This window comes from Pagrus major, chromosome 17, assembly GCF_040436345.1.
Source record: "Pagrus major chromosome 17, Pma_NU_1.0".
In the NCBI taxonomy this organism is placed as follows: Eukaryota; Metazoa; Chordata; class Actinopteri; order Spariformes; family Sparidae; genus Pagrus; species Pagrus major.
Window position 1 is genome coordinate 17,294,084 of NC_133231.1, and position 127,036 is coordinate 17,421,119.

The window sequence follows — 127,036 nt, forward strand, 5'->3', positions numbered from 1 at the left end:
AACGAGTTTAAGCGAGTTTCAGTGGCCCCTAACTGAGTCAGACTTACTTTGCCCATGTTTTCTTTATTGCTACGTGACGTTTGCTAACCCTTAGCCCATCCTGAGCCATTTGAACTACAGTGTTTTTACAAGGCTAAAGAGATGCTAAGCAACTTAAATGTCATGTTTAAATATAAAAACAGCCATTTCTTTTTCTTTCTTTTTTTTTCCTTTTCTTTTTTACCAGTCAGGTAATTTCACTATCAGCCTTCACTATGTATTTTCTTAGATTAAAAAATAATTCTGCTAATAGGATGAGATAAACCCATTTCCTTGTTCTCTCTTTAAATAAGTGTCAATGTCTCAGAATGAGGCTGGATGTTGTCATCAGATTCAGGGAGGGGGGTTGTTGAATTGTATGCATGATTTGTTTCTCTTAGCAAAAATAAGTTTAAGGCTTTATAAATGGAATAAGTTACCTGATGGGATGGATGATTTAACTAACTTGGGTCACAAAAGGTCATTAAAAAAGCCAAAAGATTATGCCATTCAGATATGCAAGCAGCACAAGGGGTACAAACAGTAATAAACCACAATATAAAAATGTGACATTACACAGTCTTGTGTCTTGTCTACCCTAATCTTGCATTCAAAATGTTATTTAAGTAAGTTAAACTCAAAAAGCATATGTAAGTATACTAAATACGGAGGCAGAGTTTTAATGTTGTTGCTGTCCGCTTTATACACTGTTGTAGTTTGTTTTAAAGTGCATCATATTTTATAGGCTATAGATGTAAAATGTATAAATAGCCTATATTTTGTACATGAAATCTGAAACTGCAAAGTAACAATAACAACAAAATAGCTGTAGCTGTTTATGAAAGTAGCGGGGTAAAAAGTTTGCCATTTGTCTCTAAGATGTAGTAAAGTAAAAGTATAGTAGCATAAAATGGAAATACTCTAGTAAAGTACCTCAGAATTATACAATACTTGGGTAAATGTTATTTGTGGGGTAAAAGCTGTGTGTTTGTTGTTTTGTATTGACATTTTGAAGTTTGATTTAAAGTATGATTTAGATGTTTTGATAAATCAATAAAAATGTGATTCTGTTCTTTATTGATTTGATTTAATAAGTGTTTGAAAGTAATGTCTTTTTTTATTTGTAGTTTTTCAAGCACATTAATATTTCCTCTTTTTTTTTTAAGCCTCAAAATTGACTCTCCATGACAAAAATAGAGCCTGGCTAGTGCACAATTACGGGCCATCTGCCATAACCAGCAACTGCGCAAGCTCGCCCGCCGGATCCCCCTCAGCTTCCTCCCCTGCAACCATCAAACCAACCGCCTCTCTCTCTCGCTCTCTCTGATCCTCTCTCTGGCACGGCGCACGGGGCTTATGTGTCTGGTACTGTACGGAGAGAGAGAGAGAGAGGGAGCTCTACTTGGAGTGACGTCACCTCTCCCATGGCGTCACATTGACGTAGCGCATACCAGTCGCCCTATGTGGAGGCAGAGCCCACATAAATGCACTATTTGACTTTCTCCCCTCAGACGCAGGAGCACATAAACAAACCAGCGTTACAACTCCACACTTTGCAAAGCACCCATCAGCACTGACACACTCAGCTCACGGGGAGCGGACGCAGACACACTCCTTACACCCGGGAGTTTTTCATTTTTTTAAATATTTTTTTATATACTTTTGTGTACTTTAGAAAAAGTCAGAAGAAGAACAAGAAACTTTTTTGCTTGTCGCCGATGCATTCCGCGTACTCTTTTTTTTAAAAGATACATTTTTCTCTTCATTGCTTCGACTCTTTTGGTGATTATTCTGGATGGGAATAGGACACTTCATGCGAGGCTATAACCACATGTAAAGACGGAACCGCTACAGCAAACCAGTAAGTAAACTGTGAATGAATGAGTGCCTGATATTCTTCCGTGTACGAGAAGCAGACATACTAACCCTCAGCGGTGTGTGTGTGAGAGAGAGCATGTTTATACACCATTTTGTTGAATCTGTCCTCTGGTATCATCATCTGTGTGTGTGCTCCGACCAACTTTGCGCGTCTAACCTGTTGATATTGTCGAGCTCCAAAGCGCTGCTCATATTGTCTGTCCGTGTGTGTGTGTGTGTGTGTGTGTGTGTGTGTGTGTGTGTGTGTGTGTGTGTGGTGCCTCCGAGAGCAAATGAAGCTGAATTCGAATTTAATTTGCGCCGGGAAGGTATCATATCCTTTCTGGTTGTCATGGAAATGAGATGCCTCTCACTCACACAATGAATAGTGGAGTCAGACGCACTAATGGTCTGAGTGGAGAATAGTCTAACCTACATTGAGGCTGGAGCTGAGAGAGAGGAGAGTTAAAGCTCTTTGATTTCATGCCATGTGAGTTGTTGTTGTTGTTTTTATTTATTTTTTTTACCTCATCATGAAGGATTTTTTTTCTTTCTTTCTTGGGAGCTTGTTGACATGAACGTGTCAGTGGATTGGTAGGTGTGTTTGTGTTTATATGCCATGTTTCTGATGGGAAAGTGTGTGATAATTAAGCCTTTAGGATTAAACACCCACAAAAATATACGGTAGTTTGTCATCCAATAATTCATATAGTCTGGCTGGTGGTCAGCTGTGAGGACACGTCCTCTCCTCCCATTGATCGCAGGAAAAACACCCTCAGTCACTCACCATCAGCTCTCTGTAGCCCTCTATGAAACATTTCCTGGAGACTTCTGATCCCAACACAGATAGTGTATTCTCTAGCAGCTGCCAGTGCTCCAGGCTACCCACGCAGGCCCATTTGATGATAAGAAACTACCACTTCTGAGTTGAGCCGCTTTTCTTATTTTCACACACTCGCTCAGGTTTACGCACGCACGCCGCCGCGCACACAGGCTCCTCTGACAGTCTCCCCTCTCAGGGCTGATTTACAGTACTCACATATTTCTCTGTCCGCTCTTTTCTCTGTCTCTGTTTGCTGGAAGCCTCGCGCTGTCCGGGGTTATTGGTGCGAGGGGCTACCGGGGGCTACCGGCGCTCCGGGGCGCGTGTTTTGCAGCTCTTATGTCGTTCTCTTGGTTACCGGTGCGCGCAGGGCCAGAGCCCCACCGACCGGCTTGGCCTGAGAAGAAAGTGAGAGGGGACGAGTTTGCTCATTTGGAAAATAAAACAGACCGAATGTCTCACTTTACAGGGAAAAATATATTTTTATAAGCAAATATGGGGTTTTATTTTCACTCAACACTTGTGATCAAAGCGCATTTACGCACGATTACTTTCTGTACCTCACAAGTGAAGGGAGCCTGAAGAATGAGGTTATTCTGCCTTCTATCAAAGGGTATCTTATTTCTGCTGCTGCCATAACCAACTACTGATTATTGGTGTAAAGGGTTTTTTTCTGCACTCAAATGCCCCCCACACCAAATTAAATAATGGCTTAACTGTTCCAAATCAACCCTAATCAAATAAATGTTACACAGCCTGACTTGTTTGTTTACTCTGGGTCGTCTTTTTTCTTCATTTAAACATATTTGAAAGCTCTGCGAGCCATTACATTTGTGTAACAGCCGTATCCCGGCAGAGGAACCCTGAAAAGAGGTCCAATGTTTCCTCTCAGAGTTGGTTTGTAAGTTCGGGAGTTTGGAGAAAAAGCGGCAGCTCTGTCTCACACCAAGTTTGATCTGTTGACACAAAGATAAGAGAGGACAGCAGGCTGCAGGTGCCTGTAGCCCTGAGAGTCGCCTATGGGGGCTGTGGCTTGTCAACACACAGTATTGAGATGCATACAGGACTGCTCGACTTGACCATATCCCAAAGGGTCTGGCAGAGAGAGAGAGAGAGAGAGAGAGAGAGAGAGAGAGAGAGAGAGAGTGTGTGTGTGTGTGTGTGTGTGTGTGTGTGTGTGTGTGTGTGTGTGTGTGTGTGTGTGTGTGTATTTATAAGAGAGTGTGACAGAAAGGGGGCGCTCTGGGCCTTGAAATCCGGCGGCCACAGTGCGCCCTGCTGCAGTGAGAGAGAGTTGGAGGCGCACGGCGCACAGGAGTCCGCTGGTTTGGTTTCAGGTCCGACTCTCCAGACTCTCCAGATTTCTCTCCTCCTCTGGATGAACCCTGAGCGGGCGAATACGGTGCTGATCAGAGGCAAGAAAAGCGATGGCCTGGAAGCTCTGGCGCAGACTGCTTTTTTAAAAGTTGTCACTTTTGTAGGTCTGTATTTGTAGAAGTTGTGTCTTTTTTTATTTTGGTTTGTTTTGGTTTGTTTGTTGAGCGTGGTTAAATGTATCTTTTGTGGCGCAAAATCAAAATTGCATTAACAGGGGATTAGAGTTTAGTGTTAGAATGAAACTTGTCGCCCACGTAAGTGTAAGTCTTGAAATGAGCGAAAAGTCCTCAGTTGTGGTTCATAATGTTCTTTCTGTTTGTGGCATGGATTCATATTTAATGACAAAACGAGTCTGCGTTTAATTTAAATGTGCATTATTCCCTTAACTGTAAATTCATATGGATTCACGTGAATAATTGCAGTTATTTAATCCGTTTCTGCGAGTGGCATCTTGTTGTGATGTGCGCACAGTGGTTTGCATGTCCTTTCATCTTTATCATTTCTTTTCATCCGATTTACTGACTTCATCTGCCAGATTTTTTTTTTTTTTTTTTTTTTTTTTTGCAAATAATTATTTCTTTTTCGAGCAAAATGAAAAACTTGTTGTCTCTCAGTGGGCTCAGATGTTTTGGGATGTGAGGAATGCTGGAGGGAAAGTCCAGCCTCACCTACATTTTGCTTAATGAAGCTTGGGAAGGCAGTGCTTGTCGGCAAAAAGAAAAGAGAAAAAAAGTAGAACATCGCTGAATGCTTGTCTCTGAGTGTGAATGACTTTATGATGATCGGTGAGTGAAAGGGAAGGCGCCCACCTTTTTGTTCAGCCCGCCGCCACATGACTGGCTGTAACCCAGACATCTCTCCTCCAGACACAGGTTCGGAAGAGCGCGCCCAGCCGAGCTCGGAGCCACGGCGATCGGACACTTCCCCTGCGACGCACGCCGACTCTTCCCTGCTCCAGGAGCCCTGTCCCGGCCGCAGCCACGCCACCCCTCAACCCCGGACACCCAGCACCATTCAGCGCGAAGCTCTTTCACCAGGTACAGTCCTCAGCCCCTTTTAAACTCAATCAGGTCTTCTTTCTTTCTTTCTTTCTTTCTTTCTTTCGTTCTTTCTTTCTCTTTCTTTCTCTTTCTTTCTTCCTTCCTTTCTTTCATGTCTTCTCAGCTGATGCTTTGTGTCTTAGGTCTGTGTTTTTGTGCACCTACTGTGGTGTGAAAGATGTTTGGAAATGTTTTATTGTGGAAAGGAAAAAAAATGCCCCAAAAACTCAATCATAATTTAACTCAGATAATGCTGCTATATTTCATCTCCCTTCTTCTCTCTGCTCTTATTAAAATTCAACAGCAAATCATAAAGTTTTATGAACATGCTGGTGATCTTTTCTCTGGCCGCGTGAGTCTCAGCTCGTGTACCCGTGTGTCATAGTGTGTGTGAGTGTGTGTGTGTGTGTGTGTGTTACTGTGTCGGCTGGCAAGTGCCGACTGAGTTGACATTTCAATCATTCGACATACTGGCAGAATGAAGACACTTTTGATAGCAGGCACACCTAAATCCTGAAGCTGTGGGCGAATCACATATAGGTCAGAGACATCGATCCTCCTGATGACTCAACAAGCTCTTCACAAGCCTTTATGACTAAAACAGACCAGCAAATTATGACTTTATTATTTTTGTATTTATACATTTATTTATTTATTATTTTATCCTAAAGCTGTCAGATAAATATCCAATATCAACATAAATTAAGCATGATAAGGATAGTAGGATATTAGGATTAAATTGAGATATTTAAAATTGTGCTCCTGTGTCTTTGTGCTTTGTGTGCGTGTATTTGTGTGTGCATATGTGTATGGCCACTGAATTCAAACAATTTATCTCATGATTCACTGACAAAAAAAAAAAAAATCCTGTGTTTTTTTTTGTATTCATGTGTGCACCTTCATGTTTTTATTTGTTAGATCTATGGCATTCTGACAATGAACAAGCGCGCTCAGTTATTGGAACAGCTGCAGTTTGTCCAGTTGAAATGCACACCTCGAGGTTAGAGACTGTTTCCCTTCGCCTCACTATGCTGCACCACCTGTGTGTGTCTGACTCTGCTTGGGTTGTCTGTCCTCTCTTGCTTGCACACACACACACACACACACACACACACACACGCCTACTTGCATGCAAGTGTAAAGCAGGCAATCTGATGGTGGTGTTGGTGTGTAGAAAGCTTCCTACAAATCTGTTCGTAAAAATAAAGATGCTCCTCTGATACAAGTGTAAATGAGTGTGTGTGTGTGTGTGTGTGTGTGTGTGTGTGTGTGTGTGTGTGTGTGTGTGTGTGTGTGTGTGTGTGTGTGAAAGGGCGTGCATATGTGAGTATGGGAGTGTGTGTGTGTGTGTGTGTGTTTGTCACTGAGTGACGGCTAGGCATACCACCAAATGTAAAGCGACGAGGAGGATGAGACGTTTTGCAGACACAAGTGGTTTTACAGGTTCTTCTCAAGATGAGGGCGCGTGTTGTTGGCAGAGTGAACGTATGCAGGTTCATGTTGACATCTTGAACATCATTAGTAATGAAAGTATGAGCGTGTGTGTATGCCTACATGTGTGTATGACTAAACAGCTCATCAAAAGCGTCTTTCCTCACCTGACGCACACACAGAAAGATATCAGTCTGATGTAACAGCCGGCCGTCGACGTCTCGCAACCGCTCTCTGTTTGTCTTTCATCTCCTCTCACATCAAAACTCAACTGAAAACCTATTGTATTTAAAAATATATGTGCGCCGCTAAATTGCTGTACATGACAGGTGCACACACACTAATGCACACGCTGATGTGAGGCTTGACCTACTGACACGACACAGAGAGCCACAGAGTTCACCACTGCACTCTCCTCCTCTCATGGTTTTTTTTTTCTTCCCCTTCCTCTGAAGCCTAATCAGTTGCAAAAGACTTTAGGTGTAGCCCAGAAAAGCCCCATGACGCCCATTGTGCTGCATGTGTGTTTTTCCACGTGGGTTGAGTGAGCTGGTCACTTGTAGAAGAAAAAAAACAAAACTTGATGACGTCAAGCACACGTAGGCCTACAGCTTGACTCATATCCTCATTTTTTTTTTTTTTTTTAGTAAATGTTGCAGCTCAATATTCCCATTGAGACACACTGTAGGGCTGCAGTGTGTGATGTACTTAAAAGTGAATTTTGAGGAAATAATTAATATTTAAGATTAAATACTTCAGTAGAAAATTGTGGTTTTAGGGTGGGATTCTTTTATAATTCATTTATAATTATTATTTTATTATTTTTTCCCGCCAGGTCCAGTCTGAGAGGTCAGCTCTCTTTTGACCTTTTGTCTCTTTGTTATGACAGTAAAGACACAGAGATATTAAAGAGGCTCTTTGTACCAGAAATATTTATTTTTTCCATAACTGAATAAACAAGCTGTTCTCAGAGGACAATAAGGTCCCCAGGACACTGTTTGAGTCTAGAAAGGTGGCAGGGTCCGCCACATATACACAAAGCAAAACAGTATGAAAAACGTGTTGTCTTTAAGGTCAGTTTGTTTATTCAGTTTATTCAGGCATGAAAACAAAGAGAGCTTGTTTATTTAGTTTGTTTAGGAAAAAAAAAACAGTCAGTGAAGATATTTCTCTTCTGATTTAAATTTCTTCCCCTAAACTACATAGTGCACCTTTAAAAAGAAAGGTTTTATAAATAAATTAATAAATAATTAAATAAATAAATAAATAAATAACTAGATAAAGATGAGTGTCCTTCATATTATTTTTCTTTTACTTAATTAACGCTTTGAGTCATCCTTTTGTTCCTCCGGCCCCCCGCAGCCAAACCGCTCGCTGCCCCTCAGGTAGAATTTAATTGTGTTTCAGCGGCTGAAATTAATGTGTCACTCTGTCTGCTCATGCACTCTATTAGCCACATATGACTGCAAACTAAGCGTTGTGGGCTATTTTCAAAAAATTGCATTATTATCAGCCTGTCAGTAGAAGTTGATATAAACAGGAACAATATTGGATTCGATGACTTTTATTTTGTTAAAAAAAAACAAAAAAAAAACTTTTATTTTAATGACCCACAAGAGGAAATGAGGCAGCAATTACCTGGCCGAGTCTGAGCTGGTCTGGATGGAGGTATTTTTGTGAGTGGTCTGACAGCAGCAGGACCGACATGTCCCGTATTTGACTAGACAAACATGACGCGCGAGGAGCGGGGGCGATTACGGCAGAGCTCGCGCATGCTGGGCGTCAATGGGAGCAGCGCTGTGTTGACAGTTCCCCTGCTCGGGAGCGTCGAGCAAACACCACAAAACCCTGGCTGCGCACACACTCATGACTGATTAGCCCGCACACGCACACACACACACGATTCACGTGCACGCCTGGGAGCACGCACGCACGCACGCAAACGCAGGTGGAGTGTATTACGTAAGGGGAGTTTGATAAGAGGAGACCAGGTATAGTCCACACGCACAGATGATGAGGTGGTGGCCTGTTGCTGTGACAGAATTAAATCAGGGGGAAAAACTCAAGACATACCGACTGGCGTCCGCAGCAGTTAGGTGGAATATCTGTGTGTGTGTGTGTGTGTGTGTGTGTGTGTGTGTGTGTGTGTGTGTGTGTGTGTGTGTGTGTGGGTTGTGCAGCAAGTATCCAGCACCACCATGGGGTTCCATTATTATTTAATGTTATCTCATCTGCTTTGCCATCTGACTAACCAGAGTGTACACACACACACACACACACACACACACATGCACACACGCAGCATCACAGTGGATTGGATCTTTGCTTTGACTGCTTCGCCCCAGATTTGCGCACTGATGAGCCGCAGCTTCTCGAGCTGAACTAACTGTGGGAGAACCAGCGGGGTCTGAGGTCGTGTGTGTGAGTGTGTGTGTGTGCGTGCGTGCTCCAAATGTTTCTACTCTACTTATTCAGCAAAGAAGTGTTAAAGCAGGAAATTGAGTAAATGGCAGTAAATGGAAAGATTTGTTCAAACATTTTCATGTTCCTTGAAAGGTGTGTTCACAAAGCCTGTACAAGACTACCTCAAGAGCTGAATAAAACTGCCTGTTCCAATAGAGCTGTGCAGAAGTTTTTTAGTCGTTGTTTACCCTTGTGTGCATGTGCCCCCAGCAGAGTCTGCCTGAACCCTGTAGATTTACTGTAGGATTGTTCCTGTATTGTGCATCTGTGGGCAAAATCCGGCTTTTCTGTTTCAATCAGTTTTCAATTAATATGTCATTAAACTTTCCTCACTGACTAATGACTGTTGCCGTGCGGCTGAACTCCACTAACACTGTAAAAATGCTTGTTGAATGAAACGTTTTCTTAAATACATGTGGTTTAAAGTGCCACGCAGCTCTGACCTGTGTGTGTGTGCTCTCTCCCTGGCAGACATGCCCTGTGTGCAGGCTCAGTACGGGCCCGCCCCTCCAGGCTCAGCCTACTCTGGCCAGTCCTTCAGTTACCAGGGCGACAGCTACAGCTCTGACCTCATGACCCCTGACTATACCAAGCTGGACCTGGGTGGTGGTGAGATCTCTGCCGCCGCCACCACCTCCCTCCCCAGCTTCAACGTCTTTGTTGAGGGGAGCTACGAGCCCAAGTCCTCCTGCCTCTACCAGATGCCTCCGCACAGGCCCACCATCAAAAAGGAGGAGGAGAGCTACCCGACTGCTCCGCCCCTGGAGGCCATGTCCTCCTCCACCATGTACTTTAAACAGTCTCCCCCCTCCACTCCCACCACCCCATCCCTGCCGCCCCAGCCAGGCACCTCCTTCCTGTGGGAGGACCACCCCCTGGCCCCTCCGTCGCACCCTCACTCTCTGGGCTCCAGCTTGGATGCAGGCCCCCTAAAGTCACCCCGCTTTCCACACTTCTACCAGCACTCGCCGCCCCACAGTGGCGGCAGCGTCGGCGGCTATGAGACTCTGGGCGGAGGACTGGTTCGCACGTCCTCCTCTTCCTCCTCTTCGTCATCCTCGGTCTCCCATCATCACGGCCCACCCCTGGAGCAGCCCATGTACCAGCTGCACCGCGGGGCCGGGGGCAGCAGCCTCGCCTTCCGCTCCCTGGCTCTCGGGCCCTGTGGCCCCCTACTAGGAGACAGCCTGCCCTCGCCTCCCCAGCGTGGACCCCAAGGAGAGGGCACCTGTGCAGTGTGTGGGGACAACGCGGCCTGCCAGCACTACGGCGTACGCACTTGTGAGGGCTGCAAAGGCTTCTTCAAGGTAAGGACCCCTCAAAGCTCAGAGAAGAGTCCAGAAAAGGAGCCATCGTTGCAGTTTTAAGCTTTTTAAAACAATCTACAAAGCTTGAAACTGCAGCGATGCCTCTGCAGCTTTTCGGAGTAACTCTGATTTTAAATATCAGTGAATCTCATGTGGTTTCTGATAAGACACAAGTACTAAGTACTGTAATTAAGTACACATTTTGAGAATTCCAACTTTATGCTGGTTGATCCTTCTTGTTAGTGTGGCTTCAACTTTCTCTCAAAATGCACCCTCAAGCTGTAGAGTCAAAGCATACGGTTGACGCATGCTTCATAAAAAACTCCATCGTCCAAGTTCTTCTTTTCAACCATTCACTGAAAACTTTCTCCTTCAAATACAGGATAAAACGTGATACCAAAACATACTACACAAGTATGATTAACAAAGTGTATTGAAGCATATTAAGCTCAGTGAAAGACGAGTCTGCTCTCAGCTGAATCATCTAACAAGAACAGGACAGCATGTTTTTAATGTAAATTATTTCCAGCTTCTATCGTATACATAATTGGCTCGAACACTGTTACTCCCACATTACAGAGGGAAATATTGTACTTTTCTCTCCACTGCATGTGTCTGACAGATTTAGCTACCATAGTTACAGGTTTAGATTTCACACAAGAACATATTAAACCACTGGTTCCCAATCTTTCTGACTTGTGACTTACAAAAAGAATTGACAGCCTTCCACTAGAGGGGCATTTCCCCTCAAACCTCTCACATGGTTTCATTTCAAAAACTGTTTGATTCCAAAAGTGTATTATCCAATTATTCAATATTTAGAGAAAAGTCCAGAAGATAAATACAACATACAATTTGCTAACGGAACTCTTCTTTCCTCTCCCATTAATCACCCTCAGCAGTTTAAACCAGCTCCATCTCGAGCAGCTTCAACAATGAAATAGTGCTGACACATGACGCATCAATCTGATAATAACATCTATAATAATATGTCAGTCACAGGGGACATTTTTCTACAGAATGAAAACTTTAACTTTTGATCGTTTAAGTACATTTTGTTTTTCAAACTTACAAAGTTCAGTTGGATTTTGGACGCAGAAGTAGCAGATCCAACACACACACACACACACGTAACTGACATTCCACCTTAAAATATCACCCAGTATCTTGTGAACTAGCCGCAAACTGACTGATGTATTTCTTTCAAAAACAATCTTCTTGCATTTGTCTCGCTCCCACTCTGCACCCTTCTCTGTGCTTTCTAAATCGTCTTTAGAGTCATTATGAAAACACAACACACCCACAGGGGTCGCCTCTCCCAGCAACCAAGTGGGCAAAGTGTGTGTGTGTGTACGCATGGTCTGTGTGAGTGTGTGATTGCGTGAGAGCACAGGATGATAAAAACAACTCATTCTCACTCAGACAAATAGGAAAATTTGCCCTCTGTGCTAGATGCTCAGCCACTCAGAAATAGTCCGGTGGAAAAGGAAATCCTTGAAATCAAAGTTTCCTTTCAGTGTGTTTGTAGTGAATCAGTGGCCACAAAATTGACCACAAATTCACTGACATAATGCTCAGGACGATATGAGTCAGATTGAGATTCGGTCCGTCAAATGATTCAATCCAACACTTGTGAACTCGTTGTGTCACATCTCATGTTACCGCGCACGTGCTCACACTCTCAACTCACAGTTTAGCGTCAGCAAGAGACGGTTTTTAGTCAGACAGCTTTTTCATTTTCCTTGTGCAAGTCATAGAAACACAACAAGAAACTTCTCTGACATGTATATCTGGCACAATACTTCCTTTGAATTACAGTAAAGTCACACTCAGTGGCAGTGAGCTCATTTCGCTTCACAGTTTTTGAATTATAGCGTTTTCCGGCACACTTGTTAAGCATTCAATTGGTTGCATGAGACAAGAGAGCGAAATTAAGAGACAGCGAGAAGGAGGGTGCAAACACAGAGGTAATTGAATAATGCCTCTGGTAGGTGGAAATGAATTATCCTTCTTTTCAATTAGTTTCACAATTTGTTTTTATTTAGTAATTAATGAAAGCAGCGTCTGGTGGCAGCAGGCCGGGGGCTGTCTGCTCACTGCAGCGCTCAGCAGCCACACAGCCTGTCAGACCTCGCTTATGTTTCCTCTACACACACATGCAGATGCAACCAACCATACAAAAACAACATATGCACACAACCACATGTTCATACAGTCACATGTACACATTTCCAGGATGCAGCAGCGCAAAGTGAAACATGCCTTTCACACGCCTGCTTCTTTTCATATTCATATTATCAGCCACATTACTCCATTATTCTGATGGTTTTATTGTCCCCTAAAAATATTTTCCTGATTATATTTAATTATCCCTGAATAGTTATTACACATTAAACCACAGCAGAGGCTTGCTGTAGATTATTGTTATTTCATTAGTGCCATTTGAAACGCATTTTCACAGTGAATTAATTTAAGCTCTTAAACAAGTAGTTCGTTTTTCCGTGTTTATTATTTTGACAAAATAATGCAGTCCATTCACTGGTTTCCATTTATTGAGTGAAGCTATTCAGAATGAGATTCTTTTTAAATTAAAACAAGATCTCAGCTATTAGTATTATACAAAACATTATGCAAGAAAGACAAAAAAGTGGCCTGTTTTTATGCACCCACTGTCCTAACTAGTCACTTTAGCTCTTGCTTTTTTTAACGTCTGTGTATTGGTATTTTGAGTTATAAGACTAAATTATTCAAAATATCACAAAAATAGTACAGACGTTACGTGCACAGACACAGAACAACAACACAAACAACATAGAAACAGACGAGACACGGAATAAATGTTAGCCAAAGGTGCAAGGCTGCTCTACATGTTAATAACTAACAGCTTACTTAGTAATTGTGGCAGAGAGTTGGGAGGATGTTTGTTGTCAAACCTCTACAAAATCCTTCAGCCCGTGCTTTTATCAGTGGAAATACACAACTCAGTTGATTGCACACAACTTTTTTTTTTTTCCATCACTTACACGGCACTCAAGTCAAAGAAAGGTTTGGAGGTAGCGGCCCCTTTACAAAAGCTTAACCATACATGTGATTTACAGCATGAAGCGCTTACTACAGTCTCATTTTAAAGTATATTACCCTTACTGCAACTTGGTTTCACGGTATAGTAACTGCACAGTGATTTTAATGTAATAAACAGTGGTGGAAAGAGTACTGAAAATGTGTTACTTGTTGTTTTACTCAAGTACAAACAGGTACATTACTGACATATTACTCAATTACAAGTAAAACTACTGGCATAAAGATAATACTTCAGTAAAAGTGCAAAGTATTGTTCTCCTGTTCTGTTCTGCTCAGTGGTCACCTCTCCAAACCTGCGCCTGCTGCAGAGTTCTCTGTTTTTTATCACAGTTTTTTGTCACATCGGCCCATTTGTTATCAAACAGCCTTATTGGCTCCAAAATTGCCAATTAAGGGTTTAGATATTAATTCAAAACTGTACTCAGTTATGATTTTAAAAGAAACTAAGTAGATTATATGGTATAATGCATACTTATGTACGAGTAAAATTACTCATAAAGGTACAAGTACACAATTACTGTAATTTGAGTAGCTGCAATTAGTTATTTCCACCCCTGCTAATCAATGAAAGGATTTTCTTTGACTGTTTCTCCTCACAATTCATATTAAATTATTTACATTGCTGTAAAATGTGTCACACCCGACACACTTAAAAAGTGAGGCTATGTGAGGGGATTCAAACATTTTAGCAACACATTTCCTTGACTGTTAGAAGTCTCTTCTTCAGCTACAGTAGCAGAATACCGCACATTTACAATATTCAGTGAGTCACACTAAAATACATTTAAAAAAGCCATAAACAATACCCAGAATGCAATGCATAGTACAGTAGTGAACTATATATAAAAAAAACATATGGTATTTTATTGGGCATTTTGTGGCAAGTAACCCTAGAAATTACTTGCAGTGAAAGAAACAAGTGTACATACACATAACGTGACCGCTTAAATGAATATATAGATATAAAACGGTCATTTCTTTCATTCACGGAAAAAGTACAACTAGATAAACACCCACATACGCATGGACAAACAGGCATATCTGTGTGCAAAACAATAAAGTTAGCTCAGATACCGCCACATGATTCTTACAACACACTTTCTCCACAGACAGAGAGAGAGAGAGAGAGAGAGAGAGAGAGAGGTCTCATTGCCTCTGATTGAGAAGCAAAAATGAGAGGAGGGGATAGAAGACACAGATGGAGGAGAAGAGGGAACAAAGCCCCTGAAGGCTTTAAATTCAAGCCAAGACTTTTAGTGCATATTACATGTCAAGAATATGTCTCTGCATGCCTCCATCCAGCTCCCACAGTATGTGAGCTTCTGTGTGTCTCCATGTGCTTTTAGTGCATAGAAGTCTGACTCTCGAATAAAGACCTCACCCACACAAACACTACTATAATTTTTCAGTTTCTGACAGTAAGTGACTTTGAAAGTCATTTATGGTGAAATTCTGCCACAAACCAAATAAAAAAATACAGATTAGATTCATTAAACTAGAACCAGGACTTCTATCACGCACCCACTTATAGGCTGGCCTAAATAGGAAGGGAATGTACAGACCACAAGAAGGATCTACAGATTTGATAATCATATTGAGATAATTTAATCAGTGTGTCTGCTTGTGTGTGTGTGTGTGTGTGTGTGTGTGTGTGTGTGTGTGTGTGTGTGTGTGTGTTTGTGTGTGTGTTTGTGTTCACCTGCACCACATCCAATTGATGAGTATCAGAGACTAGTTAGTTAAGCAGTATTAGCTCTGATATGTTGTGTCTCTGCTGAGGCAGTCATGCTCCATGCTGCTTATTATTAGAAAGCAAAGTCACAAGAGCCCCCCCTCCCACACACACACACACACACACACACACACACACACACACACACACACAGAGAGAGAGAGAGAGAGAGAGAGCGAGAGAGAGAGAGAGAGAGAGAGAGAGACAGGAGACAGCACTCACTTGTGAGAGCTTAATTTATCAGAACCTTAATTGATCATTTTAAAGGAAGGCTTTATTGGAACCAGCTATCTTATAAATTAGGCCCTGAGGTCAGAGAGTGGAAGAACTACCCCCTCAACCGACCACCAGACTCAACTCAGCTTACAGCATTTTCACCTGAGCGCCCAAAACACGAGATCTTGTTGCAAAAGATGAGTATGAGGCGAAAAGAAGGCCAGCGATCCTTAAAATCCAAAAGTATCACTCTACACAAGGAGCTGGCAGAACTTACGTGTGTTCATTTCACTTTGCACGTACAACAAAGACTGTGAAAATGTCTGTAAACTTTGTGCTGGGTTTGGTGTAAATAAATGTTGTGCGTCATCCAGCCTCTCATGCTGCAGCTCCGGACTCCCACTAAACGGACGCTATTTTCCCTCAACCACATTAATGACCATAACTAACTTATCCTCGCGCTCACGGGTCACTGACCATCGAAGGGATGACAGGGAGGACATTCACGGCGATCTGCGGTGCCATGGCAACGACTCTCATCCGGCGCTGGCGCCCATTACGCGCTAGTTTCCGCACTCGCGCCGCAGCATATGGAATAATTGGTGTGTTATTGGTCTCCCGGGGGCACGGGCATGTGTGGCGCGAGGGGCTCCTAATTGGATTTATTTGTTTTGATGTGTTTTAGAGGCGTTAAAGAAGAGGAGAAGCCGCGACACTTCCCGTGTGTTCCGTTAGTTTAATTTACAGTTTGTTCTGGTGCTGGAGCACTGGAGTCACCGCTCGACAGCGGAGGAAATGTGAAAACTTTGCAAATGACTGAAATTAAAGTATAATTGTAAGGGTTTTGTTTTTTTTTGAGAGGGTGATTGTTTCGTTGTCACAGATGCACCTGCGGCAAAGGTTTGCCCCAAAGTTTAAATCCTTTTCTCCAAGACGTCTGTTGACACGCCTCAGGGGACATCAGGCGCTGATTGTAGTCTACCTGTCTGTTTATATTTAGAACAATTACCAAACTTCTTGTTTTAAATAAGTTTATCCCGCATTCTCACAATGAATAAGACGAAGCTCTAATTCTGCTCAGAGAAGTCTTTAAAGCACTTATTCCAGTCCCAGGCGCGCGGGATTGAGTCATTGGAGCGCGCGCACAGGAGAGCATAGGCATTCAATGGCATCTGTTATATTGTCCATGCGCAGAGTGCACGCGCACCCCCCGCCCCACGTGGCCCGTTTCTGATTTCATTTTAATAAGGTCAGTAATAATCGCGCGAGCCAGCCGAGGAGAAAACAGCTCCCGCGGGGCCCATTGAGAGAGGCGCGATGCGCGAGGCCCCGGAGGTGCCACGAGCTGACCCGCGAGCTTCACAAACAATCTGATCAGGCAGCTCTCGCGGCCGCTGTCCCCTCTCTGTCTCGCGGGACCCGCCTCGGCACGCCACGCGCTCCGGTCCCCATTGTCAGCCCCGGCGCTAATAAAATTGTCCCTCCTGCAGGCGAGGCTTGTTGGAAAATTAATTTTATCTAATTATACTGATGTCACCGCCGCCTTTCAGCGCGTAATTAAAATCTGACCTGCGAGCTTCTGCTTTCATCCTTTGATGGGGAAGAAAAAAAAACAGAAATTGAATTAAACAAATCAAATATTAGGTGGTTGATTGTGTTTGGAGGCTGATTATCGGTATGCCGGTCTCTTCTCTCTCTCCGCAGCGCACCGTGCAGAAAAACGCCAAGTATGTGTGTCTGGCCAGTAAGAACTGTCCTGTGGACAAGAGGAGACGCAACCGCTGCCAGTACTGCCGCTTTCAGAAGTGTCTGAGTGTCGGCATGGTGAAGGAAGGTAAGAGACCACACACACCTGAGTGCATGATCATCAACTTTGTCTCTGCATTTAGGCTGTAATAGACCGGTAATGACCTGACCTGCAGCAGCATCACACACATCCATGAGGCAGCAGCATGTCCTCTCTCTGGTGGAGGAACACACCACAACCAGTAGCACCTGTTACCTTTTCAACACTCTGATTTTAAAGCTTTAAAAAAGAGACACACACTCTACATCTCTCCATGTGTGTCATCACCTCTCATATAGCTGAGATGTTTTGCTGATGTGTAGCGTTATACTCACTCTGCCCTCATTTCCCTGAGGTTTCTCACCTGTTTCACACACATGCTCACATAAACGCAAACAAACCTCCACACCACACACACACACACACACACACTTCTCTGTCCCGCTAACACATGTCTGTAGCCAGTAGAACAGCTCCACTGCCATCTGCTGGCTGGTAGCCTCCTGTGTAGGAGGGATTGTGGGAATGTTGCAGAGCTCCTTCCTGTCCATGATTCTACCACTATAAACACTGATAACAATCAACTAGAGAATAGAAGTTCTTTGTGTTTGTTCCAGCCGAACAACCTCTTCATTGCTGTCTGTCTCTGCTCCACAGTTGTGCGCACTGATAGCTTGAAGGGGCGCCGAGGCCGTCTGCCTTCCAAACCAAAGAGCCCACTGCAGACGGAAGCGTCTCCTCCTTCTCCACCCCTCAGCCTGCTCTCCGCTCTGCTCAGGGCCTACTCCCACTGCACGCCCCGTGACCTCGACTACAGCCAGGTGACTTCCCGGCACCTGACTTTTCTGTTTAGTTAGAGAAATGTATGAGATCAGTGAGATTTATCGTCTTGATGGAAGTTTATTCAGTAGTTTACCTCCATCTTTCTCCACAGTTCAGCGCTGCCGACCCTCCCACCTCCTCCTCAGATGCCGAGCACATCCAGCTCTTCTACAGGCTGCTCACCATCTCGATGGAGACCACGCGATGCTGGGCCGACCGGCTTCCCGGGTTCTCCGAGCTTCAGCGCGAAGATCAGAACTTGCTCATAGACTCTGCCTTCCTGGAGCTGTTTGTCCTGCGATTGGCCCACAGGTGAGACTGGCAGATGGATATGAACTTTTTAAACTCGTGCACAAGTCTCCATCCATATGCACACATTTAAAATGACTGCGCGCCTACGACTTCAACAGCAACTTTACTTTATTTACCATTTCAGTACAGTGTGTAACTGTCCTGGCAGAGCCGTGTGCTGCTGTGTTGGTGTATCTCCAGAGTAGGAGGAGTGGAGCTGAGTAATCGCCATATGAACCAAATTATGAATGGAGTCTGTAGCTATGACAGCAGCTACACCCACAGAGTTCCGCTCCGCTCGTCTGATATCTGACGCACAGAGAGCTCTGTGTGTGTTCTGCGGGCTAAAACTGTGCTAGCATTGTGAACTGTGAATTGACAGGATCAATTCCATCTAAGAGCAAGTCAGCTGAAGAACTGGAAAGGGCTGTTATGGAAGGAAATACATATTCATTTAGCTGTGTCAAAAGGGAATGGGCTGAATTTACCTCATGCGTCCTGTGATTTGCGCGCGTCAGCACGTGTGCGTCTTGCCCCTGGATACCTGTGGTGCCATTATGACTGCCCCTGCCCATCTCTGCCCCAGAATCGCCCTGGGTTACCGGTCTGCTCTCGCAAGGCATGTGGCTGGTTAAATTTATGGGGAAGAAGGGGGGGTGGTGTGGGCTACAAGCTCATCCTTTTGTCTGCGCTGTCGTCTAGGGCAGAAAACCAACGCAGTCACACACACACACAAGCACACTTACTCACACACTCACGCACACTGATGATGTAGAACTTGCTCTCCTCCTCCCAGTGGAGTCCAGGTGCAGGGTGGGTAGAGGACTGGGTGGTGGCATCACAGTCCCAGCAGGAGGGGGATCAGGCTGGGACTCTGACTCACGCCGAACGGTGGACTCATAGAGGCCTCTATCAAACACACACACACACATACATGCTCACACACACTGCTCATCTTCCCATCAGCCAAACTCCCACGGCACAGAGGAAAACACACACAAACACAGCACTGTCTCACTTTGCTTGTCCTCCGTGAGAGCAAAAAAGATGCGGTCAGTACTCACTCCCATCTCGTTGTTGACGCAGCCCTGCGTCGACCCCGTGCTGAACTCAGATGCCTCGTAGACCCCTGTGCAGGCGTTTGTCTGTATGTTTGTGAGCGTGTGTGTGTGTCTGTGTGTGCTCACTGTGTGTAGAGTAAATTTGCTCCGCTCTTCTGGGCCGGCATTGCTGTAAGCACCCCGTTACCAAACAGTTTCTGTGGTTATTGGTTGATTACCGTGGTGACAGTGTAGTCAGGGGTGAGAGGAATGTGTGGCAGACATCCAGCTGTGTGTGTATGTGTGTTCGTGCATCTGCCTGACTGCTTGTCTGCCTGCTTGTCTGTGTGGTTTTGCCCATGTGCTACTATAAGCCATGGGCCGATTAGTATTTTTGAAATATCCGGACAATGCAGACCTTATCAGCTCAAAGACATTTATAGTGAATTGGCTTCATATTTTTTTGCATTCCAAATGATTTCCTGTTATTTTCATCAACAATTCCTCTGAGGAATATTTTTCACAATTAATTGTTTAGCCTATAAAATGTCAAAACAAAAAGGCTCATCACAATTACCTAGAGCCCAAAGTGGCTGACTGTTTTGTCCAAACAACAGTCCAAAACCCAAAGACTCCAACCGAAGACATTTTTGCTTGAAGAATGTCAGAAACGATTAATCGATTATACAAATAGTTGGCAACACATTTTCTTTCACTCAACTAATCAAACAATTAAAAGACTAATCGTTGCAGCTCTACTGTTTTAAAAGCTAAATTCCAGGCATTGGTATGTGCAAGAAGATTTAATCTTTTCCACTTTGCCACATCTGTGTGTGTCAAAAAGCATTGTTCACTTTTGTTTTTGTTTTAGAAATTCCAAATATGCACACTATGTTATGCTACATTTGAAGGAAATTTGTTTAAAAATATATATATAAATCATCTAAGAGTTTGCAATCAAAAATAATGATGCAGCCGTAAAAACCACACCAGACTTGATTGAATTTTGCCAAATTTAAGCACACTAAAGCAAAGGGCAGAATATACCATAACTCTAGGACTCTATAGTTTGCATAAAACACTGAATCCATTCAAGGAGGATTTAAACAGGGATAAAACTACTATAACCATCAGCACTGAACTATATAGGAAGTCAAGAAAGCCATGTTCAGCCTTCCCCAACACCGCAACGATTTTTCTGATTGTTTTGTGTTTGTAGTTGAAAGGTCCTTTTTTATGCATGGTTGTTAGAGCTGGTGATGTGTGAGCATCTGTGTGCGTGTGTTCTGCTAAGTGTGGGTGGAGAACCTCTTTTAAATTGTAGTAAAGATAATTAGACATAAATGGTATTTCATCCCCTGCTTCTAACTGCTTAACCAATGTTTGTGCAGAGTGTAATTTGAAGCTTCCCCCTCCAAGCACACACTTTCTGCCCATGTCCTACATCTTCCATCCCACCTCCTACAACCCTTTGTTGTCGTCTTGAGATCCACCGACTAAACACTTTAACCAGCTCTCAGAAGAAAGCCTCGCTCTTCTTTGATGCACTAATAAAGACTAGTCATAGCGCTCCTCCTTCCTTCACTGCTTGTTCCCGTTCCCTCTCTGCTCCGTGGTAAAGGAGTGGGATGTTGTGTGTCGTGAGTAACCGATGGCTAAATACATCTGAGAAGTCTTTTCATTTCCTCATTAAGGCTGTGTGTTTCCACTGCACACCACAGCCTGCGCACATTAAAGCCATACCAGTTTACCTATCTGCAAACACACACACACACAGAGCAGCCCTCTGCCCTAACCCTTCACCCCGCCCTGTCGAAAGGAAACACAGGAATGTTTTAAAATGCTATAATTTGGAAAACACAACCTTAATCAGCTGCATGCCTCCGTTTGATGTGTGTCCCGTTTGTGTGTGAGCGCGCGTACTGCCAGGTTTTCTCATTGTTTTTATTGTAATTGTTTCCTTGCCCCAGTATCTCAAGCCATATTTACAATAAATGAGGGAAAAATGCAGCGTTTCATTGGAACAGAGCTCTAACCAGAGTCTTCTCCTTTTCTCTCCGTGTCTCAGGTCGATGCTGTCAGAGGACAAACTTGTGTTCTGTAACGGCTTGGTGCTGCACAGGTTCCAGTGCCTTCGTGGTTTCGGAGAATGGCTCGACTCCATCCGGGACTTCTCCACCCACCTCCAGAGCTTAAACCTGGACGCCTCCGCCTTCGCCTGCCTGGCCGCCCTCGTACTGCTCACAGGTGAGAACACAAGCCAGTGACATAAGATCCAAAATCACCTGCAGGAGAAAATAAAATGAGCAGATACAGAATTACTGACGTAAATAAGAATAACAGCCTGTTTTTAAAGTGAGCTCTCCACTACACACAAACACTGTCAGTCATATGAACTGCCTACATATACAGATACAAATCCACACACACACACACACACACTACAGCTGCAATGGTAAGTCTAATAACAAATAAGTCGATTGAAAGAAAATGTATTGCCAGGTATTTTAAGACAAAAAACTTAAATGTAAGAATGTGCTGCTTTTTGTTTGTAATTTATGACAGTGAATAAATAAAAAAAGAGTTTGGGGTTTGGGACTGTAGGTTGGACAGAAGAAGCAGTCTGAAGACATCACTTTGAGCTCTAATGAGCATTTTTCACAATAGACTAAACAATTAATCGATTAATGGGGAAAATGAAAAAAAATCATTGGTTTCAGCCCTAACACCCACACCACCTTCTTTCCTTTGTCTGGAGCTTTGCCACTGGGTGATTCAATGTGACAGTGATCAGGTGGATACATCCACCAACGTCACACATACGCTCAAAGACACACATGTGCATGCGTATTCTCACACATCTCTCCCTGAAACAAGAACCCGATACCCAGAAGCACCTGCTGCACCTGCCACACACCTGGCCCTCTAATCAGCGTGCATCTGTGAAAAAAAGCAGGAGAGTCACAGCTTTCTCTGCGAGCACAAACCAGAAAAGGAAGAATTTAGTTGTCAGTAAAGTACATTAGAAATGCATTAGAAATACTTAATTACAAATGTAGCCCATGGTGACGGAGGACACCGGTGTCAGAGGCAGAAAGTGTATATAAATGTGTAAAACACCCCCCTCCCCCCCACGCTCAGCTTCCTTACCTCACCCTGCTCCTAGCCTCCTCCTCCTCCTCTTCCTCCACCTTCTCTTCCTCTGTCTAAGCCCTCCAACCCCATCCTCACTCTCTGGGGGAGCACTTAACTCTGTGCCTGATCGACCAGCCCACCGTTGAGCACAGCTCTGGAATGGCGTCTATGCTGTTCTCAGTGGCGCTCTGCCACCTCGGCAAAGCACACAGCGCACTTCCACGGCAGAGCCGCCAGAGCCACCAGGCGATCGACCGCTTCAGAGTGGCCTGTGCAGAAAGGCAGTCATCGATCCCTCCCCAGGAGCTCGCGCAACATAGAGAAAGAAGGGATAGGGAGAGAGAGAGGGGAGCGAGGGAGTATGTGAGGGGTCTGAAAGCCACGGTGAAAGGAGGGCTGGAGTGACTCTGCAGCAGCAAACACAGAACAAACAAAAGAGGCACATAAACAAACAATAAATAAGCTTCAGATAATGGATACCTCAAAGTGAGACTGGTCTTAGTGACAGCCTCCCTGCAGCACCAACTGGCTGGTGTGTGTGTGTGTGTGTGTGTGTGTGTGTGTTGGGGGGGGGGGGGGGGGGGGGGGGGCTGGACACCCTGTTCTCTGCAGAATGAGTTAGTGTCACATTAAGCCTGGTGCGGGTGCCACTGGAGTTGCTATGGGCAGCAGTGTGTGTATGTGTGTGCGCGTGTGTGTTTCTAATTTCATTTGGCTGCTCACAGGGCCGAATAATCAGCTAATTGTTGAGCACTTTTGTTTCTGTCAATGTCTTCAATTGCAGGGACTATTTGTGTGTCTGTGTGTGTATATGTGTATATGTTTATATAAATATATATATAGTGTGTGTGTGTCTGCCTGTACACGGTGTGCAAGGGGCTTATTAGGTTAGACTGTGTATTGATCTGTAGTGAGAGACGGGTTAAGGCCTGTTAAGAACATTAGCCATACAGGGTAATGAGGTGGAATTCAATATAAAAGAAGATGTAGCTAATGCTCTTTCAGCTGAATGAGCTCTGATGTATGTGTGAGTGTGTGTGTGTCTCTCTGTGTGTAGTTCATTTTTCCGTGGACATAATTCTTCCAGTTTAATGAATTATTCTCCTAACGTCTCTGTCCGTCTGTCTGTTCACAGAGCAAGTCCCAGGTCTGAAGGACTCAAAGCGGGTGGAGGAGCTGCAGAATAAAGTGATTTGTTGTCTCAGAGACCACCTGGGCTGCGGCCCCTCTTCGTCCTCATCCAAAGCCGCACCCCCCCTGAGTCGTATTCTGGGTTTAAGGGCGGAGCTCCGCTCCCAGAGGACCCAGGGCCTTCAACGAATCTTCTACCTGAAGCTGGAGGACCTGGTACCGCCCCCTCCGTTGATTGACAGGTTCCTGGACACTCTGCCCTACTGATGGCCCGGGCTTACCACGCCGAGAGAAACCTAAGTCACGTCCTGTTCAGGCCTTCCCCCCTGAGGAGCACGCACACACATCCAGAAGAGAGACTCACTCCCATCTGAGAGAGCCAATCAAATGCTTTTCACTCAAACGGACAACCAACTAAATGCTTTCACCAGTATAAAAAGACAATTACTCAAACGCTTTACCACTTTTTATTTGATCCTCCTGTTTTTCTCACATGGGGGAGGATGACGAGGCTGAGATGGACGACGGAAAAATGACTCTTTACCGTCCTCTCTCCGTCTGGGTGGCAGCTCATCCAGCGAGAAAAGAAAAAACACAGAGGTTTATGAGTACTGTCTACTGTGTTTGGGGCCTGAGGACTTCTTTTTAGCAAAGGTGTCAGTGTGATCGAATGTTTTTCAAAGCTGAAGATGTCCCAGTGAAACATAAGTCCCTGTGTATTCTAGTTCCTCCTCCTGCTGAGAGAAGGAAGGGGGCGTTTTTCATACTGACATGTACTGAAGTGTCAGAGGTCAGACAGCGTTGAGCGTAGATGCACAGAGCAGGACACAGATATTTCATAAACACGTGGAAGTGGCTGTTGAGTTGGGCTCTTGATTCCAAGTGCAATTTCTTAAGTGCTATCTCACCACAAAAGAAGGAGAGACGGAGGAGGAATGGTTTAATTTCAAACTCTAAATTATTTTAATACAAAGACTTGTCCTGTACTGTCAGTAGCTAAAAGAAAGAGAGACAGTCTCCGTTTGGCTTTAGAGAGCCGAGGAGATACTGTGCACTAACGATTGATGACTGAGTCACCCAGACTTGAACTTGCTCTAGTACTTTTTTTTTTTTTTTTATTAACTCATTTTTAAATCATAGGTCGAGTAGGAGTACGGAGGATTGAACACGGACAGAAATTGGCTTTTGAAGCACTTACACCCTGAGAAGGGCTAGAAGCACAGACACACACCCTACCTGCTCCCCCGGTGGATGGAGGACGTCAGGGAGCGGAGGGTGCTCGACAGATAGCTGTACGTCCAGGGGTGAAACATTCCGCAGTCATGCTCTTTTTCTATTTGTTTCTATGAAAGTGTGGAGGACATGGTTGCATACTGTCTTTGTGTGTACGCTTAGAGAAGCCAGGATCATATGCATGGTGTGTTTTAAGCTGTAAAGAGCTGCCATAGCCTGTCAAAACAGCTCGACCTGTGTTTGTGTCTCAGACTGCGGCTCTGTGGGGATCTCCCCGGGCCTCCAACCAACACCCACTCACACACTCACGGCAGCAGTTTGAAATATGAAAAAAAGCAAATTATATAGATATAAATATAAATATAAATATATATATATATAAAACTAATATTTTGAAGTGTTTTTAGCTTTTTCAAATATTGTGGTACGAGTTGTGCATTGTTTTTTGAAGAAGAGAAACAAAAAAGAAAAAAGTTGCTGTTTTTTCAATGTCCCTCTTTGGTTTGAGTTTCCTGTTCGATTATTTTTTTTTTTTCTTTCTCTTTGGTTCACTGGATTTTCTGTTCAGCACTTTGAAATCATAAACTAGTTCTGATTATTCTGCCTGACTGAGTCCTGTGTTTTGATTTTTTAAGAGTCACACAAAATGCAAAAAAAAAAAGGCCAAACAATGCAGCGTTTTAAGACTTTTTAAAAGTCAACAAAAGACAAAATTTGAGTGGGTTTCATCCAGAATACGTGTGTTGTGTGTGTGTGTGTGTGTGTGTGTGTGTGTGTGTGTGTGTGTGTGTGTGTGTGTTCATGTGTGTGTCCGGCCAGACACAAAAGCCTCTTGACAGGTAAAAGGCCTCGTCTCTCTTTCCCGAGGGACCCATGGGCTCTCACAGAGAGTAGAGGGGGATTAGGATGGTGAGGAAGGGGGAGAGGAGGGGAGGAGGAGAGCTTCATGTTAGCATGAGGTCCAGATCAGCCTCCAGCCTCGTTAAACACCATCGATCGCCACGGTGACATTTCACAGCACATGCCGTCTATACTGTCACTGCCATCACTCACTCGCTCTCCTGCGCAAGAGCGTGTGCACTAACACACACACACACACCCATACAAACACACACTTGGACAGCCAGGTGATTGATAGTAACTGTGGTAGTGAAACTGTGAACGGCTCTATCTGTCTGTGAGTGTGACAAAGAAACAGAGGGAAAGAAAAAAGTGCACCAAAATAAAGTTAAATCTATGATGGGACTCCACACAACACAAAATCTTCAGTCCCAAGAAATTCAAATTTGTAACTTCTTGATACCAGAGGCACAATCACTCTTTTAGGGATGATAATAACCAGGACAGGAAGGGCGCCTGTGTGTGTGTGTGTGTGTGTGTCCTGTCGGGGATTGTGACGTCTCTGTGTTTGATCAGCGTGCAGAAAAAAGACCATTCACACCTTCTTTGTAGTGGTGCAAGCACGTGCAAATGAATATGTGTTAATCCCACTTCTACGACAGTGACATGTCTGAGTGACAACTAAAAATAACACGACCACGAAGCAGAGAGAGCTCCGCTTGGAGCTTGAAACACACACACACACACACACACACTCAATCTTACACATGCACATGCACACACACACATACACACAGCAAGCTGTCAGTCTCCCGGCCAATCGATCAGCGCTGACAGATAGCAGATAACCCCAGAGTTTTAATTAGAGGTCCCATTAGAACATATTTACACACACACACACACACGCATACATATGCACATGCACACACTCATTCAAAGCAGCTATTTTTTAAAGCTGTGGGTTCATAACTTATCCTAATCCATTCAGAGATGTAAACTAGCCCCTTTAAGATGTGAAAAGAGACAAAAACATACAGTAGGTTAGAGGATATTTTGACATGTCAAAGAAGGAGAAGCACAGGTGTATGCAATAAAATTAATGATGGCTGAATTCAATTTAGCTGCTTCAGTTTCACGGTCCCGGTCTTGTGCATACTGGCTCACCATTACGCTGTCATGGCTCACTGGGATAGAACGGATTAATGGACAATGTTATTAGTAAAAAGCTGTGCTTTTGCGACTATGACAAGTCAAGATGGACGCCGTGAAAAAAAGCTCTATATCCACTGAGCCATCAGGATGTGCTGACCACACCTGCTCTAAAGATGCAGGAGGTAAGAAGTGAACAGAGCTCCCTGCTGGCCTCCTCACCTGCTGACAAACTTCCTGGATTAGACTGAAACGAATTGCACCTGAGTCCTCCTGAGCCTATAACACACACACAAACACACACACACTCGAAGACAAACACAGAGGCAAACACATGAACCCAAACATTTCTGATGACTTGCTATTTAGACATTCACTGTCAGCTTTGTTCTACCCCCTCAGTCTGCAACTCTGGGAGTCCCCTGGAAGTGGACAGACACACAAAAACACGCACGCACACACACATGTGTACAGCACCAGGGGAAATCCCCTGTAGCTGGGTACTGTGTGTTTCACTGTGGCCCCTCGCATGGAGCATCCGTTGAGGGAAGAGTGTGTGGGGGGTTGGCCTAAATGTCAAAGGTAAAAGGTGCTGAAAAGAGAAGTGGAAACATGCAATAGACCCACTCACACAGGCTGAGCTCAGAGTAGAGGAGGGGGAACCCCAACTCTGTCTCCCAAACACATTAGAGACAAAAATATCACACTTACATTTCTTTCCACAGGATTGATGCTGTTTATACACACAGCCAACTGTGAAAAGACAAATGGAAAGGACAAAACAAAAACTTTCGCAAACAGTTAATGTCCAATTAAATAAAATCACTCCTCTTTTTGCTACAACCTCAATCAGACAACTTTCAATGATGACAGTGTAGCTGTTATGAGTAATTGTGACATTTTGAAAAGGTCACTGATTTTAATCAATGTTACCACACTTAGTGGGACCACAGTCACTGTCAAAACTACCTTTTACCAAATATTATCAACCTGTAGCTGGTCTTTAGCCAAAATTTTGGAACATTTTTAGGTTATAAAGACCCCCAGCAAAACCCACCCAATTTAGAAAATGTTGACTAGCCACACAAAATGACTTTAAATGTTGTCAGTTAACTGTTCAGTCATATCCAGTTACATTTATCCCAGTCTTTTGTCCATATTTATTATATTTTGTGTAAATAAAATAAGCATTGAAAGGTGAAATGTGGCATACTGTATGTGTGCAACGTCATTAAACCCCTCAAAATATAGCATTAACCCACAGTATTAAGATATCTATAACTATACTATAATATATTAATTAAATGTTGATAGCTATAGTAGAAACTGGTGGCCACTAGTGTGTCTAGCTTTGTAGTAAGTGTCAATTTGGTCAATTTTGGAGTGTTTACTTTTTCTTTTGTGTGTTGCACCTCTCTGGTCCAAAACAACACAATCAAATAGACTCAGTAAAAATAAATAAACACTATATATCGAAGATTATTCAATAAATATTACCTTCTGTTAGGGATGCTATCACAGGGCACATTGAGGAGGAACACATTGTGCTGTGGGTGCTGGTTGAGGTCGGAAAGTATTCACGGACGCACTGGGAAGAGAGTTGTTTACAAACAACCAAAAGTGTCAGAAACAAATCGAAAGCGTTGGCGAAAATTAGCAAATGTAGCTAATCGTTAATTTTCTCGACAACATGGAGGCTGACAGTAGTCTGTAGCGATTGTAAATCATATCCTCGCATGGTGTTTTCAGTGGTAAGTGTCGCCATATGTCATGTTAAGTTTCGTTTACCTGACCTGTGGTCGACAGTAAGACAGGTGCTTCAAGATATTCCGGATAAATCAGTAAGTTAGCAAATATCGTCTAAAGAGGCTGTTAGCTTCAGTGCTTAGCTAACGGCTAATATCATGCTAGCCCGTTCTTTAAGCTAACTTTAACATTGCTGGTCAGTTTCAGCTCAGGCGTCAGAGGACAGTGACGGAGATGTGACCCTACAGTAAAAATTGAGCCTGAAACTATAATGTAGCTGAAGGTTTATAATAAGCTTAAGACTGGTTTGTCTGGAAAGCTTAGTAGATATTTGTATGAGCTTCTAATAATCGTTAAATAACCCGTACTAACGTTATACAGTAGCTAGTTAGGTGTGGACTACCAAGGTCTATTTGACATGGGACCGTGTTATATAGAGCTGCAACAAAAAGGATTATATACTTATTTACATTATCGATTAATTTGTCAATTATTTTGTTAATTGTTAGTCTAGAAAAGCGGAAATAACAATTTCCCAGAGGCCATGGCTGTATTTAAGTAGTTTTTGTTGTCCAGCAACAGACCCTAACAGCCAATAACCAAAGGTATATATATTTGAGAAGCTTAAGACCAATGGTGGAATGTAACTAAGTACATTTACTCAAGTACTGTGCTGAAATGCGATTTTGAGTAGGGATAGACCGATTATCAGCCCTGGCCGATTATCAGGGCTGATAATGAAAATCAGTGATTTTTCTGTCAGATTGTTGATAAGAAATCATTTAAAAATGTGCTTCTTTTGCTCTGTTGCAGCATCCTCTCACACACTGTCCCTCCCATAACACTATCTGATTGGTATTATGTCACAATTAATATAAACACTGAATAATCTGAATCTGCATAGTAACTAGTAACTAAATGTATCAAATAAATGTAGTGGAGAGGAAGTATAAAGTAGCAGAGATTGGAAAGAGTACCTGGAAATTGTACTTAGGAACAGTACTTAGTAAATTGTATTTTATTTCGTCACTGGTTGTTTGAAATTATTACTACAAATGAATATCAGTCCCAAATATCGGTTTTCAGACTCCTTGATTTCTAATAATCGGTATCGGCCCTGAAAAGCCGAATCAGGCGAGCCCTAATTTTAAGATAGTAATAGTTTTTCTGCCATGTTATACTTTTGCTCCACTAAATTTTAGAGGCAATTATTGTACTTTTTTATTTCACTTCATTTATTTGATAACTGCACTTACTTGTTACTCTGCAGAATATGCTGTGTTAGAGCCACAGCGGTACTATTCATTTATTTTTACCAGGGGAAAAAAAACAAAACACTGATTCCAATAATCAAAAAAATTCTGGATATCACATCTGATGATCTGCCAGGCCAATAATGAGTCGACTCTTTGTATATAGTATATGCATACTTGTAAGATTACATTAAGTAGTAGTTATAAGTACATTTAATATCAGACACTTTAAGACTTTTACTCAAATACTAATTGTAATAGCTTTCACTTTTATCAACGTAACGTTTTAACACAATATCTTACTCAAGTAAGACTTTTGGGTACTTTCTACAACACTGCTTGACACAGATTGTTGAGCCTTTTTTCTTAATTAATGAAAAACTATTCAAACAATTATCTCTTAATTATTGCTTAAATTTTTGTCGACTAATTGATTGATCGACTTTCAGCATAAACGTTAGACATAGTGATGCATGAGAGATATCAGGCTAATAAATTATCAGCCCCATGTTGGGAAATTTATATAATCAGTTATTTATCGGTATCTGTGAAATTTTAGTGGATAGATAGAGACAATAATACAAAATAGTTTCAGTGACTTAACAAGCGCTACATCTACACACTCTGATATAGAAGGTGGCAGTTTGCAGCTTTACAGTTGGTTTGCAATTCACAAAAAATCAAATGGAAGAAGAAGAAGAGGTGCAGCACGCACTACATGTTCTGCAAGAATTCAGAGAGGAGGGACAAAGTCTACAAGTTTTAATATTTTGTCTTCTGTGATTGCTCTCTTTATCTTAGCCTTTCTTACAATCAGGTTTGATTAAACTACAGGTAAGGAGCTTCTTTTTAAGATACAATTATGTGTAATTATCCGTTAGTCTCTTATCGGTGTCAGTCGTGAGAAGCAGGTTAAAGGTTTTGGCTGAAAAGAATCCATATCATGCATCCCTAGTTATACTGTCAGGAAGTAATTCTTCAGTTACTCTTTCTACTCAAAGGATGGTGGCAAGAAAAAAACAAACACTTATTAGTCGTATGAAGATGCCAATTTTGGATGTGTGGGCTGACTCGCATGTGTCACAGAGTTTATTCATTTGATTTATGTATTTATTAGAATCATACTCTGCTGGTATTTACAGTGTCTGTGGGGGCAGTGAGATAAAGCTGAGCAGGTGCAGTGTCCAAGTTCCACAGAGGTGTTGGCTGTGGGCAGTCAGCAGGACACATGGCAGAGGAAGGCAACAAGCTGACACTGAGGCGCCTGGAGGCACCGATCCACAAGTTCATTAAAGTGGCTCTACCCACGGACCTGGAGAGGCTGCAGAAACACCACAATAACATACTGAAGGTGACGACTTAAAAATCTGGCTCGGCACATGATCGCACGCTCGCATCCACACACTCTTACTTCCTGTCCACAGATGGATAACAGATAGTTTCTCCTTCATTTTCGCAGTACCAGCATAGCCAGCAATGGGAACGCCTTCATCAGGAGCAAGTCAACGCCAGCAGGACGGTTCAGGTATAAGTCTGTACTGAACTTCAAATAAGCATAGGTGTGTGTAACAGAGGGTGGTACCTTTAATTGGCATGAGATGAGCCCCAGTATCATGTTGTTGTCATCACATCGGAATTTGCAATATTTCTTGAGTGTGAGCCTGGCGGATATGTGAATGTGAGGATTGTTAAGATGATGACGTGACTCATTGCCTCTCGAAATTCCTGAACAAGCATGACCCTGCAACTGCATAGTATATTTTTGTCTCAAATTGTCTGGACACTTAGGAGCTCAGAAACAAGACGTTTCCTGATTTGTGGCAAGTTTTTGTAGTTTGGAAATCATAAAGTAAAGGCCAGTGGATGTGATGTGTTTATCGAGGTAAGTATATGAGGAGAACTGTCCACTTCTTGAACTGATGTATGACCCAAGCAACTGAACCCAGCCTCAACAATTGGTGGACAAACATCTAAAACTCCATTACTTGAGTCAAAGTATAGATACTCCTGGTCAAATATCACTTCAATACATGTTAAAGGTTAACGCACTGTTGTATGTAGCTCCTGGGCCCGTTTACTACTACCTTTAGGTACACCTCCCTAAAAACTCAACCGCATATTACCATATTTTACCAAACACAGAGGTCACGTGATAATAGTACTCCCATGTGAATTGGCATTTCTATGATTTGATTTGATTTTTTTATATATACGCACATATGTGTGTATATATATATATATAAATGTATTTTTTTCCATCTGAATTTTGTCAGACAACTGAAAATGTACGAAATTTGATCGCAGGTACAGCATAGCTGTGGTACAGGATCAGCTAGATTGACCTTTAAAATGGTGACGCAAGAGAAGGTTAGGAGCAACAAAAGGTTGTCTTATTCAAATCCAGCCACAAAGTGTCTGTTACTTGATCTAATTGAGCTGCAAAGTTTTATTTATTCTTGTAACACATGCAGAAAGTAGACAAATGAACTCTAATCTATATTCGATTCGATTTGGAAAGTTGATGTTACAAGGAGCTTCCACATCATATCCAGGAGTAAAATACAGACTGTGCTTATCCTGTGCGAATGTGCCACAGGAAACACAAATGTGGGGTTGTAATTTCTAATTCGACTGAGGTCCCCTGGTAATGCTAGTCCCATGCTAATAAGGCTACAGACTGGATCAGGTATTTAAAGGTTCGCTATTGAAATTTTTTACAGGCCTATAAACAAACGAGAGTCAGAGATCTTTATTCATGGAAGAGCAGTTTGCAAGAGCTCACATTAGTTTTAGGTGGACTTTAAAGGTATATGTTTACATTTGTATTTGGAAATGAGAGAACAAAACAGGTTTGTATTTTGAATTATGGTGGGGTGAGAATAAAAACAGCACATTGCCCAGCTGGAAGCCCTGCAGTTCAAGAAAATAGGATTATATAACCAAAATTGCTTCAAAAAAGATACATAAAAACTCAAACAAAATTAACCCTCTGTATAGAAATTCTCTCTTAAAAATCAGGGCATGAAAAGAGCTGCTACCAAACCTCAAACGGACCGTCTCTTGTGTGTGTGTGTGTACTTGTTCACATGGTGGGTGTGAAATACCTCAGGGGATGTTGTTGCCTGGAAGCCACCATGTCTCTGAAGGTGAAATAACTCCAAACAGGCGCACACCTATCCTCTCACCATTACCCTGCAAACCCAAGGGACACATGCAGAGTGCTTTCCTGTGTCTTCACGGTGTTAATCCAGAGTAGGGGTTAGTCTACTCTGCATCAGATGTGTGTGTGTGCTTATGTTCCATAGCAAAGAAAGACAGATAGTCGGTATGTCTCTTAAGTCTGCCTGTCGTTTCTGCAACTTCATTTTTTTGTATCTGTCTGTCCTCACAGAAAGACAGACAGCCATCTCTCACCCTTCTTGATGATTGACATTTACTCCCACTAGCCTAGCACCTTGCTAACCCCAAGAGAAAAGCGTAGACAGACTCAGTACCCCCGTCTTTACCACAGCAGCTACAGCCAACGACAGGGGAGCGGAGTCAATACAGTTTTATCATGAATATCTTCTATTGAGTGTGTGTTTGGTTGTTCGGTCTGAGCGTGTGTGTGTGTGTGTGTGAGAGAGAGAGAGAGAGAGAGAGTGAGAGCTCTAAATAGTTGTGGTTAATTTGTAGGCTGACAGGTGCCTGACCCAACTGTCTCAGTATTAATCAGTGTGTTTTTCATTTTTATGCACACGAGGACGAGTGTATCCATGTATGTTTATTCATGGTGTGTAATTAGCAGAATGTGTTATCTGCAGTGCGTCGACCTCCTGAGCCCGGGTCGTGCTGTGGCCTGGAGGGCTGATGGCTGCGATGTAATCCTCCTGTCACCCTCAGGGCACGGTGGGATGAAGAGGGGAGGGGGCTTGTGTTCCCCAGCCTCAAATCTGAACCTTATTAAGCCCACACCCCAACGTGCACACACATTTCTCATCGCTAGAACAGTTTAGTGGGATGCTGAACCTGTCAGTATGAGCACTTCCTACTGGGGCAACAAGAAAAAGCAAGAGAATTGGCTACGATTGTCAGTTTTGTCCCCTGTGTTGATATGTTATAAGTTGATAAATATAACCTCACATACAAGCTCACTGAGAAAAATGCTTCTCCTCTGTCACCCTGCAGCAGTTGAGAGCGAACATCAGAGAGATGGAGAAGCTGTGTTCTCGGGTCCGAGCCGAAGACGCCGCCGCTCTGGAAGCGCTTGTCAAGCCGGTCAGAGACAGGGCGTCGACTGCCGCACGAGACTTCCTGCTTTTGCACTCTAACCCCGTGTCTCAGCCACCGCCACCTGCCGCTCAGCCGTCCAGCTGTGTGTCCGACAGCTGCCGTGCTGATGACGACATGGACGAGGAGCCGGTGTCTGGCAGGCAAATCCAGCTCCGCCTTCCAGAAATCCCTGTTGATCAGAGTGCAGCTGAGTCCTGGGACAACCTGGAGGAGGTGTGCATTTCTAGAACAGTAGCCTAATTTTTTTGAAAGTTATTTTTTAAAGGAACCCTTTTTTGCTCATGCGTTTCTGTTTTTATAGTCCCTTAAATTTTGACACAGTATATGAGTTCAAGGAGGGGCTGGGCTACGAAATCTCCTGAAAAGCACTTCATACCTGCTAGGACTGGGTGACAAAATCAAATATCACAATATTTTTTACCAAATACCTCAATAAATATTGTAGGGATGAGTATTGTTACTTTCATAAAAATACTCACACAATGAGATTTTTAAAAAACAGTCACCAGTATTGTGGTTTCTTAATGACTAAGTGGGTAAAGTCAAGTATTTGGACAAGTAAAACAGTCTGTTAAGTTCAGAAAATTACATCACAATATAACGATATCCAAATATGAGACAATATATAGTCTCACAATAACGCTGTAATATATTGTTCAGTCCTAGGAAGTCAAGGTTTTAGTTACTGTAAGCTTTAATTCCTTCCTTCAAATAAAAAATTTAAATAGGGCCAGAGCTCAGATTTAACTTGGAGAGGCACTGCTCAAATCTAAGCTCTTGTTTTGTGACATCTTCCTCCACGTTTACATTATATTTGTCTTTCTTTCCTGTGTCAATGTGATCATAAACAAAGGAGGTGAATGTATTATTTGAGTGCTGATTTTCTACCATTATAAATAACAAAACCAATAACAGGACCCTGAACCTGAAGCAGCTAAATGGATTTCATCCATTATCAATATTATTGTTTATTGTTTGTGATTCTTCTACTCTAATAAAATGTCTTCAGTGGAAAAGGCCTATACTGACAAATCAAAGCAAGAGTACAGAGGAAGTAGTTTCCATCCTGTCTGTACTAAACGTTGCTATGGTTACATGCATTATTCATCACTATTGCAAGATTATCTAATGCAATTGACTCCTCTTACCTGTTCCTACAGACGCACTTTTTTCATGCCATTTTACTGTCAAACATACAATTCCCTCTTTAGTCAATTCCAGACGCCGACAGTTTGGATGCACTGTAGCCGTAGATTTGTGTGATAAAGCATCACAATGAAATAAATAGTAATTTTTCTCTCTGTCAGGATCTGAAGGAGCTGTGTGGTTTGGTGACGGAGTTCTCTCTGATCGTCCATGTGAGTACAAACACGCAACTCTGCTGCGTGTTTCCTGGCTGCTACATTCACACAATCGCATGTCTCCATCTACATGTGTGCAGAGCTACCCCTGTGAACGGAAAACAATGTGACAGAGGCGGGTCGCTTATAGCGTTTCCAGGAGGTGGTTTGTATTTGACCATGTGTGCTTGTGTTGCCTGGTAAGGCTCCTCCGAGAGGGAGGTTACACAGACCCGCTCAGGAAAACCACTGGGGCCCCAGAGGCCTCTTCACCAAGAGATTGAGGAGTAGATGAGGAGGGCGAGAGGGAGGATTTGGGGGAGGACGGCAGGTTGTCCACAGGGGGAGAGGTGGAGGAACGAGGGATACGTCGGAGCAGGCGGAGAACAGACGGCGCAGATTATCAGTCTGTCCTCAGGGATGGAGAGGTAGAAGCAGGGAGGCCGGGTGGAGGAAGGAAGGAGAGATTAACAGTGAAAAGGAAAGAGAGAGTGAAGATGTAGTTAGGGTAAAAAAACAGATAGAGGCGGGGTGGGGATGGGGGTGGGGGGGCAGAAAGAGCATAGACATGTTGTTGTGGTGTCTCAAGGGAGAAAGACGCCGTTAGGGGAGTAATATTCCAGCGCTCAGCCACAGTGGAAATAGTGAGTGAGTGAGTGAGTGAGTGTGGTTGTTTCTGTACATGCGTCATGTTAGTAACTGTTTGTGTTTGTCTGTCTTCTTATCTGTAGGTTTGTTTGTTTTTTTTATGTCTCCTCTCGGCGTTTACACAGTCATAAATCTATCTCGTGTTTTTTCTACTCAGGTTAAAACTGACAAATACAGTATTTTAATTATTGACAAGTTGATCCAGTATGTCTAGTATTAGTAGCCTTAATAAAAGCAGAATAGCTTCAAAACATATGTGTTATCAGAATTCCTTTTTTATTAGTCACGCATATGAGAAAAAAATTGATTTTTTGATATTGAAATTATGATATTGCAAAAAAATAAATATTAATCGCAAATAATTCATCATTTAATCAAAAGCTTACTTCAGCATTAGCTTCATCTTTATCAATAATGACATTTGACAGGTTCTAAACTTCTTGTATTTTTAGAAGGCCGTGAGGTAATGTTGAATTAAATTTGAATGTTTAAAATCCTTCTCACCGTGAGGTCCATTTAGCAGAGCTTTTAATCAGATCACAGTGTTCTCCTCAGCAGACAGAGTTTGCCCAGTTGTCATGGAGTTGTAGGAGTCAAAAAGTCCCTTTTTTGAGCCAACAACCACTGAATGGGCCATGTTCTACCAAGAACCATCGTCACACTCAAAACATGTGACCACATTAGAGGATAATACACAGGCTTAGATCAATGATTAGTTAATTAGTTGATCAACCGAAATTTAATCAGCAACTATTTTGATAATTGAATGTTTTCCTCATTTTTCTTTCTTCTTCTTCTTCTCCTTCTTTTCTTCTTTTCTTCTTTGTCTTCTTCTTCTTCTTTCCTTCTTCCTCTTCTTCTTTTCTTCTTTGTCTTCTTCTTCTTAATATTATTATTATTATTGGGCATTTTCTGCCTTTTTTAAGATAGCAATAGTGGAGTGATGACAGTGAATGTTTGTCACATTTATCACCCTCTTGCCCCATTTCAGTCATTTTTCTAAGCAGACTTGCCAAATATTTGATTGTTCCAGCCTCTCTAATAGGATTTGCTGATTTTCTCAGTTTTATTTCACTGAAGACTGTTTGATCGAATAATGTCACCTCGGGTTGTGGGGAATTATGATTTGGGCACTTTTCACTATTTTTTATGATTTATTTTTTATTCATTTTTAACATTTTATGATTTATTAAGAAAATAATCAGCAGAAAAAATGAAAATAAGATTAATCATTAGATGCAGCCCCATTATCTTTGCATCCCAATAGTGCAGCTTTATTACATGGTTCTGCTTATGAGGGACAAAAAATGCAAAACTGCCATCTTAAGTCAGAATATGTTAACATTGGCGTGTGAGTTTGGTTTGTGGAGTTTGTGGAAGAGAATTTGTTGAAACAGACAGATCTGAATCTGTTAAATAATTTGACTTTTAGCTCAGAGTGAGGAGGTGAAAGAGAGAGAAGCGACACTGAGGAAAGACGAGGAAGAAGAGGAGAAGAGAAGTGCTCTGGTTGTTGTTTGGTCACTGTGTCCATCCAGCCCTCACATGGAGAGAGACAGCTGCCACTCTGAATATTTCATGAGATCTACACAATGCCACACACACACACACACACACGCACGCACAAGCACAAGCACACACACCATAAGACCCCCATCCCCAGTTAAATCCCCTTGGATATACCTACAGCCTGCACTCACACTCACGCACACACCCTTCCTGTGTTAACCTGTGCTGTGAAGCTGAATTTGGACTGGTTAAAAAAAGCGTAATACACGACAGGTGGTTGCTCTGTCACACGTGTGTGTATATGTATGTGGATGTGCCTGCTTGAGTGTGTGTGTGTGTGTGTTAATATGTGTTTGTGTGTGTCTAACCCCTGTGCATCAGTCCCAGCAGGAGAAGATTGACAGCATAGAGGACAACGTCAACACAGCCGCTGCCAACGTGGAGGAGGGGACCAAGAGCCTGGGGAAGGTGTGTATGTGTGTGTGTACTGATGATTAAATGTGTGCGTGTGCGTGCGTGTGCGTGTGTGTGTGTGTGTGTAGTGTTTGGGAGATGGGGGAGATCGATGGCACTTTGCCTCCCAGCCATTCCACAGCGTTTGTCCCTATTGATCCACTCGAATACGGAGGAAAGCTGCAATTAAGGAAATAGAGAGAGGAGAGGGATAGAGAGGAGTGGAGGGGAGGAAAAGTGATAGAGAGGTAGGATGAGACAAGAGAGCGTGTGTGTGTGTGTATGTGTGTGTGCGTAGCTATAAGGAGAGGTTTGAATGACTGTTTAATAGTTTTTCAAGAGCAGCATTCGGGCTTCCATTATCAATTCAATAAACTCTTCCACTGAGTGTAACTCAGAAGGACAACTCAGTGCCCTTCACACATATTACACACTTGAAATGTTGAACTTTGCGTCTGTAATACCCAGAATGAATCACCTCTTTTTTGTTGGTCCACAGCAAACACACACACACACACATACACACACACACAAACACACCAGTGGAAGCAGTTTTCTGCCAAGGATTGTCTATCAAAAAAATATCGTGTTGTTTTCTAACTTTACTCAATGTTAAGAGAGACTAAAAGAAAGAAATGCCCGTCTGTCAGATGAGGTAGTCTATTTTGATCTTTGTTTTGTTCACACTTAAGGAACATAAAGGAGGTGTGAAGTAATGTAATTACAGACTCTCAGACATGGTGATGACATAGAGTTGTGATTCTTGTGTGCTGAGGAAAACAAGTAAATGCAAAGTACTGGAAAGTGAATTACCTGAAATGAAAAACAGCATTTTCACTGCTGTTTCTACAGTCTCCTGCCACAGCGGTCTAATCATCTGAATTAAAAAAAAAAAAAAAAAAAAAGAATTCTCACTTGTATTGTTATCTAGCCATGCAGATGCTTATTGGTGCACCTAATTACAAATGAGCTGAGTTACATTTTGTTTGTGGTGCTCAAGACGTTGAATGATAAAATTTGGCCCAATGGTTACTGCAGGTCCTTAAAAAGTCTTAAATTGTCTTCAAGGTCCAATATGTAAGAATTGGCACCCCTTGGAAAGTTATTTTAAGAAATAGTGGGCAGCATATGACCAGAGTAACCTCTAACTGCTGCTAACCGTAGCTGCCATAAGTTAGTTAGCTCAGTTAGCGGTGCTGCTCGTGGTCCAGACTGGGAGCTCCGAGCGGTATTACGAGGCAGGAGGGGCCAGGGGTAGCAGGTTAGCATGCTAACTTCAGATGATATCTCTGCAACACAATACATAGCATCTTTGTATAAATGTTGTTTGACACAACGTCAAACCTGTGAATTAACCACATTCTGTTGATAATTTCAGTTATTTTTTACATTTTTTAAAGCAAAATTCTTACGTATTGGACCTTTGAATTTAGAAATATTATGCTGTAAAAATCCTTAAATAGTCATACATTTTAATTTGTGATGCCGAATTTCCATTACTCTGCTACACCTGTAAACAGTTTTCATTTGGACTATCTTTTTGTCAGAAAGTAGATCCTATGTGGGAAAAACTGTTTATCCAGAGTGACACATGGTGTCTAGAAAGAGACTTTACAATAATACAATTGAAAAAAAAAAAAATATTATCAAAAACCAAATTATTTGACAGAGTAGGTTGGTTATTAATTGTAGGTTTGGGGGTTCAATCATTGGTTTCTCCGTGTCCGTGAGCAACACACCGATTTCTGAATTTCTCCCAGTATTTGCTTATGCATGAGCCAAAAAACCTACTTTGGAAAAAAACAAACGGCTATAATTACATTTTTACTCATTTTGATTGTGATTCACTTGTATTGTCTTAGGATAACAGCAGTGATTTCAGAGTAAAACCAAAACAAACCTGCCTGGCTAGATACCAGTAAAAAACTAAGTGAAATAATCAGTTTTTATAAGTGCACCAATCATTTAACAAAATGAACTTTACTCCAAACATTTATGAAATAAATGCCTCAAGTAATGAAATATTCTTTCTAAATGTTTATTTTAAATTAAATCCACCCAAATGGCGACACAAACAAAGGTTGACCTCCCTCTAAGGTCGCTGCTAGATGCAGAGGGCTGCACATTAGACGAGGGGGGTGTGGGGAGATAAAGCAGATGAGAGGGATGTCAGATGTTTTAACGCGTTTGAAAGCTTGTAATCTGTCATCAGGTCAAACAGCATTACACGCTCACACACACACACACACGCACACACAACACCCACATTCCCTCCATCCTCTACAACCTGTGTGCCCGGAGTCCTTTTAACTCAGCTCAGATGAAATTAAAAACTCCCTCAACTGCCACAGGGGTGGGGACGCGCAATGCTAGCTTTTGAACTAGATTAATTTAATGGTGAAGTGTTAATCAAATGTGTGTCCCTGCGTGCGTGTGTGTGTGTGTTATTAATTGTCATCAGCAAAGAGCACCTTCCACTCTGATGATAACAGCCGCAATAACACACAGGACACATCTCTCTGATTTCCCCTAAACGAAGATAATGAAAAGGCTTTGATGCAGCTTATGGAAGTGTCGATTTACATTTGCAGGCTTGTTTGTGTCCGTGATCATGAAAGGATAGACGCATCCAAACTCTATCGCAGAAGCCACAAAGTCCTAACGGCCTCCAAAGGTGTGTGTGTGTATACTTGGGTGTTAAATTAAACTCGAATGTCTCTCTTCCCCCTGTCTCTCTAGGCGGTGGGCTACAAGTTGGCGGTGTTGCCGGTTGCCGGGGCGCTGCTGGGCGGTGTGTTAGCAGGTCCAATTGGCCTGCTGGCCGGGTTCAAAGCTGCAGGGGTAGCTGCCGCTCTGGGAGGCGGTGCCCTGGGGTTTGCAGGAGGCAACCTGGTCCAGAAACAGCGCAAAGCCCGAGTGGAGCTACAGATGAAACAGTTAAAAGCACTGCCGCCACCAGAAACACCGGCTGAAGCTGAGTCGAGCAAGGATAAATGACCCAACAGTTCTTGTTAGTCGTCTGACCTCGAGTCCTGGGGTACCACTGTTGACTGACCAATCAGACCTCCTCACATTGCCCCAAAGAGACTCTATACATAAGCACTGCTGTGAAACGATGCCGTCATAACAGCCTTACTCTGATGTTTGGGTGTGAATGGCCTGTCTGTGAGGACAATTTTATATTCACAAATGAATTTTTTATTCTGAAAACAGCTAAGCAGTCTTTTACACTACAATTTAATTAATGTGTGGTTGGGTCAGCGTGATATGGCTGTTAGTAGCAAGTCTTATTACTAAAAGAAGTCTATGGCACCATATAATGTAAGTCATTCTGTCAAATGCAATCACTGAAAAGAACTCTGTTGTGTTCCTCGTGGGAGCATCTTTTTTTATCAGATTTTTCTTTTGCAAAAGGGTTTTTCAGTTAACGAGTAAACATGTCTCAGTGTTCCTTTGAGGTGAGCTGCAACAATTCAACAAATCAGTTGAAAGCGAATTAAAGAGGCACTATGTAGTTCTGGAGAAGAAATTCAAACTCTTCTTTTTAATATTTACAATATCAATGAGGTAATTATACAAACTCAGAAACTTTTGTCTTTTCCATAACTGAATAAGCAAGGTGTTCTTAGAAAATATAAACAAAGTAAACAGTATGAAATTGTGTTGTCCTTTGAGGTCAATTTGTTTATTGAGTTTATTAAGTCATGAAAACAAAGAGTTTGTTTAATTAGGCATTAAAAAAAATCATTCACTGAAGATCTTTCTCTTGAAATTAAAATGTATTCCCCAAAACTACATAGTGCACCTTTAATCAAAAACTGTTTTGATAATTGGTTAATCATTTCAGTCAGTTTTCAAGCAAAAATGTTAAACATTTGCTGGTTCCAGCTTCTTAAATTTAATGATTTGCTGGTTTTCTTTGTAATTTGTGACAGTAAATTGAGTTTTGGGGTTTTGGACTTTTTGAAGACGCCACTTTGGGCATTTTTTCTTTCTTGACATAAGACTAAACCATTAATCAATAATGAAAAAATAACCATTATGCTGCCCTAGTTCCTCAATGTATTAAATAACATCCTAATGTGAACAGATGTACTACAAGAAGAACGATCTATGGAGAAAATGTTTGCCTAACGTCACAGTGGTCTTACGTTTACCTAATGATGTAAATGTGGTCCTGCTTCTGCGTTTATGTAAATTATACTGTACATAGATAGACTTGTATTTGCAAAGTGTAAGAGCAAAATTGCACAAAAAGCACCAAAGTGCCACGTATCACTTCAGGGACTGGAGTGTATGAAACTGCCATGTGTTGAATATACTGCTGCTGTTTTGTTGCCAAATAAAAGGTTTCAACAGTTAATGTCATTCAGTGGATGAACAGTGAAGTTCAAAGACACGACATACAAAGTATCAGACAACACGACATCTTGTAAAATGGTTTTTAATTTACTTCTTTTTTTTTTTACTCTTCTTCCCCTCTGAGATGACTGGCTTTAGAAATGGTATCGTACTCCCCCTCTTGTTGCTCTCCTGTATGTGGGCTGATATGTCACTATGCAGGCATCTGTTGGCTTCTATGGAAGGGCAGGACGCACAGTACAAACCTAGCAACGGGTCCCCCATACTCTTAACTCTCCCATAATCTGGCTTTTGGATTCACTCACGCTCAGTGGAACAGTGGGATTTAGACTTGTACCAAAACCTCAAAGACATATAAAGAGACAAAACCAGTTTTAAGAGAACTTGTATAAAGTGGCAGACTGTAAATTTCCACCGTTCATCACATGGGGTTTCCCCTCTCGTCTCGCTGCTTTTTTTTCTAAAAACACTGGGAAGGACGCAGTCTTTTCTACCCCAGCATGATGACATTTGACAACAGGTAACAGCAAAAACAACAGCCATTTCATACATTTCATTATCATGTTAGAGTACACCATTTCAAATCCTTTTTTTTTTGTTCCTCTTATTTCCTGGGATCACAACTCAGAGGTGTTACGGCAAATACCGTGCCTTTAAAAGGTATCCAGCCCGCTTTGACTTTTAATGTTTTACGGTTTTACAGCAAGTGGAGGTAATCAGAATTTCAGACACTAAACAACACAAAAAAAGACTCAGATTTTTCCAGATTGGTCTTGGGAACAAAATAAACAAAATTCTTGATTGCATAAGTATCCATGTCCTTTGAGACAATACTTAATAGAGGCACATTTGGCGACAGTTACAGCCTTCAGTCTCCTTCAACAGGCATGTAACAACTTTACACATTTGGACGCTTCAGTCAAGCTACTCATACTTTGAGTGAATAGCAATTATCAAGACATGACAAATTCTGGATTGGATGTTTTCAAGCCATTCCTTTGTAGATTTGGCTCTTTGTGAAATATACGTCTATAGTTGTACATTTTCACCAGCATTTTGTTGTATTTTGCTGCATCAGTTTAAATTCTACCGCCACAAGCCGTCCTAGGCCTGCTGCAGAAAAGCATCCACACAGCATGATGCTGCCACCACCAGGCTTCATGGTGGGGATGGTGTGTTTTTAGGCCAACACTAAAACACGCAGAATTTATTTTGAAGGCTAAAATCTCAGTCATCATTTGAGTATTTTCTATTAATTTTGACGAAAGAAACCTAATTACATCAAATGTGATTCAGTGTTGTAAAACAGTAACACATAAAAAAAGGTGCAACGGGGGATACTTTCTATAAGCACTGTGAGACATCATAATCTAGAACCATTTAGTACCAGGGAGAGAAGGGGTGCATCTCAATAGGCTGGAGTAGCTATGTCTCTTTATCTTCTGTCTCAAGTCTCAAGGTTTGAAATTATGTTTCCCCTACCAAGTATTTCAAAATATTTTTCTATTCCTTCAGAAGTGTGTGTGGAGAAGATACGGAGAAAAAGCTACTTCAAACAGGCATATTGTTATAACTTGTGCTATACAAATGAATTAGACTAGAGTTGGTCATATTGAGATGCAGCCATGAGGTCGGTGAGACTAAAGAAGCGTCTCCTACCAGACAGGCTGAACTGGACTACCCACAGGTAAGAACCGTACGACTGGAGTGAGGGAACTGCTCTGGGGTTGATTTTTTTTCCTACAAAAAGCCGGGTGATGAAAGAGAAAGGAATAAAATAAAGAAAACTCTGCATTTAATTTAGACCGACAATGAGACTCCCATGTAGCACAAACATATTTACAAGCTCCAAAAAATAAAAGTAAAAACACGTCTCTTGATGTCCTAATGCCCCTAACCCCTGCCCACACGCTTTTTCTTCTTTACCCCACTTCCGTTTGATCCAAAATAAAAACTGTACGTGAAAGAGTTATGAAAATATAGGTTATTCCAACATGGTTGTGTCGTGGACTGTACTCCTTCTCCTGTTCTTCTTTTTCTCCTCCTCCTTCCTCTTCACCGTCTCTCTCTCTTCAGTAAGGGTGTTGGGTGTTGCTGTTCTGTCCCGCTGGCCTGTCCCAACCCTAACCCCCTCCCTGACCCCGGGGCGTGGCATTGAGTCACAGGATCACTGGAAGGCTGTTGAGGTCACAGCTCGTCGCGGTCCCGTCTGAGGATGGTGTAGCGAGTCTCGCTGGGCGCCAGCTTCTGGAATGAGCTTCCTGGAGGGCTGCTGGCCACCTCTCCTCCCGTCTCCTCCTGTGAGCAAAATTCAAAAAGTCAAGTCTCGCATGACAAAGCAAATACCACTTTTAAGGACTCTGTAAAGTATGCTGATGCTGACCTGTCCAGGCGTGCTGTCTGTGGGATCAGGACCATGGTGAAACTCTCTGTGTAACTTTCCGGAATGAAGGTCGAGCACAAACTGTCTCAGCTTGCCAGGAAAACTGGAAAAAACACAAAAACACACATTGGACTTCATGGAAGAACAGTTTTTGATTCTTAACCAAAATCCCTACTTTTTTGTGAGGCTTGTAACCATTTCAGCCTGCTGGGTTCCACCTATTCACGAGTCGGTGCATGTGCATAAAATGCAATCATTAACATAATCGCCCTAAATTGCTTTACACGACTACCTGTTCAGCTGTTTGAAGTCTCATTCACAAAAATGTGAAGAAGAAAAAAATATTCACACCACTGAGCTTCATGTCGTGCTGTTGGAAACCAGTCAGTAGTTGTATTAGTGGACCTGAAACTATTAGAAAATATTAATAGTGCAGCTGTCAATGCCTTCCCCAGAGCAGCATCGTACTGTACAAAAAATAAAGAGGAAATGGTATGACATGCTAAATGGTATGCATTTTTGCATTGAATTGCTTTCTTCTTTAGTGGACAAAGGTCTTTACAATTTAGCCTCTCATTCACCAACTCACATAGCAATGTTGGTGGAGCTGCCATGAAACGCACTGGCCAACCTGCCTGCCAGGAGCAGCTTGGACAGAAATATCTTGTGTTGTTGATAACTTTCCTAGACGACTACTGAGTTGTAATGCAAAAATATGCCTAAAAATTAAGAAAATCTCATAGGGAAAGAAATGTTCTCATGATGACGATGTGGTCTGAACAGATTTTAATTTAACATTAATTATTTAAGTTATTTTTAGGTCAGTAGATGACTATCTGTACTAGGGCTAGACCGATTAGGCAGCTTATCAGGGCTGATATCCAGCATTTTCCCGATTATCGTATCTGTGTTTTTTTTAGGTCAGACTGCCGATAACCTAAATGAATTTAAAATGTATTACTTGACTCTGATGCAGCATCCTCCCTCTATCTGTAGTCACCACTCTGTGGTTTAACATCACAAGTAATAGCCTCTCAACACTAGGCTTGGGCAATATCAAAAATTATATTTCACAATATCCTCTTGCCCAAATATTACAACAGACCATATTATCGGCACTTGTCCGCTTGGCCTCTGAGGTGAGACTGCAAATTTGTGTTATTGCCCTGTGAAGTGAACACCATGAAGCCTCATTCAAATCCCTTGCTCATCATTTTCTCCCGCTTTAAACCTGAAATATTGTCAAATTGGTGAGCTGGCATTCTTCTGAGAAACTAAGTACTCCATGCCTGCATGTTAAATCGCTCCGAGCATGCCGCCACATCAGGCCAGTCAACCTGTAGTAACGCTGCCGCGACAGCTCTGCATGCTTTTTCTTTTCAAAATAAAAGCCCGAAGATGCCCTAACAGCTGTTCGATATTCAATATTGTGAAAAATATTCGTATAATGGCAAATATTGTGATATTCGATCATATCTAATATCGGCCCAAGTCTAATCAACACTAAATCATCTGAGCCTGCAAAGTAACTACTAACTTAAGTTATCAAACAAATGGAGTGGAAGTTTAAAGTAACAAAAATTGGAAATACACCAATTAAGTACCTCAAAATTGTACAGTACTTGAGTTAACTGTTCCCCATCACTATTAATTCATAATTTTGACACACGATTTTCATTTTTAATAGACAGTGTCTCCTGGATTAATGATAATAGGTGACAGTCTAGACCACTCATGAATTTCTTTTGTACTAAGAGAAAATTCTAAATTCAAATATAATAGTGAACCCAACAAATTCTTTTAAATAACTCATACGTGGCACTTCAGAGCCTGTGTGTTAGTACGAGTGCTTCTTTCATGAGGCCCATTAACTGTGTGTTTGACAAAGGCATTCCTACACACAAAGTTCAGCAATAAAGACAGACCTGCTTGAACTACAGAGCAGGTCCGAGTTGATATGAGACAAAACAGCTCGTGGCAGCAGCAGAGGACATTATTCCCTGCGGACGTGTCATGAAGCAGCATTAATCCATATCAGCGCTGTCCTGTGAAGTGTGCTTATTAACGACAGGTCATGAGCTGTTGTCATATCACACAGGCGGAGCTGTTCCCCAGTCGCAGCTAACCCCGTGTGTCAGAGCAGCATGCAGACACACACGCACACACGCAAACACACATATATATATAACATACACTGCACTAATGTAATTACAAGCTGTGTGCCACATGCAGTGGTGATGTGATGTAATTAGGTTGTGGAGGGCTGGTCAGTCCTCGGGGCTTCTGTCTATCTGATCAGACTCTGATTGGGAGGCTGGGGGAGGCAGAGTGGTGGGGGACAGAATAAATAAGATTAAATTAAATTAGACTGGATTAGTTTAGCACTTATTGCACGTGCCAAATCATGTCACATTAGCTCCGGTGTCCTGGCCCATTCATAAAGGACAGATTTTAGGAGGTGTGACATTTCTCTGCTGTTGAGTGCACAGTGGATTATGGCGTGTGTGTATGTTTGTGTGTGTGTAATGAAATTAACTTTATTTAAGGAGATTTTGTAATGAACAATTTCAGTGATCAAAAATGTCCAAAAGAATGCTGATCTGACATGTGGATGATTCATGTGTTAATTACAGACGCATTTGTGGGGAGTTTTCATTAATATTAGGCCGTTTCTTTCTACATGAAACAATTACCAGCCCATTTTTTGTCTATTTTATTTTTAGAATTAAAGGAAGATGCACACGTGGTGGTATTACAAAAGAAATAAAATATATAATGCAGTGTCAGATTGATAGTATCGTGCATCTAATTTTAACTAAACTAAATAATTTTTAGAGTGAAAGGCGGTACTTACTTGAGGTCTTTGAAGTCAGGAAACACATACATGTGTCTGAAAGAGTCTATAGCGATGACGGGACAGTCAGCAGGAGTTTTCTGGATATGGAGGAGAGGATGGCGGAACTTCTCGCAGTCTGCGTGCAGGAAGTTTATAGAACCTGAGGAGAACATATAAATGTCATGAACATTATTTCTGTAAACAGGGCTGTTTCACTCAAGAGTGACTGAAACGCACATTCCTGAAAGGTACAAAACAGTGTTGTCACAATGCTGAATATCTGACTTCGATACAATACCTTGGAAAATATAACTGGGGGCATAAAATTTTAGATTTTTCTAAAAGGTAAATATAACAAAGCTTGTATATTGTGTGTTAAGAACATCAGCATCTAAGTTAATCTATTTAGGAGGAGACTGGGCTATCTAAACACTACAGCGATGCATGTGTGAACTCACTGTTGGAGAGGAGAATGAAAAAAGCAACTGGTACAGGTGTATTGATACTGTGAACAATGTCACACACTCACCTTTCTCGCCAATGAGCTGGCGAGCTACTTCATGTTGGAACTTCTCTAAGCTCTCTCCGTCTTCTTTAACATGAAACAAGATGAGGAAAGGGATTCCTTCTTCAGTCAGCTCCTGGAAAACACGCACACACAAACACACACAGAAAGCGTCAAAGACAGATGGACTACCCACAGGCACCATAAATACCCTCCAGGCTGGCTTGTGTGTAAATATCCATGTGTGAATCTACATTTGTCGCAAAAATTCAAGGAAGATGTCGAACTTCTCAACATCAACGAAACCAAGGAGCTGATTGTTGTTGTTTTTTTTAAAAAAAAAGGGGGCAAAGACACACACTCTTGTGTACTTGGGTGGAGCTGAGGTGGAGCAGGACAAGAGTTTTAGGTTCCTGGGAATCAACATCAAAGAGAACCTGTCACGGTCATCACACATATCCACACAAGTAAAGAAATCTTGGCATTATTGCAACAGAAAGCATCCTGCCTTGGAACATCGCAGACTAGCATGATGTGATGAGCACGTCAGGACAGGAAGACTCTGCAGTGGGTGATTAAAACCACCCAGAACATCATTGGATTCTAACAATTCTAGCAGGCATACCCAGCCTGCCACAGCCTGTTTTCCCCTGCTGCCGTCTGGCAAGTGATAAAGAAGTACCCACTGCCGTACCACCAGACTACAGGGCAGCTTCTTGCCTCAGGCTGTGAGACTCCTTATCTCATCCTCAACACTCTCTACACTCTTATGTAATTTTTGTTTTGTGAGTGGCATAAGAGGACTAGAACAAGCATTTTGTTATACAACAAAGATTGTTATGATGCTGACAACACTCAATAGAAAAAGCAGGTAACAAACCTCTCCATTTTCAAAGGTGATCTCCCTGACCAGAGGCACACACTTGTCCTGGGCCCAGGCGTAGGTCAGGTCAAAGTTGTTGAGTGAGCCGAGGTAGACCATATCAGGGGCGCTCTCCCCCATAGGCTTGTAGATTACATTGTCACCACTGAAGCGCTCAGGCTCAGATACAGCACTGTGACAGTAAAGCAGTTAAAAAAAAGTTTAAGTTACACAGAAATTGAAGAATGACTAAAAAACTAAGCCACTGATATCAACTCTACACCACATGTGGGCTTCATTTGAAGGATTATGGAAAATGGAGTCTCACCCAAATGCAGCCATGAAAGTGCAGTCGTCTCGAAGGATGTTGGCAACCTTTTCATACGTGTGGTAGTTATCGGAGTCCTTTGTTTCAAAGTAACCTATGATGTTTCTCTTGCTCCTCTGTTGAATAAGAAAACAAAAAAAAGTTGAGAGAATGACACAATTTTATTTACAATAACAGGAAATTTGTAATGTTTTATAGACACTGTGTGCGTGTGTGTTTGCCACTCACATCAACAGCATTAACCTCCTCCAATGAGTGTATCTCTTTCACAGGGTCGACCTGCTGCTGGCGGATGAAGTCGGCGATGGCCGCCACCGACCTTTGACCTCTGTACTCCCTCTTCATCATCATCCCATTGCGGAACAACTTCAATGTCGGATACTTGGTGATGCGGTACCTCTGGGCTATGTCCGCTACGCAGAGGCAGAGGAGAAGTTAAGTAAAGATGGACAAATCAATTGATGAAGAGGAAGAGGCAGAGTAAAAACACATGGGGATGGGTGGATGAGGAGCAGAGCAGTGACAGAGACGGCGGTTAAACCTGAAAACACTGCCTTCAGTCAGCTCTGAGCTCTGATCTCCCACATGAAAGCTGCCCCCCGCCAAGAGTAAATATTCTCTCTGCACACACTGAATGAGTGTGTGTGTGTGTGTGCGTGCATGTGGCAGGTGTCAATCTCCCTGTGGGGTGTCTCTAAGCCTCCCGTCTTCACAGGAAGCAGCAGTTTTGTCATTAGTCTTCAAACAGTTTGCAGGTCATCAATAATTCTCTTTAATTTGCTTTATCTCAAAAGGCTGAGGCGGGCGGTTTATGTGTCTGTGCTTTGGTGTGCTGGGCATCTATGTGTACATATGTGCATCAAATATAGTACACAGCAGAGTGTGTGTGCCTTTTTAGCTGCCAGTATATAGAATGAGGGTGTTGTAGCATTACATCACCATAAAAACAACCACCCCATACACAAATACTACTACACTAATACTGAAATGTAATTAATAAACATTTTCCAAGTTTCAGCTTTAAAATTACAGAAAGTACTTTTTGTGTGTGTGATTTTTACATCAGTATGAAATTAAATACTTTTAGCTGTTGATCAAATTAATTTATAACATGGTTTTGGTGTCTTGTGATGGGCTTTTCTCATTATTTTCAATTTTTTATCTGGATGTTCTGCACTTTTCTTGTCATTGTTAAAAAAAAAAAAAAAAAAAAGGTAAGTAATACTCACAGTGTTGGTCACAGTCGACACGGGCAAACACCACCTGCTTGGTATTAGGGAACTCCTCCCGCACTATGTTAGATGCCTCCTCAAAAATTGGATGGAGCATCTGACTGAACCTGCACCTGTATGGGGGGTTGGTTGGAGTGAGTGGTGTGAGGTCAAAAGGATTTCCATAATTTGTGGGTAAATTAAATAGATTTTTCTTTCAACCACAGGATTACATTTAGCAGTATATGACTATGTTGTTGAATGATTTTTGCCTATCACAGTTCCATCATCCATCCATTAATTAGACCGGCTTAGAAACATATGAGATTAAAAACAGACGCACTATGTAAAAATCCTTTAAAAATAAATCAACAAAATCTCTTCTGCGGATGAAAGCAATCTAATTATACTTATTGCACCATGTGCCATTCATAGGAAATGTCTGCATCATGAGCAAAATCCAATTTAAATATCCTTGAGATATTATACAGAGGTCCAGTGACTGTAGGACAGAAACAACGCACTTACCAGTCTGCGTAAAAATTCACTAATGCCACCCCAGCATTATCTGCAATTCAACAGACACACAAACAGAGAATTAATATATATGACTCTATATATAACCAAATACACTCATCAATGTATGTTTTGATAGTAGAGTTAATTAATTAGGCTTATTAATCATAAAACCCCTCAGTTTTTAGTCACTGAAGGGAAATACAAAACAAGAAAGCACTTACTGATGAAATCACACTAAATGATTATTTGGTGAAAAGGTAAGCCAAAGGCCAGTGACTATCAGTGATGTGGGAAACAATTTTAAGATAACAGTATGGAACACTACTATTAATAACTTTCTCTCCAGGTTATCCAAACATTTTAGTTACCACATCTGCTGAATATTGGAAAATATGTGGAAGGGGTGTTGGAAAATCTGAGAGGACAGCTATGGGTGTGGCAAATATGATGACATGTGTTGGATGGAATCCAGGAAAGCTACAATTTTCCTCTCCTACTCACAGGTCAGATCCACACCTACAACTAATTACTTAATGGGCTGTCCTCTTCCTTGGGCACCATATTTCACTGAAATTTATCAAGTGATTTTTGTGATATTCTGCTAAGACAACAAAGATGGTCTTTAAAATCATTTTAAACACAACTTATTAAAAATAGTAGACAATGTTGAACTGACTGAGTATTAAGGAAAAGATTGACATTTTGGGAACTATGCTTATTAGCTTTCTAGCCAAGAATCAGATGAGAGAGACATGCCGTTTCCCTGTTTCCAGTCTTCATGCCAAGCTAAGCCAACCAGCTGTTGGTTGTAGCTTCATGAGAGTGGTATTGATCTTCTCACCTAACTCTCAGCGGGCAAGTGAATTAGCGCATTTCCCAAAATGTCAGACTATTCCTATAAGAAACTTTGAGAGTAAAGTGTGATGCCTTACTTAGGACATCATCGATGTTGGCTGAGTCCAGACTGGTGATTTCTGCTTGTCCAGGAGTAGAGAGGCCCATCACCTACAGACACACAGGGGAAAAGAGATACATCAGCAATTACAACATAAAAACACTATGTGGGGTAGGGGAGGAAAGATTCTGAAGATTTGACTAAGATAAGAAGAGCTGTTATTGACGCCCAGAGACAAAATTCAGTATCAAAAAGACTGAGTGAACCAACAGGTCTGTCAATACACTGTAATCAAGGATATCTATAGACTGAGTCAACTGAATACAAGCACCCAAAGTGTTAAGGACAGACCATAGTACCAAACTCCTGCCTTAGCACACATAACACACTATGGTATTGCTTCATGCAATCCTATCAATGTATACAATAATAAAAAATGTATGCAATGTTTAACATTTCTAGCTGTATGCAATTATGATGTCATTGAGGAGATTAGCCATGGCGTCCTTTGAACAAGCAACTTTCTCCAACTCCTACGGTGGACGCCCAATGTGTCCCAGGAAACCTGAGAGGTGTCATCTCTCCAGTGATTCCCGGATCAGTTGTTCCTGGTACCGGCCTAAATATACAGTAAACAATGCCACCTTTGGCTTGTCCATCCATCCATGCAGAACAAGATGCAAATTATGCTCTCATGATTCCATGTACAAATAATAACTCCTTGTAGCCTGGTTCCTTGTGTGCATGTAAATGTAGACTGCATAAAGGTTCACATGTGGAGACGATGGCGTGCGTTACAAAATAGCAAATTAGCAAATAATTGTATCTTGTTGTGTACATCTTTACTGGACACCTGATGAAGATCTATGCCATGGCTGATCAAAGATTGATGTTTTATCCCCTTAATATTTCCTGTATCTCCTGTATGTCCTGAGCTCCTGAAGAGTGTTTTTTTTAATGATATCTGTACCTTTTTCCTTTAACAAAGAACTTAAACACAGTATTTTTTTTAACTCTGCAAGGTGTGGAAAGACTTGGAACAGTGCATCAGCAGCTATTTCATACTGTGTCGCGCCTAAATGTCTCCAAAGGGTATCCAAACTACATCAGCCATCATTTGTCAATGAGTCAGCAGCACTTAATATGAGCTCCACCTAGATCATTTATCTCTTCACCAAATACTAGAGCATGAGCTAAGGCCAAAGGTTTCATTCTGGTGCCATGTTCTGTATTTGAGTTGTCTTTCAGTTTCTTTCTATGCAACATACCACAAATAATCATAGTCTTAAGAAATTCTCAGTTGCATGTTGATGATGTAATCAAAAATGACTGAATACACACTTTAATCACTGTATGACCCTAAATCCACAATCCATCACCTCTATGGTAAATGTAAAAGAGCATATAATCCCTGCTCACATCATAGTAAAAACATCTTCATCATCAAATATCTCTGACATAACATTAGCTGTTGCCTGGGACAGTATTTTAAGTTAGGAAAATAAACTCCTGCAGCCATCTAGTTTTCTTTCGTGCAACTTCCTGGTAGCACTCAAAAAAGAGAAACCTTGTAATTATGATGCACCAACTGGGGATTCCTGAAATCCAGCTCTGATCGCAACACTGTCTAAAACAATCCTGTATGAAAGAGATCGGCACGGAGAAAATTTAAGGGCTGTGCTGACTTAAGCTCCTCTTTGAACAGGATATGTCACATTCATCCTCCCTGAGGCTGTGACAAAATCAGATAGCACTACCGGTTCTAAGAAAAATAAAACCCACAAGAAAAGTAAAACAGCCAGAGTTCACACTGCTTTAGGCTTTAGGCTTTACTACACATAATGTAACTGAACTTTTGCTCACACACAAACCAACAGTCAGTAGTTAAAAAGTCCATTAGTTCAGTGTTGTTAACGTTTCCTGATATGAAATCCGCACTCTCACTTCCTATTGCTTCTATTACTGACTGATCTGAATCATCACAATTTTTAGGAGCCCAGGGTGATGTTCTGAAATTGCTTCTTTTATATAAACAATAGCCCCAAACCAAATGACATTCAATGTAAAATGATATAAGACATAGAAAGGCTGAGAATCCTCACATTTGAAAGGCTGGGACTGGTGAATGTTTAGGATTTAAGCATGACAAATGACTAGAATATTTTTCTTGAATCCCTTTGAAAGTTGAACTATCTCAACATTTACATTAAAAAACAGTCGCTGTGCTTTTATGCCATATAAGATGGCACAGCTGCACACTGATATTAAACGCCACCGTTGCTGTAATAAGACCAGTGATAACACTGCTCTTCAGCTCTTAGACAAGTTTTAAGTTTTCATATCAGGCCCAAACTCCCACAACAGCAGAACTACTGCGCTTTGCCCAGTTCCGGGTTGTCAGCCAATAAGAATGAGCCACAACAGAGGAATTCACCAACCGGCGAGCATCATTCAGAGACACATACAGACACACGAAGAGTCCGACAAATAAACCCATGAATCCGTAAAATAACAAGAAATAAGCTTGATCAAACACAACAGACAAATCCATTTAATAAACAAAATGCTTAAAATAGCCATGCTAACAGTTATTCTCTCACTGTTGTCATTAAGTAGTAGTTAGCACCCAATGCTAGCTGGATGCTTTACCCCTCAACAAAGTTATCATGAGTCCAACTTTAGCTCATTATCACATTTTGGAATAAACAGCCAGGTCTGCGAGTAACACCTCGATTAGATAAAATGGATTATGGTTAGTTACAACACCACAGCTAACGTTACTCAACACTACCGGCTAAGTTGACATTGCAGCTGGATAACTTGATTACTTATGGGAGTCGTTCGATGAAACCCAGTCAAAGGGCCTCCTCAATGAACCTGCTAAATAACTACACTTTTAGCAGCGAGTGAACTGGCTCGCTAGTCACCTTAAAAAGCCACTTTAAAAGCCACGTCTCATGTGAGCAGTTAGCTAGCAGCTAACTATCCAGCAGCAGGCTGCCCAACGTTACTTAGCTAACGCTAGCTTGTAGCTAAAAGCTGTTGGTGCATATTCCAAGCGGAGATACAAACGCTTACCAGCAGTATAACCGTGACGAAGCGGATGTCGAGACGGGGAGATATTGCTAACAGTTTCATTGTACAGTATAGTTATTGGAGGTGGTGGTGTTGAGTCTTCCCAGTCTGTCTCGACGCCGCTCTTTACTGCAGCAGGAAGTCGACGGCGAACCAACCTCACTGTGACCACGGAAACGTGAGCGACACTTCCTGGTATTCGCGTGGCTTCATGGGTAATGTCGTTTTCCGGATCCCAAAACGGCTGACCGCGTCGACGAGGAGAACTCTAATCATGGCGATTTATTACTTTACAACAGTAACGGGAGTTGTAGTGTTTTGTCGACCAGACTGTGGCGATTCAACGGGACTACTTGGAAGAAAACTTTCCTGAGATTCTCATCTGGAAGAAAAGGAAATTAAACGGTAAATATAACACCTAAGAAAGACGAGTGGAAGGAACACTTTATTAAAATGTAATCGCATTAATGTTGTACTCAGTTTATCCACTGTCACAGTTTGGTTGTCAGCACTTCTTTAGTACGTTTATGAATAACTGATTTCTCCAAAACAGGGGGAGTTGCATCATTATGGCTCACTTTTTGCAATACCCTGTTCGACCCGTTTTCACCATTTAACAATGCCTTGTATTACATGAGACTTGGTGAGTTGGAAAACCTTAAGATCTCTGATGCACAACTCTGCAAAATGTATGCAAATGTTCTCCATAAATCTAACAACATTATGTGTCTATTATGTGTATTGACTAAAAGCAAAGATCACCACTTAAACAAAAGGTTGTTTCACCTCATCGACTAGATGAGTAGATTGATGCAACAGAAGCTATATGTCACTCATCCTCCCTCTGCCTGTTATCAGTACAGTAGCAGTGTTATGCTGGCAGTTATTTGTGTGAACAGGTGGGCAGCTCTCAGTATGTGAGTGATCCTCTTTCTCTGCCCCTGCAGGAGCCAGGATCAGGGCAGGTAGGGGACCTGGACGTGCATCCACCCCCACCGAGGATGCACTGAACTGAGAAACATCTGTTGAAGTGTCCCCCTCAATGCAGCTATGGTAAGAATCCGACACACAGATAGAGCAGCTTTCCAGATCTGATTTAAGTTTATAAACCCCAGAGGAGTTTTATTTTCTGTAGTAATCTGTTGGTTACTTTGGTCTCTCCGCTGCACTACCAGTTTGTAATTCTCTCTCTGGAGTCAAGACCATTGAGACTATGTGTAACAAACCTAATTGTGTGTGCGGTAACAGCCTAATTGTTAAGGAGATTAAGGTGGAATGTTGAATTGAATCCCAGCATTAATATTTTATGGGCTAAAGCTGTCCATAGGGGGTTCACAGTGTGCGAGCAACGCACAGATGGAGTCAGAGGAAGATTTCTCTCTCACCCTGTCTGGATATCAGTGGTGGAGAGGAAGAGGAGCAGAAGGCCCTTCTTAAGTTGTTAATACTAGGATATAAGAGGCAAAATAGGCATCACAATATCTTTATCCAGTATTTGATTTAAGTCACTATTTATCTGCTGAAGTTTGAAAAATCACTTGTTGAATTGGTTAGGTTACATCCTTTATTTGTCACATACACAGAGCATTTACAATTAAATGCACTTTAGGCCATCCAGCTTATAGTTGTTAAGATTGAAATATAAATAGCATTAAGTTATAAAAGATAAAGATAAAGATATTATATCATGTATACATGTACACACATCATACTATATACATAACATTTACACTGCAGATATATACATACATAAGCACAAACTATAAACAAATGTTAATACAAGTAGTAAAAATGTCAAAGTCTGGTTATGAGTGATATGAGGATGCAATAATTTTTTGTCTCTATTGTGTTTTGTTAGTCATATTATACTATAGATATGTGAAGCAGCCAGTTTAACCTGTTCCAACTAGAAGTTGCAGAATTTGTTAATGAGTGTGATTTATGGATGTGATCTTTTTTATGTGTCTCTGGAAGGATAACTGTTCAGACTATAAGCTTAAACTGGGATGATAAGATAGTAAGGTTGTCATGATACCATCATTTTAAATTTCATTACAACACTTCATAATCCCTCTTTCAATACTATGAAAAAAGTCCTCTAAATAGGATAATTGTTTTCTTTTCTGTATGAACAACCTGTACACAGTGCTGGTACAGAAAAATGGACAAGACACATATCAACACATCTGTAATAATGTTGAGTTGGAAATCAGTTTTCTTTTTTTTGTTAACACTTTGATATCTGTAATACTCTTGAGCGTGGTATTGAATCATTTTAAACATGCTGTATCAAATCAGCATCGAAGCATCGACACTTTTGATAACCACACTAGACAGTGTGTACAGCGTGTAACATCAAATGAATAAAGTCCTGATACGTAGCTCAGTTGGTAGAGCGTGCACCCCATGTACAAAGGCTGTGTCCTCACAGCACTGGCTTGAATCCGACCTGTGGCACTTTGCTGCATTCATCCCCATCTCTCTCTCTCATCCTGTTTTCGGTCATCTCTCTAAGCTGTCTTGTCTAATAAAGCCGTAAAAAAGAAAAGAAAAAAACAAACAAGAAGCACAGATGTTATACTAAGCTTTCGGTAAAAGTTCATTGGTGGATATGAGTTTGGGAGTTTGCTTATAAGGCAAATTTTGTGATAAACTCATACAAGGGTAATTTTTTGTAAGAAACCCTGTGATATGTGAATCCACAAGCTATCTTAAATTCAACTCTTATGTGTGGTTGAAGCTGTGACAAATTCCTATTTTCATTAATGATTGATGTAGCCTATGCATTGTTTTTCAATTAAGAGATTATTTAGTCTATAAGACATCTTTAAAATTAATGACAGATGCTGTTTACAACTTACCAGAGCCAATTGGGAGGTCTTCAAATCGCCAGCAGTCAAAAAACAGAAAGGTGTTCAATCAATTGTCAGTGATTTTTAATGAACACATATTGCCACATATCTAATAATGACTATATTGATTAAAAATGATCTTTTTTTATTTCTAGATTGACAAGTGAGGCACAGCATAATAATGTTTTCTTTCCGTGCTCCTCTCAAATCTGGCCATAAAGAAAGAAAATGAGAAACTTTGACTTTGCTACCAGCCCGTATTTAGTCATGTACTTGTACAAGGCCAATATAGATTTGTGTATTTGTTTTGATCCGTAACCGTACATCCATTGTCTCAAGATGTAATACACAGTGTCCTACCCCACTACATGCAGCACACACCCTACTGCTCTCCCTGCATTCTGAAATCATCCGTCCATCCTCTTCTCCTCCTTTTTCTGTTTTCGCCATCTTCTTCCATTTCGCATTGCACTCATTGATTTTTTTGTTTGTTTTTCCAGCTGATTATGTCCCTGTACTCTGATTCGCCGGTGGGCACATTGCTCTCTGCACTTTAATTGGACATTTAATTAGATCACAGTTTTAGTCCAATTAGACTCAGAGGTGTTGGGAAAAGGATACGGAGGGGAGAAGAGGAAAAAGTCCCCAAGCTGGTCTCTGTCTCCCTTCCCCCCCTTCTCCTTCTCCATCTCTCTCCTCCTATTCTCACTCTTTTTCTTCGTCTGTCTTTTTCTGTCCGCCTTGCTGTCTCTCCCCCCGCCTCCCTCCTGGGGGCGGCTCATTAGTGATATAATGGGATGACACAAAACACACAGCTCCCCTAACTCTCAGAGTGTCTCAAGCAGTGCCTGAGCCACACACACGAGGCGACAGGGACTGTATCAGCTCACTGTTACAGAAGTTGTCCGCTTGTTTTTTCGGGATGTTACTTTACAGAATCCTGCACTCTTCCTCCTGTTTGGTACTGAAGCCATGAAGGGGTACAAGATCGGGTTTTGAAACAGAGTGTTATTAGTGGCTCTGATTAAGCTCCAGCACTGCCTGCCAGTCTGCCAGTCACAGTAACATCGACCAGTATGCACACACATACACACACACACAACACACAACACAAACATTAACGGCGTGCTGGGCAGAAGCCTATCGACTCAGTGGAGTGCTCCAGTATGATATCACTACACCTAATGAGACTAAGATAAGCCTCATTACCAGCAGCGCTTGCTTACATGCCAGTCAAATGCAGGGCTATTCTGCACCAGTTTCAGCTCCCCTATGGTTCGTCCCCTCTTCCACCTTTTGTTGTCATAGTCCTCACAGGGAGCGTAAACAAGACTGTGCCCCAGTGGGCGAAAACACATGGGCAAATGTAAACACACGCAAACACACACCCCAGATGTAAGCGGATATGCACACAGTTCCACTCAGGTGCGAATCCTCGGAGGACGTAAGTCAATCTCTGTGTCCCTCAAGCAGTTACACACCACCTCCTACCCTCCACCCTCAGGATGGAGATAGAGAACCAGCCTCTACTGTGTGTCCCCTCTCTATACATACTGTATGCATGTATAGAGGGTGTGTGTGTGTGTGCGTGTGTGTGTGTGTGTGAACGACAGGCAGCAGGCAGGGGTGTTTTAGCCACAGGCGTCACTACCTGACCCCCGTGGCTGTGAGATTGACAGCTGTGGTCCCGCCTAATTGCATTACTCTCCCAGGTGATTGGCTATCACCCTTGGGGCTCATTTGTCAGGATGCATTGTGGTAATGATGTAAATTAGCCCATCTATGTGTCACTCAGTCTTCTCCCCCCCTGCTGATTGGCCCTGCTGTGCCCCAGGGCTCGGCCCCCCAGCTGAGGGAGCCAGCTCATTGGTCCTTGGGGAAACAGGAAGTCCCCCAGAAATAGGGCTTTACAGATTGGGCATCCCTGTGGGGTGATATTATCCTTCCTCCTACCTCTTTACCTGTCAGTCAAAACCCAGGGACTGATCCCTGCAGCCTCTATCTCCTATCTGAGACACTCACACACAGTCACACACACTGAAACATGTGGGTGGTGTAGGCACCTGTAATGACCACATGTTGGCAAAGAGCCTAAACACACTCTGTTATAACTGTATAAACTATATAAAGATACACTTGTATAAAAAGTGTGCCTGCGTGTGTGTGTTGAAATAAAGGCCACAGGCTCAGACTCTCTCCCCCACTGCTTAGCCAGCATGCTCTAGCTATGTCCTCTATCAAAAGCAGACACCTTCACAGTGACGGACAGCTAGAGAGACATATAGACATACACACATGCACACACACACACACTTTGACTCCCTGGTTTCTTTGCCTGCATCAATTGAAGTGTTAGTTACAGTCTGGTGTGTGTGTGTCTGTGTGTGTAAGGAGGTGTGTACGTGTGCAGCACTCCTGTTGTGTTGCTGAAAGGTTTCGTGGGAGTGTGTGTGTTCTTTGTTGCAGTTATATGAGGCCGAATATGAATAAAGACTAAATAATGTCAGCATCAGCATGAATCAATACTTATACAGATGCACAATCACTTGGTCTGGACCTCAGCCTCTGATCAATAGTTTACTCTGAGTTATTGTCTTCATATTAACAAGTGGAGCGCTCCCTGAGGAACGCGTATGAATGGCTAAATGAGAGCGCTCCGAACCTCTCAACAGGACCTGGCGTTGTTTTTACACCCTCCTTTGTTTGATTTCAGACACTGCATCGCAAAAGGCTTTTTAGCCAAATTTGGATGCACTGTAGGTGTTTCCAAAACACTCAGATCCTCATGAAACTCTAATTGCCCGCTCTTGGCGATATGAAAGTCCCTCACATAGATTCAGATATCGACCTGTGTCCCTCGTGTCAGTGTTTGGCCAAATTATGACTTTTTTTTTCTCCCTTTAAGATTATTCACAAATCAATTCACATTTTTATTGTGGCAGCTGGGGGGGTTTCATATTGACTCCGAAATGTAGACAAGGATCAAAATAAGTCAACAAAAGTAAAAGGAAAGTTTGGAATGAGCTCTTGTCAAGACTGAGAAGTGAATATCAGATAATTTTGTCATCTGTGTAAGAAGATATTAAAGGTGCACTATACAGTTTTGGGGAAGACATTTTAATCAGAAGAGAAAGATCTTCATTGACTGATTTTTTTTATGCTGAAACAATTTAAATAAACAAACTCTTTGTTTTCATGAATAAACTAAATAAACAAACTGAGGTTAAAGGACAACGTAGCTTCATACTGTTTCACTTTGTTTATATTTGGCGGACCCTGCCACCTGTCTAGCTTCAAACAGTGTTCTGGGGACCTTATTTTCCTCTGAGAACAGCTTGTTTATTCAGTTATAGAAATAATAAATATTCCTGAGTTTGTATTGCTACCTCATTAATATTGTAAAGTTTGAATTTCTCCTCCAAAATGACATAGTGCCTTTTTAACATTAAAATCATGTCATTAGTCTCTCTGAAAGTGCGGCTGTGGCATCTCTGCTATTTCTGCATGTGTTAGATATTAGTATTCGCAGACTCTGTGTGTGTGTGTGTGCACGTGCATTGCTAACTGAGTAATCACTGTAAATTAGAGATGTTTAGAGATGTTTGTGGTCGATTTTGATAAAGCCCCTGTAAAAACTCTCTCTCACGGAAAATCACTTCCCATGACGTGGCACATGTGCCAAACACACACACACACTGACGCTCACACACACCTTTAAGTGCCGCATCTATCATCTCTCCCTCCCGTTCTCCTTTTAAGCGCACACTTTTCCCTACTTTGCAGTAAACATATTAACTAACCTGTATTAAGTCTCCGCCACTGCTTGGCAGAGCGTGAGAAAGCAGCGAGCATGATGGGTAATTGCCGTGCTGCACGCAGTGTCTACAGGAGCACTCTTTATGAGGTGGCGGCGGGGAGAGAGAGGGGGATGAGAGGGAAGGATGGAGGACACCGAGTGTTCTCCACCCTTCACATCATTCAGATTTCTTACTGAGAGTTTAAAAGTTTATAAGTAGTCGGCCGGCCTGTAATTTATCAATATTTCCTATCAGTTGTATTGTATAAAACCTCTCAAAGTGGAATGTTTCCGAAGTAGCGAATCAGATCTGTCTGTGTGACTGTTAATGAAAATGTCTTGGAGAAATCTCAGATTGTGGCATGAGTTTGTGCCTCCAGCGTTTATGTGTTTAGGGGCAATAATTGATTTCTGTGTTGTGCCCCGCAGGGCTTGTCCCACATCTCGAAACCCTGCCAAACACACACACACACACACGCACAGCCAGGCATGCTGCAGTATTAATGAGACATGAATAAGACATGAAGAGAGACCCCCCTCATACACGCTCACACAGGGTCTCCCCCTCCCCAGCTGCTTCCTGTCTGCAGATTATCCAGCTTTCACTGGGCTCTGGTTAAGTGGGGCCAGGAAGAGATTTAGCCCCCTCAGCGGGAGCAGACACACACAGACGCACACACAAGCATGCGCACACACTCGCACATACTCCCTACTGTAAGCAAACACTGGAAAGTATCTGTTTATTGTGAGCTTCAGGTGTTTGTTATCTGCCTGAGATATGATCGATATCTAAGCAGGATCATTTTATCTTTTCTCTGTTACGCTACAACAGAAGTGTGAACTAACCGCCTGAGCTCGGGGTGTACATGTAAACTAAGTTATAACAAGATGGCACAGTTTTAAATAGTATCAGTGGATGTGGTAGTTAACTAATATTTCTTCCAATTTTAGGTTTTATGTAGCGACTGGAAGTCATTTTGAGATTCCCAGTTTAATCTATTTCATTAGTAAAAGCCAATTAAACCCGTCTTATTATAGCGGATAATATGGTATTATGCATGAACCACTTAAGTGTAACTGCGTCCAGTTGTGGGGTGTGCTCGCAGCTAAATGAATGGTAAGGAAACTGTCTAGACTGAGCTTAATGTCACCTTATTTAACACTTACACTTGATAAGTAAGCTGAGTGTATGTTGCTGCAGGTTGAGTTGTGACCTTCTATCTGTTTGTGTTGCAGGCCTCAGCGACGTCTGGCCCAGGACCGGCGTCTCTGGGCTCGCAGGTTCATGCTGCAGCTGTCAATGGAGATAGGAGCGCCCTCCTCAAGCTCATCACAGGTAAGTAGTAGGGCAGATATTCTCGATATTTTTATTGTTAAACTGTAAAATATCCTGCCTCCATTACATATCTTTGTCACAACCACATTTGAGGAATCATTGCAAAATATATGTGTTTATGTATATATTCTGTATAAGAATATTGGCTGATATATGAGATCACAATCAACTGCATCGCATAGGTAGAGCACGCAGGGTTCAAGTGTTCAGTTTTCTTGGGACTGTTTATTTGCTGAAATTGAAACAGGTACATTATGGTTATAACTTATTTGTCTTAAAGAGTAACTCCACCAATTTTCCACATTATAGCCTCCTCATCTGGTCAGGTCAGACATAGTTCATGTTAAAATCTGGCCCCTTATTACTTAACTTTTTACAAATCTAGCCCTGCACCAGTCCACCATGACACCTCAAACACACAAGGTTCAATCTACATAAATATGTAAGTAATTTGCTGCTTTATTGATTTCTATAAGAAACGTTTCTTTGCATTTCCCACGTCTGTAGCAAGGTCAGGGGGCAGGGTCAGCTGCAGAAGCTGGTTAGAGTTTTGGGGGTTTGCACAGAGAAGCTACAGCAGAGCAGGTATGTGTCAGCATGGAAGCTGGAACCACAGTCCCTCCCCGAATGGATTGTCCACGCCATGTGACATTTCTGCATTAAAATGTCTGAAAATGACTAGACATTTGTTGTATTGTCAAGTTTTGTCCTTCCATTATCCCACATGTTTCAAACGCAATGTTCAATCTCATCGATATCCATAATTTTATTCAAAGTAACAGCGTTTCATTTGGTCGCCTGATGCTATAACTTCCAGAAGAGAGACAGAGAGTGAAGAAGGAATTCGGCAAACACGACTAAACATAACGTGAATAAAACTTTGTTTTGATCGAGAGACCCCTAGCAGCAGATAACATACTGTGCATTGAATCTTGAATATACAGAAAATTGAGTCTTGGAGAGGCATGCAATAGAAATAGAAAAATATGTGAAGAACATCAAATGATCAATGTGAATTCTCGAGTAGAGGTGGTGTGGTCCTCCAGGTTATCAGTGTTACAGTTTTTGCTTTTGACTCCCAGCTGCTCTGACCTATTTAGAAAAATGGAAGTGGATTTCCTATTGAATTAAAGCAGTAAAAGCCTTAATTGTTAAGGACAAGGGACTTCCTTAAAAAACAGTTTATAACATATTCCATCACAAGCCACATAATTGTGCCCTCTGATTATAAATGGAACTGAATATCCTACGCATTTTCCTCTGAATTAAACCTAACATTTTTTTTTTTTTTTTTTTATGTGTGTATGATGTAACAGATCCCTCGCTGCGGGACCGTGAGGACCAGTTTGGACGGACCCCTTTGATGTACTGTGTGCTGGCTGACCGCCTGGACTGTGCGGAGATCCTGCTGAAGGCCGGAGCCTTGGTTAACAAGACTGACCACAGCCAGCGCACTGCTCTGCACCTTGCCGCACAGAAGGTTTGGACATCAAATACACAAATGTGTGAAAAAGCTCTTTTTATGACATTAACTTAATTCACAAGTGGATGGATTAATAAAAGTGGAATGGATATGAAGCCTTGACAGAGAGAGAAGGTTTAATTGTCCATCAGCTGCAGTGGGAAGCCAGTGCCCCCTAGTGGCTGTAGTTATGGCCTTAGGGCTTGTGTGTGGGGGGGGGTATCAACTGATTTATAATTCTGAGTTTCACGTACACTCTCTTATAAATAAAGTATTATTCTGCATGAGGAAGTCCTGATTCACAGCATTTTGGTCACTGAAACCTATGAAAGAGGAAGAGATTAATGTTGTTTTCACTTCAGTCTAGACTGAGGAACAGTCAGAGGAGACGATGATAATGAGAACGCCTTCAGACAGGGTGGTGTGTTCTGTCTCTAGAGGGGTGTATTGGGGGACCAGTTGGATGTGCTACTAATAATATCTCTTTACATCTCAGTTATTTGTTTGAGCCTTTTCTTGTGATACAGGATCATCATATCATTGAAGAAAGAGGGGAGGTAATGGGTTATTGGGGTCTGTCTCATAGATGGGGAGTGTGTGTGTGAGTGTGTGTGTTGGGGGATGCTAGTGATGGGAAGCCCTGTCTCTTTGACATCTGATCAATAAACGGCTGAGACAGGGAGAGAGGCCAGGGATTACCGATCTAATTGGACTGAGAATAGGGAGGACGGCAACACACACGCACACCCACACCCACACACACACACACACACACACACACACTCACAGTCTAGATGCATGCTCACACGCGAGATAGATCTGTCAGACTGTGGCTTTGTGGTCACGGGATGGCAAATATACAAAACACAAGTGTACGCGGTCATGGACACACACATACATACCTGCTATCCGGCGACAGCTATCGCAAAATACATCATCCAGCGGCCTGGTGGTGAGCAAACTTCAGGAGGATGATGATGATGATGATGTTGAGGGGATGACAGGCCTGCTAATGTTTACTGTTTAACAGCTCTGAGGCAGGAGGAGCGAACAAAGATGGATGACCTGCAGATTGAACCAGACACAGCTGAAAGCCCGGGGAGTGTGTGTGTTTCATGACTAATATCGAAGAAATCTGTGCTTTTGGGAGCTAATTTTTTGTTTCGCGTTGCAGGGGAATGTGCGTTTCCTGAAGCTGCTGCTGTCCAGGCGTGCTAACTGGCTGCAGAAAGATTTAGAGGAGATGACCCCGCTCCACTTGGCCACACGTCACCCCTCCCCAAAAGCCCTCGCCCTGCTGCTCAAACACATCGGACCTGGGGAGGTTGACACACAAGACAAGAACAAGGTAGTGCAGTGAAGAAAGTTGTTGGAAGATTGTTTGTCTTCCCAACTGTCCTCAGTTAGAAAGCAGCCAGTCTGGGCATCTGACCAATAACCTGTAAAAAGATAACGGACTGACTGAGGATAGTTCATTAGAGCAGCAGGAATTTGAGGTCATACACACAGAAGCACCGAGGGGCTCACTCACACAGCAGCGAACGATTCAACAATCTGAGGCTTTGTCCTGTGTTCTGCTGATAAGACCACGAACACACAAACACACAGTCTCCTCTGTCTGTTGCAGCTGATGAGTATCTGACATCAGTAGTTACTTTTGTAATAATCCAATATGCATCATCGCGTCAGATGACAGTGGTTTCAGCAAATCTCAGAATAGCTCAGCAGCCGTCATGGAGACATGTATCTTAGTTACGATCTCACTGCTGGTTCCTCAATATGAGCTCTGTGCGGTAGTAGCCCTCATATTTCCTGCTCATATCAAAGTGGAGTAAGTTTTTTTTAACGTAGATAGAAACCACAAACCTGGTGTCACAAAAGCCCGCTCTGTTTTGAACTTCATTCATACTCTTTGTGGCTTTCTGTTCATCTCTCTCGCTCTCACACTATTTCTCCGTACAGCAAACTGCTCTCCACTGGTCAGCATTTTATAACCGACCAGAACACGTGCGCCTCCTGATCAAGCACGACTCCAACATTGGCATCCCAGACAGCGAGGGCAAGATCCCTCTGCACTGGGCAGCGCACAGTCAGGAGCCCAGCGCCACGCAAACTGTCCGCTGTATACTGGTACACACTATTGTGCACACACACACACACACACACACACACACACACACAGTCAAGTGAATTTGTCATAAACATCCTCCATCCTCACCTGTCTGTCTGCGTGTGGTGTGTGTGTGTGTGTGTGTGTGTGTGTGTGTGTGTGTGTTATCGAGTGAAGGAGGCAGCTCCTACTGAGTCCCTGTTGAACTGGCAGGACTACGAGGGGCGGACACCCCTGCACTTTGCCGTTGCCGACGGTAACGAGGCGGTGGTGGAGGTGCTGACATCTTACGAGGGCTGTAATGTGACAGCTTATGATAACCTCTTCAGAACACCACTGCACTGGGCGGCCCTGCTCGGTGGGTGAACACATGCTGTATCTGACATCTGACCTACTGCATCCTGAATGACAGCCGCACACTGAAATTAAGGATAACAGGCTAAATATATATATGTATATATATATATATATATATATATATATATATATATATAAACAATACAAACCATCACCATACATAAGCAAATGTTCAGGGTACGGTAACCGTAGATTTTCATACCATAGTATACCTTAAAAAGCAGTACATTGCTATTACCCTAGACCAAGTTAAGCCTCACTGAGCTGCTTACACAACTGCAGAAAAACTTAAAACTTGTTTTATAGCACTGTGCAAAGACAAACAGAGCTGTTTGTAATTGTGTAAAGAGTGACAGTTGTATAGTATAATTAAGCTGTTGTTCCAGCTCCTTACTGTGTATATCCTTGTCATTACCTGTCACCTTCACATCCTGGTAAACATATGTCTTTTCAGGCCACGCCAGAATCGTCCACCTGCTGCTGGAGAGAAACACATCAGGCACTATTCCCTCAGACAGCCAGGGAGCAACACCTCTGCACTACGGTGCTCAGAGCAACAATGCTGTGAGTCTTATACGCTTAAACTCATGAAGCTGGAAAACCTGCTGAGCCAGCATCATGCACCTTTATTCAAAACACAGTATCGTTGATAAAGAGTTAAGCTGTCTCATCCTGCATGTTCTGCAAGATTTTCAGATTTTATATACTTCATTGTTCAAAATAAACTTACACCTTTGATGCTTGATGCTCACATGCAGTGGGTGGACAGTGATTCCCTATATACGTATATATATATATATATGATATTACGAATGTTTACCCTTCTAAAAATGGCCAATAAACTAAACTAATAAACTAAACAATAATTTTCCTTTCGTGTGTGTGTGTGTGTATATGTAGGAGACAGTCGGTGTGTTCCTGTCCCACCCGTCTGTGAAGGATGAACCTGATCTGGAGGGGAGGACAGCCTTCATGTGGGCGGCTGGGAAGGGCAGCGATGATGTCATCCGCACCATGCTGGCCCTTACCCCTCACATTGACATCAACATGGCCGACAAGTACGGAGGCACCGGTGAGCACCTGAGAAACACGAGAATGAACTGAGGCTCCTCTAAACTGCTCTGACCCACGACCCCACTCATGGGCGTGATGACACACAATCGCACACACTTTTATCCTTGTCCTGTTTCCCTGTGTGGTCTGCTGCTTGTTTGAGTCAGGGTTGATGATGTCATGGGGGATTCCCCCCGAGGTGCTATAGAGACTGTGAGACTGAGTGAGGGAGGGAAGTGATACTGTCAGCAAAATCACTGTGAGCTCGTTGAATAGACTCCCACCACTGCCAGCGCTGTCCTCAGACACACACACATGCAGACGCACATGACTTACTGCCACGCTCTGACCCCGGGTGCTCTTTGGACGTATAATCTCCATGGCGATAGCCCCTCTGCTCAGCCAGGCGGTCATTGCTTATGCATGCATAACATGCAATGGTTGAGTCACGTTAATGAGACGGTGTGAGGGGCAGTGGAGCTGACTGGTGCCCGGATCACTTCCATGCACTTGACTCTAGTCTGAACTGTCTAGGGACTGCAGGGAGGGGGAGGAGGGGGAGACACAAGGGGGCTCAAGTGTATCGTTTCTCATTAACTTTCACTGTCTATTTAACCCTTCGTTGACCAGGCTTTAGCCATATCCAAGAGAGGATGAATGAGCAAAGAAGATGCACAGGAGGGAGGAGCAGTGAGGGTGTTTATTGTCCAGTTACATTATCTCAGGGTTGTTTTCTGTGTGTGTGTGTGTGTGTGTGTGTGTGTGTGTGTGTGTGTGTGGGGATGGGTGGGCGTTCACACAGCCCTCCATGCGGCCTCCCTGTCAGGCCATGTGAGCACAGTGAAGCTGCTGTTGGAGAGGGGAGCGATGGTCGACTCTCTGGATGTGATGAAGCACACACCGCTGTTTCGCGCCTGCGAGATGGGACACAGAGACGTCATCCTCACGCTCATCAAAGGTGGGTGCAGTTGATGCACGTGTGCAAGTGTTCCATTGACTACACATGTTGTGTGTCAGCTAAATGCCTCGACTGACATATAAATGTGATGAATAAAGGTTCTGCACGTGTGGACCTGGTAGACGTGGATGGTCACACTGCTCTACACTGGGCAGCTCTGGGAGGGAATGCTGAGGTCTGCCAGATACTGATGGAGAATGGGATTAGTCCCAATGTGCAGGTATGAGTGCAAAAATTTTAAACATACTCAAAGACTTTAACACATTGTCCCCTTATTTGTGTTTTCTCCTGACTATCAGCAGCTGCAAAATTCGGTCATGCAGACACATTTATGTATGTCATTCCCAAAACCTCCACAACTCACCATCCACAACTCAAGGATATTTGGTTTACTGTCTTGCCTGTAAATATTCACATTTAATCAGAGGATTTTTACGTGTCTTCTTTACACATTTCCACTGATTGAAGGGTAACTCCACCAATTTTACACATCAAAGTGTGTTCACAGGTATTGGGGAGTACTACTTAATACTGTATGTGAGAAAAGTAGCATAAAGCCTTCAGTAGCTCCAGAGGAGCTAAGCTCCTATGTTGCCTTGTGGGTAATTAAGGCACCAGGTTTTGAAAAGGAAGAAGAATGCGTGGAATAAAGAAGACCGTATCTCTGGTCGTACTGTATTGATTTTGATAATTTGTTTTTAAACTGTCCATAATGAGTGAAACCATGTTAAAGGGCTGTAATGAAGACCACTGTACTGCTTACCCACCAGTGAGCCTACATTACCCACAATGCAGTGCAGTATGAATCAAAGGATAAATGAGGATAGATGTGGAAATGTAATGTTCCTCTGCGTTGCTTTACGAGCAAATGAGCATAAAACCAGGATGTACCTCATAAATCCTGAGCTACTCTTTTAATGGTTGTATATTTGACTCTTCCTGGGTAGGACCAGGCCGGACGGACTCCTCTGCAGTGTGCTGCTTACGGTGGCTACATCACCTGCATGGCTGTTCTCATGGAGAACAACGCTGATCCAAACATACAGGACAAGGAGGTTAAAATGTACTCCGGCACCCTCACATCTGTCTGTGTTAACTGAGTTTTTTGGACACAGTTTGAATGAGTGCTCTTTCTTTTATGGGTGCGCAGGGGCGGACCGCTCTCCACTGGTCATGCAACAATGGCTACCTGGATGCTGTGAAACTGCTGCTGGGCTACAATGCCTTCCCTAATCACATGGAGCACACTGAGGAGAGGTGAGGACAAGCGGGAGGAACTGGAGGTGGAAGTGGGAAAAACAGATTTATGAATGACTCTCTTGTTGTGCAGGTACACCCCGCTGGACTATGCTCTGCTGGGGGGACACAGCGAGGTGACTCAGTTCATGCTGGAGCACGGTGCTCTGTCCATAGCAGCTATCCAGGACATCGCTGCGGCCTCCATCCAGGCTGTCTACAAGGGCTACACCGTCCGCAAGGCCTTCAGGGAGAGAAAGCAGCTCCTCATGAGGCATGAGCAGCTGCGCAAGGATGCAGCCAAGTGAGAGATGAGCACATACATACATACATACTTACTTGTGTGAATGCAGAGCCACACACTCTCATAAACTTCCCTCTCTTTTGCATTTTACACTTACTTGAACTGTGTTCATCACTCACTCCTGCTTCTGTCTTCATTATCCATCTCTGTCTTCTTCTATCACCCATATAGGAACAGTCACACTCTCTCCATATCTATCTTTCTCTCTGTCATCCCTGCACACACATACGTCTTCCCCCTGTCTCTCTCTTCTGGCTTGTTCTGCTTTTGTCATTTGCTCACCAGTCTCACCTTTATCCTGTCTTACACGATGCTTTTTGAGAGCAAACGGAAAGCTATCCCGTTGTCTTTAAAACAGCAACGGCAACGATAATACCACTTAGAGAAAAAGCAGGAGAGTCAGGAAGACAATATTACAGAATAAACGCTCAACAGTCAAACCAAACCAGGAAGCCTAGTTTGAAGTGAAGTTAAAACAAAGCAAAATGCAAAACATGAAGTGTCAATATGAGTAATTATAAGTTAAAGGAATAAAAGCAAAAAAGCAGGTTAAATCCCAAAAGAGCAATGCAAATGAAGAGATAAATGAATAAATAAAACCAACAAAGGACGATAAGAAATTGACAAGTCTTCGACGAAAAGTCTGCTATGTCTGTTCTGAGATGCTTTTCTCACTCAAAATATTTTAACACTTCTTGCCATCTTATCAGATTTGTTTGTTTTTTAATTTTTTTATTGCTTCACAGCTTTAAAATGAGAAAAGATACCCGGTGATTTCTTGATTTCACCTGTGAGAACTGTCAGTTTGTGTTTTGTTGGTACACTGTTTGAACATATAATAACATGTTTAAATACCTTAAAATATGAAAGATTATGATATAACATAGAATGATGTGCATTAACCCCCATGCTCATCATTACATTAACCCATTTTTTCAAAAGAAAAATGTCCAAACATTTCAAACAAACCCTACACATTATTTTTCAGCCTGGATCTCAGCTTTCCACGCGGCGCATTTCGGACAAAACTATAAGCCATGATCAAATCTGACAGCTTTTCTTTGTGTTCAGGAAACGAGAGGAAGAGCAGCGGAGGAGAGAAGCTGTGCAGCAAATCTCTCCAGACAAACGGAGGGTCGCTGTGGTGAGAGCCGAGCAGGAAAAGATTTCCTTAGTGAACATGATAGAGGAATTATCCATGAATGAATCAGTGGTGGAAACAAAGAAACCATCCAAAGCTGAACGCACAAAGAGCAAAGAGGAGAGACACAAAGGTACAAATGTGCAGAATTTCTTACATTTGTTATGATGAAAGTTGTTGGTTGAAAGTTTTGAGAGAGAAATTGTATTCATTTTTCACCATTAATGTGAAAATGTTTTGCCAATTTGTTATATTGGTATAATAAAATAAAAGTTTTTGATTTCAAAATAATATTTCCTTAAAATACAAATCAGAATTCCTACAATTAAAGACACATAGAGCAGAGAAAATGTTTTCTTCATGATTTCTCTTTATTTCCTGAATTCTTTCCCTAGCCCACAAGACCCGATCCTCCAGAAGAAGTAAAGCAGCTGAACCACATGAGCTTCCTGATGCTTCGAGCCGCCACTGTCATGTGACTGCTGACCCTGTTCCCGATGCTCCCCAGACCACCAGGCTGAAGGAACTTCTCTCTCCCTCCAGCTGCAGCCAGCCTCCCAACCTCAAACCCAGACCCCCATCCATGCCCAAACTCAGGGAACGACCTTCCTCAAACACATGCACTCCCTGCACGAGCATCTCCACGACAGACCAGGCTGACGCTATTACCAGAGAATGCATTCCTGTAAAAAAGAGTAACGCTCACATGACTGTGCCGACTGCCCCTGGCAAGACTGATGCCCACACCTCTCCACAAAAGCACCGAAACCACAAGGAGCAGACTTCAGAAAAGGCCGCCACCAAAGACCAAACTCACACTCCCTCATTAAGAAGCAGATCATCTTTAGACCACAAAAGCCCTTCGAGAAAAACTGCCACACACACACCCAACTCAACACGCACACACAGGGAACACAACAAAGAGCAGCGCAGGACGAGGAACGAGGCTGCACGCATCATCCAGGGAGCTTGGCGAAGGTGAGCTTGTGTTTGTACCTGGAGGGGTGTTCAGTAGCTGGAGCTTATCTGGCAGTGCCATGTGGTGCCCACATGTGCCCTCTCCCACGTACATGCCAACCCGTTCTCATCTCTCCTGTAACCCCTCCCCCCACGTTTGGTCTGGATGCCATCAACACTTGAGCAGTGGGGGGGAGAGCGTGGGAGATGGGTGAGACGAGGAGGCAGGGGACAGACGGGCTGTAATCTAGAGCTTTCATACTGCTTTAACAAGAGGCTAAAAGTTCAGCCGCGCTGCTCTAATAGCTACCAGCAGCCTCTCACACACTCTGTGTTTCTCTTAGAGGCTGCCAGTCCGCCGCAGGAGGCCCTCTGTTTCCATTCAGCTTCACAATTATATTCTGTATGTGCTGCCTATTAGCTGCCTTGAATAAACTCTGTTTACTCTGTTTATCCTCACTGAATATTAGTGTGAGGACTCGCCAGCTTTTAGACCTTTGAACGCAGTCTGAGATTTTTTTATTGAGCGGCGTGCACGTGTATGCGCTTGCATGTGTTGGTGTGTGTGTCTGCAGGTTCTGCGCACGCAGACGGAGAGAGGTGAAGGCCTGTGAAGAGGTGGAGTCAAGTGAGTCAAACAACGGCCATCACAGGAAGAAGATGGAAGTCAGAGCTCAACCGGCTAAACTGTCAGCGAGTAAGAGCTCAGTGCTGCAAAGCATCTACGGTGAGATCATTGCTTCCTTTTTTAAAGGGTGGGGAGGATTATTTATACGTATGTTTAAATGATTTTAAGGAATCACAGGTATGGACACACATTCATTCATACACATCCATATCCATTTGGGGTTCATTATCCTTGTTCACATCTGACATGCTGCTGGAGCCAGGGAGCAAATCCACAGACCTTCTGATTAGTGATAGCCCAGCTCTACCTCCTGAGCCACAACCTGCCAGTCATACTGTATATACATGATTACGTTTGAAAGCAGTCCAGAGACATTGCCCTCAAACACACTCGGCACCAGTAAAGGATGCAGTCACAGATTTGATGCGGCTAATACGTACTAAATTCTATGATATATATTTTTGAGCAGGGCAGTCACAGACCCTAAACAGTCCTTGAGAGTGATGCTGTGGTTTGGATGTCTGGCAATGTAATCGTGTATTAATCAGAGTGATGGCTGATTAGCTGAGAGTCCAAATTCGAAGGTCAAAAAGTAAAAAAAAAAAATAGGACTGACTGGAGCTGAAATCGAAGCAACAAAGACATTCTCAAATTTGTCAGTCACACGGGTAGAAGTGAAGAAGGGCATGGACTTTCATAACATAAAACAAGCTAGGAACCATTTTTTAAGCTCTCTGATGTGATCAGGTTCAAACATGTAGGAACATAATAAAATAAATGTTAATAAAAAAATATTTTTACACATGAAAGTCAATGTGGAACAATGTTACATCTGTCAAACTACCTCTTGTGGATCACCTGTGAGTGTCTTTAATGATTGATTGGAGGTTTCAGGTGTTTGTTTGTGCCCGCTAAGGACTAAAAAAGTCCTAAATAGGCCCTAATGGGATTTGAACCCATGACCCCTGGTTTACAAGACCAGTGCTCTAACCACTGAGCTATAGGGCCCTTGTTAACAGCAGAAATCAAGTCATGTATTTAGAGACAACACCTTGAACATTCATCACGTTCATGGGTGTGTAGTCACACCAGATGAACTAGTTACAGGAGTGTAATGAGCTTCACAGCAATCCAGTGTTGCCGCAGTCTCCTAAGCAACTGAATTAGGTGAGGACTTGTTTTAGAACGTAAAAACAATAAATACAGCTCGTAAAGCGTAATCTAAATCTCTGCAAGACCCCAAATCACAAAGATTAAGGCTTGTGTAAGTGTTTAAATATTGCTTTTCAAATGAATTTGGGATCTCTCGCTTCAAGACTTGTTTAATTTCAGATGAGCTCTATGGAAAGATTTTATGTTTTTTTTCAGATGTTTTTGTTACATTTTAAAACATTTCCCCATCTAATTCACGGATTTTAGAAGGAAAATCTGGATACAGCATCGGAGGCGGAGTTTTGTTTATTCCATGAGAGCTGCTCAGTTTCGCATAAAGCCAAAAAACTAAGTCAACTTCCCGTGGGTAGAAATACCCGGATCTTCCATGTTGTGGGTCCAATAGAGCATGCGCACCATAGACTTCCGCTGGCCGAGCCGGCTACTGTGAAAAGGGATAACAAGATTTAATCTTGTGGCTCTTCTAGGTTTTTGAAATGTCATTGGACCAAACAGCTCAAATTCTGAAAGTGAATCAAGTCGTTTCTCCTGGGCTCTTAAAAAAATATCCATCATTTTACAGCCACTTTTTTCACAATGTAAGCTTATGGGAAAAGGTGGGGCAATGTAATTACACGATTTGGCCACTAGGAAAGTCGGCTTCAAAGCTTGGCGCTCTTGGCGGTAGCTTGATCTATTCCACTTGTTTAGGAGAATGCTGCAACGTATTTTGCTGTGAAGCTCAAGAAATGTTTTGTTCACTACGAAACTTCACCCAACTTTCCATCAGCACAGGGGTGAGTGAATCATGAATGATTTTAAATTTTCGAGTGAACTTTTCCTTTAAGTTGAAAAGTATAGAGAGCACAAGAAGCAATTTGTGGCTGTAAATTCATTTTACACATCAAACTAAATGCCGAACAATGTTTTATCTGCCAAACTACCTCTTGTAGATCATCTGTGAATATCTTTACTTATTGATTGGAGGTTTCTGGTGTTTGTTTGTGCCCATTAAGGAGTAAAAAGTAAGAATTTAGGCTCTAATGGGAATTGAACCCATGACCCCTGGTTTACTAGACCAGTGCTCTAACCACTGAGCTATAGAGCCATATTTATAAGAGCAACAGCTGTTTAATATAAAGACAACACCTTGGACAACCATGGGTGTGAAGTCCAACTGGATGAACCAGTTACAGGAGTGTCCTGAGCATGACAGCAGAACAGCGTTACAGCATTCTCTTAAGCACCTGAAGTAGATGGGAACTTGTTTTAAGATAATTAAAAAAAACAACAACCAAAAAACGATAAATCTTTTAATAAAATGGCTCCATACAGCATAATCCAAGATTCTGGAAGACCAGAGATCCTAAATTGATTTGAAGACGTTATTCACACCCTCGACACTAAAATACCCTTTCAAATCAATTTTGGATCTCAGGGTTTCCAAAGACTTGGCTTACTTCAGATGAGCTGTATGGAGCCATTTTATGTTTTTTAATATTTTTAAAATGAGCCCCCATTTACTCCAGTTTTTTAGGAGAATGCTGTTTTGCTGTGAAGCTCCAGAAATTCTTAATGGACTACAAAACACAGAGGTGAGTAGATGATGACTGAATTTTCAGTTTTGGGTGAACTTTTCCTTTAAGTTACAACCCACAAAGAGCAACAGAATGTTCTAGTGTTGATTTATCCTTCAAAGTGGAAGTCTTTCCATCTTAATTGAAGCCACAGCTCTTGAATTACAAACAGATTTGAAACAGACTTGGATTTAGTGGGATTAAAGGAAGAAGCTGGAAAACTGGATAGTTGTCATTCCAGTGTAGAACACGCTGTACGTGAACAGGAACTAGTGTAAATGTCTGGATGATGCTTCAGCCCACATACCAGGACATTATCAGCCTGGTGGGCTGTGTGGAACCGGTAGGGTTTCGCCCCACAGACAGGCCTGACCTTCATCACACATCACCAGGTGATGATGGGAGAACAGGCAGAAACCTTGCCGCGCCAAAACATACAAGCACACACGGCGTCTTCGCTCACAGACAGACAGATAGACCCACACCCTGTACCCCAGACTCCTCGCTCCATCCCAACCTTCTGACGTGGTTTTCCCCTCCCCCTTCTCACCTCACCTCCCTCTTTCTCTCCTTCTCGCTCTCTGACAGTCCTGGCACTGTGAAAAGTTCAGAGCTGTCAGGGGGAATGTCAGACGACTGCGTAGAGCAATCTACTAAACACACACACACACATATACATACACAGTGCCACACACACATTCATGAAACTCATTCTCGTACTATTCTGACACTTGTGACACACAGCCCTGGACTGGGTCACACTGCTCCGTTAATCATCATAAACCATTTTTGAAATTGTCTGTTATTAACTTTATCTCTAATATCTGTTCACGTATCTAAAGTAGCACACATGGAGAGAGTGTAATATATTTTTGCATCACAGACAACAAAACTACATTTGTCAAAGAATTGCTTCGTGATTTGTTGAGTCAAAACAATCCTCTCCAATGCATTCCAAGTATTGCAAGTTAAAACATGATAAAGGTGGCTGTGGCTCAGGGGTAATGCCAGCATCTTGTTATTGGAAGGTCACTGGTTCGATTCCCCTGGTCTGCATGTCAAAGTGTCCTTGGGCAAGATACTGAATCCAAAAGCTGGTCAGCCTTGCATGGCAGCCACTGCCATCAGTGTATGAATGTATTAAAATTCTGTAAGTTGCTTTGGACAAAAGTGTCTCCTAAATGTAAAGTTTATTTTTTATGTGTTTTGTACCTTTATTTGATAGCAACAAGTGAATACAGATAGAAAATGAAGGCTAGACTTGCAGTGGCAATGCTTGTATGTCAGAGCCATAGACTATGTTTTCACACTGGTTGCACTGGTGCACCTAACTTTTTAATTTAGGTGCACCCAATAATACATTTTAATTTTACTTCTTAAAAAAAATCATGTAAATGATTGAAACCAGGAATCAAGTTCAGATAAATGTGTTATTTTTTTCCCCATTCAAATCACGGCACACACAACAAGAAATTGCGATAAGTTTAAAAGTGCTGATGTTCAAAGTGCTTGCTGAAAATCAGGTGCACAGGTGCAATCAATGAAAACGTTGAGTTGCACTTGACAGATTTTTGGGCGCATGTGCGACCCAAATAGTTGCACTGTGGAACCCTGCATGCTCCGGGCTCTCTTCATAACATAAACAAGCTACGAGTTACCAAGAAGCTATTTTTTAAGGCTCTTGATGTGATCAGGTTCAAACATGCAGGGAGTTTATTCTGTTGTACTGCAGCAAAATAAAATAATTCTTAGTAAAATAGATTTTACATATGAAAGTCAATGCAGAGAAGCATTAAATCTGTCAAACTACCTCTTGTGGATCACCTGTGAGTGTCTTAAAGTATAGATTGGAAGTTTCAGGTCTTTGTTTGTCTCCACTAAAGGACCAAAAAGTAAGAATCAGGCCCTAATGGGATTTGAACCCATGACCCCTGGTTTACAAGACCAGTGCTCTAACCACTGAGCTATAGAGCCCTTATTAAACATGGTAAAATCAGCTTGCAATGAAAAAGACAACACCCTGGACTACTATGGCTATGAAGTCAGGCAAGATGGACCAGTTACAGGAGTGTCCTGAGCTTTGTTATGCATCACCAACTGGTTGAAACTGTTCAAAGGATGTACCTGCAAATCTAAATGAAGATCGTACAAAATTGTTTCTCTGCCGTCCTTTAGGCAACTCTGTGGCCAAACGAGGGCGTTCACTTCGGGGCTCTCAGTCTCAGCTGCTCCTGGACATGCCGCTACGCACCCAGAGCCAGTGTAAGTACACACACGTACACAGACAGGCAGTTTAAATTAAGTCAAAGTCACTAAAAAGGTGGTTTTATGTCTTATTTTCCAGTGAGCGGTATAGACTGTGTGCACCTGACTGATGCCATGAATCAAGCCAAGCAGTACTCTTACCACCTGAGACCTCATAGTGCTGGACAGGGTACCAGAGGCCGGGGAAAACATTGAAACCACACACACACACACTTCATGTTCTTTGATGTTTTCTCAGCTGGCTGGCCGCCTCCACCTCTATAGAATTACTACACACATTGTTCGCTCAATGTGCCAAGCTTTCTAAAATTAAGCCATATGACATCAGAACCATGACCTCACGGGGTGGGGTTAAGTCTACAGAAATGGTGTGTGTAAAAGATAACCTTTCATCCATTGTGGAAGGAACACATACACACGCCGTCTCCCTCGTTCTCCGTCGCTCTCGCACACACACTGAGATAACCTTTCCTCCTGTTGTGGAGAATGAGGCAGTCTATCAACAGCCGGTCATACAGATAGCCCACCTGCAGCCCCACACACACACATACACACACACACCCAGAACAGTTTGGTCTATAAGTGCTTTCCCTCTCAAGAGAAATATGTATGTCTTAACTATGCAGTTTATTTACGTTAATATTGTGCATTTGCACAAAAATATTCCATATTGTGTAATTTTAGATTTATATTATACCTCCATGTTTGTTGGTTTTTATTGCTTTATAACTAATAAATGAAAATTGACACAAAAGGCAGCTTGGATTTAACTTTATTTTGCCTTTTTTTTTTTTTGCTTTTTTTGTTTTTATCAAAAGTTGGCAGGTGTCCCCAGTAAGCACTGGACAATGTTCAGCAACAACAACAAAACTCCTACAAATAATTACCAGGCCAAGAATGAAGCAATAAAGAGGCAGCTTAAGATACAGAAAAAATTGAGCTCTTTATAGAAGAATGTGGAATTCGTTGCCACACAGAATAAAAAAAGAAAAGACACTTCTTCACTGTATTCCTGTCTGAAAGTTCTGTTGTATGTGCTCATCCCTACAGAGCTCTGTGAGTGTTTGGTTGGTAAAAGAGGCTGTAAAATGTTGGAACACACCAGGTGGGTCTGGTGAGTGCGTCGGTCAGTAAATGTCTCGAAGGCCCATGTTTCCCCGACGAGCAGAAGAGCTGTGAGCCACAGTGACGCTGTAGTAGTAGAGTAAGTCTGTCAACCACTGCTCCCTGGTCGGACCGCGGGAGTACCTCTGTAATACACACATGCAGAGAGAAATCAGGTTGACATACACCGTCTTTCCATCCAAACCTTAAAATCCATCCCATGTCTGAGCCGTGTTTACCGTGAGGTTTTGAATGATCTCTTGGAGCAGAGCGGCGTTGGCCAGCAGCTGGCTGTGGAGCGGCGCGTGCTGAAGCAGCATCGACAGGATCTGTCCGAGCTGGGGCAGCTCTTCCTCGTTCACATCTCCAACACGCATCAACTGCAGGACCATTCTCAGCAGGCGAGGAACGGTGCTCAGCGCTGACACACAAGCGCCCCATATTGCCTCCCTGAAAGTGTGAAACAAAGGTGATTTAAATCCAGCAAAGTTCAAGATTTGGTATCAACAGGAGATCATTTCCAAAGACAGATCAGAAAATGGTTGTGGTGATTCGACACACACCTTTTGTGATTGGTTTCAGCAGGTAACTCCTGTTGCAGAGTGATCAGTAGAGCCAACAGGCTGAGGCAGCACTGAGACAAGAAGCGCACCACGGGCTCTATCGGCAGGACGGATAGGTCCAGTAATCTGGATACAGCTCTGAGAAGCCCTGCCGCCATACTGTCCGGAACAACCCCCAACTTAGTCTGAAACATACACAGGTTGCTTCTTCAGTACCGTGGTTGTCCTCTTTTTATTTTATCCTGCATAAAGAAAAAAGTTTCTTACCAGGTATTGGCAGATGCCATTTTGCAGGATGTCAAAGCATTGAGACTTTGAACCGAGAGTTTCCAGACAGTGGCAAACTTCCTAAGAATGACACAGTTAAATTAACAAGATCAAACATATTTTCTCTTTCAATAGAACTCACTGATTTATGCTGACAAAAGAAGAGAGAGATTTAAAGAGTTCTGGGTGGGGGGAAGGCTACCATACAAAACAAAGGCAAGAAAATATGATGAGGCATATCCCGCCCTCAGCTTCACCAGTAAAATGATGGGTAATGAAGAGAAACCACAGTGTTTTCTGTGTCTCAAATTATTAGTTCTAAAACTGGCTTATTAGACAGTATTAAGCCGAAAAAGACACGTCATGGAGACTACACATCCAGAACCACAAAGGGAAGCCTGTGGATTTCTTTAGAAAAACAGCTACTCAACTGTGGTCAGCTGAGTAGTCAACTGAGTCACTTCACTAAACTGCTACACCGTAGACTCATGATGCAGTAAGTTGTTCCTTATTTAGTTTGTCCACTGAGATGTCACACTGAAGGTGCAGTTCTGTATTAATTACAGACAATGTTAAAAATACATTTTACAGGAGCTTGCAAGCAAAAGACGTATGTGTATGGGTGGGGTGGGTAGCTTAAAACTATTGTTGTCTATAAAAGGGAGGCCCCACAGAAAAAGATTGGGAACCACTGGGTTATAGGAAGCTGATACATCTAAAAATGTACCAATCATTTGCTCCTCCAATACTAGACCATTACTACACATACTGAAAATGCTAAGCTGAAGTGGGAACGCTGTTACCAAGAAACCATTTTTAAGCTCTCTGATGTGATCAGGTTCAATCATGCATGAAGACATTCACACATCAATCTAAATGCAAGCAGTATTAAATCTGTCAAACTACCTCTTGTGGATCACCTGTGAGTGTCTTTAATAATTGATTAGAGGTTTCAGGTGTTTGTTTGTATCCGCTAAGGACTAAAAAGGTAAAAACTAGGCCCTAATGGGATTTGAACCCATGACCCCTGGTTTACAAGACCAGTGCTCTAACCACTGAGCTATAGAGCCCATGTCTAGGCACACCTCAGCTTGCAAATTTAAAGACAACACCTTGGATTGTTATGTCTGTGGAAACAGACAAGATGAACTGGTTACAGGAGAGAGCTTTGTTATGCAGCAGCAGCTGGTTGAAACTGCTCAAAATCTGTATTGGGAAATCTACAGTGTTTTATGACATAAACAATGGCAGAATGTTGATTGAACTTTTACCTGCATTTATCAGATGAAATGCATTACTGCTGTAAATATACAGAGGATTAGAGCATAAGAAAGACAACGAGAGTGTCTCTACATTCCTGTCTGGATAGTGTGAGGCATTCACTTCATCGTGCTTTCACCGAACAAAAGAGTCACTGAAACAGCATCTAAATTTAATTCTCGCTGTGATGGAGATGAGATGGTTTTCAGGCCTAAGAAGCTGCCACAAACTTTTTAAAAGTGAAAAATAAGGCTCAGCTTTTCCTCATTAACTTCAAATCCAAATCAAATTTTTCATTAGCGTTTATCAAATTGAGGTCTGTGTGTGTGTGTCCTGAAGTGCAGGAGTGAGTCCGAGCCAGTGTGTGTCACAATGGTGCACCTGTTGGCATTCTCGCCGTCATTAAAAACAATCCCGTCTCATTAGTCGAACCAGAGTTGACACAGTCCGTCCCTTAATGCCCCCCCGCCCCACCCCACTCGCCACCATGTGTCCCCTCCCTCCTCCTTCCCTCCACTTGCCTGTGATTGACTCAGACAGGGAGATGAGAGAGGCAGGATCTGAGGGCTTAATTGAGGAGCTGAATTAGTGATTATAAGCCCCCCACTTGCTCACACACTCACACACACTTGCCCCAGGGCATAGTTACATTTAACTGTAATTTCTGCGCAGAAATGTCACACTCCCATCATGCCATGGGCTCTCATTAGCATTTGTGCATATCCGCTGTGCCCGATAACCACGCATCTCCAACCTGCGCAACGCGATAAAGGTTCCCCTCTCAGCCGGAGTGGCCACGATAAAGCTTCCACCCTCTGAGCTCTTTATGAGAGACATAGTGGGACCAGGGGGGACTGAAAGACCACAGCTGTGTCCAGAATATCAACACTTTTCAATTTTCAAAACAACGTCTTTTCTTCATCTCCTAGACTCCTAGTTTGTAAGAGTTGGAATGTATGTAACGTTTGTGGTAGGTGTAGGAAAAGACGATGTGCAGTGAACACACCTCAACAACATCCCAGTGGTGTGTGAACTGCTCCAGCGGGGTAGGGTAGAGGCTGAGGGGTGAGAGAGGGGAGGGAGGCAGGACGCTCTCGTCGTCAGCGTCCTGCAGGGTAGCGAGCTTGTCGGATGAGAAGCCCGTCAGGGTGGAGAACAGGAAGCTGATGTAGTCAATGTCCTGCAGAGCTGCTTCCTGGCTCCCGACTGACCAGTTACTCAGAGATGACCTAGAGAACATAAAAATGGAGAATCAAATGTTTCTACAGCTTGTGATTTAAGCCCATGTTCAGAATATTACACTTCATGGACTCAATGCTTACATCAAATTTGAAGTAACATTTTCATATTGCTCATGCAATCCTTATTGTAATCTCTTAGCATTACTCTGTTTTTGTGAATGCTTTGTAACAGCACATAGTTATGAAAAATCCATCCTTGTCTTGAGGGAAGGGATAAATCTGTAATGGTAGGAAATGCATGTGAACAACAAGTGTGTTTTGGGAAGCCCGGGAGGCACATGCAGAGAACTGTCTTCTCAATACTCCATGACGACTTTCTGCATTCCTGCCTCCCAAAGAGCTCTTTGTATTACACCCGTTATTCACATCCCGTATGAACTCAGCACTCCCTACGCTCAAACTTTGTATAACACTGCCCCACTGACACAAGCAAAAGGTCAGACACACAGATGCACGCACACCACTATGGGGTTAGGTAATCTGCGGGTGCGTAACAGAATAATAATAATAATTTATTGTCACCAGTAAGTTAAATATCAAATGTACAGGGCGCCAACATCAGCACCTGCCAACAGGCAGGTAAGAAACCAGATAAAATGTCAGGAAGTCATCTGTGAAAGTGTAATACTGCCATCTGATGGTGACAGGCTAGAGTGCTGGAAAAATCTCTCCTTACACACACACACACATACACACACAGGCCAGTAAGTTTAATGTGGCCTCCTGCAGGTGTATGGCGAGTTAAAGCTCACCTAAGGTGTACGATACGAATCAGAGAGGCAGCGAGGCCAGCTGAGATTCGTCCAGCTGTGCAGCAGGAGCTCAGATTGGCCAGAAGGGGCTGAGACATCTTGGGAAGGAAGTAGAGCAGCTGCACCATTCGTTGCTGGGACTCTGCGGGGAGCAGCACCACAACTCCTTCCTCCGGATCTTCACACACACACGCACACACAAACACAGACACACACACACCACATGTAATTACATAAAGACAGCAATGCACTGCGCCCTCTGGGGATATAACATAAAGCTTTATCAAGAAAATTAAACCGATACCAGGAAGACCAGGCTATGTTCTGACTAGTAAAAAAGAGACAGACAGGCAGGCAGAGCCACTACAGTGAGGGCTCAGATAATGTGTGTGTGTGTGTGTGCGCGGTGTTCTGTCTGTCTCTGACGCACATGCTGATGTCAGAAGCCCCCAGACAAAAGGAGTCTTGTGATGGTGAATTGCTGGCTCTGCGGCAGTTTCTATCCGATCGCTGCCCCCCCCCTCTCCTGGCCCCCTTCTGTAACACACCAGCCTAACTATCTGACCATCCTCAAAGCAGTGGGTTAGTCTCATTACAGCTGTCTGCCTCTGGTTGCACTTCAGTTTTACAAAGTTGTCTGGGTTTGGAAACATGGAGCTTCAGCGCCCCCTAGGGATTCTATGGTGGTCTCTTGGCTTAGTAACAGTTTTCTCTTCAGTAATCTGACCATTGTATGAATGTTTATGCATAAGAAAATAATTACATATTTTTCCACATAGTATAGATACATTTATTTTTCACTAATTCAGCGCTGGAAATAAGAAACATCTAAACTCAGGGCTTGCATTTACTGAATCTTGGAACAGCAGTTACTAATCCAGATAAAGAGCAAGACAAGTCCCTAGTCCTCAAGACTACTACAAATCTCTTTGGAATTAAAGTTTCAAACTTTCCACCTCTTACCACACCCTCATTAGAGCCTCCAGTCAATGGAAAACATCTGATCGGGCATTGCTGACTGGGGTGTGTCCAGAGGTGCCACAGGTTGGTGACAACTTGCTTTAAAAACCTGGTTGTGATATAATTGTCTTAATATAAATGATTATATGTGACATCCCAAAAACGTTTCTGTTACAAGTTGCCCCAAAATCTACCAACACTGTCTCTTCGTTTTTCTCTCTAATCGTGTGTGTGTACCGTAGAGCCTGCAGGCATGTGTCTGCAGACTGTTCAGCAGGTCTTTGTGTCCTCGAGAAGCGGCAGCCTGGATGGACAGGATGAGTTGTGCAGAGAGGGCAGGGTTACGGTGGCCCAGCTGGGACAACTGCAAAGGAAGAGCTGCCAACCAACGACACAGCACCTTACTCCTTCAGAGGGACAGACAGTGGGATAACATGCAGAGGTGCACGTGAATTAAATTGCAGCCACAGTTGCAGTAAATAAGAATGTATATGGATTTAAAGACATAATGGAAGGTTTTGGTCCTTCATAGAAGATTGTTGCATCTCACTGAATGTGTAAATCTGGATTTGTTACATCCTTATAGGCCTCAATCATAATTAGGAGGCTAAGAACACACTGATTCAAATTCTGTGCCATCCATTTTATTTACAAAAACTAGAATTATTGGGATGAATTGTTTCATGTAGACTGTACAACACATGAGCATAAAAAACCCTCCCTGCACTTGATTGGATGAGCAAACTACTCCCTCAGCAGTCACTGGTCTGTGCTTACAATTTTTTTTTTTTACAGGACAAAGCACGGTGGACATTCTGGAAATGTCAAATTTCTCGAAAACAACCCACCCAAAATAATTTCTTACCGATTTCTAGGTGATAAATAAGTAGTGTGGTTGCATAAACAAGCTTCATTTTATCTATGATGCATAGCTTTAATAACTGCTAACAAGGTTTGGTAGTTTCAAGTGGTAGTGAGTTTTGTTATCAACTAAATATTTAACATTCATCTGCTAAAAAATATTTCAAAAATGATTCCTCCCAACTCAAATCCTGTAGTGAAAGCTGAGTTTTTGATAATAAAAATCCGATTTCTTATTTAAAACAGGTGCCCTATAATATAGGGCTACTGCTGCCATTATTGTTACATCATTTAGCTGTATAAAAGTCCTGTTTGAAGATCTCACATGTCGCAGCAACAATTGCTGAATTTACCTTGCTATGTGTGTCTGTCCTTGCTCCTGCAGGTAGAGCTTGCTATAGAAAGACAGCAGCAGAGATCGTGTCTGTAATGTCAGGTGCATCTGTCTATAGTAGACGTGCACAGCTGCCAACAGGTCCTCTGTCACTGCTGCACAAATACAAACACACAAACAGATATTAAAGCTGCAGTAGGTGATAAATTATATTAAAATTAGTGTTAAATAGCTCTGTATTCCAACAGTAATCGATGTTAAAGAGTGTTTGGTCAGAAACCCAATATCTTCTAGTTTACAAACTACTATCCCGACACCAACCCATAATCTTGTTATAAAGCACCTTAATCCATTCAGTTTGCTTTTGTGTTTATTAAAATCAGATTCACTTACTCACTTCATACACAACAATTGCTTACTTTTGCTCCTCTGAGTGAACACCATCTTCCACACTGTACCAAGCAGCATGTGGAGCTGCCTGTAGCTCAGTTTCCCTCCACTGCCCAGAGTGTCTTGGACAAATGTCCTCAGAGGCGCCAGCCAGTCTCCATCTGTCTCTCTGCCGAGTCCTTGCCTCTGGCTGAGGGACACCATGACCTGACATAGTGTGATGTTCAGGGCCAGAGGCTCGACTGTCTGTCCTGGGACAGCTGCAGTCTGCTTACTCCTAAAGGACGGTTATACTAGTTACAGTTCATTTAGGTCTTCAAAACAGTAGGTGTGGTTACAGATCCTACGTAGTTTATACAGTGATGATCAAAACATGAAAATTTTAATTTGATCAAACACACCATGCCACAACTTGTAATTATTTTCTTCACCTCTCACATTATGTGCATAACAATGATTAACTGAACCCTCATGGCCCTTACCTTTTAAGATCAACCTTCTTTTTATGTTTCGGTGTGTCCCGAGTACCATAAGGAAAGTTTTTCATGAAGTGCTGCTTGAAATCTCCAAGGTATTCTTTATAGAACCATGCATCCTACACGAAGAAAACATTTAGTAAAATCTTTTCTTGTACAAAAAAAACAGTGCATGATATTAGTGTACTCCTTGTCTCACCAGTGCATCCCGGTGATCCTGCTGCGGTGCCAGTTTTCTCAGCAGCTGCAGAATAGACAACACCTGGAACATTACTGACATGGCGTCTGGGGTGAGCAGGTGAGAACCCTCGGTGCTGTTCCAGGAACAGTCGCTGGTGGTGGCTTCTACCCACACTTCGAGCAGAAGAGGCACCAGTGTGGCTGCAAAGCTCTTAACAGCCTCAGCTGAATCCAGACCCTCTCCCACTGCGGGTCCTGGGTCCACATCTGGTCTACACGATGACAGATTAAAATTAAGAATATGTTAAACATGAAATATAATTGTTTAGATTTAACTGAAACAAGGTTAGTTATTATTATGACACACGTTCACCTAAATTATACCTCCTATATCGTACTGTATCTATAATACCTGAGTCTAAAGGTGGACCGTGGAGTTGGTTTAGCCCCAGAATGCTCATACACCTTAACGCCGACCTTGCTGTAGGTGAGCTCTTCCCAAATGAGATGAAGAGGTGTAATCCTTCCCTCTCCAGTGGAGCCAAACACTCTTTCAGCTGGGTCAAATATGTCACCTTCCTCCACTGGTCTTTCCTCAACTACTGCCTGCAGAAAGCGTCCAAGCCTGAAGTCAAAATGACACAAAACAAGAGGTCAGCAGCTAGAATTATAATTTAACAAATCCCTCCTGAATCTGTGTGCACATGGCCTCCATACCTAAGGAGCACAGAGAGCCGCCACTGCTGGCTTGTCACAACCCTGCTAGGATTAACCGACAACGCCCACGTCCGTCCCTTAGCATCCTGGGCCTTTTTGGCTCCTCCGCTGTTTTGTCTGTGAGAAATCAACTCCAGGAAGTTGGTGAGAAGCACGGCAGGCCGCGCTGCTAGCAGAGAAGGGTAGTGCTCCAGCAACACATCGAGGACCTTCATAGCATCCTCTTGGATGCCTGTCTCAATGTGGGTCATGGCACAAGACAGATGGGCACTGAGGAGGGGGAAGAAGGGAGCCACTCGCTCTGCAGGCACAGACTGTGCAATGAACCTGGAAGGAGCAAGGCATTTCAGCACATGTTATTTGATAAAGAAACAAAAGGCAAGTGTTCTTTATACTGTATAGCTGTATTATATTTTTGCTTCACTGACTTGAGCACGCGTGTAGCAGCCACACGAACATTGCCATCCTTGTCTGTGAAAACAGCTGCCACTTCAGAAAGCAGACGAGAGAGATGCTGCTCTAACAGAGATGGATTAAGGGGCAGCAACTCTCTCAAACCCAACAAGGCACTATGCTTCACATTAGCGTTGTAATGGTGGAGCTGAGACAGGAGGTCCTGGTGAAGTAGGAGGAAAGGGGGATAAAGAGGACACATTTTAATATTCTATAAAAAGCTGGTGAGTTTGCTGACATGTGAAACACAGATGGAGAGCTTACATTGATACCGAGCTGTCTGTGGGTGGTGGGGCCACTTGTGTCTCTCTTCAGCTGTTCAGTTAGATGGATTCCCTTTGAGCGAAAGTTGGTGTTGGTGGCATTATCAGCTTTGGGCTTCTTCTTTCCCACCTTTAACTTGACCTTCTGGAAGTCATCCTGTCTCTTCTTCTTCTTGGCCTTCATCGTTGCTGTCTATTCTACTGCAGGTGCAGGTGAGAGGATGGGATTGAATTAGTGTATTGATTTTAACAACAATAGCCTTTATATTTGGACTGGGCGGCTGAAGCATTAAAACATACATCACAAAACATACAATCTATACAAAATGCACAATTTTTGCCCAGAATAATCATACCAAAGCATGTTATACCATAGGAAACACAACAGGGCAGCTGCACCAGTTAGCTTGTAGCTAGCTGTCTCGCACCCGGTTCAGTATCATGTATGACAGTTCTTTATTTTACTTACCACAGAAAAAAGTCTTGGCTGCTACCGTCAGAGGTTTACACGGCATCAAACACTCACTCGGTGACTAGAGCTAAAGCCTAGCCCCCCTGCTAACAATTATAAATGCATATAAAAAGAAAAATATTCTGTATTCAATCTCGTGCTGAAGCCTTGGGTCCTCTGGCCGTGTGTGTACATGTTTACTAACGGTTACATGCGCTAACGGCTGCGGGGCTTACAATATTACACCTCTATGACTGAATATACAGAGGTTTTTTCCAGATATTTTACGCACTCATTTATAAATGTTAAGAATGAAATACAAACGCTGCCCCTGAGTGTATTTGGAAATAGGAATGTTTTTAATACCTTGTTCGATATTGCTCCAGCAAGGTGTTACAGTAAACCCCGGTTTACAAAACGAACGCACCTCATAGTTGTCCGCACAAGTGCCTTAGAAATATTAAGTTATTCCCTCGAAATGTCTGTCAGTGCACCATTACATCTGACTAATTTTATTCAGTTTAGGTACGAGAGTCTATTCACTTCTGTCGTAAAGCGCAGAATTAAAATAACATTAAATTCGTCTTTTTAAACAGGCGAAGGCACTGCGGCCCATTCTCCCTGTAGCGGCTGTCGGCATTGTGTTTTTTCACATCCGAGCTAGTTCGTCCTCCTGAACTTGTGCTCGAAGAACTTGGAGTTTGCATTAAAATATCTAAGATCAGGTGAGGAACATTATCTTACCGTTTAACTAGTGGACATACATGATACTTGGCGCTTTCACAGCTACAGTAATTTTGTCAAAAACTGGCCTAGCGTAAGGCTCGTGTGGGCCTGAGGTGAAACGAAACTGCACAAGTAGCTAGCTAACAAATGTCTGTGAATCCAGATGAGATAATAAATCATCAACATTAAGCTAATGAAAGCGTGTCTCACTCTTTAATTATTTGGCATGTTAATGATTTTCCACAGTGGAAAAAACTGAGAAAATGGAGGCTCAGGCACCAGTCAACCAGACTCCACCAAAAAATGGGCCGCAGTCGAATCAAAAGAAAAATCTCAAGGTAAGTAACGCGATTACATTTAGGTTGTACCTGTCGTGGTTTCGACAAACTATACACTACTATAAACTTACAAATGAATACAGTTACACTCGTATTACCTCACGTGTTTGGTCCTGATCTTCCATGAAGGACACATGTGATTTCATTTATTTTCACACTAATGATATTGTACGCTGGCTGTTGTGATGCCTGTTGGCGAGCCAGGCGGCAGGAGTCCAGGTGGTCTTGGTGCCAGCCTTTGTGCTCTCGGGCATGGTTGTTTTTGAACCGGTTTATGAAGACCCTTACTGGTCTGGGTCTCACATATGTGGCCTGTTGTGGCCTACAGGAATTTCTTAGCACCAGTTTTGCAAAATCCAGTTTGTCGGCTTCACAATGCAAACATTTCTTCAGTGTTTCTGAAACTGCTTAAACTTCTTCGCAGGTTTGACAATGAGCTTTCAGTGTGACCTTGGTTCTTTGAACCAATATCCAATGACAGGCCACTCAGTTTTTACTTCTGAGTGCCGTAAGGCCAAAAAGGCCTAATGTTTAGCAAGGTACTTGGAGGGATTCTCCCAGAAATGTTTGTTTTTCACTGCAGTGATTCCTAAACACAAATGAGGTTCAGTGCAAGAAATTCCACTATTAAACTTTGTCTATTTGCCATACAAGTTAGTTCATAAAACACACAGGGTTTTGTAAATCTTTATTCAGATATCTTTATGAGCTACACGCAGTATTTTCCCTTGTGATTCGCTGCTTGTTTCTGTGTGTTTCCTTTGCCGATCATCTTCAGGCAAGAAGCATGGGTATGTTTGGGAGCATGTTTTCTTGTTTGACAGGTGCCCTCAGCCTAGGTAGTTGCCACTTTCAGGCTATAAAAAAATAATAGGAACTACATCCTTATTTGTATGAAGTATCACTCTCCTCCTTTCTCTTCCTCAGAGGAAGGTGAATTTTTAGTCATCACATATCTTGTTCATTGATTTCATCTGTCAAACTTGGATTCAGGGCTCCAAAACACACCGACACTGGGTTTGAAGGCAAAATACCTACAGACTTTGTGCAACATCTCAGTTTCATTCTCCTGGGGAAATACTGAGGTCTTGACCTCAATGTTCTGTAATGTGGCCACATATTTACATATTGCACTTTTGTGTCCTAGCATGTATCAACTTTTTCTGTTCTTTTTTCTCTTTCTTGCTGTTGTACATTCTCATTTAATGAGAATTTTGACTACTGTGTCCAGACTTCATTTATAATCTTGTCTCTGTGACTGTCGCTGCTTGATGCAGGGGTCAGGGAGAAGGAGGAAATGCTCTATGGCATATATCGTGTGGCGGACATGGACGAGGAGTTCAGTCCTCTGCTTAGTGTCATCCTGTCACTAATGCCTGTATGTGTCTCTCTCCTTCATGTGGGTTTATTCCCTCCATTGACAGAGAAAGCAGCAGCGACAGCATTCTGCTGATATAGGTAAGTCCTTTACACACAGCTTCTGCCAGTGCTGAGAGTTGAAGCTTGAGAACTTGATTTCCCTGCTTCATGTCATGGGTGGTGGCGTGTTCACCACTCTGAGTTGAGACTCACACTCTCAGAGATGGAGGCTGTTGTGGTGCCATCTATGGTTTCGGTCTTTTGAGATCAGTGTTTGTCACTGCAGAAATTATCTTACAAAACCATTTGAGAATCTTGCCACACGTTTCTTATTTAGAAAATCAAATTTTCCACCTTAAGATGGTTTTAAATAAATATAGAAATAGAGGTCAATCCATTCTCCTAAGATGTTGCTACATTGAAGGCCAGCACCCGGTGCTCCATTAGTCCATTAGCAGCGGCTACACATGGTCTCTAAACAGCGAGATATACAGTGATACAACCATGTGTCTGCGATGGCTGCTGATGAGATTTAATGCACTTTTTGTGCTATGATGGTTGTAAAAACACTTTTTTTTCTCCCAAGAAATGTTTTGAAACTCCTGGAAGCAGTATTTTTTTCTGTTGCCTGTGCTACACTGGCTTGAGTGATAATGTGTCCATTGCATTATTCCTTAATCCGAGTAAACGTCACCTGCTTTCCAGAGTATTTTAAATTATACAGGGGTTTTTATCGCACGTTCGCAGTTGGACTGCTTCATTAGTGCGAGATAGAACTGTGATACTTCTGATGTTTGGCACAGTGAGAGGCAATGGAGGAGCTGGTGCCTTGCAGCCCAGTTCGGGCCTTATTTGGGGGTTATCTGAGAACTTGTGTTCCTGTTCTTCCCCCAGGCTTCAAAAGCAAACAAGGAGTTTGGGTTTGTTATGGTTGTTGAATTCATACAGGCAGATTAAAATTAATTGGACACTGCAAATAGTGTAAAAAACAACACACACTATTGACCTCAGTGTCCTCTTTACTATGATTACAATACCGGTTTCTCCCCAGAAATGTAATGCAAAGTGGCTCGCTGAGTTTGTGGGACATGAACCTTGTTATCTCACTTGTATTTCACTTGTGGACCATTATAAAAGCTTTTGCTCTGTGCTCATCACTGTTGTGTTTTCCCAGTGTTCAGCAAAGGGGCATCTATCCAGACCATGCCCTGTCTTAGTAAACTGTTGAAGGAGGTCACAGAGTGTATCATTGGTAAGCAGAAGGGCTATTTTCCCCACATAAATCTATTTGACCTCCTTCTCTTCCTATATTGAAATGGATAACCAATGATCATCACGTGTCTACAGGTCTTCAGTATGTGTGGGAGTACCGCAGCCCCAGTAAATCTGTCCCCCCACACTACCAGTGCAAACTCTGTGCCGTGTCCCGCTTGCAGCATGATATGCTTGCCCACGTGAAAGGCTGGAAACACTGCTTCAGATACTTGGTGAGTATTGTAGTTTTCTTAGTTTGCCTCAAAGGTGTGTTGTTGCAGTTACTTTCTATATTCGTATATTTCTCTGCCTTGTGCACAGAAAAAGGTCCACCCTGACAAGGTCGGCTATGAAGAGGAAGCGGCCGTCAAAGACCCTGCTGTAAGGAAGGCTATTAAAGAAGTTGCAGCTGAGGTGGAGAAGACAGAGGGCAGGGGACAGCTCAAGGTGAGCGTCAGGCACACATCACTTAGCAGTGGCACAGAAGTCTTGTGTTTAACCTCCTTAGTCAAAAAGATGGTGATATTGGCAAGATTTTCTTCCATATAATGATCATTGGAAATGAATTTCTGTTAAGAAGATGTTTGCTGGAGAATGTTGCTACACTTACTCACAAGACAATTAAGCATGCTCTTGGAGGTCCACTTTAAGTGCTATATCCTATAACCTGAAGGCTTATTACTGATTCTGCCATTTAAGTTATAATGTTGCCTATGAGGAATTGTAGGTATTTGTAAGTTTGCCTTGTATTGCTGCAAACATTAGGAACAGATTACTTATTACTTTGCTGGACAAGCCTGCATTTTTTTTTTTTTGACTGAACCCTCACTGTGTCATTGAAATGATTGAGGAGGCAGTGGTTTCTTCAAAGCAATGCTATTATACATTTTCTAAGAATTCTGAATTAAAGAAATTTATATTATGCCTGAAAATTTTATATCTGAACTGGCTTTACATAATGATTGAGGATTTGACATCTTTCTGTTCTTGTGGTTTTTAGGTGATTCTGAAGGAGCCCTATGATGTACCTGCTTTCAAAGGACTCCGTGAGTTACTCTGTTATGAATAAGTTCCGTAAAAGAAGATTTCCTGTTGGCTGGTTGTGTGAAGTGTGAAAGTCTTGCATGTCTTCTCCTCTTGCACAGGTTCTGCTGCTCCTAAAATCAAACCTCCACCACCACCAGGGATGGGACTAAAGGGACCACCACCCTTTGGTAAGTCATTTTTATTATTGATGCATGTATGTCCGTTTTCTATTGAATTACCGTATGTCTATTTAAATTTAATGACCATGTATCTCACAGGTCCCAGGTTCTCTGACCCGAGGTTTCCAGGAGAGTATCCTCCTCAGGGTGGTCCTCTCTCTGACTATCCAGTTGGAGATTTCCGGGACCCCGGCTTTGGAGGCTACCCGGGCAGGCAAGATTTCCATGACTCTGGTATGGATCGAAGACCTTTCCCAGATGGTATGGGTCATCGCCCAGCTGGAGATGGTTTTGGACCAGGTGGTGGAAGAGATGGCTTCGGACGGAGTGGATTACTGGATGAGAGCCCCAGTAGAATGTATCCTGATAAGTACCGACCCAACCCAATGGGGAGTGGCTTGATGAACAGACCAATGGACAAGCCTCTGGAGAGGCCAGGCTTGATGGGAGCAGCTCCAGAAAGTGGCAGTCTTCCTAATACACTCCTCACTTACCTGGTACATGTCTCATTTCAAACAAAAGGTTCCTCCTCAAGTAAGGTGTCAGTGTTGTTTTGTTCATTCCATAACTTCTTAAAATGTGTTTTTAGGATACTTTCCGGATAGAGAATGAGAGTGACGCACAGCTGGTGCTGAAGGTGACACAGAAACTAACAGATGTGCTGATGGAGTACAGACTGAGGAGCGTATCAACGGTATGGAGAAGAAAATAAAAACAATCCTGTTGTCATATCTTGAATTTAAAACCAAATGTTGAAGATATAAAATTAAATCTGATCTTGCCCACTTATTTAAATGTAATTATTATAAATAGTATCAGTCACTCTGACTGACTTTTACAAGTGTGTTTGGCACAATTTGCATCGTCTCTTCCTAAACTGTGTCTTCTGTTTCCTCCTCAGGGTTCTAGTCTGAGTAGTCTGTCAATGAGCTCCACAAGCTTCTCCTCTACACCCTCCAGATTGCCAAGCAGTAACGATCGATTCTCCAGTGGTCTCTCAGGTATGTAGGCCCCAAGTCTCCTCTCAAGTCGTCCCATTTGATGCATTTGCCACTCAAATGTAGAAAGGCATGTAACTGTAATTGTTGACTGGAGGAAACCAAAGAAAATTCCTGTTAAACATTAACAGGAACATTGAACTCAAAATGGGAGTTGCAGTTGTGCTGCCCTTTGGTTTATTGTGCATGTTGTCTCTCTGCAGGTCCATCCAGGTTCTCTTCTGGTCCGCCAAGATATTACAAATGACCATCAGGAGATGTGACACCCCCATCTTCTCATCTCTCCGTCTTATGTGCACATCAGTCATGACTGTCCAGGAGTTAAAAAACTTTATTTTTGTGTACATTTTTTTAGGTATAGTTTTTTCTGTTGCTACCTAGTAGTCTAAATTTTTTAACATTTGACTTATTCAGAAGATTGAAGACTTTACAGAAGATGTGCATGTTTTCTGCAGCTGTGTATGACCACTTTTAATTTCCCATCGTGGTCCAGTTCTATTAAAAGTAATCAGGAAAATCATGTTTGTGTGCGTTTTAATTCCAAATGTGACAGCAGTTAAACTAGTCCCTTAATAACACGTTCTTCAGTTCCCATGCCGCTTAGACAATGATGGGAGATGCTCCAGGGGGTTCGGAATTCAGCCCCAGAAGTGGTCTTGAAAGCAAAATTTCAGTGGGCGCATCAAATAACTTCCATCCCAAGATGACACTATAAAATGTATCTGGGTTTCCTCCTGGCTGTGTGGTTGAGATCGATTCCATCCCGTCGGATCAGATTTGTAGTTTTAAAGAGGATCCCGTTCGACATTGCAGAGATGCAGCTGTTTACAGTCATTGGGATTTTTCACTGCAAAGTTGGGTTAATAAAAAAGGCCAATAAAACAGTGTCAAAACATTTATTTTAAAATGTACAGAGCATTCACAGAGGGATTGTGTAGAAATACTTGAAAGTAACTGAGCATGATGAAAACATGTAACCAATCGAGAACACTTGCTAATTGAACAGAATTAAGGTTGAGAGAAATTAGTTGGGAAAATTAAGATTTCTGAATCAGTCTTTAGCCATGGTGTCTGCATTCCACTTATTCAAACATTTCTTGTCAAGATGTCCTCCATCTGCTTCACATTTATGTGGGTAAGAAGCACTTTTGTTCCCAGGAACTCCCGACCATGGAGCCTTTGAGCCAGTGCAGCGAGCTTTTGTGATTTAAACTTAACCACGGCCTCACCAATACCCTTGCCATCACTGTCGAGCAGTAAGACGACACTACCCTTTTTGACTCCAAAGTTGCGGAAAAGGGTTGATATTTGACTTTTCTGTACATCTGCGGGCATGTTTCTGACAAACAGGCAGGTCTGAGCTGCTGGGTCTGTGTCCGTTATTTGTGCTTCCTCTGGTGTCTCAACTGGATGAAATTTCGTCTTCTGATTTGGTCTCTTCTTTGTGTCTGGCTCCAGACTCCTGGGCTTGGTCCTGGCCATGATGTCCCTCATCATTGTCTTAGTCACTGAAGAGACCTCAATGGCATCAGAGCCCACATGGCAGCCAGTTAGATTCAGTGCATATTCATAATCCTCAGTGCGGTTAAGAATAACAAAAGCGGTGTCCGTTCTGTTGCCTTCCTTGTCAAGCAGATGTATCACTTTTTTGTGTGCAATGTCTGGACATCCAAGTAATTCTTTTATGTCAGTCTTCGTCAACGTTTTGGGGAGATTACTGACCTTAACAGTGTACTCCATTGTTGTTGATAGAGCAGTTGCTGAGGCAACGTCAGGTCTTTTTGGTGGTTTAGGTAGCAACCGGTTCACATTTCGCCTCGTAACCTGCTGTGCAGCAAGGTTTTGTTTGTGGTTTGCAGTTTCCCTCAGAGGGCTTTGCTTGGGTTTGACTCGCTCCCCATCATCAAAAGCATTTTCACATTCTTGCAGCGCACTGGTCCACATCTTCTCAGTTGCTCCGCGTACTTCCACACAGATCTGGTCCAGCGACCGTTGGTTGAAGAGGAGAGCTTCACATGCTTCCTGCTCGCTCGCAAACATCACAAGGCAGCCGTGGGAGATTCCCAACTTTACATTCACTATGGCTTCTTGCACTGTCAACCCTTTGAAAAAATGGCAGATTACCTCTTTTGTAGCTGAGGCTGGAAGACCGAAGAGCCTGACGTAGCCTGGCTTTGAGTTCAGAGTTTCCTCTGGTGTCCTCACCTCGTTGGACACAACTGTGCTGTGAGTCTTTGGGAAAGTAACCCTTGGCACTGGCTCATTGTTTTCTCCTTGATGGGACGACTGGAGGCCTTGAAGGACAGTACATATCCCAAGAAGAAAGGCAGTGCTGGAATCGATGGCATTTGAAGATTGTAGATTTGAAATATCCGGTTGAAGAGGCTGTGGAAGATTTGCAGTTCTGGGATCAAGTTTTGATGCAGTAGTAGGTGGTGGTCTTGCAGCATTGGGGGTACGAGGCTTTGCATTCAAAGGTTCCACATTTACATCAGGGTGCAGCCGAGGTCTCTTCACAGGGAGCTGGGAGGGGGAGGGCTTCCTTCTCTTTAACAATGCCTCCAATTTGTGCTCCAGCTCTTCCATGCTGCTTATGTGTAGAGTCACCTTAGACCCCTTGAGGGACTGGCCCGTTTGCCGCATGGCAAGCTGGCCATCTCTCTCAGATGTGAATGCAATAAAAGCCTCTCTGAGACTCCCTCCAACAATGTACACTCCACCATCAGGTATGTGAAAGCACTTAAAAAACGAGCGTATATCTCCAGTACTTGCTTTCACATCAAGGCCTTGCAATCGCAGGATTACGGCCATTTTTCACACCACGGTCAGGCAGTGTCTGTAAATAAGACAAAAATGGTGAGACACACACAAATTAACAACAGCTGTGTGCTGAAGGCATCACGGCAAGCTATTCGGACATGAAACACGTGAGTCTCACAGCAGCACAACGAGAGAGAGAGAGAGAGACAAGTTTCTTTTTTCTGTCACTATGAAACGAGTACAAATACTTACAGCCACAGCTTGGTACAACAGATAATCAATAGCGGGTGTTTTTTAACGAGTGTTGTCTCTGCTGTCGTCCTGTCTCAAGTTAGCCGTGAGTCCCTTCTTCCACAGCTCCCCTCTCACTCCCTGCCTCGCCCCCAACGAGCTCCACAATGCGCTTTTTTCCCTCCCTCTAAGTTCATTGGCTCTGAAATGTGTTTTAGGTGGATTACCGCCACCTGCTGGGCTGGAGTGAGGGCTACAGTCAGGACATGACAATACTGAGATTCTGGTTGACATAGAAGTTACACAGCACAATTAATGTCGACCCCTTTATGATAAGCACAGCTCTAAAAGCTTACACACACACTGTAGCCTACTGTGTCCTGTTTGTGGCAGCAATTATATTTTTATATCTTATGTCTTGTAACTACTGTGCTATTTGAGTTAAAAACTTTTCCAGTTCCAGAAAAAGACTACAGTAAAATAATCTGAAATATTTAAGCAGTCAACAGTGATCCTATTTTAAGCAAAGCCAAATTAAGCCCCTGATGTTTATTTTTTCTTCACAGCTCCTTTCTTCCCCGCCTCCAGTACCCATCAATGATCCACACACATGAATAGAAAAACTCAAACAGGCTTTATAGGGTTTCTAAGACACACCGTCCAATCAACTCTGGTCGATCAAAACATTGTTACTTAAATTCATTCCTTTAACAATTTCTCTCAGGATAAATAATGTTCTGTCTTATATTGAAATGTTAATATTTCAAAAATCTTACTTACTCAACGTTATTACTTGTGTGGTTTCCTCTCCCTTGAAGACTAGGCAAACACTTGCAACAGGAAGTGAAAGATACCTCTGCAAGGCTGATGCTTACGTTTCCTGCTCAGTGTCCCTTATGACTCATGCACTCTGTGGAAATGTACTAAAGAGATAAGAAAAAAGATAAGCTGTCAGACCAGTTACCAAATCAGATCTGTCCAACACCTCCTAGTCAAGCTCTCAAACGTTTTGCTTGTATTCCACAGAACTGCCAATTAGGCTATTTACTCATGTTCCCTTAGCTTAAATAAATCCTTAGTGAAATCTGAGACCTCAGTTTATCTTAAGTCACAGCCATAGAAGTCATCTTTGGCAAATAATTCCATGCTCATTTATGATATTATGCATCTTCTTTGTCTTGACAGCATGAGTATAACTGTGTACAAATGGGATCCGTGGTAAATTGGGAGCCCATAACAAAGGATGAGGTGTGCTCTAATTGGATTGGTGATGCTTTAAGTGGAAGGGAACTAATGATGTTGTTAGGATGCTGCCTTTCGACGTGAATGAGTTCCTGGTTAGTCACAATTAAGTCATAATTCAGAGGTAATAAGTCAAGTCAGTGTTGACAAAGTACATACAGCACACTGTGACCATTTGCTTCTGGTGACTACTACAGTGATGAAGATTTAGGCCTTTTCTACATAAATGTTATTTAATCATTTCCAATTAAATATTAAGTTAAAAATATCCTTAACGTACATTTTCTTTGGTTAAAGTTGTAATTATTTGGATATTTGCAATGAAATTACAACTAAATCGGCTGATATTCAATTTTTTTGCGACGCACACATAAGTTTAGCTGCAACGTCATCACGCAGGATGAAGGGGATTGTGGGTAAAAAAAAAGAAAAAAAGACCGTTGTTTACCATGGCGACGGGGACGCTGCCGTTCGTCGTTAGCAGATACAAAGTGCCTCTAACGTTGTTTATCTTAATATACACAGATCTACTTCACTGTCAGCAGTTTATCATCCCCTTTAAGGCTCCTTCAAACTGCAGTGTGGAACAATTCTTCGATATCTCGAGTCTCTCGTGTGTGAGCTGCGGTCCAAACCAGCGACGGAGCACAACAGGTCGGTAACGAACCACCACAACAACACATGGACTTGAGTTACTGGCGCTACTCTGCTCACAGAAAGTCGCAGTTGTCTTACTTTTAAACGAATTAACTTCAACTGTAATGTACAACGCAAAGAAACCACAATGAGCCGGCTAACTGTTAGCTAAATAAGTTAGGTAGGTTAAATGGCTGAGATACTTTGAATATAAAGTTAAAACCTGGTTAGATAGCTTACGTGAGGCGTTAAAGGGGGGAATACAGCAGAATCCACAATGTGCCGTTTGGATTCAGTCAGTACCTGCAATCAGGAGTTGATACTCCAGGTATATAGTAGCCTAGGTCTCAATCAGCTCCGTATATTGATAATATAATACGCTATATTATATTCCCACATGTGTCATGATATGGCTAAACTATAGCTAAACTAGGCGAGATCACAGATAAACCAATTAAAGCAATACATCGTATTCAACCCAAGTTGAATACCCAGTTTCTCCAACATTAAACCTTGAGGTGTCATCTGCCCTCACTGTATAGCAACGTGGTATCAGAAATTGATTATGGCATAATAAGAGGAGTTGCGTGATCATAAATTAATACCAACAATGATCAGCAAAGAGTATCAACATTACCTGATTATGGTGTAATATCATCTTGTAACTAATAGCATCTTTTTTCTTATTGGTCAGTGTTAGTAAATATTCAATATCTTCCAGAGTTTAATCGTTCTACTCTTTTTTTTTCAGGACTGAGCTGCATCTGCAAAACCGGGTACCAAACTCTCATCACTGATAAGGCATCCATTACCTGTCAACAATGTCCCACTGACAAGCCCGTATGTGGAATTTACCTTCAATGTCTTTATTTTCTCATTTTAAACTGTAAATAATGCATCTCACATACAACCCCTGTTACCATTTTTAACAATACTTTGCCTGAAATATTGTCTTTCTTTACAGGCAGTAACTAAAGGTGGGTTTGGTTGTATTCGCTGTCCAGGCAGTCTCAGTGATGAGGGGGAGTGCAAGTGCCCACAAGGCAATATCCTGGGTGAGTCACAGATCACAGGACTAATTTATGAATTGCAAGAATGCCTTTAAAAAACTCTTTAATCTTTCAGTCTTTAATCCTGAATGAGCTTGCTGCAAATTTAACAATGAAGCAAAAGCATAGGTCATTCTGTATTTTCTGTATAAATGACTGAATATGCATCATGCTTTCCAGTGGAAAGAGATGTCGATGGAAACCTTTTGGAAGAGGCCAGGTGTGAAACGTGTAATGGAAATGCCCCTGCTTTGTCTGTACCAAACAGCAGTGGAGACAGGTATGCATCATTACAGTACAAACACTGATACATCCAGCTGTTTCATTAAAATTCAACCTCAAGAAGTTGACCAAGACCTGAGGTAATACCTTTTAGAAATTATATAATCATGACACTTATAGGGGGACATTCTTCCTCCAACTTTATGAAGCTCAATACTAAAATACTCCTTTAACAGGTTAGTTGATCCACAGCATATCAGGGTTTTAAAATGTTGAATATGAATGGTTGTTATGGTTTCATCCCTCATGCCATCATTTTGATCATGTTTCTTTATGTTCAATTTTCAGTTTTATGTTTACGCCAGGCTTATGGTCTGGTTAGGTTTAGGCACAAAAAAAACTTGCTTCAGGTTAGAAAAAGATGGCTGACCCGGTCTGTCGCACTCAAACTCAATGCCAAAATGTCTACCTATACTGGTTGAATGAGACACACCTGTTTTTAGTGGATTTTAGTGGAATTTCTATTTTTCATGAAAAAAATCACAATTTTTCTTTAAAATATTGGCCGATTTTTTCAATACCTTCCAGGTCATTTGACCCATTGACTCCAAATCAATGCAGAAATGTCTTCTGATACTGGTTGAATGAGACACACCTATTTTTATTGGATTTTAGCGGAATTTCTTTTTTTCATGAATATTTTAAAGAAAAGTGTGCATTTTTTCTGAAAACATCGCCAAGTTTTTTCAATACCTTCCAGGTCATTTGACTCATTGACTCCAAATCAATGCAGAAATGTCTTCCTATACTGGTTGAGTGAGACACACCAGTTTTTATTGGATTTTAGTGGTACTTGTATTTTTCACGAATATTTTAATGAAAAATCTGCATTTTTTATGAAAATATTAGCATTTTTCTTTCAATAACTTCCAAGTCATTTGACCCATTGACTTAAATTAAATGCAGAAATGTCTTCCTATACTGGTTGAATGAGACACATCTCTCTTTATTGGAATTCTCTTTTGTGTTTGCACATGTTGAAACTCAAAATGTTGAAACTGTGTCAAAAATTGGCCTCTTGCTTAGCAGCTAGATCTCACCTAGATCTCTACCACCACCATCCTCATCTCCCCCTGACATAAAAGTCACCTTATATGGTTTCGATCTGAACGTAATATGATGCGTATCAAACCTACAAATTTAACGTATCTGTGGTTTGTAGAAACACATGTTCATATCTACAGTGTATCTTCTCTGTCTTCCTCCCTCTGTGCCTCTCACAAACACTAACCCAGGACAGATTTCATTCATTTCATCACATTTCTTTTTTTCTGACAAATGGCTTATGCATGTTTACTTTTTATTATTGCCACTGGTGTAGTGCTGTCATAATGTGAATGAAGGTTTTCATTGTACGTTATATCAGGGCCTGAACAGTCTCCAAAATTGTCTTTCAGGTGTGAGAGATGTCAGGCCACCTTCATGAACAACTCCTGTGTGTGTGACCCTCCTAATGTGCTGGTGAGTTCTGCTGACCTTTGTACCTTTGTACCTTACTCCAGCCATATCATACACACACCATTCAGTAACAGACTCATAGTATATATGTAACTCATACTGTAGTATATATGTATGTGATTTTCCAGGCAGGAGGATTATGTTTCCCTCCAGGCAGCCTCTCCACCAATGTGAATCCCAGTGTTAACTACGCTCAGTTAGTGAGTCTCCTTCTAATCTCTCTTACTTGCTCACTTTATTTTTGTTTATTTTATTTTATTCTGATTTGTGTTTTCTGTTCTGCTCACACCCGCAGAAGTTCAGCCTCCAGTCCGCCTGGTTCGTCAAAAACCTGTACTCCTCGTCAGCAGCCTGCCTTGTAATTTCAGTTTTCCTTGTCTTTTATCTAACATCACAGGAAGTCAGTTCTGGTCGCAGCCACACACTGCCACAAGAGATGTGCTCATCATAACACAAGAGGATATTTGACATTCCATATAACCATTGAAATTTTAACTATAATTTATGCCAAAATGCATCTAGTAAATGCACATGTAATGTAAATATGCACCAGTATCCTTAGATTATATACTGAGATTATAGCTCATAATGATAGTTTTACCATAATATCAGTAACATTTTGTTTGTGTTTCAGCTGCTGAGCATTAACATGTTATGTGGTTGTAGGTCTTCTCCAATCTGACAGCGTGTCAGGCTCTCGGGAACATGTGCGTGATGAACATGCACTCCTTTAGCGACGTGTCCACCGATGCCTGTGGTCTCTTTAACACCGTCTTTAAATCTAGAACTGCTTTGAGCTCAACTCAAGACATTTCCTACTGGTAATCAACACTATCATTGCATATACATATGTATATATTGTGCTATCTATGCAGCAGTGGACAGTAAGCACTTTGGCTACTCTTTCACCAGGAGAGGTAATCTGCCTTGGCTTTACTATGGAGACGAACCAGGACTGGCCAGTCGAGTACTTCAGACCGATCCCGTTCCCATTGGATTCAGTTTCAGAGGAAGAAACAAGGTAAGTGATGGACTACAAACTGAGCAATAAACCTGAAATGGTACAAAAATGTTCTTTTAATTGACATATTCTGTTTATCTGACAGAACACTGACATTAAGCTGCTTGCTGCTGTCTATAATGTCAGAGGAGAGTTCCTCAGATGGGAACCTGTAGGAGGGGGAAATCTTCAGGTAAGACGTCAGATGACTATTGATATCTAGTCTGAATACACAAGAGCATTGTAACTTATTATAAAATGTATATATAACTTCTTGGTTTACCCACATAGATTGGTGGTAGCGGCTATTCCCAGTCATTGTTGCCCATCATTTTGCATCTTAATAACACAAATTCATGAGTTGTGTCTGTTCGATGTCATCATACTAAGCATAAACTAAAATACAGAATGCTGTAAAATACACCAAATCTCTTCTTCTCTTCCATTGTTTTAGCTTTGTCCAGAAACAACCACCAAATTGGCAGCAGCCTTCAGCTTTGGAACAGCTTACAAACAAAGTGTGAGTGTTTCTTCCGTCATTCAGCTCAGAGACGGTGCACAAACTCTCCTGCTATGTTGTTGTTTAAGCTGTTTGTGTGTGTGTGTGTGTGTGTGTAGTGTGATCACTCAGTAGAAGAGCTGTTGCGTACTCATCCCGAGCCGTTGTTCTACGATGTGTTTATGGACCTTGGTGGAGGAGAGAACAGAAAACTTCTCCCCCTGCCTACGCTGGTCTATAACCAGCAATACAAAGGACGTTTTATCAACCAAGGTGGGTTTTAATTTTTAAGGGTGCGTGTATGTGTGTGTTTGCATTTTTTGAATATATTTAATTTTTGTACAGAGAGCATGAAGAACTGGTACCTGTCTCGACGTATGTTTCTTGTTGACACACTGAGTGGGAGAGAGAAGAGCACTTCCAGCCCTAAAGTCATCCGTGTTGCCAGCAGTGTCAAGATAAGGTGGGCTCCCCATGCGCATACAACCTTTTATAACAAAAAAAGGGGAAGTTTTCTTTTGTAATTTTGTTGTGAAGAAGTTTTTCATCAAATGCGTGTGTTTTTTAGGTTTCAGCTGGTTCCACGCACCCAGGAAGGAAAAGTGTTTCCCCCTCTAATGATTGTGACCTACAGAGACATTCTTACCACGGATAGCAATTCAAAAACTGTGTCTGTGAGTAGAGCACACACACATGTTCATCTTTTTATAGTTGTTCTATACCTCATTGACCCTAATGTTCACCTTTCGCTCACATTTTCTATCTCAAAAGATTGTATTTATTAGTAGGCTTTCTGTTCAAAAGAAAAAATGGCAAAATGAGTCACTGTCTCTTTATTTATCTGGACAAACAAGCTTTTTTTTGTCTTATGCGTTGAACTCATTTATCTATCTCTAGACAACGTTTGCTGTGGAGTATGAGATGGATCAGAATGAGGCTCGCATGAAGACAGATGTAAGTAGAAGTATGAATGAGAGAAAAGGGAGAAGTGCTTGTGTCTGACTGAGTGTGTATGTGACACAGTATCAGCTGTGGCTCTGATATATCTGTGTGCACAGACTGCTCTTGGTGTGATGGGCGGCGTTGCCGTGCTCTACTCTCTGCTAAAGACGGTCAGCTGGAAGAGGAGGATCGCCTCTCCGCTCATTGATGCAGAGGTATTGCGTCTTTAACATGTCATAATTTGGAGCGTGCTTCAATCCGTATGTTGGTGTAAAGCTCAGAATTGATCTCAGTCTCTTCCTCCCTCTGACTCAGACTATGCTGAAGTTCATGTTGTTTTATGCCGGAGATCTGGCCAATGTTTTCTTCGCCGTCACCGTGGGGACTGGACTTTATTGGCTCATCTTTTACAAGGTTAGTCTAATTCCTTCAAGACATTCTTTTGCAGGATTGATTATTTTCATACTTGAGTGGTCTTTAGTGTTTGCAGCGAGGTCTCCTTTCTGTCGCTTTTTTATTTAACATTACTCTTTTTCCTAACACGAAGAGTGTCTTTCTTGTCTTTGCATGGAATTTAAATTGTTTTTTATTCCTCTCTGCACTCTTTAGACGCTAAAGGCAAGTTTCTTTCCTCCTTTACCTTCTTTGCATGAGTAATTCTTTTTGAATGCATAGATTTAGCCGCTATTATTATCAGCCGCTTTCTGAGATTAATTTGTTTACGTGTCTGTTCAGGCCCAACAGTTTGTGTCAGTGCTGTTACCTCTACCTGCTCAGGAGGAGCAGTTTGTGACATACATCGGTTGTGCCTTCGCTCTTAAGGTTAGACACCTACTGAGCACTAATGTTTTCGAATGGTGTTCTCCTATTAGGTATATTAAAAAAGTTTATTTTTGTGTATTTGTATCCAGGCTGTCCAGTTTCTCCACAAGCTGATCCTTCAGGTGTCAGTCGACATATTCTTTATTGACTGGGAGAGGCCACGGAGCAAAACAAGCAGGACTGTTCAAGGTTAAAACATATTTATTCTGAGTTTATATTTTGCAGTCTTCAGAAGAAGTAATTATCCAACTGTTTTATTCCATTTACCATATTTGCTGCTACATTATATTTCAGCTACTGGCGAGTCGAAACGCGAGCCCTCTCCAGTCAGCATCTGGAGGACCTACTTTGTGGCCAATGAATGGAACGAGATCCAGACCATCCGCAAGATCAGCCCAACTTTTCAGATCATGGCTGTGCTATTCTTTCTTGAAGTACATCTCACATCAGCACTCTGTTCTTTGATTGCAGCTTTTGTTATGCCCCTTTCCACATTGCTGATATGTCACCCTGTACTGTTCAGGTGCTGGGTTTCTCTAATCTGGCCTTGAGGGACCCATGGCCAACTTTAGAGCGCTCCTCACAGGCATACACCCCTTCATACAGCCTGATCCTGCGCTACGGTGTGGCAGCCGCACTGTGGCTCTGCATCGGACTACTCCAGGTAAAACTGCCATTGTTCATTTTTATTTTTTATTTTCCTTTGACTTCTAGCCTTTTCCTGTCTTCCTTAAAAGATGAGACAAATATTCAATAGGTGTGTGAAGATTTATTATTTATCCCTACAGGTGATTTACTTCACTGTGTTTCACGAGCACTTTGTGGAGGACAAAATCCGTCAGTTCGTAGATCTCTGCTCCATCAGTAACGTAAGTAGAATTGTGCGTATTCTATTTTAAACAGTTTATCTGTTTGGGATGTTTTATATACAAGACTATTTTGTCTGTGTCCGTGTACAGATTTCTATGCTGCTGTTATCTCACCGTTGTTTTGGCTACTACATCCATGGCCGTTCAGTACACGGACATGCAGATACAAACATGGAGGAAATGAACAACAACATGAAGAGAGAAAGTGTACGTACAACGACAGACAACATGTTGTGTTAGTGGTTGTAGCAGATTGATTTCACATTACATCCATCTTATTTCTCTCTGTCTTTTCCTGTCTCAAGGAGTCCCTGTGTGGTCAGAGAGGTCTACTTCCCAACACAGATACCCAGACCTTCCAGGTGTCTCTTACCAACCGTCTGCGGTCGCAGTATGACAGGATACGCGAGCCGATCAGCAGGGTGTGTACTCTCTCTCTGTTGCGTTTTTAATTGAGCTTTAAAATATACAACCAAGAAAAAAAAATCCAACTTAAATGTTTGATTTGAATGGTTGCTTGTCACCCTCTGCTCCAGAGGAGCGGGCCTTCGCGGCTGATGGATGCAAGCTCGGGTAACCAGTTTGAGCAGAACGCCAGAGGCTACCACACCATGAACCACTTCCTGGGATCCATGATAGACCATGTAAGCGCAAATGAGCGCACACAAGTAAACTGAACCCAGCAGAGTTCAATTTGACCTGATTGTATATGCATACATTGACCTGATTTTGTACAGACAAGCTTTTTCTGTCTCTCATGTTGCGTTATTCTCTTCAGGCTCACCCTGACATGGACTATATAGTGAAGGACAAGCTGATGTTTGAGAGGGTCATAGGGATGGAGTTCCTTGAACCCAGTGAAAAAAGCATCTTCTACAATGGTAACTACCTCCTGGCCCAGACAGGCTGTACATTTCTATTGGTCATGTATGGACAGTATTTGTGTGTGTGTTTAACGTCTGTTTGCTTTTCTCACTGCAGACGAGGCCCACTCCTTCAGTGATGTGCTGTTTTATGGAAATGAGGCCACGCTGCTGATCTTTGATACTTTGTTCTTCTGTGTCGTCGACCTTGGATCTCAGAGTTTTGTGCTTGCAGCCGTGCTTACATACGTACAGCAAATGGTCAGTAATTGGTGTGTATACATTATGTTGCCTTCAATGTCCTAGAAAGGACATTAACGGAAACTGTCTCATTCATTACAGATATTCCGCTTGATCCGCAACACTTTCGGAAGGAAGAACCTTGTCAACAAGACTCTGGTGGATGAAAGATTTCTGATATGAAATTTCCCGCTAAGTAGTTGGTAGTGTCAGTGTTGTTTCCTGACAAAATGTTTACTGTTTCGCAGCTTTTGCAGCTCTTTTTTGTACTTTCCTTTGCATTTACAGTATTTTCACTGCTGTTTCATGATGTAAATATCATAATTTTTGTAAAGATGTTGATGTTTTTATTGATTAAAATATTTTGATATGTGTTTTTACAGTATTGTTTTGGGTATTGTTTTGTTTTGAGGTCATTTTAATAACACACAGTTGCCTCTCAAAATGTAATATGATATTAAGCAAATTTAAATTAACGTAAAGAGAAAGTTGATGTGTGTGAAGGCTATATACATTTGTCAAACATCAGAGGCTTTGCCATTATAGCATTTCTGGATATGTTAATCCATTGTGGGAAATGTTGCAAAACACTGACCAAGAGTTTTATTTCAGCACTGTATTTTTATGATTTTTGCATATCTTTTTATGTTTTATAGAGTAGTCAGACATTCCTATCGGGTTATTTTATGCAGTAAAAATTACTTGATTGTTTTTCTTATATCAAGATACAGAGGTGCACTGTCAGGAGAAGCAAACCAGGCAAATGTTTGGGGCCCCCATAAGAAATTTGGGAAACAGGGGCTCCGATGGCCACTCATATTGGCACAAACCAAGTACAACCCCCCTTAAACCTCCAGTAAAGGCACTATGATGTGCACTGCTGCTGCCTTAAAATGTGTTATGTGTTGATCACTGGCCTTATAATGTGGGTTACTTACAATGTGACAATGTTGAAGTTGTTTTGTCATTTGGGTTTTAATTGTTCTGGTATTCAAGGTTACTTATATTCGGTAAAACTAAGATGAACATTGGAATTTTTTTTTTAAAAAGTTTGGATTTCATACATTTTTTCTCTCTACGACTCTTGAATCAGCACTCATATAGAATTATAGATATATAAAAGAGAGTTTAGTTTGAGTCAAGTCAGCTTGAAACAGAAAGACAGGCTTTGAAAGGAAGCCAGCATCTTTCTCGGCTTTTACATCTGAAAAGCACCACAGCGTTAAAACTATAGATTTTCTTCTCCTTTGTCCCGCCTTCACAGCTATTCGTTGTTTCTGCAAGAACGTACACAAACATGTCCTACTACCAAAAGTGGATTGTTTGCCCAGCTTAGTCATTATTTAGAAGTGCAAGTGTTTGTGATTGATTACAGTAAATGAGATGTATCTTAATGTTTCAGATTACAGGGAGAGGTTGTCACGTTAACATTTACCTCTGTATCTTCATCAACATGTGCCTGTGGGATAATATAAGCTGGAGCTCACCTCTCTGATTTTTAAAAGGCCCCTGTCGTGCGTGTGGAGTTCACGTGACGTCATCGCGGCTGTCAGAGCTCAGCCAATCAGCGCTCACTCTGCGGTGAGGCGCTCCAGAATGATAGAGCCCGGAGGGGTCGGTGCTCAGCTATGAACTTCAATAACTTCTTCACATCCACCGGTTAAGGTGAGTCGGGATTTTGCTCTGCATTCACACTCTCCGACAGTTAAATCAAGAGGTTTTCAGCTGGTGCCGTCATGTCTTACACGAGCAGGCGGCATCCAGTTTGACGGTAGTTGATGGGTGTAACCCAGGCACCACTAGCTGGTGGTCATTAGCAAGACTTTGGCTGCTTTGCCTGGCTGACTGACGATTACTGTGCTCATTATATAACTAACATTATCTGTTAATGTCATATCTTGGCACTGTTTCGGCTCTGAGACTGATATTCTGTGTCGTAAGTCCCGCTAACTGCTCTTACGTTTTTGTAGACTTGCTTTGCAGCTAGCTAGGAGAGAGAGAGGCTAGTGATGTCAACAAACATGGCAACTTTCTTGTAGAGCTCAGAGCTGGGACGGGCCCTCTGACTCATACCCAGTTTGACTTTGGGAGGATGTTTGGCTGACCAGCTTACTTCAACACAGCCTTGTTGGACATTTTCACTGACATGTTTTAGCAGCGTAGATTTTCACCTGAGCTGCTGCTGCTGCTGCTGCTGCATCTTCATGACTGGCTGAGATGCACTTACTTATGTTACGCAACGAGGAAAGGTTATATGGAGACACGCAGCCAGAACGCAGTTCACTGGGTCATGACCGGACAGAACATTTCTCAAGATCTAAATGTCAGGCCTGGGATTCTTGCTCAAGCTATTATTAGCTGGGCTAAAGCTGAGAGCAGGGCTGCAGCTCAAGCCAAACGCCAGGACATGAGCCAGCACGTCAGGGCTGCAGAATAACTTTTAGCACTGGTTGCACTGGTGAGCCTAACTCTCTCATCAGCTGCACCAAATAATACATTTAAATTTTAATTTATTAACATATTATGTAAATGTTTCGGGTAAATGTTTTTCCTTCCTTGAAAGATACAATATGTAGAACTTCTGCATTAAAATGTCTGAGACCTTTTGTTATATATTTTTTTTTATTTGTGCACTTGCATTAATCCAGATGTTTTAAACAATGTTCAAACCAAGCTCAAGCTAACGGTGTGTTTCATTTGGTTGCCCATGCCTACTTAAGGGAAATCAGCAAATGAGAATAAACTTGTCATGAATAAAACTTTAAAACATGACCTTGTCTGTGAACATTTGAGCCTAAGTCACATCACATTTATTTTTTAATAGCACTGTTGGTTGTTTAATGGTGCGGTCAACAAACAGCCAAATTACCCCTAAGCTATTGATAGCAAGCAACGGCACACACCAAGGGTCAACTCTCAGTGACCTCAGCACTCACCAGAGACTCAGTTTCTCTCTCTTCTTTCCCCCCTCTCGTCTCTGTAATCAAGCCCCCAGGAAGCGCAGCAGGCTTTGAAGCCAATTTTCATAGTTGCCAAACTGTGTAATTACAATTTCAAGTGACGCACTGTGGTCCAAAAATACTTTTTCCCATCAGCTAACATTGTGAAAGAAGCAGCTGTATAACGGTGGATAATTTTGTTTGAGCATCACAACCCCCTCCTTTGACTATCATAAATTAAGCCATGCAGCCCAATAAAATCGGGAAAGTCTAGAAGAGCTGCAAGATTTAATATTTTTTTTACCCCTATTGAGTTAGCCGTGCACTAAACTGGAAGTTAGCCAGAAGTCGGTCGGCGGAAGTCTCTAGTGCGCATGCTCTATTGGCCACACAAAACAAAAGATCTGGGTAATTTTATAGCCGGAAAGTCGAGCCATTTTGGCTTCATGCGCCACTGAGCAGCTAGGATTGAATGGAGCTCAACCTCCCAAACACTGTGTCCAGAACATAATGTCCTTGTCTGTAATGTCTTTATGAATGAAAATAAATTTCCCCTCTAACTCCAATATAAACATCTTGCAATGGAGGTCACCACCGGGATTGCTGCTGCAGTCAGGTTGATAAACGGGAGTGAAGATAAATCCAATTTTTAATCCCAAAAGTTAAATAATGTCCCCCCACCCACACCAAGAAATTGCGATAACCTTTTTTTTTTACAAAATAAAGTTAGAAAGTGCGAGTATAATAAAAACCATTAATTAATGTGAAAGTTTAAACTTAGTGTTAACACTACTTACTATAGAGTTGGCTCTATAATATATAGATTTGACAGAGTATTAATTTTTTTTTTTTTTATAAATCTGTTTATTGAAACACTTCACATCATGTTACATGACCTTTACAAATAGATGCGTGATTTTTTTCAAATAAACAAACATACAAACAAATGAACAAGTAGAAAACATACAAAACATTATCCCACCCCCCCACCCCAGTTGGTCTTCTTTTTCAAACAGAGTATCTCATCAACCACCTTACATTTGTACAGTCATATTGATCTAAGAGCACAGCTGGACAGAAAAACAGAATGTGTTATTCACTCCTACACCGTAGATGTTGTAGCTACATTATCGAAATATGAGATAAGAGGCTGCCATGTAGTATAGAATTTCTCAGTTGACCCTCGGAGTGAAAATTTTATTTTTTCTAATTTAAGGAATGACATTAGGTCAGTCTGCCAAGATTGTTCTGCTGGGGGTTTAGGCAACTTCCAGTGTAGAAGGATACGCCTGCGGACAATCAGAGAGGCAAATGTTAAAACATTTAACGTCTGCTTACTGAATTCTGAATAATTTGAGGGAACACCAAAAATAGCAATGAGCGGACAGGGAGTGATAGCTACACCTAGAACCTCTGACATGATCTTGAAAAAGCTCTTCCAGAGCCCTGTTAGCTTCGAGCATGACCAGAAAGTATGGGCTAAGTCAGCTGGGACAAAGGCACATCTATTGCAAGCTTCACTACTGCCAGGGAAAATCTTTGCTAGTTTTGCTTTGCTGAAATGCATTCTATGCAGTACTTTGAATTGTATTAAGTTAAGACGGGCACAGGATGAGGAGCTGTTCACTTGTAATTTGGCTCTCTCCCACCAAGGATCCTGGAGTTGGATTCCTAGCTCTTTTTCCCACCCCTGTTTTGCCGTGATCTGTGGAGAGGGGTTAGCCTGGAGAATACCTGTGTACAGCTTTGATGTCATTTTTATCCAAGTTTCTGGTTTGTCAAGAATTTTAGGTAAATCTGCTGGTAAACGTGGAAATGTACTGCAATGATCTTTAATAAAACTGCGAACCTGGAGGTAGCGAAAGAAGTTGGTCCGGGGCAAGTCATGCTTCTGGGACAGACTCTCAAAATCAACAAATGTACCATTTAAAAACAGGTCTCGGAATGATATAATACCTTTCTCCTTCCAAAGTGTAAATGTGGAGTCAAGTTTAGAAGGTAAAAAAATATGATTATTGCATAACGGACCTAGGAGGACAAGATTTTTTAGCTTGAGATGTTTGCAAAACTGTGTCCATATTTTCAAAGTTGACAAGATTACAGGATTTGAGGTATAATTTGAAACTGAAAGTGGCAAAGGGGAGCATGTCAGAGCCACAAGTGAAGAGGTATGGCAGGAGAGGGACTCCATTTTACACCAGTCCAACTCACTTTCATACCACCAGCTGAGTATCTTTTGTATATTTGCTGCCCAGTAGTATAACATAAAGTTAGGTAGGCCCAGCCCACCCTCCTGCCTTGCTGTCTGTAGGGTGCTTTTATTAATCCTGGCTACCTTACCCGCCCACACAAATGAAAGAATAACTTGATCAAGTTTTTTAAAGAATGTTTTTGTCAGGAAGAGAGGTAAACACTGGAAAAAAAAACAAAAATCTCGGCAAGATATTCATCTTTATGCATTGCACCCTGCCTGCTAATGACAACGGCAACTTGGACCACTTCTGTAGGTCAGTTTTGACTTTATTTATTAATTTGTCAATGTTATTTTTATGCAAGCCCTTAAAAGAGTGGGTGATGTTGATCCCTAGATATTGAAAACTTTCTGGAGAAAAATTAAAAGGAATTTGTCCCTGCGTAAGTGTTTTGGCTTTGGAGTTAATTGGAAAACAGACAGTTTTTTGGAGGTTGATTTTGTAACCTGAAAATGCACCAAAATCATCTAGTATCTGTAATAAATTATTGGCACATGTAACAGGATCTGTTATGTAAATTAATAGATCATCTGCATACAGGGAAACACGGTGCTCAATGCCTTCCCGTTTAACACCTTGCAGATGTGCAGAAGATCTCAACCGTATGGCAAGCGGCTCAATAGCAAGAGCAAAAAGTAACGGCGACAGCGGACAGCCTTGACGGGTACCACGGGACAAGGGGAAATATGATGAATATTGCCTATTTGTGTTAACACGGGCAAGAGGTGATTTATAAAGAAGGCGTATCCATGCAATAAAGTTTTCTCCGAATCCAAATTTTTCTAGTGCTCTAAATAAGTACCCCCATTCCACCCTGTCAAAAGCTTTCTCCGCGTCCAATGAGAGCACTATTTCAGGCTTTATTTCATTGGACGGAGAAGAGATAATATTTAATAGCCGTCTAACATTTGAGGATAACTGACGAGCTCTGATGAAGCCAGTTTGGTCTTCAGAGATTATTGAAGGGAGACATGTTTCCAATCTTTTTGCCAAAATTTTTGCTAGTATTTTCACATCTACATTTAAAAGTGATATTGGGCGATAGGAACTACATTCAGCAGGGTTCTTATCCTTCTTAAGAATAACGGAAATAGTTGCCTCTGTTAAAGTTTTTGGTAAAGTTCCTATAGACAGGGAATGATTAAACATATCTAATAATAACGGGGCTAGTTGAGTGGAAAATTTTTTGTAAAATTCAGATGGCAGCCCGTCAGGCCCTGGTGTCTTAGAATTATTCATTTCCCTAATGCTGCTAAGTATTTCCTCTGCAGTTATTGGCTGATTTGATGATAACCGTGTTGCTGTATCTATAGTGGGTATTTCTATGCTGACAGAGTATTAATTGATCGACCCTGGAGCCGTGTACGTGGTGCTATCTGTTTAAACATATTTTCTAGAGACTTCAGGTCAAAAAGTGAACAGTCCTGAAACCAAAAGTCAGTCTGTTGCTGTATTTTTGAAAAAGGCTCCAAAATACCCCATGTGAGGCTGGAAGGAATTTTTAAAAGGGCAATTACCAAAGATTGGACTGTAAATAAACATTAACACGTTACGGTTAAATGCCAACCATTACTGGCCAGTGTGGTCGGTTGGTTATTGAGGTATTAATTTAAGGTCCTGCTTCAGTCAGCCTGTCCTAGTTTCTAAACCTCACAACATAATCTCGTTCTGTTTTCACATTGTTTGCTTAATGGTGCATAAAGAGTACACTCTGTTATCTTCAGATGAATGCATCGTGATAAAAGCACAACCAGCTGTTGCCTTTCTGACTGCTTAGCCTCTGACCTCTTTGTATCTGCAGTGCACCCTCAGCCATGCCTGTGACATCTCAGCTGCTCAGGGGTTTGCCCCGCACCAAGGTCTTGGCCTCCAGTCTGTTACCATGCCAACAACACAAGTCCCAGCTTGGCCCCATTACGCACCGACCTGCCTCAAGACGGCCCTCTTGTATGTGGCAGAGCCATCAGCACTCAAGAAGCTACCAGACAACCTCAGTGCTCCGCAGCTACATCCTCACACCGCCGCAGGTCAACTCTATCCTAAAAGCCAACGAGTACAGCTTCAAGGTTTGTGTGGTCATTCATGCGTACAGAAAACACATCTCGCCTTTGTTATTTTTAAGTTTTCATCTGACCATTTCTACATATTGTGGTTTTAGGTGCCGGAGTTTGATGGGAAGAATGTGTCATCGGTGATGGGTTTTGAGAGTAATCAGCTGCCAGCCAATGCTCCTATAGAAGACCGGCGAAGTGCAGCTACATGCCTGCAGACAAGAGGAATGCTGCTGGGTGTGTTTGATGGCCATGCTGGCTGTGCCTGTGCACAGGTAAAGCTGACACTATACTTTCAAAATTGGACGTTTAAACTCAGACATTTCAAATCCAACAAGATAACTTTGTCTTAAGCCCTTTATAAGGTGTGTAATATTTACTTAATACTGTGTCAGTGCTCTGTTTATCAGCACTATGTTTCCAAAATTGAATTGTAAGTGTTTATTTTCATTATTTGAGTGACAGATAACAGGGTTACTTCGTCAAATAGAGCTTTGATCCGAATTGGTCAAGTGAAAGGAAATAACATGATGTTGTAATTTGTAATCTAAATCTGAATGCAACATGCTTTGTAAAGTTCTAGGCTGTAAACCTCTGGTAAACTGCTCATCTGTCAGTAGTTAGATTCAATTAGATCAACTTAACAGTCATTGCACACAGGTAATACCAGTACAACAAAATTTTAAATCAAGGTAATAGGATATAAGATTTTATTGAATATCAGGATAATAACACTCAGGATAAGTTGATCGTAGTTAATTTCCATCCAATCATTTTCCAAACATTTTGTCAAAGAAATGCTCATCACAATTTCCCAGAGCCCAAAGTGACGTCTTCAAATTGCTTCTTTTGTCCAACCACCTGTCCAAAATCCAACAAGTCTTCCTTTACTATCATAAATGACAAAGAAAAGGGGTAAATCCTTACATTTAAGAAGCTGGGGTCAGCAAATATTTGGCATTTTTGCTTGAAAAATGACTGATTATCAAAATAGTTGGCTTTCATTTTTCTTTTGATCAACTAATCGCGTAAGGGACTAATTCTAGGTGCTGTATCGTAGGCAACTGGATTTGTTTCAGCTTAAGGGACTAATTGTTGCACCTGTAGGAAGGTATGTGACTTGGATTTATACCCCCCAAAAAAGCGATATACATATAAACAGTAAGAACAAATGCCCAGTGATATGTGAGTAATGTGCAACTATGATATGTACATATCATATGTATATGTATGTGTGCACATAATATATTCTATAGACTCGGTCAGGTTGTGTGTTATACAGTATGAACAGCAAGCAGGTTTGTAATTTATACAGATTAAAATACAATATGTATGTAGTTAATTTGGGAACATTTTTGATCCAAGGATTATATATCTTTATTCTAGCTAAACCCTGTAGCCTTGCCATTATTTTCTCCTGTTTAAGTTTCCACCTCTCCTCATCTCTGCCAGGCGCTGAGTGAGAGGCTGTTTTACTACATCGCAGTGTCTCTGCTGCCCCACAACACACTGTGTGAGCTCGAAGCAGCGGTGGATGCCGGCAGGGCCCTCAGTCCCATCCTGCAGTGGCACAAACACCCCAATGACTACTTCAGCAGGGAGGCTCAGAATCTCTACTTCAACAGTCTCCGAACCTACTGGCAGGAGTTAATAGATCTCACCAGGTGAGACCTGGGAAACAAAGCAGAGGATGCATCAAAATATCTGTACTGATTAATTTTGTCCATTTACACAAAACCATTAAGAAAATTCTGCACAGTCCTTTTTCAAACAGTTATAAATTGCTGTCCAGTTTCTTGGCTTCTTCTAACATCTCAAACTGGACTTCCTAGTTTCTTATTTCATTTGTACCTTGTAGCAACACTCCCACACCAACACTGGCCCGTCTGTTGTTTTGCCAATAGTGCTGTTGTCGGTCTCCGTTGTCGACCTCTGGCTTTCTCTCTATCTGCTGCTCACAGATTGCTCTGTCTCCGTTTTCAGCCCAGGCGAAGTTCCAGACACACGCGAGGCATTGCTGAATGCTTTCAAGAGGCTGGACAATGACATCTCCCTGGAGGCTCAGGTGGGAACTGACTGCTTTTTTCATGTGCTGCTGGTTCTTCTAGAAGAGAGACCCTTAAACATCCATCTCTATTAAACTTTGCTGAGCTGTAGCAGAACTTTTACATCAGTCCATTTTTGCAGATTAAAGAATGCATTCAAGGACTTAATCAGCAAAAGCTCATAGTGAAGTAGGCTATTGAACAACAGTCAGCCCATCAGAGTCAAATCTTAAGTCAAAGTGTGGGTATCTTTGACTTTTGCTGGATATTTAATTTAATTTAATAAACTAAAGTCAGAGCTCTGGGGCTTATATGGTCAAGCATTGGTCTACCTGTTTTACATTTCGACCAACACTAGTTAATGTAAAATCCATGTAAATTAAGTTTACAGGGCTTACTCTGCCACTTGACTAAAGCCTTGTTTCCTCTTTTGTATAGTGCCATTGAACCTGTACATAACCAGTGATTTAATATACCCAGAACTTCCGCCACATACAGTTATCTTTATGTAGGCGGCGGTATTAGCCACTGGGCTTCAGGGGTGACTGCTTTCACTTTTCCAGCAGTTGGGGTAACAACAAGGGAGACTGATCTTGACTCTGGAGAAGCTGCTGCATTTATTAAATGACACACTGTGACCTGTACTGTTCATTGCTACCCAGCTGACAACAAATACAAACTGCTCTGTCTTGCTTAACCACACACTCATTATGCAGCGGGCACAGCCCAGGCAGCTTGTGTTCTTTCTTCTCGGTATGTGGTTGATTATTACAACAAGGAAAAGAGCTTTGCTTGAGAAAAGGCTGCAGGCGGCAAGGCAAGCCACAGTAAACAGTAATGTTTAAGCCCTGATATAAATGAGCAGACAGTTTTAGCAGACATCAGGTATTTTTGGTGGGGAGCATTCAAACAAAGAGCTGCTTCACCTTGCTTTGTTTTGATCCTGGGAACACTGAGTAAACCTGTACCAGATCACCGGAGAGGTCTGGATGCTTCGTAACATAAATCAGAGATGTATTTAGGCCTGAGACCATTTAGTTCTTTATAGGTCAGTAATGTGATTAAAATCTATCCTTTGACACACAGGAAACCAGTGCAGTGTTCTTTAGCACAAGGCAGTGCACTGTGACTATGCATCACATATGTCATGGCATGCAGTTTATATACATGTACGTGTAACAGTAACAGTCAACAACTAGATAATCATCAGGCATAAATTCAAGCATCACTGTTGTTACTGACTCTCAGTCATTTAAGTCTGAATCAAATCATCGCAAGTCATTAAATTTGTTCTGAGTGCAGGACTTTGCTGTGTCGCTCATTAGGATACATATTGAATATCACCTTTGCCTCATGGCAGCAGTGCAAAAAATGGGAGCATCCAAATTTAAACTTTTATGGATTTAAGAGGAGCTCAGGTGTCCTTGCCTTTCCATGTAATCTAAACCATGTGTCCTGTCTGGGGGCTCACAGTGCTGTTTTGCCTTGCAGGTCGGAGACCCGAACGCTTTTCTGCACTACTGGGTCCTGAGAGTGGCCTTTTCAGGAGCAACGGCCTGCGTGGCTCATATCGATGGATCAGACCTGTACGGAGAATAAAAACATGCACACACATTCCTATCATTGTATCAAAGTGTTACATAAGACACTAATTTCAGCCTTGCTTCTTCTTCTCTCTTACTAAAGGTTTATTGCCAATTCAGGAGATGCTCGGGCAGTTTTGGGGGTGCAGGAGGAGGATGGTTCATTCAGCGCTCACACACTCTCTAATGACCATAGCGCGCAGAATGATGAGGAGATGGCTCGGATACGGGGCGAACACCCTCCATCAGAGAGGAAGACGGTCATACGACAGGTACTACTTCTACTAATTTGCTCTGTGTGACTGTTGTGAAGGCATTTATTTAAACAAAAGTCTCCTTCTGTCATCTTCTTTGTCAGGACCGGTTGCTTGGCCTCCTCATGCCTTTCCGTGCATTTGGCGATGTGAAGTTCAAATGGAGTATTGAACTGCAGAAGCGTGTGTTGGAGTCCGGTCCTGATCAGCTCCATGAAAACGAACACACCAAGTTTATCCCTCCAAACTATCACACACCGCCCTACCTGACCGCCGAGCCTGAGATCACGTACCACAAACTGAGGCCACAGGATCGCTTCATGGTGAGAAAGGAGGCACAGTTTCATCACTGAAACAACTTTTTATACAGATGTTTTCAACGTGTGTAAACCTGCCAAAGTAGGGCAATTGACTCCTGTCCTATTGCCAGTAGACAAGTTTTTTTCTGTATTTTACTCTAATAATTCTGTTTTGTGTTAACGCTCAATGTCACAAACACGCCGGAAAACAGGACAGTAGAAAGTAGCAGCATCTTTAATTTCAGTCTTCCTTTCAAACTCAGTGCTGACTAAACAAAGTTGAACCACTTCTTGAATGACAGTTGATGAGAACTTCATCAATATATCATGTAATCCAACAGAAAAAGCTCTGTATATATTCCCCATTCTTAATCTCACCTGTAAAGCTGTGCGATGACAGCTGTTTCATCAAAGGGTAAAATCTGCCGTAAATTTGTACAACTCAGACATGTTTAATACGCTGATTTAATCAAAATTCAGGCGGCAAATCAGAGGAGGAGATTTCTCCCCTCTGCAAACTGCTAGAAGGATATTGGGACACATTATAGATCTGGCTTCTCACTCTTAGATGGGAAACGTTAAGTGCACTGGCTGATGGCAAAGCAAATTAAATCTGAGATCTGGCCAAATTACAAAATGAAACTCTTGGCTGATAGTTGTGCTCTTCATGCTGGTGTCTGTACCGTTATGCTCAACGAAGATGGTTTTCTAGAAAAAGAAGCATTCTCTTTGGAAACAGAGCGTTGGTTTGAAATGAGAACTCTGTGACCTGAAGACAAAAGTTGTGTTTGTGAAGAACATAGTTTTGCATAATCGTTCCTAGTTGCAGTGTTTTTTCAGTAAATCTCATTTGCTGATCTCACTGTGGCCATGACAACTTCAGTCACTACGTGAGTGACTTAGCTTATCTGATGTCTGTCTGTCCCTGCAGGTGATTGGCTCTGACGGCCTCTGGGAGACCCTCCACAGACAGGAAGTGGTTCGCATTGTTGGGGAGTATTTGACAGGGATGCACCAGCGCCAGCCCCTCACAGTCGGGGGCTACAGGGTCACCCTGGGACAGATGCAGGGGCTGCTGGAAGAGAGAAAGGCTCGCGTATCTTCAGCTTTTGAGGATCAGAACTCGGCAACCCACCTGATGCGCCACGCGGTGGGGAACAACGAGTTCGGCACGGTTGACCACGAGAGGCTGTCGAAAATGCTGTCGCTGCCCGAGGAGCTGGCTCGCATGTACCGTGATGACATCACCATCATCATTTCTCAGTTCAACCCTCATGTGATCGGAGCACAGAGACCGGAAGGGCAGTCCTGAGCTGCACAAAAGCCATTCACTGATGTTACGCTGCGGAGTACACACATGCACACTTGTGTAACTGTACTGTAGGACTACACACAAGCACACTCTGCGGACAAACAGGCCATGTCAAGAAATTATCTGTCCAGCAGTCTCAATGGATTGTTTTAACTCTATTTATCTAAAGAATTTGTGAAGCGCAAAACAAGATCCAGGTCTTTATGAAGTGAGAAGATCCTTGTTAAACACTGGATCGTCTCTTATATAACACAACATGTTATTTATGCTGCCAGTAACCTCTGTCAACTGTTTCATACACACTTCTCTGCGTGCTGTTACAAACTGATTCTTGTGCCAAAAGATTCAACCTCCTCGTCCGCTGAAAGCCTCAGCGGGGTTGAAATGAAAGAAATTCCAAAGAGGGCGAAGGTTGGGACTTTACAAGTAAAGAGGCCTTTGTTGATGCAGCACTGACTCGACCTGCTCTCCTGATATGGACTCTAACTGGGCTGTGCCATTATAACTCTGCACTATCTTTCTCTGCTGTGGGGTTTTGTTAATCAGATGCACAGACTTCTGCATCTGTGAGGCTGATGTTACCACAGGACTGTCGCATCCGTTTGTTTTTATTTCTTTGTGTGTGCCATCATATGAGATATTCTTAGTACTGTTCAAATATACACGTTTTGTTCTGCAGACTGTGAGTTCTTGGATGTTGATGTTTACTCCAGCATCAGGTTGAAGTGTTGACTTTGAGCTTTAAGGTGTTTGCATCCACGTTTGTTGAACATTAGGGTTGATCAATTATGGAAAGTGAAAACATCGATCAATATCATAATTTTAAAGATGTGCCTTTATTTTAAAATTTCCCTTGCACATCTCTCCAAGTGCCCCTCCTTGCTTTGTCTACTTGACGGTTAATTTTGAGCTGAATTTTATGCTATCTTTTAAATTTCTTGTTGTTTAGCCATGTTTTATCTGTGCTAGAGGAGTCAATTCGAAGTAAACTTTCTTTACAACATTTTTTTTTTCTCTTTATGGCCACAATTAGAAAATAAAGAAGTAGCAGCTTCTACTGTAGTTAACTGATTGTTAAATGTCCAGATGATTTTGTCTTATCGTTTTGTGGCAGACTTTGTGATATCAGCAAATATCGAATCATTGTCCAAGGAATTGATATCATATCGTAACGTGTTTAAACTGGTGATTTACACCCCTCGTGAACATCTGATGTGGATGTAAACACTTAAACTTAAAGTTAACAGTTGACACTTTAAGCTCATAGTGTAGTGGTTCCCATCCTGTGTGAGTCCCAAGATAAATCTCAGGGTTCACAAGATTATATTGTAGAGAAGAGAGGGAAAAATAAACCTGTTACACAATATTTTAACTGTTCTTTTTTCTGGATACTTTTAACTTCAATCCTCTAAAATTCCTCAAATGAAACAATTGGAATAATCAACATTTCTTCATTTTAAAAGCTCACAATCCAAACATGTTGGGAACACAAATATTTACAGACTGCTCAGTCTAACAAGTCATGAACTCCTGAAAGACTTGCGCTGTGCACAACTAAAGGTAGACTGATCTGTACCTGGCTTTTCTGTGACACTATGACTTTATTATTGTGGTATAATGATGTCTGTTGATTCAACCCCATCACAGCTGTAACCAGATGTCACAGCTGTGATGAGGTTGAATCAACAGACATTGGAGTTGGATAAAATGAAGATTTGTAGTTCTGTTTCAAGGTTTGTGGGGTTAAAAGGGACATGTGTTAAAATCCTTGCTTGTTTTTCTGACCTATCGTTAGCATTGTGGCTAACAGTTTATGATTTTATTATTCATGACACTCTCCAGTTAAACACTATACGCAGGCTCTTGGTTTTGTGTTCAAGTGTATTTAAGCCCAAACGAATGAGTGGAATGTAAATTTGAAAGAAGCTGTTTGAATATTAAAGGTTATTTATTCAGCTTTAGCCGTATGTTACACGTCTTTATCTACAGTCGTATGTATAAATTGTAACTTATGTGGGTTAAGTTTTGTATATGGAATGGTTTAATAAAACACTGAATACACACCACTGCCTCCTGTTGTTGTGTGTTTTGGCTGACACAAGCAGTGCACACTGCCACACCCCTGAATGCAGCAGGACGTCCCTCTAACCTACAATCAGCTGGAAGGTCAGCGTGTCTCAGGTTGCGAATGTGACTGTCACTGAAACTGTGGTCAAGTACTTGAGTACAATTTTTAGGTACTTTTCCTGAGTTTTTTTCATTTTATATGGAGATAAATTGTACCTTTCACTTCACAGCTTTAGTTAATACAAATTTTCAGAGTGAGATGGAGAATATATCAAGGGCTTTTAAATATGACGCATTCTCGTTGTTGTGAAAAGTACCCAAAAGTCGTACTTGAGCAGTGACAGAATGTACCTAAGTACATCTACTTGAGTACTGAACTTAAGTACAATTTTGAGGTCCCTCTGCCACTTTATACTACTAATACTTTTACCTGCTGCATCAGAGCCAAAGTAGTACATTTAGAAATTAATTTCTTTTATCCACAATCGATTAAACAAACACACTGATTCTGATAATCAGAAACATTATGATTATTGGATTCAATAATCAGCCAGGCCAATAATTAGTCAACCCACAGCATAAAGTATAAACATAAAATATTTTACTTTTACTTGTACTTTTGATACTTAAGTACATTTAATATTGGATACTTTACGACTTTTACTCAAGTACTAGTCAAAAATCAATGACTTTTGATAGTTGATTGGTTGTTGAAGTACATCTCCTTGTTTCAGCTTCTTAAGTGTGAGGATTTGCTGCTTTTTTTGCCCTGAATTACAGTGAACTGAATAATGATGAGCTCTTAGAAAATGAATAAAAACCAACCAATGAAAAAAACAAATAAGTGATGGAGTGATCAGGGAAACAATTGCCAGACTGATCTTTTGGGAACAATAACAGCCCTTAATAAAGTAGTCACAAGTTCCACTTCAACAGTATACTGCTGTTTTCACATTGAGACATGTTTATTAAAAAACTAATGATATGATATATGATAGCATAACACTCACAGGGAGCACTAATCTGCACTGAGTACTTTTGCTTTGGTGGAAGATTCCCCTGGAAAGACTTTCTCAAAGCAGGACTTTTACCTGCAATGAAATATTTTACCTGTGTAGTATTTCTACTTGAGTAAATGATCAGAGTACTTCCTCCTACACTTACAGATGTTTGATCCATGAAGTTATATCATGAGACAGGCAGAGACAGTTGGCCGCCGCTAGGTGGTGCTGCAGTATTACACAGGCCAAAGTGTCAAATAGACAAAATATATCTGAATACATCAAAACATGTTGTTAGTTTTATACATATTGCTTTATGCTGTTCCTTTAACCTCCAATCAGATGGTTAAAAAGTTAAAAGTTCCTGTAGTCAACCACTGTTGATGGGGTGGACAAAATAATAGAAATGCCTGCAGCCTCCATACAGTTACATCTGTGAAAGACTTGAATCAGACACTGAACATTATAACTTCATAAAGGAAGGATTTACCTCCAGGCTGTTGCATAAGACTGCATTAATTTAATCACAGTATTTGTACCTAATACACCGACAACTAAGTGTCTGTCTTTCTGAGAAGTGTTATAATTGCTGACAAATATTGCACATACATGGCATTTCAAAATGTGTCTCTTTGTATCTACTTACAACTACATCATATGGTGTTATAACAATGTATTAAATGTTTATATTGTGTTTATAGCCTCAATGCTTAATATTGGGGATTTAAATTAAAGTGATTTTACTCTTTAACTATCTATTTTATTTAATGGTCTCTTCATTATCCTTTTTGTGAGGGCCTTGGCACATATTTAATCATTTATCTCGGTTTAGTAGTTTATGTAGGGGGTCCATAGAATAGGATTATAATTTATGTGGTTACATAATAGTGACTTTGAAATCATTGTTCAATTTCATCCAGCAATTCATCCATTTTAACCAGTCTTATAAAGTTTCAAATCCCCAAATATAAAGAAAAGCAAAGATTTAAATGATTGTTTTGTCTGTTTACTTAGCTGATATGGGCTAACCACAAAGTTCTAACTATCACAGTTACATTTTTTTGTGTGTTTTAAGAACAATGTGGACCTGTTTTAAATCTGAGTATAAATCAAACAGAAAACTGTCTCAGTCTGCTGGAGATAAGGACCTTGGCAGGAAAATCTGGCAAAGACCCTGATGCAAGATTGTTGATAATATCCTGCCGTTAATTGCAAAAATACCTGTATGTATAATAAATCTACTCATTTCCTGGGGGAAAAATGAAGTCTGAATTATATTCCTTTTCTTTTATAATTAAGAGGACTATTTGTTTTTATCCTAGTTACTCTGTTATGTCACAGAGAGTCACAGAGAAGAGGAAAGAGGCTTTACCGTAAGTCAACATCTCTCTCTGACCGTCACCACACTGACACACTGTAGGCTCCCAGAACAGTGGGTGTATTTGGTTTATAGGTGACATCCAGTCAGTTTACTGGAAATAATCTTCTCTTCATAACATTTTGGTCAGTTACACGTCTCATTTCCGCTGCAGAGCACATGTTTTTCCAGGACAAGTTCGTAAAAGCAGCCTGAGTGACATTTGCTTATGGAATTCAGTGGGATTAAGACGCAGGATGTGTAATAAAATCATCCCACATAAACATTATTACAACCGAGGAGACTTAACACCTCATTCATTTAGAGTTATTCATCATTATAGGGGCAGTCAAAACTTGTCAGGCTTCCAGTATTTAGAGAACACTGTAATATTATTTGATGAATTTGTTTTTAACCCCGTAGAATAAGATCAGTTTCGTTTTCAATGCAACAGTTTGTGAAGTTTTAAAGCAGAGTACATCATTTTAGTCTTCAGAAGACAAAATTATAATTTTATAAGTCACATCTCTGGAAACAAACACACAGAGATCTACAAAATGTTGGGTTCACTTCCCCTGCACTTTAACTGCAATGTTAAAGGGTAACTTCACCAATTTTACACATTTAAGTGTGTTTACAGGCCTTGGGGAGTATTAATGCATATGTGAAAAAGTTGTATAAAGCCTTTTGTGGCTCCAAAAGAAGCTGCATGTAATCTGGTGAATTGCCTCCAGTGATGTCACTCAGTGGCTAAGTTGCATTGTGGGTAATGTAGGCACCAAGTGTGCTGTATCGATTTTGATAATTTGTCCGCAATGAGTTCAACAGTTTTAGGAGTGCAATGCTAGACCAGTGGACTGCTTTTCAAAACCTGCTGCCTACATTACCCACAATGCAACTTAGCAACTCAGTGAAATCGTCATAAAGATTTAAATGTAAAGATGTTTGCTATTTTACATACACATGTGAACTGGTCAAAACATTTAAAATTTTGTGATAGAAGGAATAATAAACTGTAATGATTCAAACTGAAGAACTGATTTTTTTTTAGATTATGAGGTACAGTGTTCATTTTCACTGCCTATTATATTAAAAGTTTATTTAATTACTTCTTTAAAAATGTTCCCTTCTTTTTCTCCAGATGTTTATTTGTTGCATCACTGTCTACTGTAATGGGCCTGAATGTTTGTATATGACAAATATATGTTTACATATGCTATGATATATTCACATTTATACGTACACAGTGTATTTATGTAAGTGTACTTATCTCTGAGTATGTCATGTGCTATATATATTATGTACTATGTGCATTATACTAATGTGTCTTTCATCTGAGCCAGATGTTTAGTTCTTGTGGCTGCTGTGTTTTGTTTGTATCATTGACGCTGTCTTTGTACGCTGAAAAGAAGCACTACAAATGTTGAAATAAGAAAAAAGATGTTGTAAACAGCAAAAGAGTTGCCACATGTGTACATCTTTTGTGTGAATTTTATAACAATTAATGGCCGAATGACTTTCTAACTCTGTTTTTGGGAGCATGCAGTATATTACATATAATGAATCTTGGTTTTCTGACACCTTTTTGGATAAACCGTTAAAAAATGCAACACCAGCTGGTGTCAAATCAACTAATCATTGATTGTGATGCTTAAATGTCAACATATTCTCTTAGTATGTCTATATTAGGATACAAGGGCTCCACAGTGCACAGAGGTAACAGTTAGGACAAAAACAAGTGTGTGTGTGTGTGTGTGTGTGTGTGTGTGTGTGTGTGTGTGTGTGTGTGTGTGTACACGCGCGTGGTGATGGTGACTTTCGATATCCAGAGACGTGGGTGGATCATCCATCACACAGTTTACTCTCCCTTTCTTTCCTCCACCTCTTCTCGTCTGTCCCTCAACCTCTCAACTTCTCCCACCAACGTGTGTGTGTGTGTGTGTGTTGTTGTTGTGGAAAGTGTTGCCGGGATACAGGCGAGGAGAGAGTGCAGACATAAACACTGGAGAGGCTCCATGTTGAGTTTGGCGTAATGAGGCTGTAGCTCAGTCCACTCCTCTGCCTTTGACACTGCTCATAGCTTGGCTTCTTCAGAGCTGCAGCAGATTATTTGATGACTCATCGCAAACTGTCACAGCCTGGGGCACATATGGGTCACACACCATTTGAACAGTTTAAAAGAAATTAAATTAATGATAAGGAAAGTGAATAAAATGCTTAACTGAACATGGATGGGTGTTGATTAAACTGTCAATGCAATAACAGGAGGATGTTTGTGTAAAATTCAGATGATTCAGATGAATCTTGAGCAGATTATTTCTTGCGAATATTGCCTCTGATATGAGTTTTCCTGCTATCTAGGGTATCTTTTTATTTAATTCTCTGTCTATATTATGTTCTTTTTTTTTAATAAAACTTCTTATCTGACAAATTCTGTTTTCTTCCTCCTGACACTTGGCCATTGGTCCATTAGCTCTTTTGTTGTAACTGCTTTCTTTTCTCTTGAGGCTGTTTAGCAGAATGAAGGCTCTGTGAATACAGCTCCTGTTCAGGTCTTCACTGAGTTTATATCTTAAAGATATAATTGTCTTATTTGGGGTTCTTGGTTTAGGGATTTCCTGTTTTACTTTGTAGGTTCATGTTCCTCATGTGTCAGGTTTTGCTCTAAACTTCCTGTC

At 41.9% G+C, this 127,036-nt stretch overlaps 9 protein-coding genes and 4 non-coding genes across 17 annotated transcripts; 6 read left to right on the forward strand and 7 right to left on the reverse strand.

Annotated features, from left to right (window-relative positions):
* Positions 1 to 4,079: 4,079 nt before the first annotated feature.
* On the forward strand, positions 4,080 to 25,363 carry nr4a3 (nuclear receptor subfamily 4, group A, member 3). Its single transcript, XM_073484718.1, has 8 exons — positions 4,080 to 4,179; positions 4,942 to 5,112; positions 9,481 to 10,316; positions 17,050 to 17,179; positions 17,789 to 17,952; positions 18,066 to 18,265; positions 21,353 to 21,531; positions 23,555 to 25,363. Exons 3-8 carry the CDS (start codon positions 9,483 to 9,485, stop codon positions 23,815 to 23,817), a joined length of 1,770 nt encoding a protein of 589 aa, XP_073340819.1. The 5' UTR covers positions 4,080 to 4,179; positions 4,942 to 5,112; positions 9,481 to 9,482; the 3' UTR covers positions 23,818 to 25,363.
* Positions 25,364 to 28,347: 2,984 nt separating this feature from the next.
* Positions 28,348 to 42,356, forward strand: stx17 (syntaxin 17). The gene is made up of 7 exons (XM_073484843.1): positions 28,348 to 28,523; positions 30,914 to 31,122; positions 31,231 to 31,296; positions 33,939 to 34,256; positions 35,351 to 35,401; positions 37,922 to 38,008; positions 40,733 to 42,356. The coding sequence occupies exons 2-7, from the start codon at positions 31,000 to 31,002 to the stop codon at positions 40,988 to 40,990; spliced, it is 903 nt and encodes a 300-aa protein (XP_073340944.1). The 5' UTR covers positions 28,348 to 28,523; positions 30,914 to 30,999; the 3' UTR covers positions 40,991 to 42,356.
* A 65-nt stretch (positions 42,357 to 42,421) lies between these two features.
* On the reverse strand, positions 42,422 to 55,135 carry erp44 (endoplasmic reticulum protein 44). The gene is made up of 11 exons (XM_073484841.1): positions 54,973 to 55,135; positions 51,932 to 52,004; positions 51,009 to 51,048; positions 50,499 to 50,614; positions 49,498 to 49,682; positions 49,270 to 49,385; positions 48,960 to 49,134; positions 48,104 to 48,215; positions 47,593 to 47,734; positions 44,739 to 44,841; positions 42,422 to 44,653 (listed from the first exon to the last, which is right to left on the reverse strand). Exons 1-11 carry the CDS (start codon positions 55,030 to 55,032, stop codon positions 44,543 to 44,545), a joined length of 1,233 nt encoding a protein of 410 aa, XP_073340942.1. The 5' UTR covers positions 55,033 to 55,135; the 3' UTR covers positions 42,422 to 44,542.
* Positions 55,136 to 55,292: 157 nt separating this feature from the next.
* On the forward strand, positions 55,293 to 78,911 carry invs (inversin). 2 transcript variants are annotated; one of them, XM_073486129.1, is made up of 20 exons: positions 55,294 to 55,374; positions 55,523 to 55,612; positions 55,917 to 56,022; positions 62,854 to 62,953; positions 64,270 to 64,433; positions 65,590 to 65,763; positions 66,378 to 66,545; positions 66,703 to 66,883; positions 67,337 to 67,446; positions 67,783 to 67,954; positions 68,738 to 68,893; positions 68,992 to 69,113; positions 69,841 to 69,948; positions 70,044 to 70,150; positions 70,224 to 70,433; positions 71,505 to 71,707; positions 71,970 to 72,552; positions 73,107 to 73,258; positions 78,064 to 78,150; positions 78,233 to 78,911. In XM_073486129.1, exons 3-20 carry the CDS (start codon positions 56,020 to 56,022, stop codon positions 78,346 to 78,348), a joined length of 2,916 nt encoding a protein of 971 aa, XP_073342230.1. In that variant the 5' UTR covers positions 55,294 to 55,374; positions 55,523 to 55,612; positions 55,917 to 56,019; the 3' UTR covers positions 78,349 to 78,911. The 2 variants fall into 2 exon arrangements, with proteins under 2 accessions (XP_073342231.1, XP_073342230.1); XM_073486130.1 differs by lacking the exon at positions 55,523 to 55,612 and having other exon boundaries at positions 55,293 to 55,374.
* Positions 74,095 to 74,167, reverse strand: trnat-ugu (transfer RNA threonine (anticodon UGU)). Its single transcript has one exon. It is a non-coding gene; the product is annotated as a tRNA-Thr (tRNA).
* On the reverse strand, positions 75,347 to 75,419 carry trnat-agu (transfer RNA threonine (anticodon AGU)). The gene has a single exon. It is a non-coding gene; the product is annotated as a tRNA-Thr (tRNA).
* Positions 77,790 to 77,862, reverse strand: trnat-ugu (transfer RNA threonine (anticodon UGU)). The gene has a single exon. It is a non-coding gene; the product is annotated as a tRNA-Thr (tRNA).
* Positions 78,909 to 89,667, reverse strand: tex10 (testis expressed 10). 2 transcript variants are annotated; one of them, XM_073486132.1, is made up of 16 exons: positions 89,588 to 89,667; positions 87,976 to 88,175; positions 87,687 to 87,874; positions 87,259 to 87,585; positions 86,954 to 87,166; positions 86,561 to 86,813; positions 86,368 to 86,480; positions 85,915 to 86,162; positions 85,515 to 85,650; positions 84,538 to 84,707; positions 83,341 to 83,518; positions 82,354 to 82,576; positions 80,088 to 80,168; positions 79,821 to 80,005; positions 79,497 to 79,707; positions 78,909 to 79,403 (listed from the first exon to the last, which is right to left on the reverse strand). In XM_073486132.1, exons 2-16 carry the CDS (start codon positions 88,156 to 88,158, stop codon positions 79,281 to 79,283), a joined length of 2,832 nt encoding a protein of 943 aa, XP_073342233.1. In that variant the 5' UTR covers positions 88,159 to 88,175; positions 89,588 to 89,667; the 3' UTR covers positions 78,909 to 79,280. The 2 variants fall into 2 exon arrangements, with proteins under 2 accessions (XP_073342233.1, XP_073342232.1); XM_073486131.1 differs by lacking the exon at positions 89,588 to 89,667 and adding an exon at positions 88,444 to 88,835.
* On the reverse strand, positions 81,085 to 81,157 carry trnat-ugu (transfer RNA threonine (anticodon UGU)). Its single transcript has one exon. It is a non-coding gene; the product is annotated as a tRNA-Thr (tRNA).
* LOC141012613 (uncharacterized) lies at positions 89,039 to 94,825 on the forward strand. 3 transcript variants are annotated; one of them, XM_073486134.1, is made up of 12 exons: positions 89,067 to 89,150; positions 89,398 to 89,489; positions 90,914 to 90,947; positions 92,023 to 92,100; positions 92,196 to 92,335; positions 92,424 to 92,549; positions 93,103 to 93,148; positions 93,248 to 93,316; positions 93,407 to 93,804; positions 93,897 to 94,001; positions 94,209 to 94,308; positions 94,509 to 94,825. In XM_073486134.1, the coding sequence occupies exons 2-12, from the start codon at positions 89,415 to 89,417 to the stop codon at positions 94,550 to 94,552; spliced, it is 1,215 nt and encodes a 404-aa protein (XP_073342235.1). In that variant the 5' UTR covers positions 89,067 to 89,150; positions 89,398 to 89,414; the 3' UTR covers positions 94,553 to 94,825. The 3 variants fall into 3 exon arrangements, with proteins under 3 accessions (XP_073342237.1, XP_073342235.1, XP_073342236.1); XM_073486135.1 differs by lacking the exon at positions 89,067 to 89,150 and adding an exon at positions 89,244 to 89,300; XM_073486136.1 differs by lacking the exon at positions 90,914 to 90,947 and having other exon boundaries at positions 89,039 to 89,150.
* A 362-nt stretch (positions 94,826 to 95,187) lies between these two features.
* rbm12ba (RNA binding motif protein 12Ba) lies at positions 95,188 to 97,407 on the reverse strand. The gene is made up of 2 exons (XM_073486133.1): positions 97,318 to 97,407; positions 95,188 to 97,141 (listed from the first exon to the last, which is right to left on the reverse strand). The coding sequence occupies exon 2, from the start codon at positions 97,114 to 97,116 to the stop codon at positions 95,392 to 95,394; it is 1,725 nt and encodes a 574-aa protein (XP_073342234.1). The 5' UTR covers positions 97,117 to 97,141; positions 97,318 to 97,407; the 3' UTR covers positions 95,188 to 95,391.
* A 1,580-nt stretch (positions 97,408 to 98,987) lies between these two features.
* tmem67 (transmembrane protein 67) lies at positions 98,988 to 107,578 on the forward strand. Its single transcript, XM_073485373.1, has 28 exons — positions 98,988 to 99,192; positions 99,926 to 100,014; positions 100,139 to 100,229; positions 100,404 to 100,503; positions 101,903 to 101,966; positions 102,092 to 102,163; positions 102,259 to 102,321; positions 102,630 to 102,784; positions 102,876 to 102,984; positions 103,070 to 103,156; positions 103,418 to 103,483; positions 103,582 to 103,735; positions 103,808 to 103,925; positions 104,031 to 104,136; positions 104,360 to 104,416; positions 104,521 to 104,619; positions 104,720 to 104,818; positions 105,140 to 105,226; positions 105,316 to 105,415; positions 105,521 to 105,660; positions 105,750 to 105,890; positions 106,015 to 106,095; positions 106,186 to 106,302; positions 106,401 to 106,517; positions 106,632 to 106,739; positions 106,874 to 106,976; positions 107,077 to 107,219; positions 107,301 to 107,578. The coding sequence occupies exons 1-28, from the start codon at positions 98,988 to 98,990 to the stop codon at positions 107,379 to 107,381; spliced, it is 2,952 nt and encodes a 983-aa protein (XP_073341474.1). The 3' UTR covers positions 107,382 to 107,578.
* A 1,198-nt stretch (positions 107,579 to 108,776) lies between these two features.
* Positions 108,777 to 120,609, forward strand: pdp1 (pyruvate dehydrogenase phosphatase catalytic subunit 1). Its single transcript, XM_073486079.1, has 9 exons — positions 108,777 to 108,863; positions 114,191 to 114,455; positions 114,548 to 114,715; positions 115,893 to 116,104; positions 116,424 to 116,505; positions 117,977 to 118,071; positions 118,172 to 118,340; positions 118,427 to 118,645; positions 119,553 to 120,609. Exons 2-9 carry the CDS (start codon positions 114,204 to 114,206, stop codon positions 119,931 to 119,933), a joined length of 1,578 nt encoding a protein of 525 aa, XP_073342180.1. The 5' UTR covers positions 108,777 to 108,863; positions 114,191 to 114,203; the 3' UTR covers positions 119,934 to 120,609.
* The last annotated feature ends 6,427 nt before the right edge of the window (positions 120,610 to 127,036 follow it).

Coding starts and splice junctions, on each gene's coding strand:
- rbm12ba (XM_073486133.1), bottom strand. CDS start 97,116: ATGGCCGTAATCCTGCGATTGCAAGGCCTTGATGTGAAAGCAAGTACT.
- stx17 (XM_073484843.1), top strand. CDS start 31,000: ATGGCAGAGGAAGGCAACAAGCTGACACTGAGGCGCCTGGAGGCACCG. Junction 34,257..35,350: donor CCTGGGACAACCTGGAGGAG/GTGTGCATTTCT, acceptor TCTCTCTGTCAG/GATCTGAAGGAGCTGTGTGG. Junction 38,009..40,732: donor GGACCAAGAGCCTGGGGAAG/GTGTGTATGTGT, acceptor CTGTCTCTCTAG/GCGGTGGGCTACAAGTTGGC.
- tex10 (XM_073486132.1), bottom strand. CDS start 88,158: ATGAAGGCCAAGAAGAAGAAGAGACAGGATGACTTCCAGAAGGTCAAG. Junction 86,814..86,953: donor CGGTCCACCTTTAGACTCAG/GTATTATAGATA, acceptor GTCATCGTGTAG/ACCAGATGTGGACCCAGGAC. Junction 79,404..79,496: donor AGATCATTCAAAACCTCACG/GTAAACACGGCT, acceptor TGTGTATTACAG/AGGTACTCCCGCGGTCCGAC.
- erp44 (XM_073484841.1), bottom strand. CDS start 55,032: ATGAAACTGTTAGCAATATCTCCCCGTCTCGACATCCGCTTCGTCACG. Junction 48,216..48,959: donor TCACCTTTGAAAATGGAGAG/GTTTGTTACCTG, acceptor CGTGTTTTCCAG/GAGCTGACTGAAGAAGGAAT. Junction 44,842..47,592: donor CCTGACTTCAAAGACCTCAA/GTAAGTACCGCC, acceptor TGTTTTTTCCAG/TTTTCCTGGCAAGCTGAGAC.
- pdp1 (XM_073486079.1), top strand. CDS start 114,204: ATGCCTGTGACATCTCAGCTGCTCAGGGGTTTGCCCCGCACCAAGGTC. Junction 114,456..114,547: donor CCAACGAGTACAGCTTCAAG/GTTTGTGTGGTC, acceptor TTGTGGTTTTAG/GTGCCGGAGTTTGATGGGAA. Junction 118,646..119,552: donor GGCCACAGGATCGCTTCATG/GTGAGAAAGGAG, acceptor CTGTCCCTGCAG/GTGATTGGCTCTGACGGCCT.
- nr4a3 (XM_073484718.1), top strand. CDS start 9,483: ATGCCCTGTGTGCAGGCTCAGTACGGGCCCGCCCCTCCAGGCTCAGCC. Junction 18,266..21,352: donor GTCCTGCGATTGGCCCACAG/GTGAGACTGGCA, acceptor TCCGTGTCTCAG/GTCGATGCTGTCAGAGGACA. Junction 21,532..23,554: donor CGCCCTCGTACTGCTCACAG/GTGAGAACACAA, acceptor GTCTGTTCACAG/AGCAAGTCCCAGGTCTGAAG.
- tmem67 (XM_073485373.1), top strand. CDS start 98,988: ATGGCGACGGGGACGCTGCCGTTCGTCGTTAGCAGATACAAAGTGCCT. Junction 100,504..101,902: donor CCAAACAGCAGTGGAGACAG/GTATGCATCATT, acceptor ATTGTCTTTCAG/GTGTGAGAGATGTCAGGCCA. Junction 101,967..102,091: donor GTGACCCTCCTAATGTGCTG/GTGAGTTCTGCT, acceptor GTGATTTTCCAG/GCAGGAGGATTATGTTTCCC.
- LOC141012613 (XM_073486134.1), top strand. CDS start 89,415: ATGGAGGCTCAGGCACCAGTCAACCAGACTCCACCAAAAAATGGGCCG. Junction 92,336..92,423: donor AACACTGCTTCAGATACTTG/GTGAGTATTGTA, acceptor CCTTGTGCACAG/AAAAAGGTCCACCCTGACAA. Junction 93,317..93,406: donor AAAGGGACCACCACCCTTTG/GTAAGTCATTTT, acceptor TGTATCTCACAG/GTCCCAGGTTCTCTGACCCG.
- invs (XM_073486130.1), top strand. Junction 70,434..71,504: donor CTGCGCAAGGATGCAGCCAA/GTGAGAGATGAG, acceptor CTTTGTGTTCAG/GAAACGAGAGGAAGAGCAGC. Junction 71,708..71,969: donor CAAAGAGGAGAGACACAAAG/GTACAAATGTGC, acceptor TTCTTTCCCTAG/CCCACAAGACCCGATCCTCC.